Raw genomic sequence first — 138696 nt, forward strand, 5'->3', positions numbered from 1 at the left:
GGTGGCACAGTCTCCCAGGACCTCTGCCATCTCACTATGGACATCCTCCATTTAGCCGAGAATCTCCAAGTGGCACTCAGAGCTCGCTACATCCCAGGGAAGAAGAATGTCTGGGCGGACCACCTCAGCAGAAGGAATCAGGTACTCAGCACGGAGTGGTCCCTCCATCCGGAAGTGGCGACCTTCCTCATCAACAAATGGGGCTCCCCTCTGGTAGACCTTTTTGCCACCAGATGGAATCACCAGCTCCCAGTATATTTCAGCCCTCTCCCAGATCCGCTGGCAGCAGGAGAGGATGCTCTTCTGCAAAGTTGGGACAACCTCGACACCTACGCTTTCCCACCGTTTCCCTTGCTCCAGAGAGTACGAAATGCATCCAACCTTCGGATGACTTTGATCGCTCCCTGGTGGCCGGAAGCCCCATGGTTTTCCAGACGCCCCCGAGCTAGCGGTGGAGGAGCCCCTGGCCCTTCAGGGAAGATCCGACCTTCTACATCAACCAGTCAACGGGGCCTGGCACAAGAACCCGTCAGCTCTGGCGCTTCACGCGTTCAGACTATGGTCCGGATCCTCCTAGAGAAGGGTTTCCCCAAAGAAGTGGCGGAAGACATGTCCTCCCCTATTCGCTCTTCCTCAGCTACCCTTTATCAAGGGAAATGGAATGCCTTTGCAGAATGGTGCCACTCCCGGGCAATAATCCCAGATCAAGCCACCATTCCTCAGATTGCCTCCTTCCACTTCCTCCGGAAGTCCAAGAAGATCTCCCTCTCGGCAGTGCAGGGCTATAGGGCAGCTCTTAATCAGGTGTTTTCTCTGAAGGACATGGATCTGGCCCTGTCCCCAGAGATTTCCATGCTCTTCAGACATTTCAGAAAATCATGCCCCCCCAGGGAGATCACTTCTCCTCCGTGGGATGTGGCATTAGTCCTGAACTCTCTGCGGGGTCCCCCTTACGAGCCCCTCCGAGATGCTCATTTGAAGGACCTCACCTTGAAGACAGTTTTTCTCTTGGCCCTTGCGTCTTCCAAGAGGGTCGGGGAGTTACATGCCATCTCTTATCGAGTCGCCCACTCGAAAGGATGGCAAGAGGTCTCCTTCACTTTTCTGCCCCAATTCATTGCCAAAAACCAGGATCCGGCCAAAGCCGACCCCAGATTCTGGTCCTTTAGTATCCCTTCCTTATACGACTTTGTAGGGGGCGAACATGCAGAAATGGTACTATGCCCGGTACGTGCTATCCGTACCTACCTCAGGAGGACTAAGCATCTTAGACCAGACTTGCCAAGATTGTTCGTCTCTTCCAGGGGTAAGCCCAAGCCCGTCACTAAGACTTCCATTTCTTACTGGATCAAGGAAGTCATCCGCAGGGCCTACACCATGAGCCCCACGGATTGCCCTAGAGCAAAAGCTCATGACCTCAGGGCAATAGGGACCTCCCTAGCCTTCCGAAAGAACCTGTCGGTCAACCAGGTCCTTCAAGAAGGTATATGGAAGTCCCAGACTACGTTCACTTCCTTTTACCTCAAAGAAGTCATGTGGGAATCCTTAGGGACCTTCTCTCTGGGTCCCATAGTGGCCGCCCAGGAAGTCCTGAGATGACATGCCCCTTACCAATGGCACACAGCCAACCCTGAGACCTCATCTAGGTTCTGGTTCGGCAACCACCGTGATCCCTATCCAAAGTCCTTCTCATACTCCTACATTCCCTTACCGCACCGAGGGCTCTCAAGCATTCCAAGGGAATCAATTCAAGCCCTGCAAGTGGTACAAAGTGAGTATACCCTGTCTGTCTCCATTCCTGGGAACAGAACTAGGTACCCTTCACAGTTTAGGGAAATGTATAAGGGTCTGGTCAACATAGGTCTTAGCGCAAAAAATTTTTCCTTACGGAGGTTTCCCAGGCTAGATAACTACTTCCTTCCCTCCTAAGTCCGAGTCTCCTTGGGTAAGGAGTACCGAAGAGTTTGTATTCTTCGAAACAAATGTAATTTTCGCAGGAAAATAAATTTTTCCCTGATACAAACCTGAGGTACTCCTTACCTCTAATGGCCCTCCTCAGCCACCCCTCTAATAGTTCCTTCTACCTGGCCTGTCAAACCTCGTGATTAATTTCATACCTGGCTCAGACAATGGTGCTTAGCGACCTATGCTTGTGGGGGAAGGGGGGGCCCCTTACCGAGGATAATGGTTGCCCAGACCCATGGAGTGAGGTGCTTTTCAAACAACACACAGTGTTAGCGGTAGAAACCTTGGCTTCGCGAAGTAATCCTTGGGTAAGGAGTACCTCAGGTTTGTATCAGGGAAAAATTAATTTTCCTGCAAAAATTACATTTTTTGCCTTTTTTGCCACACTCGTCACACTTCCAGGCCATTTCAAGAAAAACCTATCCAAGGAAGTTTATTTTCTCTTCCCTTCCAGAATGCTTCAGAAATGAGTTAGGCAAGTTCATTAAATAGCTCCAATGCACGACTGGTTGCAACTGGGTGTTTCCTTTTAATGAACTGCAAGTCTCTCCCATATTCCCAACATTTCCTTTATCTCACTTGTAGAGATAACTTTCTTCTCCTCTGGCTCCTCCTCTGAATCAATTTCACTCAAAACTTTCATACACTATTGCTCTTGTAGCATCTTTAACTTTTCCATCATCAATTCCTCAGAGCTCCACAATGAGCTCATTTACATCACTTTCATCCCCCTCCAGGACCAAGGTCTTTCCAAGGGACACAATCTCCTTCACTGGCACTTCAGGTTCAGGTTGGAATCCTTCAAAGTCCCATTTGGTCACAACCTTAGGCCACAGCTCCTTCCATGCAGAGGTCAAGGTTTTTGTTTCACTGCCAGCCCATATCAATGTTTTTGAAATGTATCATGATGTAGTAGTGGCCCTTCCAGAACTCTCGAAGGGTGAGGTTTGTGTTCTCTGCGACATCAAAACAGTGGTGGAACTGGTGAATGGTGTAGAGCTTTATGAAATTAGAAATCACCTGCTGGTCCATGGGCTGCAGGATAGGGACCAAAGTCCCGGTGGGCAAAGCACTTTAGCACGTTTAAGTACTGATACAATGGGTCACCGTGACTGAGTTCAAAATGAAATTCAATTATGATATCAAATGTAAGCTGCACCATAGTCCCAGTGGGCAAAGCACTTTAGCATGTTAAAGTCCTGATACAACGGGTCACTGTGACTGAGTTCAAACTGAACCTGACTTACGATATAGTGGAAGGTAGAGAACCTTGAACTCTTAGAGGATGTCGTCTTCCAGGTTTGATGGCTGAGCAGGAGCATGGTTGAGGACAAGAAGGGCTTGCATGGGTAGGTTATTTTCCACTCCACAAAGAATTGCCTGGTGGCCCATGCCTTTGGGTTTGCCCTCCACATAACCTGCATTTTTTCTTTTATAATCTTATGTGACTTGAAAGGCTCTGGGGTTTTCTGAAAGATACGTGAGCAATGGCTTGACCTAGCAGTCACTACTTGCATTGGTGTACAGTATGAGAGTCAACCTATTCTTTATGGGTTTGTGGCCCAGCATCTTCTCAGCCGTTACACAAGTCCTCCTCAGCAGCATCTTACAGAAAAGCCCCGTCTTGTCGCAGCTGAAGAGTTGCTGGGGTGTGTGTATTCTTTGGTTGATATCAATTCACCGAAAGTTTTGCAGTAAGCTTTAGCTACCTTCACATCCGAAATTGCTGCCTTACCATACCTGCCAAAGTTTCGGCTATGGCATTCCTTGGGGAGACGGGACTGCTCGGACAGACAGTCTAGGGAACGACAACAACAACAACAACAGAGTGAATGCCGGTCCTTTTTCTAAAATTGTCGAACCAGCCCCGACTAGCTTTAAACCACTCTTCCAGTGCCTCATCCACTGAAGTACCTTGGATCTGCTGTGGTAAATCAGTGTAAATGGCTCTTGCCTTCCCACAGACAATAGCCTCCATCATGGTATCTCCTGACAGCTGCTTCTCTGTTAACCACACCAACAACAAAAAATTTCATCTTTTCATGGACAGAGGTTCAGAGCTTAGAAATTATTTCAATGACCTTGGCTGGTGTTATAGCCTTTATCGACTCCCTCTGCCTTAGTATGGTACATATTGTAGAGGTACTATGCTCATACTGCTTAGTCAAGTCAATAACTCATGCACCACACTCATGTTTTTCTATAATTTCACACTTTAATTCAATGGACATCATCCTCCTTTTCTCAGCACTCTTCTTTCCACTCACTTTCTTAGGACCCATGGTATAAATAGAAATTTGATAAAATAAATTAATAATAAGCACAAAACAGGACCCACGGTGTAAGGTAAGTTGAGAGTGGAGGATAGATGGAGAAAGAGGAAAAGGACAAAAGGTAGGGAGGTGCTTAGAGTGAACTGCTTAGATGAGAAAGAAAAGGAGGAGGAGTAATGGAGGTAGCTTAGAGGAGTAGGAGGGAGTGAAGGATAGAGTAGAACTAGGAGTGGAGGAGGAATGGGGATGGTTGAAGGAGGTGAGTCACAAGGTGTACAAAGATGGTGTGTGTAGTGATGCAAAAAAAAATGTTTTTTCAATTGCAAGTTTTATTTAACTTGCTTTTATGAGTTTTTTGTTTTTTGTTTTTTTACACATCCAAATTTGTTCAGATATTAAATATCAAGTATATGAAAACAGGTGTAAGTACTTGATTCATCCCTCCACATATGTGTATCTAATCCAAAGAGACATCAGCCAGAGCATAAAAATAAACAATTTATTAATTGACCTTTTTAGTCACGACTCAGATGCTGCAACAAGTGTAGATACTGTATATGGGCCAATATGGCTACCTTACAAAATTTACTCTCAGTATAATCTTCAAAGATAAAACACTCCAAATTTCCTTGTCATGAATGGTTAAACATGCACATACAATAGAATATACAATCAGGTATGCACAAATCAATCGTGGTCTATGGGCCTGGGATTTTTTTTTTTTTTTTTTTTTAAATAAAAAGCTGCGGGCTTCACCAGGGGCTTGGCTGCGCAAACAGCGGCCTACGGCTGCAGTGCTCCGCGCTCTAATCCCACGACAGGGATCCCGTGTTGGGGTTCCACCCGGAGGCCGAGGCTGAGGCCAAACCCAAGGGACATTTTTTTCCTGATCAGTTCAAGGGAACATGGCGACCACTGAGGACTTGCGACCACTGAGGACTTGTTACCTTGGAGGACTTGTTACCTTGGAGGACTTGTTACCTTGGAGGACTTATTACCTTGGAGGACTTATTAACTTGGAGGACTTATTACCTTGGAGGATTTATTACCTTGGAGGATTTACAACCTCGTAGGACTTGCAACTTCAGAGGACTTGCACCCTCGTAGGACTTACGACCTCGAAGGACTTGCGGCCTCGAAGGGCTTACAACTTCGGAGGACTTGCACCCTTGCAGTACTTGCATCCTCGGAGGACTGGCACCCTCGGAGGACTTGCACCCTTGGAGGACTTGCACCCTGGGAGGATTTGCACCCTGGGAGGACTTGCACCCTTGGAGAACTTACAGCCTCGAAAGGCTTACTGCCTCGGAGAACTTACGACCTCGGAGGACTTACAGACCCCCCTCTCCAAGACATGTAACATTTTTAAAATGTGTCACCTTTGAAATTATTTAATTTCTATTATTATTATTTATGTTATTATTTATATCATTATAAACTTTATTGACTTATTTTTATTCATTTATCATTATTATAATTTTTCCGCATCCGACCTACTTATGGACCAAAAGGTCTCCTGTTGGGAAAACCCCTTACACGGTGTGCCCAGATTGCCATAACACGCTGGTTCAGTTTTGGTCAAAATGAGCAGAATGGTCAAAAGTAGAAGAGTTTATTTTTAGGTAGTTATTAAAACTACTATTGCATCTATTGGTGTGTGGAACAAAAAGGATGGGAGGAAATAGAAGGAAGGGTAGAGAGTGGTGGGATGAGGAAACAATGAAGGTTGTAGAAGAGAAGAAGCGAGCTTTCACAGATTGGTTACAAAATAGGACGAGAGGTACAAGAAAAGTGAAGAGAAGTAAAGTGTAAGATAAGGAGGCAAAGAGGAGAGCAATGTGAAATGGGATAAGAGTATAAAAGAAAAATTTGAAAGTAATAAAAAGATGTTTTGGAAAGAAGAGAGGAAAAGGAGGCAAATCAAGTAGAGAAAAGGTAAAAGGTACAGATGGAGAGATGATAATGGTAGAGAAGGCAGTAAGAGGAAGATGGACAGAGTATTTTTGGGTGTTGCTAAATGTGAAGGATAGGGAGGGAAAGGTAGTTACAGTGGGAAGTGCTAAGAAAATGACTGTGATGAGTGAGGAAAATGGAGAAGAAATAAGGAAGGATGAAGTGAAGGCAGTTATTAAAATGAGAGCAGGTAAGGCACCTGGTCTGGATGAATGTCATGCAGAATGTCTGAAAAAAGGAGGTACAGTGATGGTGGATTGGCTGGTGAGGTTATCTAATGTTTGCTGGAGAGAGGGTAGAGTGTTGGAGGACTGGAGGAGTGCCTGTATAGTTCCGCTTTACAAGGGAAAAGGGGACAAGTGTGAGTGTAGTAGTTTCAGAGGGATTAGCTTAAGTGTAGTTGGGAAGGCTTATGGGAGGGTCTTGATCGAGAGGATTAGGAAAGGAACAGAGGGAGTAATTGGTGAGGAACAGTGTAGGTTTAAGACAGAGGTTGCATAGATCAGATTTTTGTGGTAAGACAGATATGTGAGAATGCTATAGGAAAAGGTAAGGATGTTTTTTTGGATTTTTATGGATTTAGAAAAGGCTTATGACAGGATTGATATTTCCTGTTTGGGTTGATCTCCTTTCCTGCATGAGGGGATGGAGAGGGGGGTCGCCGAATTCATGAAGCGGCCTTGCTGTGGATGTGCTGTGTCTTGCGACACTGCTTCTGACCCAGAGCAGTGGACAGGATGCAGGGATGACCCGTTATCCAGGAGGTGCCAAGATAGGAGGGAGGGTGGAGCGGAGTGGAATATATGGGAAATGAAATGGGTGGGAGTGATTTCTATGCCTTTTTCTTTTTGGCTACCCCCTGTGTAAGGGGGAAAAAGCCTTTGGTATATGTATGTATGGGTTGATCTTTACTTTTTTCTGTGGTCTTTTTGTAGTTTCTTATTTCTTCTCCATGCACTTTTACATATTCATTTCTATTCTTGATATATATTTGCCATTTTCCTTTTTTTTTTTTCTCCATCTTTTCTTGGCTTTGTCTCTTCTGCCTTTCACCTCACTGCATCTTCTATTAAACCAGTATTTAATGTACACCTCTCGTTTCTGTCTTGGTACATATTTATTCACTCTTTCATTATAGATTTCCATCAAGATCATCCATTTCTCTTCTACTTTTGTCTCTTCAATGTAGAATTTTTCCCAGTTTGCATTTTGAAAGAATTTCTTAAGTTTTCCAAAGTCTGTTTTGTTGTACATCAATCTTCCTTTTCTGTATTTTTCATTTCTCTCCTTATACATTTCTTCCTTTAGTTCAGCCTCTATTAGTATGTGGTCACTCTTTCAAAATGGTGTCTTGTATTCAATTTTATCCACAATGTCAGGTTCTGTTGTAAATATTAAATCCAATTTCAACATGGTATTTTGATTTACCCATTGTGTCATTGTATGTTCTATTGTTATATCAAGTAATACATTTCCCCGTAGATCCTCTACGCCCTTCACTGTCATCTCCCAACAGGTTTCTTTGTAGTCAAAATCCCCCATAAGTACCAGGTTACCTCCATCCTTTTTTATTTCATTTAATGAATACCTTGTATCACCCAACATTTTCCAAATGCTTGCCCTCTTTCCAAGAGCCCATTTTTGGGGGCACATAAATCACCATAAACTTTCTACTTTTCATGTCCATCTTCAACTTTTATCATAATCATTTCCACACAGTTTTTATCCTCAGTAACCTTCGTCACATTTAAGTTTTTCTTGGCCAAGAACATGATTACTCCTCCCTGTTTCTAGCTTCTATTTTTAATCCAATAATTGTATAACCTATGTCCAACACTATTAGGTGGTATTGGACCCCTTAATTTCATCTCCACAATTCCCATTATGTCTGGTTTTTCATCTAATGGGTAATCATTTAGTTCATTCAATCTTGAGCTTAATCCGTCTGTTAGCATAGGCCACTTTTTTTCCTTCTCCATCCTGGTTTCTGTTTCCTTTGTTTTGTTTACTTTCATGCACCATTTTCTCAGCCTCATGTCTATTACCCTCTGATAGAACTCCTTGCTTTCGGTCTCTGTTCTCTTCGCATTTTTTCCCCTTAACTTCACCTCTTAGTGTCTTCTGTTTCCTCAACACTCCTTTCTCTTTTTATCCATTTCTGTTGTAATGTTCACTCCTTGCCAACTTACTTGCTTTTCCTTATATGTCTTCTACTACCATTTGCAATCTTAATCTTATCTTTAGAGGTCGATTTTTCTTTAAAACATTGTCCCATCCTATACTCTATATCTTTCTCTACTTCCTGGTCACCATCTTGTATTTCTTTTAGAATTGATATTGCGGTTTCTTTTTCTCTCATGTACCTCACCAGAGAGAAATGGAGACAGATAGGGAATTGATGACAACAATAAGGAAAAGACAGTTGCAATTCTTAGGACATATAATGAGGAGGGAAGGGTTGAAAGAGGTGGTGATGACGGGAATGGTGGAGGGAGGGAGAGCAAGAGGAAAGCAGAGGGAGAAGTATATGGACAGGCTGATGAGGGCGACGGGAAAACAACTCAAACCAGCACAGATGTTACAAGTAACTAGGGACCGTGACCAGTTGCGCTCCATGGTTGCCGAAAGCCAAGAGGATATGGCACGACGGTAAGGTAAGGTAACCTCACCAGATCATGTTTTTTCTTTGGTCCATATACCACGATACATTTTTTCCTATCCACTGTGTTTCTGACCCAATTTGCTTTTTCTTTAATTACTTGAATTATTGTATCCTTTGCATTTTCCTGCATTTTATAGCGTTTCTTTAAAATCAATTTCTTCATTTTCTCTGTTTTCATTCCATTTCTTAATCTGCAAATTTTCCTAATTTTTCTTCAATTCTTTCAAACATTGCCTGTATTTTATTTACCTCTTTTTTTAAGTTCTTACTATTGGTAGTATCATTTTCATCTTTTTATTTTCACATTTAACATCCATTAGATCTTATTTTAATCCCTTTAGTTCATTATTTAGTTCAGAATTCATTTTCTTCAGTTCACATATCATATTGTTAGCTTGGAATAAGCCTTTCACTAACTCTGCAATCTCCTTCCTTAGTTCTATGAATTCATTCTCCCACAATTTTCTATTATTACTCATCTCCCTTTCCATGTCTAAGAATCAATTCAAATTTCATTTTTCAAACTTACCAAAACTAGTGTCTGTTATACAGTCGAAGCAACCTTGGCATTTCAAGGCCTCTGTTTACATTTAATTTCAGTGTAATGCCACCAGAGGTCTCTGCTTTTGAGTCAACATTCGTCTCAAAATAATAATTATTATTTTCTTGCATTTTCTCCCATTAAATCAATTTACAAAACACTGCAGAGAAATCATTTTGGGTAACCACAAGTGTCCCCCTCCCATTCAATACAAACCAGGCCTCTTGTTTTCCTTGTACTATTGAGAATTTTTGTATTATTTGGCAGCCTTTGGAGCTCTAGTTGATAGGTGTTGACAGCTCGGAATTAAAGGGGGTGTAATATTGAACATACCTTTATTTTGTTCTTTAGTGTTTGAACTCTGAATAATTGCTGCTTTTAAACATTTTCTCCTTATCCTGTCAGTTCCACATAGAATTAATTCTGCATGGTCCCAGGTGGTTGTTTTCTTGGTGTGTGACACAAGCATTGGTGGCCATGTTGTTTCACACAGCATTCTAATTTTCATGTATGCAGGTTTTTATATCATGTTTTACCAATGTAAAACTTGCTAAATCCTTTCCATGGAATTTTTTAGAAACCAGTTTTGTTTTTTTCATTATTCTTTTTTACTTTCATGAATTTTCCGATTGTCTTGCTAGTCTGGAATACTATTTTCTTCTTCCTCTTGTTCTTCAGTTGTGAGCTAATGTCCTTCACTCAGCCAATTGTTACATCTTATCCTTAAGTTTTTCCTGTTCCCAGACATTTGGTCCACCTTAACTTTTCCTAGTATTCAGTGAACCCCCCCCTCCCTACCTCCTCTCTGTTGCTCTTATTAAATCTCAGTTATGTGTATTATGACTATGTACTGGAAAAAATTGTAACAAGTGAAAAGTCATACTAATAAAGGCTCCATCCTCACTTTGTATTTATTTCAACAGACTTGTCGGCAAAGTTCCACCTTTACCTCAAACCACTCACTCCAATTCTAATTCTAATACAGGCTCTACTACTCTTGTAAAAACTCTTGACTGCTCTTAATAGTTTACCTCCCACAGTGCCTTCCTGTCTACCCTGCCTTTTCCAAATCCATAAAGGCCTAAAAAAATCTTTACCTTTCCCTAAAGCCTTCTCACATATCTGCCTTACCACAAAAATCTGATCCATACAACCCCTACCTATCCTAAACCCACTGTTCCTCACCAATTACTCCCTGTGTTCCTTTCAATCACAGGCACTCCTCCAGCATTCTACCTTCTTTTAGACAAACATTAAACAACCTCACCAGCCAATACATCATCACTGTAACTCCCTTTTTTAGACACTCCACATGACACCCATCTAACCCAGGTGCCTTAACCTGCTCCCATCATTTTAATAACTGCTTTCACCTCATCTTTTCTTATTCCTCCTCCATTTTCCTCATTCATCACTATCATTTTCTTAGCACTTCCCACCTTCCTCTTACTGTCTCTTCCATTATATCTCTCCCTCTGCACCTTTTACCTTTTCTCCTCTACTACTTGTACCCACTATATATGTAAATGGGGGTCGATGGTGTTTTTAAAAGTAACAACAATTATTCATAGTTTTTCTAACATTTGTTGCAGGGAGGGGGGGAGTGTCTGTCTCCCTTGACCCCCATAAATTTTAAGGTTTGATTGCATATAAGAGAAAATATCTTAGAAAATTCCAGCAATGTTTCATTATCCCATTCTACCTTTTTATGTCCATTTCCCACATGGATCTCTTTCCCCAAAGGAATACAACATAAACCCTTTGGAAGACCTTGTGCACTCTTGCATGTGCATATCTTTATGTTATCACCTTTCCAAGGCTGAGTGTAGGAATGGTTGAGTGGATATATGAGAGGAACTCGCATCTCAACATTTTTCTCATTTTTTTTTTTTACAAAAGTGCATGAATTTCATTTGACATTTATTAACATTTTTCATTTCTAAAAGTACAGTTGTGAATGTAAAATAATAATAACAATAATAATAATAATAATAATAATAATGATAATAATAATAATAAAAAATAAAAAGAATTAAAAATTACACGGCTAGAAAAGCTCTCTTAAGAACTTTCTCCTTCTTCTTTCTTTTCTTCTTGCTTTCCTTTAATCGATTCACTGCCTCAACAAAGAACTGTGTGTCAGTACAAAGGTCCAGGCGGTCTTTCATATACTGCAAGCCAGCAAGGTTGAACCCAACCATATCCTTGAAAAAAAAAAAATAATAATAATAATAAAGAATAAAAGATTAATAATAATAATAATTGATAAAATAACTATATATATAAATGCATAGAAATAAATTTAAAAAATAAGCAAATCTAATCAAAGGAGAGTTTTACCAAAACTTTGTAAGTACAAAATTCTGAGCATAAAAGGTTGTAGAATTAAACAAAATAATTAACTGCAGTCATAAACATATTGCTGTAACAGAATTATTAGCTGTCTCCAGTCACCAATACAAAAATCCAAATCCAAAACTAAGAATGAAAAAGAAGAGACAGTATACATCTAAGTAGTATCTCCTGTGGCCATCACACTTACAATATACTAATACAGGCAAGACATTTTGAGATTAGGAGGGTTGTTGGTGGAGTATTTTAAGTTTGGTAACCTGTTTTGAAACACTTATTTACCTAGTTGTATTATACAGGAAGGAAGCTATGCTTGTTGTGACCCATCTTTGTATCTTTCAGCAAGTTTTTTCTTAAAATCTTGAATAGTGTTTGCACACACTGTTTCTTTATCTAACTAATTCCAGGTATCCATTACTCTGTGAGGGAAGCTTTTTTTTTCAGATCTCTTCTATAATTATCCTTTTTGAGTTTCTTTTTAGTAAATCATTCCTATCTAGGACTTCCATTCCTTTCATGATTCTATAGATAGTCAGCAGATCTCCTCTTTCTCTTTTTTGTTCCAGAGTTGGTAATTCCAATTTGGACAATCTTTGGTATGTTAATTTGGAAAGAGTTGGTGCCAACTTTGTCGTTGCTCTTTGTATTCTTTCTACATACATATACCAAAGGCTTTTTCCCCCTTACAAGGGAGGTAGCCAAAAAACAAAGGCATAAAAACCATTCCCACCCATTCCATCCCTAATACACTCCACTCCCCTCCACCCTCCCTCTTATCTTGGCACCCCCTGGATGACGGGTCATCCCTGGATCTTGTTCACTGCCCTGGGTCAGAAGCAGTGACTCAAGACACAGCACATCCACAGCAAGGCCACTTCATTAAATCGGCAACCCCCCCTCTCCATCCCCTAATGCAGAAAAGGAGAAGACGGGGAGAAATCCATTCGGGCTGCGTCAAAATTTTTCTCATACATACTACCTCACCCCATCCATTCCACCTCATGCATCACAACATCATCCATATACAACCATTTTCCATTCACCCCTGGCTTCTGTCCCCTCCTGTCCTTCCTCAACAGACATTCTCCTCTTCCCCAAAGCCTCTTTCACCCCATCCATCCATCTCATCCTGGGTCGCCCCCTCATGTTTACTCCCTCCACATCTGCCTTCCATACCTCTTTTACTAGCCTTTCCTCACTCACCACTCTCTTTCATCCACCCTATCTCCCAACTCCCTTACCAACCCCGTTCTCCTCCTCACCTCCTCATTTCTCACTCTATCTAGCCTAGTAACCCCTATCATACTTCTCAGACACCTCATCTCAAACACATTCAAACTCCTTCTCTCTTCCTCTCTTATGTTCCATGTTTCTGCCCCATACAGTGCTGTCGGCACAACCACTCCTTCATACAATCTCCTCTTAGCATCCATTCCCAAATGTCTATTTCTCATTACACTTTTTAATCCACCAAAGCATTTACTTGCTTCTCTCAATCTACATTCTACCTCCACCTCCACTCCTCCCTTTCCTGCCACATTCGCACCCAAGTATCTAAAACTATCCACTTCCTCCAGTTGCTCTCCTTTAATGTTCACTTCAAGTCTGCTGCCACTTTCACCCCTTGTACATCTCATCACCTTACTTTAACCCACATTTATCTTCAACTTTCTTCTTTCACACACTCTCCCAAACTCTGTCACAACTTCCTCAATCCCTCTGATCCTGCTACAAGCGCAGTGTCATCTGCAAACAACAGCTGGCTCACCTCCCACTTTTCTCCATTTTCTTTAACCATCTCCAATTCCTGACCCACCCTGTGGTGGGGGGAAAAGAATGCTGCCACCAAGTATTCCCACTTGGATCGTAAGAGGCAAGATAAACAGGACGGGGATTGGGACCAGGCACCCTTTTCCCTGTAGTCCCACAGGGGACATTCCTAAAAAAAAAAAAGTAAAGTATTTTTCTAATTTCTTTATATTCTTTTTAGTACTGGGTGTCCATAGTGTTGCTGCTTACTCCAGTTTTGGTCTTATCAGTGTAATATTTTTTTAATAATTTCCTCATCCAAGTAGTCAAATGCCAATTTCATTGACCTTAGTAGGTTGAAGGTTTCTCCGACTATTTTACTGAAATGTTTGTCTGGTGTCATGTCTTTGCTGATTATTACTCCATGGTCTCTTTCCGAGTTCACTTTTTTGACTTCTTCACCAATTTTATAATTTCTTGATATTCTGTTTTTACTTTTTCCAAACTCCATTATATTACATTTCTTGATATTGAAGTTCACTTCCCACTTTTGAGTTCATTTCCAGATTTTGTCCAGGTCTAACTGTAATTATTATGTAGTGATCTGAGTGTGTATATGTTTTTGTGTGGATGTTTTGAGTGGTACAGGTGGTAGATTGTTATAAATGAGAAGTATGCTATATATATTTATATACATGTGTATATATGGTCCAGATGGAATTACAAATTGGATATTAATAGAATGTATGACAAAATATATAAGATATTTGATTACTCACTCAAAGAAGGAAAGGTACCACAAAATTGGAAAAATGCCAATATCGTACCAATTTATAAAGGGGGGGATAAGGAAAGTCCAACAAACTATAGACCAGTCTCTCTTACAAGCACAATAGCAAAAACATGTGAAAAAGTTTTCAAAAGTAGATGGATTAAACATCTGGAAGAAAATAATATACCGAATCCAAAATAATTTGGCTTTAGACACAAACATGATATGTTTTTACTCAAGACTAATAGAAATAATGCAAGAAAGGGACAGATGGGCTGATTGTGCTTTTCTAGATTTACAAAAAGCATTTGATAAAGTACCACACAAAAAGCTACTCAGAAAACTCAAAATAATAGGTGGTGTACAAGGAAAGTTATTGAAATGGATGGAAGATTTCCTGAACAGAAGAAGAATGAGGGTGGTACTTAGTGACAAAAACTTGACCTGGGAAGAGATGATAAGTGTCCCACAAGGTTCTGTATTGACTCCAATAATGTTTGCCATATACTGTATATTAATGACATGGATGAAGGTGTGGAATGCTGTATGAACTTTGCAGATGATGCAAAACCACTAAAGAAAATAAGTACAGAGGAAGACTAAATCACTACAGAAAGACCTGAATAAAGTCTGGGAATGGAGTCAAAAGTGAAAAGTGAACTTCAACATAAAGAAATGTAGTATAATGGAGTTTGGAAAAAGTAAAAATAGAATATCAGGGCAATATAAAATAGTTGCAAAGAAAGTAAAAAAAGTTAGCTTAGAAAGGGACCTAGGAGTAATTATTAGCAAAGACACATCACCAGACAAGTACATTAACAAAATAGTTGGAAAAAACCTTCAATTTACTAAGATCAAATAAAGTGTCCTTTGACTACTTGGATGAGTAAATGGTAAAGAAAATATTAGTCACTGATAAGACCAAGATTGGAGTATGCTGTGACACTATGGACACCTAGTACAAAAAAGAATATAAATAAATTAGAAAGAATCCAGAGAGCAACAACGAAGATGGCACCAACACTCTAAATTGACATACATACGAACAAAGATTGTCTAAACTGGAACTACCTGTCCTGGAACAAAGAGAAAGAGATCTAATTTACAGAATCATGAAAGGCATGGAAGTCCTTGACAGAGAAGTGGGATAAAAGAAAAACAAGAGGACATGAAAAGAAACTAAAAAAGGATAGTTATAGAAGAGATCTTGAAAAAGAAGTTTCCCACACAGAGTAGTAGCTGTCTAGAACAAATTGGATGGGACAACACTGTGTGCAAAAACTATACAAGAATTTAAGAACAAACTAGATGCTGAAAGATACAAAGACAGGTCACTACAAGCATAGCTCCCTTTCCATATAATACAACTAGGTAAATACTTAACAGCATTATGCTACCCAACAGTAACACAACACATATGGATTAAGGTGAAAAATGTTATATGAACATCTTTGCAGACGACACAAAACTGCGAAAGAAAGTACAGAAAAATAATGAATTGCTACAGAGAGACCTGGACAAAGTCTGGGGATGGCGTCAAAAGTGGAAAGTGAACTTCAACATTAAGAAATGTAGTTTAATGGAATTTGGAAAAAGCAAAAACAAAATATCAGGACAATAAAATCGTTACAAAGGAAGTAAAGAAAGTTAGTTTAAAAAAGGACCTAGGAGTAATTATCACCAAAGACATGTCCCCAGACAAACATATAAACAAAATAGTCTGAGAACCATATAATTTACTAAGATCAATAAAGGTGCCTTTTAATTACTTGGATGAAGTAATGGTAAAAAAATATACAGGTACTCCTCGTTTAACGACCTACTCGGTTAGCGACGATGCGGAGTTACGACGGGCTTTATGACAGACGTTTAACGTAAATCTCCCGAAGTTACGACGTCGTGTACGATAATTATCGTACACGACGTCGTAATTAAGTTGGCTGAGGCAAATTTGTATGATGTTATAATTGAACTTGTACGGTGGATATTAGCTGTGAGGTAAAGTGTTCTGAAGCTTAGGTCTACATTACCATCCTGCAAGCTGCAAAAACTACCTGGGGTACAGTATATACCGGTAGTGGTAAATTTTTAGTTTCGACCATGGGCACAATATAGCAATAGAAAATTAATTATTAATTTTGTAAATTATAATGTATCAAAGTAATATGCAATTTTGTGAGCGGAAAAAAAAAAAGGGTGCTAAAACAAATTTCGTAAGTAACGAAGTCATGTCGGACGAATGGTACACCATGTTTGTTATGATAGATGCCGATGTCGAAGAAATAAAAGGATGATGAATTCGTCTAACCTACACTAAACTAACCTGACCTGTGTTTGATAAATCATTACCTGCAACTTAAATGTCATCCGGCTCGTCCTCGTTGTCGTCGTCGTGAGAGACGTTGGCAGACGACAAGATGGCGTCCCAATCCTATGCTACCGACTTCGTTCATTAGCATATTTTCTTGTAGCATGGTATTTTTTACTTTCATTTCCGCCCACAAAATTGCATATTACGTTGTTACATTTTAATTTACAAAATTAATAATTAATTTTCTATTGCTATATTGCGCCCATGGTCGAAACTAAAAAAATACCCCGGTATTCAATATGGAATGTCAGCATACACGGATTTGGTCATATACGGTAATTTCAGGAACCTAACCACCGTAAATAAACAGTAAAGCTTTAATGTACTGTATAAGAGGGAAAATACACGAAAATAAAGATACATGTATTGCTGGACATTGTACATACAGTACATGTACGTATATGTATACACTTTCGCTTAACGACCAATTCTGTTAACGACGGCGCGCTGGTCCCAATTGTCGTCGTTAAACGAGGAGTGGTTGTACTAATCACACTCATAAGACCAAGACTGGAGTACACTGTGACACTATGGACACCCAGTACAAAAAAAGAATATAAGGAAAATAGAAAGAATCCAAAAAGCAACAACAAAGATAGCCCCAGCACTTTCAAAACTGACATACGAGCAAAGGTTGTCTAAACTGGAACTACCAACCCTGGAACAAAGAAGAGAAAGAGGCGATCTATTGGCCATTTACAGAATCATGAAAGGCATGGAAATCCTTGACAGAGAAGTCTTATTAAAGTGGGATAGAAGAAAAACAAGGGGACATGAAAAGAAACTCATAAAGAATAGTTATGGATGAGATCTGGAGGGAAAAAAACAAAAAATCACAGAGAGTGGTGGATGTTAGGAACAAATTGGATGAAACAATAGTGTGTGCAAACACCATACAAGAATTTAACCCCTTCCATACGGTGCCGCACACGTAGGCGTCATGGGGAGCGAGTGTATTCACGAGGCTGCCATATCGGCGTCTTGATTATATTTATTGTAGTCGCCCCTCCATAATGACATTCTTTCTAATTCTTTTGTAATCGCATTTTCTATGGTTATCAAAATTCACGGGTGAAGAGAGAACGATCGATATAAGCGGTGACTATATTTTATGATGCGAGTATTATTACGACACGTCGTACGGCTGGCATTGGCTGCTGCCACCGAGATCTAAGTCCATGACGCCTACGTGTGCGGCACCGTATGGAAGGGGTTAAGAACAATTTAGATACTGTGAGATACAAAGATGGGTCACTACAAGCAAAGCTCCCCTTCCTGTATAATACAACTAGGTAAATACAAACAAGCCATCTCATCCTTCACCCTGACATCTGACATAATAAATACTTACCCACAGACCCAGACTACACATAGTCTGACCATTCATTAAATTCTATTTTTCCTACATTTTACATGCAACACTACACACCCTTCATAGGCAGCCAGACAAAGCATATTATCCATAACCTTAAACACTCATCCACCCTTGGTCCTGCCAACTAAGTAACATCCACCTAAAACACCTTAGACCACATGGCATACATATACTCACCAAAATTCAAACAACAACTATTCACACAACACCACATCATCTGAAACCATGGTAAAATCATCACAATCCCCAAACCTAACAAAGATCCAACAATCCCAGCATCATACCACCCAATCACATTTCTCTGCACCCCCTCCAAAGTCAGGGAATGCTTCATACTATAACTCATCACACCACATCCCTTGACATGGTTTTAGTCAATTACACTCCAACACTTCAGATATCTCACACAAAGAAATTTCAATGGCATCAATTCAAGTAAGACCGTACATAGAACACTTCTTACAATACTAGACATTAGTAAAGCTTTTGATGCCATATAAACAAAATAGTCGTAGAAACCTACAATTTACTAAGATCAATAAAGGTGGCTTTTAATTACTTGGATGAAGTAATGGTAAAAAAAATATTAGTCACACTGATAAGACCAAGATTGGAGTACGCTGCAACACTATGGACACCTAGTACAATAAAGAATAAAAAGAAATTAGAAAAAATCCAAAGAGCAATGACAAAAATGGACCCAACACTTTCAAAATTGATATACGAACAAAGATTGTCTAAACTGGAACTACCAACCCTGGAACAAAGGAGAGAAAGAGGTGACCTATTGACCATCTATAGAATTACAAAAGGCATGGAAGTCATTGACAGAGAAGACTTATTAAAGTGGGATAGAAGAAAAACAAGAGGAAATGAAAAGAAACTCAAAAAAGTATATAGAAGAGATCTGGAGAAAAGAAAAAAAAAGTTTTCCACAGAGAGTGGTGGATGTCTAGAACAAATTAGATGAAATAATAGTGTGTGCAAACACCATACAAGAATTTAAGGACAAACTAGATGCTGAGAGATACAAAGACGGGTCACTACAAGCATATCTCCATTTCCTGTAACATACAACTAGGTAAATACACATGCACAATAATGCCAAAAGATGGTTGGCCAATTATTTGGCAAGTAGAAATGCATATGTCATATAATGGCCAATTATTGTACACCAGAAACTTTAGAAATGCATGCCAACAACACAATATGCACTATATTTGTGGGAAAACCCTGTTCCAGCCACTGGCATTCCTCATAGAATCTGGACTGCTTAGCCAGACAGTCTAAGGAATGACAACAACTTATACAATATACCTATCTCTTGACTTGAAACACAATGAAATCTAATGAATTATAGAATATTAGTTTTAACTTAGAGAAACAGTGACCAAAAAAAAAAATGCTTACAGAAAGATGCTGTGTCCTTATTCTCAGTAAGCCTGCCAAAGAAAGGATGATCTGGGTAGCCTTGGATGACCCCAATAACTCTGGTAAATTTGTTCTCACCAGAAGAATAAGGATCCTTGTACTTAGTTCTACATTCCAGCCTTTTACTAAAAAGCCTCTTAGTATAGCCAATAGTCCTACAACACAGTCAAATGGCAATACAAGCAAGGCTTCCTCCAATTCACTGTCGGGAGAAAATATTATAATTTAAAATACAGGCAGGGGCCTTATGGTACATGCATGAACAACCTATAACAATATATAACTAGCCAAGGAAAACAAAATCTCAATATATACCAAAAACATATGAATAGGGGGGGAAATCTTTACTTAAAATCAAAGAAAACATACATGTGTGCACATACCAAGGTCTTTTTCCTTCTTACCAAGGAGGTAGCCAAAGTCAAAAGGCATAATTCCACTCGCACCCATTCCAACCCCATTCGCTACCCCTCTCTCCCTCCCTCCCTCTCATCTTGGCTCCTCTTGGATGACAGGTCATACCTGCATCTCCCCCATTGCCCTGGGTCAGAAGCAATGCAGCAAGGCACAGCACATCTACAGCAAGGCCACTTCATTAAATCGGTGAACACCCCTCTCCCCAATCTCCTCATGTAGTACCACTGAAGACTGGGGTAAATCCCTTTGGGCTGTGTCAAAATATCCTTCACACATAACCACTCCCTAACCCCCTGCCTACACCCACCACCCTCCCTTCCATGCATCACAGTATCTCCACTCACTCTATCTTCTGTCCTCTCCCTTCCTTCCCCAACAGGCATCCCCCTCTTGCTCAATGCCCCTTTTATCCCATCCATCTCATCCTCGGTATTTTCAAAAAATAGGAGGAGGAGGAAGAGGAGGAGCAGAAGAAGGAGCAGAAGAAGGAGAAGAAGAAGAAGGAGGAGGAGGAGGAGGAGGAGAAGAAGAAGAAGAAGAAGAAGAAGAAGAAGAAGAAGAAGAAGAAGAAGAAGAAGAAGAAGAAGAAGAAGAAGAAGAAGAAGAAGAAGAAGAAGAAGAAGGAAAAAAAAAAAAAAAAAAAAAAAAAAAAATGTACTAAGGTACTGCATGGTAACATGTAGCCAATGCTTTAGGGCCTGTTTTGGGTTACCTCAATCCTGTCATATTCCTCCTACTCTAGATCCATACAAGCCCCAAGACATCCTTACATTTTGCCAAAAATTTCTCACAAATCTACTTTACAGTGAAAGCTTAATCCAAACATTCTCTTCCTTTCCTAAATTCACACAGTTCTTCCCCAATAATTTCCTGTTCCCCTCCTAATCCTATCAACATCTTCCCATATTCTTTACCAACTACACTTAATAAATTGTTCCCTCTAAAGATATAATATTCATATTTGTCCCCTTTTCCTTTGTAAAGTACACATATATAAGCACCCTATCCAGTCCTCTGGCATACTCCTCTCCTTTAGGCACACATTAAACCTATTTCATATCGGCCATCTATACCTTACAACTATTAGTTTTACATGAAAAGCCTTTTTGGTTCTGAGAGAATTGAAATTAGAGTTATTGTGATTCCCATTGAAATTGATCATCACTGAATGGCTTCCTAACACCACTGGCATCAATTGTTGTGTGCTGAAACTTTCTAAACTGGCTCATTACCCACTGCCAGTGGCATAGCAAAGGGGGGGTGGGAGAAGCATGTGCCAGGGGGCAGAATGTTGATGAAAAAAAAAAAAAAAATCTTAAATTTCATACCAAAATGAGTTTTTAAGGTTGTAATATGGTACTGTTTTTAAACAGATTTTTCAACTGTAGCATCAGGACCATGTCTAAAGCAAATTTTCTTAGCCTATGAATGTTTTCCCTACATTTGCTTTAGATGCTATTCTAGCTTTCAGCAATTTTGTCAGCTATTTTAAAATAAATTAAAATATGACATAACAATGATGTGAATTTACGTAAATACGAGTGCCGGTAAAACCCGAAACCAGTAAGATATACATACATACATATACCAAGGCTTTTTCCCCCTTACAAGGGAGGTAGCTAAAAAGGAAAAGGCATAAAATCATTCCCACCCATTTCATCCCTGAATACAATCCACACCCCTCCACACCTCCCTCTCATCTTAGCACCTCCCGGATGACAGGTCATCCCAGCACCTTGTCCACTGCCCTGGGTCAGAAGCAGTGTCGCAAGACACAGCACATCCACAGCAAGGCCGCTTCATTAAATCAGCGACCCCCCTCTCCGTCCCCCCATGCATAAAAGGAGAAGACGGGGAGAAATCCCTTTTTGCTGTGTCAAATTTTGCTCACACATACTACCTCACCCCCCATCCCCCTGCCCATTCCACCTCATGCAATCACAACATCATCCATATACAACCATTCTCCATTCACCCCTGTCTTCTGTCCTCTCCCATCCTTCCTCAACAGACATTCCCCTCTTCCCCAAAGCCCCTTCACCCCATCCATCCATCTCATCCTAGGACATCCCCTCATGTTCACTCCCTCCACATCTGCCTTCCATACCTCTTTTACCAGTCTTTCCTCACTCATTCTTTCCATGTGTCCAAACCATCCTAATACTCTTTCATCAACCCTATCTCCCAACTCCCTTTCCACCCCTGTTCTCCTCCTCACCTCCTCATTTCTCACTCTATCTAGCCTAGTAACCCCCATCATACTTCTCAGACACCTCATCTCAAACACATATTAACTCTTTCTCTCTTCCTCTCTTATGTTCCATGTTTCTGCCCCATACAGTGCTGTTGGCACAATCACTCCTTCATACAGTCTCCTCTTAGCATCCATTCCCAAATGTCTATTCCTCATTACACTTTTTAATCCACCAAGGCATTTACTCGCTTCTCTCAATCTACATTCTACCTCCACCTTCACTCCACCTTTTCCTGCCACATTTGCACCCAAGTATCTAAAACTATCCACTTCCTCCAGTCACTCTCCCTTAATGCTCACCTCCAGTCTACTGACACTTTCACCCCTTGTACATCTCATCACCTTACTTTTACCCACATTTATCTTCAGCTTTCTTCTATCACACACTTTATTTTATTGATATAAAATGGCACAAAATTAACTAAAAATATCTAGCAAATTAATATTTGTGTTGGTCTATGGTGGCAGCCATGTTGTAGGATCAATGGCTAGGCAAATTTTATATTCCTAGGTTTTAAACAAAATTCCTAGGTTAGGAAAAAATCCTACACTATGAATTTTTACTTTAGACAGGCCACATTTTTATATCCAATGAAGATAAATATCTTAAGTTAAGTATTCCTGCTTTATATCAAAGAATTATTTTACCCCCCCCAATGGGGGTGGGGGGGTCTTACACCCACCCTGGGCAGCAAAAACAGTTGCTACGCCACTACCCACTGCCATTATGTATCTGGCACTTTGCACAATTTGAGCTTCTTTGAGCAATTCATATTGTCATAATAAATACAATATTTTCTTAATATTATGTTATGTAAAGTGGAAAGGGCAAATTCTTACCTGGATTTGACCTTCTGAAGAACTTCAAGAACAAACTTCAGAGGGTCACTGGTCTTATACACATATACCATTAGTTCATGTGGTTTGACATCTGGTCCTGAATTAACCTGATCTTCATAAATCCTCAGTGCTTCCAGTATCATGTCAGCCTATGAGTTATTGGAAAGAAAAAATAAATAAATAAATAAATAAAATAACATAAAATCTATATCTCTTCCATTTTCCTTTCCCATTACCATAATGGGTGGGATGAGGAAGCAAAGAAGGTTATAGAAGATAAGGGAGCTTTCATATATTGGTTACAAAATAGGATGAGAGAATCATATGAGAGGTACAAAGAAGAGAAGTAAAGCATAAGATAAAGGAGGCAAAGAGGAGAGCAGATGTGAAATGGGGTAAGAGTATGACAGAAAACTTTGAAAGTAATAAAAAAATGTTTTGGAAAGAAATTAAGAAAGGAAAAGGCGAATCAAGTAGAGAAGAAAAGGTAAAAGGTGCAAATGGAAAGATGATAATGGAAGAGATGGCAGTAAGAGGAAGATGGGGAAAGTATTTTAGTGAGTTGCTCATAGGATACTGGAAGCACTGAGGATTTATGAAGATCAGGATAGGGAGGGGAAGGTAGTTGCAGTGGGAAGCACTAAGAAAATGAGAGTGATGAGTGAGGAAAATGGAGGAGAAATAAGGAAAGATGAAGTGAAGGCAACTGTTATGATGATGAGAGTAGGTAAGGCACCTGGGTTGGATGGGTGTCATGCAGAATGTCTAAAAAGAGGAGGTACAGTGAAGGTGGACTGGCTGGTGAGATTATTTAATGTTTGTTTAAGAGAGGGTAGAGTGCCAGAGGACTGGAGGAGTGCCTGCATAGTTCCACTTTACAAGGGAAAAAAGGATAAGTGTGAGTGTAGTAGTTTCAGAGGGATCAGCTTGTTGAGTGTAGTTGGGAAGGCTTATGGGAGGGTCTTGAGAGGATTAGGAGAGGAACAGAGGGAGTAACTGATGAGGAACAGTGTGGGTTTAGGACAGATAGGAGTTGCGTGGATCAGATTTTTGTAGTAAGACAGATATGTGAGAAAGCTTTAGGAAAAGGTAAGGATGTTTTTTGGGGGCTTTTATGAATTTGGAAAAAGCTTAGGACTGGGTAGATAGGAAGGCACTGTGGGAGATATTGCAGATATATGGGATGGGAGGAAAGCTGTTGAGAGCAGTCAACAGTTTTTACGAGAGTAGTAGAGCTAGAAATAGGGAAGGATGAAGTGAAAGCAGCTGTTAAGATGATGAGAGCAGGTAAGGCACCTGGGTTGGATGGATGCCATGCAGAATGTCTGAAGAAAGGAAGTACAGTTATGGTGGACTGGCTGGTGAGGTTATTTAATGTTTGTTTAAGAGAGGGTAGAGTCCCGGCGGACTGGAGGAGTGCCTGTATAGTTCCGCTTTACAAAGGAAAGGGGGACAAGTGTGAGTGTAGTAGTTACAGAGGGATCAGCTTGTTCAGTGTAGTTGGGAGGGCTTATGGGAGGGTCTTGATTGAACATAAGAACATAAGAATAAAGGAGACTGCAAGAGACCATAAAGCCTACACTAGGCAGCTCCGTATCCATCACCACCTGTCATCCCCATCCATAAAGTTGTCTAATCGTTTTTTAAAACAACTGATAGTTTCAGCACTTACTACATGGTTACTAAGTTTATTGAAAGGATTAGGAGAGGAATAGAGGGAGTTATTGGTGAGGAACAGTGTAGTTTTAGGACAGGTAGGGGATGTGTAGATCAGATTTTTGTGGTAAGACAGATATGTGAGAAAGCTATAGGAAAAGGTAAAGATGTTTTTTGGGCTTTTATGGATCTGGAAAAGGCTTATGACAGGGTAGACAGGAAGGCACTGTGGGAGGTACTGCAGATATATGGGATAGGAGGAAAGCTGTTAAGAGCAGTCAAGAGTTTTTATGAGAGTAGTAGAGCTTGCGTCAGGATTAGAAATGGAGAGAGTGAATGGTTTGAGGTAAAGGTGGGACTTTGTCAGGGGTGTGTTATGTGCCCTGGCTGTTCAATCTTTACATGGATGGGGTGGTGCGAGAGGTGAATGCAAGGGTAGTGGGTCAGGGGTTGGAGATGATTAAAGAAAATGGAGAAAAGTGGGAGATGAGCCAGCTGTTGTTTGCTGACGACACTGCGCTTGTAGCAGGATCAGAGGAGGGATTGAAGAAGTTAGTGACAGAGTTTGAGAAGGTGTGTGAAAGAAGGAAGCTGAAGATAAATGTGGACAAAAGTAAGGTGATGAGATGTACAAGGGGAGAGTGACAGTAGGCTGGAAGTGAGCATTAAGGGTGAGAAACTGGAGGAAGTGGATAGTTTTAGATACTTGGGTGCGAATGTGACAGGAAAGGGAGGAGTGGGGGTGGAGGTAGAATGTAGATTGAGAGAAGCGAGTAAATGCCTTGGTGGATTAAAAAGTGTAATGAGAAATAGACATCTGGGAATGGATGCTAAGGGGAGGTTATATAAAGGAGTGATTGTGCCAACAGCAATGTACAGGGCAGAAACATGGAACATGAGAGAGGAAGAGAGAAGGAGTTTGAATGTGTTTGAGATGAAATGGCTGAGAAGTATGATAGAGTGAGAAATGAGGAGGTGAGGATGAGAATGGGTGTGGAAAGGGAGTTGGGAGATAGGGTGGATGAAAGAGTATTAGGATGGTTTGGACACATGGAAAGAATGATTGAAGAAAGATTAGTAAAAGAGGTGTGGAAGGCGGAAGTGGAAGGAGTGAATATGAGGGGGCGTCCTAGGATGAATTGGATGGATGGGGTGAAAGGGGCTTTACAAAAAAGAGGAATGTCTGTAGAGGAAGGTCAGGAGAGGACAGAAGATAGGGGTGAATGGAGAAGGGTTGTGTATAGATGAGGCTGTGATGCATGAGGTGGAGTGGGTGGGGGATGGGGGTGAGGAAGTATGTATGAGAAAAAATTTGACGCAGCCCAAAGGGATTTCTCCCCGTCTTCTCCTTTTCTGCATGAGGGGATGGAGAGGGGGGTCGCCGAATTTATGAAGCGGCCTTGCTGTGGATGTGCTGTGTCTTGCGACACTGCTTCTGACCCAGGGCAGTGGACAGGATGCAGGGATGACCCGTCATCAAGGAGGTGCCAAGATAGGAGGGAGGGAGGAGGGTGGAGGGGAGTGGAATATATGGGAAATGAAATGGGTGGGAGTGATTTCTATGCCTTTTTCTTTTTGGCTACCCCCTGTGTAAGGGGGAAAAAGCCTTTGGTATATGTATGTATGTAGTAGAGCTAGTGTTAGAATCAGAAATAAAGAGAGTGAGTGGTTTGAGGTAAAGGTGGGACTTCACCCACAATGTATTATGTTGCCTTGGCTGTTCAATTTATAGATGGATGGGGTGGTGCAAGAGGTAAATACAAGGGTAGTGGGCTGGGGATTGGAGACGGTTAAAAAAAAATGGGGAAAAGAGGAAGATAAGCCAGTTGTTGTTTGCTGATGACACTGCACTTGTAGCAGGATCAGAGGAGGGATTGAGGAAGTTAGTGACAGAGTTGGGGAAGGTGTGCAAAAGAATGATGTTGAAGATAAATGTGGGTAAAAAGTGATGAGATGTACAAGCGGAGAAAGTGGCAGCAGACTGGAAATGAGTATTAAGGGATAGAGACTGGAGGAAGTGGATGGTTTTAGATACTTGGATGTGAATGTGGCAAGAAAGGGAGGAGTGGGGGTGAAGGTAGAATATAGATTGAGAGAAGCGAGTAAAAGCCTTGGGGGATTAAAATAGACATTTGGGAAAGGATGCTACGAGGAGATTGTATGAAGGAGTGATTGTACCAACAGCACTGTATGAGGCAGAAACATGGAACATAAGAGAGGAAGAGAGAAGGAGTTTGAATGTGTCTGAGAGGAGGTGTCTGAGAAGTATGATAGGGGTTACTAGGCTGGATTGAGTGAGAATTGAGGAGGTGAGGAGGAGAATGGGGGTGGAAAGGGAGTTGGGAGATATTGTTGATGAAAGAGTATTAGGATGGTTAGTTCACATGGAAAGAATGAATGAAGAAAAATTAGTAAAAGAGATGTGGAAGGCAGAGGTGGAAGGAGTTAACAGAAGGGGGCAACCTAGGATGAGATGGATGGATGGGGTAAAAGGGGCATTGGGAAAGAGGGAAATGTCTCTTGAGGAAGAACAGGAGAGGATAGAAGATAGGGGTAAATGGAGAAGGGTTGTGTATGGACGATGCTGTGATGCATGAGGGGGAGTGGGTGGGGGGTGAGAGAGTATGTGTGAGAAATAAATTGATGCAACCCAAAAGGATTTCTCCCTGTCTTCTCCTTTTCTATATGAGGGGATGGAGAGGGGGGGGGTCGCCGAATTAATGAAGTGGCCTTGCTGTGGATGTGCTGCATCTTGCGACATTGCTTCTGACCCAAGGCAGTGGACAAGATGCAGGAATGACCCGTCATCCAGGAGGTGCCAAGATAAGAGGGAGGGTAGAGGGGAGTGGAGTATGTAGGGGATGGAATGGGTGGGAGTGGTTTCTATGCCTTTGTTTTTTGGCTACCTCCTTTATAAGGGGGAAAAAAGCCTTTGGTATATGTATGTGTGTATGTAAGGGAGGCCTTGTCAAATGCAGTTTGCACGAGTTGTTTGTGCAGTGATTAGTACCTTCTGCTGATCAGAACCTGTGCTTGTTACTGTTTTCAATATGTTTAGTTTCTTAATTTCACTGTCAGGTCTTTGATGTATCAAAAGTGAGGCCTAGTATTTCAGATTTTATGTCAAGTGGCCATTTAATTGGACAATTGGATGCTTCCTCAATTCATGGTTGTCAGAGGTAGTGTTATCAATTATTTCTAACAGGATACTGACATTCTGTTTTGTCTTAGCCAAAGTTCTAGGTCACTTGTGAATAGTTAAATAGCATTGGTGATGGTACTGCTCCTTGGGGACTCCATTGTACCATTTTCTGATCTCCAAAATATGGTATTCTGTAACACTCTGCACTCTTTGCCAGCCAGGTGTCAGGTGACTGAAATATTCTCCACCTTTATCCACCCATAGTATGTTCACTTTCCACTTTTACACTCACCCATTTCCAACCAGAAATGTGGTTTCCTCTCTCAATAAACAACAAGGTAAATACATAAAACACTAACTTCAGGAATTCCACTCTCTCCCTCTCATCTAAGCCCTGAAAAAAAAAAAAAAATCTAATTTCTTCAAATTCCATCTTAACTTCCCTGTCTGAACTATTTTTCCTAACTCACCGCTTTTTCTGTCCTAAAAGTTGTGAGCATTGGCCTAACTGCTGTTGCTCCTTCTTCTCCTGCAACCACAGGTCTCTGAGTTGCTAGACCCTCCTCTTCCTCCTGTTGTCTTTCCTGTTCTCGTTCTTCTTCCAAAATAAGTGGTTCTTGTGTTCTTTCCCAAAGTCTTATTGAACAATTATGGCCACAGCTTACAACCCAAGCACCTTTTGGACAAACTGCCAAACACCTGGGAAGTACAATTTTAAATTTAGATAAAGAGGGTAAATTAATTTTTTTTCATTATAAGTGTACTGATGGACTCTTCCTTCTTACATGTCATCAATGGCCAAGTCATAAAAGCACACAACCACCACAAAAAAAAAAAAAAAAAAAAAAAATATATATATATATATATGTACACACACACATATATATATACAGTTTTTATCCTCTGCAAAATTACCGACAATGGCTATGAATACTGTCCAACTCACTCATAGCCAACCAAACTCGATCAAGGACGGTTTTTGCTGAAATGCACAATTTTATAATAATAATAATAATAAAAAAGCATATGATTGCATTATTTGACCTTCCAACTACTCCAACTATTGGCTCTTCTCTTACTTTAGCATTGAGATCCTCCAACACCACTACATTCACATTCCTCCCTAAACTTTCTATACAATCTTTTAAACAATTATAGTAAGCTTCTCTTTCCTATTCACTTTCCTCACAAAAACCCACACCTTTTCTCTATTCCACTTTTGCCCTCATTACCCTTGAAGACACTTCCTTCCACTCCACCATTTGCAGGCACTTGCCCCCCTCAGAGCTACTCCTGCTCTACTTTGCCCCCCCAACTCAACACCCTCTTCCCACCACACTCTCAACCTCAAACTTACCCCTATCCTTCTAGTTAGTTTCATATCTATCTTCCTTCTCATAAACTGCTAATCTCTTCCTTTTATTCTCAACTATGCGACAACCAGATACATTTAATGGCCCAATGAACAGAATTCTGGCTGAAGTCCTCCCAGACCCTCTTATGCCTTAATTTTTCATTGGAAGAACATACAGATAGCAGGATTTCTAGTTCCATCACTCCATCCCACTTTATCACCTTTCACAACATGCATGCAAACACAATGGCAGAATTCTTTTCCCCCACAATAGGGGGATCCAGAAGTGATGAAGTCATAGATATGGTGACAGATTTAAAGGAATAGCATAAAGGAGGGATACATATATATGTATGTATGTATGTAGGTATAAAGGAGGGACAGCTGGGGTACCAAGTACCATCATTCCTCTTTGAGTAGAGATCTCTAACACAGATTAATGATGTGTGGCTCTGGTCCATAGGGGCACCCCAAAACAGTCCCTAAATAATTGGCTACATGTTACCATCCAATCAATATCCCACTACTGGGTAGACATACATACATATACCAAGGCTTTTTCCCCCATTACCAGGGAGGTGGCCAAAAAGAAAAAGGCATAAAATCATTCCCACCCATTCCATCCCTGAATACACTCCACACCCCTCCACCCTCCCTCCCATCTGAGCACCTCCTGGATGACGGGTCATCCCTGCACCTTGTCCACTGCCCTGGGTCAGAAACAGCACATCCACAGCAAGGACGCTTCATTAAATCGGCGACCCCCCCTCTCCGTCCCCCCATTGCATAAAAGAAGAGGATGGGGAGAAATCCCTTCGGGCTGCGTCAAAATTTGCTCACACATACTACCTCACCCCCCACCTCATGGAATCACATCATCCATATACAACCATTCTCCATTCACTCCTGTCTTCTGTCCTCTCCCATCCTTCCTCAACAGACATTCCCCTCTTCCCCAAAGCCCCCTTCACCCCATCCATCCACCTCATCCTAGGACGTCCCCTCATGTTCACTCCCTCCACATCTGCCTTCCATACCTCTTTTACTAGTCTTTCTTCACTCATTCTTTCCATGTGTCCAAACCATCCTAATATTCTTTCATCAACCCTATCTCCCAGCTCCTTTTCCACCCCTGTTCTCCTCCTCACCTCCTCATTTCTCACTCTATCTAGCCTAGTAACCCCCATCATACTTCTCAGACACCTCATCTCAAACACATTCAAACTCCTTCTCTCTTCTCTTATGTTCCATGTTTCTGCCCCATACAGTGCTGTTGGGACAATCACTCCTTCATACAGTCTCCTGTAGACAAAATAGGTAAAGACATACATAAACTAAACTTCATACAATGATCAGTTGTGTCACTCATTACCTGACAATCCCTCTATGACCCTGTAAAGTCAGGATACGCTCAAAATTGTCTCCATCCCACTGCTTGACAGTTCCATCATGTCCACAAGAGAAAAACTGATGAGTCTTGGGAACAAAACGCACATCTGTCACTCCCCCCTGATGAGCATTCTTAAAAAGTCTGGCAGAGAGAAATAATTCATATTAAACATGCTACAATTTTTCTTTTTCAAGTAGTAATGTCATGTATGTGAACTACTTCTAAGAACCCTTAAAATATTATAACTTCACCTTCTCTGGTCTCCAAAGTCCGTCCCAAAGATACGAATACAAGAATCCTTACTTCCCGTCACAATCATTGTAGAATCACAAGTAAAGTCCATGCAGGTTGCTGGCATACTTTTACCATACAATTCATGGCAGAGCTGAAAATGAATACATAAACAGAAAAGTTGTAATATTGAGACTCCACAACAAAATCAAAGGTACGAAGAGGAAAGTTATTTTGGTTTTCCAGCTTTGCATGAGATGATAGAAGACTGAGTGAAATTATAGAATTAGAAAGGGAGATGAGTTATAAAAATATTTCATGGAAGCAAGAGATTATGGAGTTAAACAAAGAAATTATAGGTCTAAAGAGTGAATACCTTGCAATGTATAAAGAGGTAAGTGAATTAAAAAAAAGAAAATGCAGAAATAGAGGTAAGTGACTTAAAAAAAAGGAACTAATCAAAGTAAAAAATGAAAAAGAAAGGATAAAAAATTAAGATAGTAATGCACGGATGACTGGAAAGCATCAGAATATTGAAAGAGAGTGACCTGCATCATCATGATTTGTGCCGGATTCAAAAATTCAGAAATCTTAGCAGCAGCTCAGTGCTCCTTGAATCCCATGAAGACTGTGAGATGTAAGCTAGAGAATCGAGACGGAGATGTGGGAGGATCATAGCAGATGTTCTGACTCTGTCTGTATAACGAAATTCATCTAGAAGCTGCAAAAATAGGTACAGCAAGATTCGGGCATGGCAATGTGGACCTTGATGAGAGAGATGGACATCAGAGTGGTGACCAGTGAGTTTCTTATTAGATGAGTCTTTTTTTTCTGAAGGGGCTTGTGTCTAAATCTTACTATGAGAATGTTAACAGAGGAGCTAATGGTCATGGCTACTTAGGGAGCACAGGTCTCCTGCAGGAGACCTAAGGCAAGAGCCTGATTGTGAAACACAATCTAACATTTCATATACAAAATTAGACTGCTTATCTTACTATTCACCCCTGACTAAAATAAAAGTAAAGGTTACCTTTAGAGTATCCATGAAGTATAGAGTTTCTTTTAGGTCTAAAGTGGCCACAGCTACAAATTTTCCATTGTTGGAGCACCGTACACACGTCACCTGATCAGCCACCTATGATAACAAAAGAAGAAAAAATAAATAAAAACAAATAAATAATAATAATACATGCATACATATACCAAGGGCTTTTTCCCCCTTACAAGGAAGGTTGCCAAAGTCAAAAGCATGAATCCACTCCCACCCATTTCATCCCAAAATCCTCCACTCCCATTCAACACCCCTCCCTCCTTTTTTTCTTGGCTCTTTCTGGATGACAGGTCATCCCTGCATCTTGTCCACTGCCCTGGGTCAGAAGCAAAGCAACAACACAGCATATCCACAGCAAGGCTGCTTCATAATAATACATATACCAAGGGCTATTTCCCCTTACAAGGGAGGTAGCCAAAATCAAAGGCATAAAATCAACTCCCTCCCATTTCACACCCACATACTCCACTCCCATTCACCAACCCTCCCTCCCTATTATCTTGGCTCCTCCTGGATGATGAGTCATCCCTGCATCTTGTCCACTGCCCTGGTTTAGAAGCACTGCAGCAAGACAGCACATCCACAGCAAGAATGCTTCATTAAATCGGTGACCCCCCTGTCCCCTCATGCAGAAAAAGAGAAAACAGGGAGAAATCCCTTTGGGCTGCATCAAAATAACATTCACACATACTCCCCCACCCCCTTTATGCCACCCACCCCATTCCGTGCATCACAGCATCATCCATACACAACCATTCTTCACTCACCACCTATCTTTTGTCTTCTCCCTTCCTTCCTCAACAGATATTCCCCTCTTCCCTAATGCCCCTTTTACCCCATCCATCCATCTCATCCTTGGTTGCCTCCCATATTCACTTCCTCCACCTCTGCCTTCCACACCTCTTTTACTAATCTTTCTTCGCTCATTCTTTCCATGTGCCCAAACCACTCCCAATACTCTTTCATCAACTCTATCTCCCAACTCCCTTTTCACCTCCGCTCCTCTCCTCACCTCCTCATTTCTCACTCTATCCAGCCTAGTAACCCTTAACATCCTTCTCAGGCACCTCATCTCATACACATTTAACCTCTTCACTCCAGGGCACATCGCACGTCTGGCAGCATTAGCTGCCCGACATGCGATGTTGCGTCATAATAATCGCATTATAAAAAATAAAGTCAGTGCTCAATCGTTCGTTCTCTTCCACCCGTGTATTTTGATAACCATAGAAAATTGATGAAGCCAGTTTAGAGAGAATGGAAATTACGTAGGTACGAATACAATAAATATAATCAAGATGCCGACGTCGGCATCATCGAGTACCCACTTGCTCCTCATGCCACCTACGTAGGCGTCACCGTATGGAAGTGGTTAAACTCTTCCTCTCTTATGTTCCATGTTTTCTGCTCCATACAGTGCTGTCAGCACAATCACTCCTTCATATAATCTCCTCTTAGCATCCATTCCCAAATGTCTGTTTCTCATTAAACTTTTTAATCCCCCAAGACATTTACTTGCTTCTCTAAATCTACACTCTGCCTCCACCCCCACTCCTCCCTTCCCTGCAACATTTACACCCAAATATCTAAAGCTATCCACTTCCTCCAGTCTCTCTCCCTTAATATTCACTTCCAGTCTGCTGGCACTTTCTCCCCTTGTACATCTCATCACCTTACTTTTACCCACATTTATCTTCAACTTCCTCTTTTTGCACACCTTCCCAAATTCTATCACTAACATCCTTAATCCCTCTGATCCTGGATGGGATAAAAGGGGCATTAGGAAAGAGGGGAATGTCTGTTGAGGAAGGACAGGAGAGAACAGAAGATGGAGGTGAGTGGAGAATAGTTGTGTATGGATGATACTATGATGCATGGAAGGGAGTGGGTGGAGGTGGAGGGGATTGGGAAATATGTATGAATGATATTTTGACAGCACAAAGGGATTTCTCCCCATCTTCTCTTTTTCTGCATTAGGGGATGGAGAGGAGGGGTCCCTGAATAAATTGAGCGGCCTTGCTGTGAATATGCTGTTTTTCTACATTGCTTCTGACCCAGAGCAGTGGGCGAGATGCAGGGATGATCCGTCATCCAGGAGGAGCCAAGATAAGAGGGATGGAAAGGGATGAATGGGAGTGAAGTATGTGGGGATGGAATGAGTGGGAGTCAATTTTATGCCTTTGTTTTTTTGGCTACCTCCCTTGTAAGGGGCAAAAAGCCATTGGTATATGCATATGTATGTATGCATTATTATTATTAAATGGGGTAAGAGTATGACAAAATTTTGAAAGTAATAAAAAGATGTTTTGGAAAGAAATTAAGAGAGGAAGGGGAGGTGAATCAAGTAGAGAAGAAAAGGTAAAAGGTGCAGCTGGAGAGATAATAATGGAAGAGACGTCAGTAAGAGGAAGATGGGCAGAGTATTTCAGGAAGTGGCTAAATGTGGAATAGGATGGGGAGGGAAAGGTAGTTGCAGTGGGAAGCCCTGAGAAGTAAGGCACCTGGGTTAGATGGGACTCATATGGAGTGTCCAAAAAAGGGAGGTACAGTGATTGTGGACTGGCTGGTGAGGTTTTTAATGTTTATCTAAAAGAAGGTTGAGTGCTGGAGGACTGCCTGTATAGTTCCACTTTACAAGAAAAAAGGGGCAAGTGTGAGTGTAGTAGTTTCAGAGGGATTAGCTTGTTAAGTGTAGTTGGGAAGGCTTATGGGAGGGTTTTGACTGACAGGATTTGAAGAGGAACAGAAGGAGTAATTGATGAGGAACAGTGTGAGTTTAGGACAGGTAGAGGTTGCATAGATCAGATTTTTGTGGTAAGACAGATATGTGAGAAAGCTATAAGAAAAGGAAAGGATGTTTTTTGGGCTTTTATGGATCTGGAAAAGGCTTATGACAGGATAGACATGAAGGCACTGTGGGAGGTATTGCAGATATATGGGACCCCACGGAGCACCACTCGCTCATGGCAGTGGCAGAAGTAGAAGAGGTGGAACACTCTTTGGGCTGTGGGGAGGATTCACTCTTCTCACAGATCGCACTCTTGAGAAGACGAATTTCCTCATCACACTTCCTGAGACGGTCCTCCAGGTTCACACAACCTTCACATGCCATTTTGCTCCTCCTTCAGCAATAGAAATGGCAAAGAGAAAATATATACCATACATATGTCAACGGCTTTTCCCCCCTTACATAGGGGGTAGCCAAAAAGAAAAAGGCATAGAAACCACTCCCAACCATTCCATTCCCTACATATTCCACTCCCCTCCCTCTTATCTTGGCACCTCATGGATGATGGGTCATCCCTTCATCCTGTCCACTGCCCTGGGTCAGAAGCAGTGTCGCAAGACACAGCACATCCACAGCAGGGCTGCTTCATAAATTTGGCAACCCCCCCTCTCCGTCCCCTCAGGCAGAAAAGGAGAAGATGGGGAGAAATCCCTTCGGGCTGTATTAAAAAAAATTCTCATACATACTTCCTCACCCTCCATCCCCCACCCACTCCCCCTCATGCATCACAGCATCATCCATACAAAACCTTTCTCCATTCACCCCTATCTTCTGTCCTCTTCCGTCCTTCCTCAACAGACATTCCTCTCTTTTGTAATGCCCCTTTCACCCCATCCATCCATCTCATCCTAGGATGCCCCTTCATATTCACAAAAGAAAATAAAAGCAGTCACTGAATAAACTAAATACACGAAGCTTACTCTGCTTACCTTATACTGTACTCCTACCTTTGGAGTACAGTAACAGACTACTGTTTTGATTCTAAATTACTAGAACACTACACTTTATCTTATACCTGTAACTGTATAGCACTATACGTATACAATTACAAAAACACAAACACAATCACTTGTCACTGTTCAAAGATATAAACTTCACAGGGAGTAATAAACTTAGGAAGAGGTATTCGCTAGCTGGTGTCTCAGCAGCAAATGAGTTCACTAGCTGAAGTCTCGGAGTAGAGTGAGTTCTAGCTGTTGTTCTTCCCTCTCAGACTATCGTTCGCCAAAACTCTTCACATGATAAAAGTTAAGAAAGGGAGGTACCTAAGTCCCTTACTCCAACACAATTATTCACCTTCTATAACATTTACGGAAACAATGTGGTGGCGTCTTCCTCCACCCCATCATAACAAAAGTGGTGGAGACTTAGAAGTGGTCAAGGGAAAGAAGTAATAGAGACAGACAGACATACAATCAGACAGAGGGAATAAATAAATCATATATGGCTCTGCTCCATAGATGCATTCCAGCAAAGTCTGCATATAATTGTTTAGTCAATACTTCTGTACAATTAAAATCACTTTTAATTTCTATTATCCCTCAACTGTGCTACACTCATTAAATCTCTCCTTGACTACCTCTATGAATCCATCCCTTCAGTACGATGTAGTCTCCATAGATGTAAATATTAGATACTGGCACTGAAATCTAAATATAAATACCCCTTCATTCATAGGGCAAGCCAGGTACAAAGGAACACAAAGGAGAGGGCTGTGCTTACACATTAATTGAAAGTGAGTGTGAACAGTGGAAATGGTTAAGAACTATTGACTTAATTGAAGTGTATGAACTCACAATGCAGAGAAATAAGTTAGATTGTAGTTGATTTTCATTTCATCTAAGCATTTAAGTGTCAATTGTATTTGAACTTATAACATGAATAGGTAGTTTGTTCCAAACATTTACAACAGTGTAAAAATAAATAAATAAATAAATAAAAATAAATAAATACATAATAAAAAATAAATAAAATGAAATAATAATAACAATAATTCATTGGTGTTTGGTCTTATAGATTATTTTGTAGCCTTCATTCAAAGCAAAAATTAGCTTCTAATCATGTGTCCTGATAATTTGGGGATATGCTATAATTCTTACCTTCAGAGCTCTATTTTCTTGAATAAAACTGAGCCTCTTGCCTGAACCAGATTCTTCATTTCGTACAAGCTCAAATTTCCACAGCTTTACCATGCGGTCACTTCCACCAGAGACAAATCCTCGCTATGGATATAAAAAGATAAATACATACATATATAATATACCAAAGGCTTTTTCTCTTACAAGCGAGGTAGCCCCCCCCCCCCAAAAAAAAGGCATAAAATCCACTCCCCCCATTCCATCCCCAACATATTCCACTCCCTTCTACCCTCTTCCTTCCCTCTTATCTTGGCACCTCCTGGATGACAGGTCATCCCTGCATCTTGTCCACTGCCCTGGGTCAGAAGCAGTGTCACATGACACATCACATCCACAGCAAGGCTGCTTCATTAATCAGCAACCACCCCTCTCCAACCCCTCATGCAGAAAAGGAGAAGATGGGGGAAAAATCCCTTCGGGCAGTGTCAATTCATTTCTCACACATATTCTCTCACCACCTATCCCCCACCCACTCCCCCTCATGTATCACAGCATCATCCATACACAACCCTTCTTCTCCATTCACCCCTATCTTCTTTCCTTTCCCGTTTTTCCTCAACAGACATTCCCCACTTTCCCAATGCCCCTTTTACCCCCATCCATCCATCTCATTCTATGGCAACCCCTCATGTTCACTCCTTCCACCTCTGCCTTCAACACCTCTTTTACTAGTACTTCTTCACTCATTCTTTCCATGTGTCCAAACCATCCCAATACTCTTTCATCCACCCTATCTCCCAACTCCCTTACCACCCCTGTTCTCCTCCTCACCTCCTCATTTCTCACTCTATCTAGCCTAGTAACCCCTATCATACTTCTCAGACACCTCATCTCAAATACATTCAAACTCCTTCTCTCTTCCTCTCTTATGTTCCATGTTTCTGCCCAATACAGTGCTGTTAGCACAACCACTCCTTCATACAATCTCCTCTTAGCATCCATTCCCAAATGTCTATTCCTCATTTCACTTTTTAATCCACCAAGGCATTTATTCACTTCTCTCAATCTACATTCTACCTCCACCTCCACTCCTCTCTTTCCTGCCACTTTTGCACCCAAGTATCTAAAACTATCCATTTCCTCCAGTCTCTCTCCCTTAATACTCACTTCCATTCTGCTGCCACTTTCACCCCTTGTACATCTCATCACCTTACTTTTACCCATATTTATCTTCAACTTCCTTTCACACACTTTCCCAAACCCTGTCACTAACTTCCTCAATTCCTCCTCTGATCCTGCTACAAGCGCAGTGTCGTCCGCAAACAACAGCTGGCTCACCTCCCACTTTTCTCCATTTTCTTTAATCATCTCCAATCCCTGACCCACCATCCTTGCATTTACCTCTCGCACCACCCCATCCATGTATAAGTTGAACAGCCAGGGTGACATAGCACATCCCTGACAAAGTCCCACCTTTACCTCAAACCACTCACTCTCTCCATTTCTAATCCTAACAAGCTGTGCTACTCTTGTAAAAACTCTTGACTGCTCTTAAAAGTTTTTCTCCCATCCCATATATCTGCAATACCACCCACAGTACTTTCCTGTCTACCTTGTCATAAGCCTTTTTCAGATCCATAAAAGCCAAAAAAACATCCTTACCTTTTCCTACAGCTTTCTCACATATCTGTCTTACCACAAAAATTTGATCTACGCAACCTCTACCTGTCCTAAATCCACATTATTCCTCACCAATTACTCCCTCTGTTCCTCTCCTAATCCTCTCAATCAAAACCCTCCCATAAGCCTTCCCAACTACACTTAACAAACCGAACCGTCTGAAACTACTACACTCAAACTTGTCACCTTTTCCCTTGTAAAGTGGAACTATACAGGCACTCTTCCAGTCTTCTGGCATTCTGCCCTCTCTTAAACATCCGACCTATATATGGACCAAAAGGTCTCCTGTCAGCATGTTCCACCTTTGTAATCCTTTGTAAATAACCTCACAATCCAGTCCAACATCACCATACCTCCTTTTTTCAGACATTCTGCATGACATCCATCTAACCCAGATGCCTTATCTGCTCTCATCATCTTAACAGCTGCCTTTACTTCATCTCTCTTTATTTCTTCTCCATTTTCCTCACTTATCACAGTCATTTTCTCAGCGCTTCCCACAGCAACTACCTTTCCCTCCCTATCCTCCTTCACATTTAGCAACTCCCTAAAATACTATGCCCATCTTCCTCTTACTGCCTTCTCTTCCATTATCATCTCTCCATATGCACCTTTTACCTTTTCTTCTCTATTTGATTTGCCTCCTCTTCCTCTCTTAATTTCTTTCCAAAACATCTTTTTATTACTTTCAAAATTTTCTGTCACACTCTTACCCTATTTCACATCTGCTCTCCTCTCTGCCTCCTTTATTTTATGCTTTACTTCTCTTCTCTTTTCTTTGTACCTCTAATATGATTCCCTCATCCTATTTTGTAACCAATCATCCCACCACTCACTACCCTTCCTTCTATTTCCTCCCATCCTCCTTGTTCCACACACCATCTTTGCACACTTTGTGACTCCCTTCTTGAACCATCCCCACTCCTCCTCCACTCCTAGTTCTACTCTGTCCTTTACTCCCTCCCACTCCTCTCTCAACTTCTTGAACTCCTTGTCCTTTTCTTTCTCATTTAAGCAGTTCACTTTAAGCACGTCCCTACCTTCTGTCCTTTTCCTCTTTCTCCATCTATCCTCCACTCTCAACTTACCTTCCACCAAAATATGATCTGATACCCACTCTCTCCCCCTCCCTTGGAACATGTATGTCCTTAACTCTTCCTACTATACTCCTGGTTACCACTATATAGTCCATTAATGCTCTATCCACCACCCTTCCATCCACCACCCTCTCCATGTGTACTTATGTTTGACTTTCTTCCTAAACACTGTATTTGCTATCATCAACTCTCTAGACACATCACCATCAACTCTACACTGCAAATTTTTCCTGGAACTCCACATTTCTCAACCACTCCATCTATTGGTTCATTTCCTACCCTACCACTACATTGACATTTCTCCCTAAACCCTTTATGCACTCATTTAAATCCATCCAAAAAGCCTCCCTTTCCTCTAAACTCTTTTCACTATCAGGCCCATTAGCACTTACAAAAACCCACATTTCCCTTCCCAGTTTCGCCTTCATCCACATTAATCTTGAAGAAACCTGGTTCCACTCCAATACATGCTCACATATCTCTTCATTTACTAGTATAGCCACCCCTTCTCTCCCTTTTCCTCTCTTCACTCCTTAGATCCTCCCAACTACACTCCCAAACTCACACTCTCCCCTTCCTCTCAACTTAAAGTTTCACTCGATGCCAACACATCATCTTTCTTCTAACAAACATACTGCCTATCTCTTTCCTTTTATTCTCATCTGTACCACATCCACGCACATTAAAAGATCCAAACCTTAGGGTACTGGTTGGAAAACTCCTAGACCCTTTTATGCCTTTACTTCTTAAAAATGTCTCCTTTGGGGCTACAGGGAGAAGGATGCCTAGTCCTATCCCCATCCTGTTTTTTGTCACCTACAACCCAAGGAGGAAGACTTGGTGGCAGTATTCTTTTACTACACCACAGGGTTAGGCAAAAAAAGGAAATGAATATCTAGAGAAATATTACAGGACAGTATCAAGGGGGTGGGTGGACAGCATAAACAGACAAAATGATGTGTGGCTCTGTTACATAGGGGCACCCCATATAGACCCTAAAGTATCAGCTGCATGCTACTTAGCTAGATAAACATGAAGCCAATACCCCAGACAGGGTTAAGATAATATAAGATACAGGAGGCAAAAAGGAGAGCAGATGTAAAATGGGGGAAGAGTATGACAGAAATTTTTGAAAGTAATAAAAAGATGTTTTGGAAGGAAATTAAGAGAGGAAGGGGTGGCTAATCAAGTACAGAAGAAAAGGTAAAAGGTCCTGATAGAGAGATGATAATAAAAGATGCGGGAGTATGAGGAAGATGGGCAGAGTATTTTATACATACATACATATACCAAGGCCCCTTCCCCCTTACAAGGGAGGTAGCCAAAAAGGAAAAGGCATAAAATCATTTCCACCCATTCCATCCCTGAATACACTCCACACCCTTCCACCTTCCCTCTTATCCGAGCACCTCCTTGATGATGGGTCATCCCTGCACCTTGTCCACTGCCCTGGGTCACAAGCAGTGTCGCAAGACACAGCACATCCACAGCAAGGCCGCTTCATTAAATCGGCGACCCCCCCCTCTCCATCCCCCCATTGTATAAAAGGAGAAGACAGGGAGAAATCCCTTCGGGCTGCGTCAAATTTTGTTCACACATACTACCTCACCCCCCATCCCCCCGCCCATTCCACCTCATGCAATCACATCATCATCCATATACAACCATTCTCCATTCACCCGTCTTCTGTCCTCTCCCATCCTTCCTCAACAGACATTCCCCTCTTTCCCAAAGCACCCTTCACCCCATCCATCCACCTCATCCTAGGACGTCCCCTCATGCTCACTCCCTCCACATCTGCCTTCCATACCTCTTTTACTAGTCTTTCTTCACTCATTCTTTCCATGTGTCCAAACCATCCTAATATTCTTTCATCAACTCTATCTCCCAGCTCCTTTTCCACCCCAGTTCTCCTCCTCATCTCCTCATTTCTCACTCTATCTAGCCTAGTAACCCCCATCATACTTCTCAGAAACCTCATCTCAAACACATTCAAACTCCTTCTCTCTTCTCTTATGTTCCATGTTTCTGCCTCCATACAGTGCTGTTGGCACAATCACTCCTTCATACAGTCTCCTCTTAGCATCCATTCCCAAATGTCTATTCCTCATTACACTCTTTAATCCACCAAGGCATTTACTCGCTTCTCTCAATCTACATTCTACCTCCACCTTCACTCCACCTTTTCCTGCCACATTTACACCCAAGTATCTAAAACTATCCACTTCCTCCAGTCGATCTCCCTTAATGCTCACTTCCAGTCTACTGCCACTTACACCCCTTGTACATCTCATCACCTTACTTTTACCCACACTTATCTTTAGCTTTCTTCTATCACATACTCTCCCAAACTCTGTCACCAACTTCCTCAATCCCTCCTCTGATCCTGCCACAAGCGCAGTGTCGTCTGCAAACAACAGCTGGCTCACCTCCCACTTTTCTCCATTTTCTTTAACCATCTCCAATCCCTTGCCCACTACCCTTGCATTTACCTCTCACACTACCCCATCCATGTATAAGTTGAACAGCCAGGGCGACATAACGCATCCTTGACAAAGTCCCACCTTTACCTCGAACCACTCACTCTCTCCATTTCCAATCCTGACACAAGCTCTACTACTCTCATAAAAACTCTTGACAGCTCCCAGCTTTCCTCCTATCCCATATATCTGCATAACCTCCCAGAGTGCCTTTCTGTCTACCCTATCATAAGCCTTTTCCAGATCCATAAAAGCCCAAAAAACATCCTTCCCCTTTCCTATAGCTTTCTCACATATCTGTCTTACCACAAAGATCTGATCTACACAACCTCTACCAGTCCTAGATCCACACTGTTCCTCACCAATTACTCCTTCTGTTCCTCTCCTAATCCTCTCAATCAAGATCCTCCCATAAGCCTTCCCAACTACACTTTACAAGCTAATCCCTCTGAAACTACTACATTCACACTTGTCCCCTTTTCCCTTGTAAAGAGGAACTTTACAGGCATTCCTCCAGTCCTCCGGGACTCTACCCTCTCTCCAGCAAACATTAAATAACCTCACCAACCAGTCCACCATCACTGTACCTCCCTTTTTCAGACATTCTGCATGGCATCCATCCAGACCAGGTGCCTTACCTGCTTTCACATCTTAACAACTGCCTTTACCTCATCCTTCCTTATTTCTCCTCCATTCTCCTCACTCACCACTCTCATTTTCTTAGCATTTCCCACTGCAGCTATCTTTCCCTCCCTATCCTCCTTCACATTTAGCAACTCCCTAAAATATTCTGCCCATCTTCCCCTTACTGCCTTCTCTTCCATTATCATCTCTCCATCTGCACCTTTTACCTTTTCTTCTCTACTTGATTCGCCTCCTCTTCCTCTCTTAATTTCTTTCCAAAACATCTTTTTATTACTTTCAAAATTTTCTGTCATACTCTTACCCCATTTCACATCTGCTCTCCTCTTTGCATCATTTACCTTTTGCTTTACTTCTCTTTTCTTTTCTTTGTATCTCTCATATCCCTCGTCCTATTTTGTAACAAATCTGTGAAAGCTCGCTTCTTCTCTTCTACAACCTTCTTTGTTCCCTCATCCCACCATTCACCCCTTTCTTCTATTTCCCCCTGTCCTTCTTGTTCGACACACCATCTTTGCACACTTTATGACTCCCTCCTTGAACCATCCCCATTCCTCCTCCACACCCAGCTCTACTCTATCCTTTACTCCCTCCCACTCCTCCTTCAGCTTCTTTTCGTACTCCTTCTCCTTTTCCTTTTCATTCAAAGAGTTCACTCTAAGCACCTCCCTACCTTTTGTCCCTTTCCTCTTTCTCCATCTATCCTCCACTCTCAACTTACCTTCCACCAAAAAATTATCTGATATTCCCCCACCCTCTCCCCTTAGCACATGTACATCCTTAACTCTTCCTATCATAATCCTATTTACCACTACATAATCCATTAGCGCTCTATCTACCACCCTTCCCTCCACCACCCTCTCCCATGTGTACTTATGCTTGACTTTCTTCCGAAACACTGTATTTGCTATCATCAACTCTCTAGACACATTTCCACCATCAACTCTCCACTACAATTCTTTCCTGGAACTCCACATTTCCCAACCACTCCATCAATTGGACCATTTCCTACCCTAGCATTAACCACTTCAGTACGGGACTTAAATCTCGCGGGCAGCAGCCAATGCCAGCCGTATGACGTAACGTAATAATATTCGCATCATAAAATATAGTCGCCGCTTATATCGATCGTTCTCTCTTTCACCCGCGAATTTTGAAAACCACAGAGAATGGGATTCAGGGCGCATTTGGGAGAATGTAAAAACACAGGGGCGACTACAATAAATATAATCAAGACGCCGATATGGCAGCGTCGCGAATCCACTTGCTCCTCATGACGCCTACGTGTGCGGCACCGTATGGAAGGGGTTAAGGTCTCCCAGTACTATTACATTGACATTTCTTCCTAAATCCTCTATGCACTCATTTAAATCTATCCAAAAGGCCTCCCTTTCTTCTACACTCTTCTCACTGCCAGGCCCATATGCACTTACAAAGACCCACATCTCCTTTCCCAGTTTCACTTTCATCCACATTATCCTTGAGGAAACCTCCTTCCACTCCACTACACGTTTACCTATCTCTTCACTTACTAGAATAGCCACCCCTTTCCTCCCTCGCCCTCTCTTCACTCCTGATAACCTCCCACTTACACTCCCAAACTTACACTCACCCTTCCCTTTCAACTTAGTTTCACTCAAAGCCAACACATCCATCTTTCTTCTCACAAACATACTACCTATCTCTTCCCTTTTACTCTCATCTGTACCACATCCACGCACATTAAAAGACCCAAACCTTAGGGTGCTGGTCCGAAAACTCCCAGACCCTCTTATGCCTTTTCTTTTTCGTTTAGGAATGTCCCCTGTGGGGCTACATGGAGAAGGATGTCTAGTCCCAATCCCCGTCCCTTTCTTCTCGCCTCTTACGATCCAAGTGGAAATACTTGGTGGCACTATTCTTTTCCCCCAGAGGAGGATAGGGGATGGGTGGATAAGGTGGGGGGCACTGGACAAAAGATGGTGGCGAATGAGGGGTGTGGGGGAGAGGTGAGAAAGGATGAAGGGAAAGCTGTTAATAAAATGATAAGAGTAGGCAAGGTATCTGGATTAGATAGGTGTGTGTGTGGAGTGTCTGAAAAGGGGAGGTGCAGTGATGGTGGGCTGGCTGGTGGGGTTGTTTGGTGTGTGTATGGGGGATGTGGAGTGATGGAGGACAGGAGTGCCTGTATAGTTCCACTTTACAGGGGAAAAGGGGACAAATGTGAGTGTGGTAGTCTCAGAGGAATCAGTTTGTCAAGTAGTTGGGAAGGCTTATGGGAGGATTTTGATTGAGAAGCTTGGGAGGGGGACAGAGGGGTTTGGGAAGTGTAGGGGTTGTGTGGATCATGTTTTTGTGGTGGAATGGATATGTGAGATAGCTTTTGCAAGAGGTGGGGATTTTTTTTTTGGCCTTTGTAAATTTGGAAAAGGCTTATGATCAGGTAGACAGGAGGGCACTTTGGGAGGTTTTGCAGATGTGTGGGATAAGAAGGGAGTTGTTAGGGGCAATGAAGAGTTCTTACAAGAGTAGTGGAGCCTGTGTTAGAATTGGAAATGGAGACAGCAAGTGGTTTGAGATGGAGGTGGGACTTCACCAGAGATGCATCATGTCGCTGTGGCTGTTCAATATGCATATTGATGGGATGGCGTGGGAGGTATATGCGAGGATAATGAGCAGGGGATTGGAGATGGTTAAAGAGGATGGTGAGAGGTGGGAGGTGGAACAGTTGTTGTTTGCTGATGACACTGTGCTTGTGGCAGGATCAGAGGAGGGATTGAGAAAATTGGTGGCAGAGTTTGGGAGGGTGTGCAGGGGGGCGGGGAGAGGGTTGAAGGTGGGTCTGGGTGGGGATAGGGTGATGAGATGTGCAAGAAAGGATGGCAGTATTTTGGAAATGAGTATTAAAGGAGAGAGGCTGGAGGAAGTGGACTACTTTAGATACTTGGGGGCACATGTGGTGGGAGGGGGAAGGGTGGAGGTGGATTGTAGATTGAGAGAACTGGGTGGATGCCTTGGGAGATTAGTGAAGGAGGTGTGAAAGGCAGAGGTGGATACAGTGAATGAGAGGGCAACCTGGGACAGGACGAATGGATTGGGTAAAAGAGGCACTGGGAAAGAGGGGGATGTCTGTTAAGGCAAGAGGGGAGAGGGTGGAGGATGGGGGTGGGTGGAGTGGTTATGTATAGATGATGTTGTGATGCATGGGAGGTGGGGGGATGGGGAGTTAGAGAGTGGGTAAGTGTGAATGACATTTTGATATAGCCCAAAAGGATTTCTCCCCATCTTCAATGTTTCTACATGACAGGACGGAGCGCGAGGTTGCCGATTAAACATAGTGGCCTTGTCTTTACCTAGTTGTATTGTACGGAAAGGGAGCTATGCTTGTGGTGACCCATCTTTGTATTTCTCAACATCAAGTTTTTTCTTAAAATCTTGAATAGTGTTTGCACACACTGTTTCTTTGTCTAATTTGTTCCAAGTATCTATCACTCTGTGTGGGAAGCTATTTTTTTTTTTCAGATCTCTTCTGTAATCTTTTTTTTTTTTTCGTGTCCTCTTGTTTTTCCATTGTCCATTTCAATAAGTCATTCTTATCTAAGATTTCCATTCCCTTCATAATTCTATAGATAGTAAGTCTCCTCTTTCCCTTTTTTGTTCCAAAGTTGGTAATTCTAATTTGGACAGTCTTTGTTCATATGTCATTTTGGAAAAAGCTGGTGGATGTGCTGTGTCTTACTATATTGCTTCTGGCCCAGGGCAGTGGGTGAGATGCAGGGATGACCCGTCACCCAGAAGGAGCCAAGATAAGATGGAGGGAAGGGTGGTGAATGTGAGTGGAGTGTGTGGGATGACATGAGTGGGGGAGTGGAATTATGCCTTTTGACTTTGGCTACCTCCCTTGTAAGGGGGGAAAACCCCTAGATATATGTATGTGAATGTATAAGTGTGTTTTGAAGTACAGACGCTCCTCTACTTACGTTCATTCGTTTTACGTTTTTTCGATTTTACGTTTGAACTGACTGTAAAAAAAAAGTTGTAAAAAAACTTTTTTGAGTGAATTTTTTAGTTTAGCGCGCTCTCCGTAGTTCAAACGATACTTGCGCATGATGCTGCGTCCATTGTTTACATTGCACAAACGACAAACTGAACATGCCTTGCCTCCTCCTCCTCCACCATCTCAATTTATGTTGCTTGAATTTAATTTATTTGAAATTAATGTTATTATTTTACAATGTTATGTGTATAATTAATGATTTAGGGGTGTTTTATAAGATACGGTAATAGAATTTACGGATGTATAGTACAGTAACAACTTACATTCGGCCGTTCGGAACGTAACTAAAACGTAAGTTGAGGACCGTCTGTACAGTGTGTACAAATAAACAGCGTATCTATAAACAACAAAGGCAAATATCCCCATTTTCTCAAGGTACTTTTTCAAACAAAAAAGTGAAAAAAAAAATCAAAGATCCATGAAAATATCATTTTCTACTTACTTTACATGAAAATTAGTCCCATACTCCTAAAATTTGGACATTTATTACCTATGGGCAGCACATTTGATGGACATTTGACAATTTAGTTTTAAGTAACCAAAGGGTTAAGCTGGTGTGAAGCTGAATCCACCTGCAACATACTAACCCCATCATGGGTGAGAGCAATGGACCTAATTCCAGCATCTGTTTGGCCTTCCTGTAAGTCATGGGCTGCAATGTCTTCAAGCATCAACGATGAACCAAGGTCAAAAAGCTGCAGCCGACCTGATCGTGTCCCTATGAGTGCATGTCGATCGCCTGGCACTAGTACCAGGGACATAGCAAAGTCACACACTGTTGTCAGTACAGCCTGGTTGTCTGCTCTGAAATGGTTGGGATTTAAATAGAAATGGTTATGCCATAATTCAATATTCACTCATATATACATACATACAATATATATATATATATATACACAGTAGCCTCGAAAAGTTTGGGGGCAAAATTATAGGCGCCCCAACTTTCCCCTAAACTCAAAACATGCGAAAAATACAACTTTCCACCCAAACTTTTCGCTATTTTTCAATGCTAGCGTTTGTACCCGTATTTAGCCGAGACAATACACACTATTTGGCAACTCTGTTTAGGCGCACTCGATGTCACATGGAGTCAGATTCTAAACATCTCTCACGGAGAGTAGTCTTTTTTTTGCGGTGGTCTCTGTTTTTGTGCCTTGATATCTCCGTAATGGGAAGTGGTAAAGAGCTGGAAAGAGACACAGTTGTTACAATCATAACCCTCTATAAGGAGGGTTATAAGTGTAAAGATATTGCTACTTGTGTGGGAATTGGAGTGCGTCAAGTGCAAAAGTGGACCAAGAAATTTCGAGACGAAGGAAGTGACATCATTCGTACTCCAAAGCATCGCTCTGGTCGGCCAAGGAAGATATCAAATCGTACTTCTACGGTTCTAACTGCCTCCTACGGTTATTATTTTTCGCATGTTTTGAGTTTAGGGGAAAGTTGGGGCGCCTATAATTTTGCGCCCAAACTTTTCGCGGCCACTGTGTATATATATATATATATATATATATTTTTTTTTTTATTATTATTATTTTTTTTTTTAAGTAATAAAAAGATGTTTTGGAAAGAAATTAAGAGAGGAAGAGGAGGTGAATCAAGTAGAGAAGAAAAGGTAAAAGGTGCAGATGGAGAGATGATAATGGAAGAGAAGGCAGTAAGGGGAAGATGGGCAGAATATTTTAGGGAGTTGCTAAATGTGAAGGAGGATAGGGAGGGAAAGATAGCTGCAGTGGGAAATGCTAAGAAAATGACCGTGATGAGTGAGGAAAATGGAGGAGAAATAAGGAAGGATGAAGTGAAAGCAGTTGTTAAGATGATGAAAGCAGGTAAGGCACCTGGTCTGGATTAATGCCATGCAGAATGTCTAAAAAAAGGAGGTACAGTGATGGTGGACTGGCTGGTGAGGTTATTTAATGTTTGCTGGAGTGCCAGAGGATTGGAGGAGTGCCTGTATAGTTTCTCTTTACAAGGGGAAAGGGGACAAGTGTGAATGTAGTAGCTTCAGAGGGATTAGCTTGTTGAGTGTAGTTGGGAAGGCTTATGGGAGGATCTTGATTGAGAGGATTAGGAGAGGAACAGAAGGAGTAATTGGTGAGGAACAGTGTGGATTTAGGACGGGTAGAGGTTGTGTAGATCAGATCTTTGTGGTAAGACAGATATGTGAGAAAGCTATAGGAAAGGGGAAGGATGTTTTTTTGGCTTTTATGGATCTGGAAAAAGCTTACGACGGGGTAGACAGAAGGGCACTGTGGGAGGTTATGCAGATATATGGGATAGGAGAAAAGCTTCTAGGAGCTGTCAAGAGTTTTTATGAGAGTAGTAGAGCTTGTGTCAGGATTAGAAATGGAGAGAGTGAGTGGTTTGAGGTAAAGGTAGGACTTTGTCAAGGATGCGTTATGTCGCCCTGGCTCTTCAACTTATACATAGATGGGGTAGTGAGAGAGGTAAATGCAAGGGTAGAGGGTCAGGGATTGGAGATGGTTAAAGAAAATGGAGAAAGGTGGGAGGCGAGCCAGCTGTTGTTTGCGGACGACACTGCGCTTGTGACAGGATCGGAGGAGGGATTAAGGAAGTTGGTGACAGAGTTTGAGAGAGTATGTGATAGAAGAAAGCTGAAGATAAATGTGGGTAAAAGTAAGGTGATGAGATGTACAAGGGGTGAAAGTGGCAGCAGAATGGAAGTGAGCATTAAGGGAGAGCGACTGAAGGAAGTGGATAGTTTTAGATACTTGGGTGCAAATGTGGCAGGAAAAGGTGGAGTGAAGGTGGAGGTAGAATGTAGATTGAGAGAAGCGAGTAAATGCCTTGGTGGATTAAAAAGTGTAATGAAGAATAGAAATTTGGGAATGGATGCTAAGAGGAGACTGTATGAAGGAGTGATTGTGCCAATAGCACTGTATGGGGCAGAAACATGGAACATAAGAGAGGAAGAGAGAAGGAGTTTGAATGTGTTTGAGATGAGGTGTCTGAGAAGTATGATGGGGGTTACTAGGCTAGATAGAGTGAGAAATGAGTAGATGAGGAGGAGAACAGGGGTGGAAAGGGAGTTAGGAGATAGGGTTGATGAAAGAGTATTAGAATGGTTTGAACATATGGAAAGAATGAGTGAAGAAAGATTAGTAAAAGAGGTATGGAAGGCAGAGAGAGTGAACGTGATTTGACGTCCTAGGATGAGGTGGATGGATGGGGTGAAGGGGGCTTTGGGGAAGAGGGGAATGTCTGTTGAGGAAGGACGGGAGAGGACAGAAGACAGGGGTGAATGGAGAATGGTTGTATATGGATGATGTTGTGATGCATGAGGTGGAATGGGCAGGGGGATGGGGGGTGAGGTAGTATGTGTGAGCAAAATTTGACGCAGCCCGAAGGGATTTCTCCCTGTCTTCTCCTTTTATGCATGGGGGGACGGAGAGGGAGGTTGCCGATTTAATGAAGCAGCCTTGCTGTGGATGTGCTGTGTCTTGCGACACTGCTTCTGATCCAGGGCAGTGGACAAGGTGCAGGGATGACCCGTCATCCAGGAGGTGCTAAGATAAGAGGGAGGGTGGAGGGGTGTGGAGTGTATTCAGGGATGGAATGGGTGGAAATGATTTTATGCCTTTTCCTTTTTGGCTACCTCCCTTGTAAGGGGGAAAATCCTTGGTATATGTATGTATGTATGTATGTGTATATATATATATATGTATACATATTTATATATATACATATTTATATATATATATATATATATATATATTTGGGAGAGTGTGTGATAGAAGAAAGCTGAAGATAAATGTGGATAAAAGTAAGGTGATGAGATGTACAAGGGGTGAAAGTGGCAGTAATCTGGAAGTGAGCATTAAGGGAGAGCAACTGGAGGAAGTGGATAGTTTTAGATATTTGGGTGCAAATGTGGCAGGAAAAGGTGGAGTGAAGGTGGAGGTAGAATGTAGATTGAGAGAAGCGAGTAAATGCCTTGGTTTAAAAAGTGTAATGAGGAATAGGAATCTGGGAATGGATGCTAAGAGGAGACTGTATGAAGGAGTGATTGTGCCAACAGCACTGTATGGAGCAGAAACATGGAACATGAGAGAGGAAGAGAGAAGGAACTTGAATGTGTTTGAGATGAAGTGTCTGAGAAGTATGATGGGGGTTACTAGGTTAGATAGAGTGAGAAATGAGGAAGTGAGGAGGAGAACAGGGGTGGAAAGGGAGCTGGGAGATGGGGTGGATGAAAGAGTATTGAGATGGTTTGGACACTTGGAAAGAATGAGTGAAGAAAGACTGGTAAAAAAGGTGTGGAAGGAGTGAACGTGGGGGGACGTCCTGGGGTGAGATGGATGGATGGGGTGAAGGGGGCTTTGGGGAAGAGGGGAATGTCTGTTGAGGGGGGACGGGAGAGGACAGAAGACAGGGGTGAATGGAGAATGATTGTATATGTAAAATGTTGTGATGCATGACGTGGATTGGACGGGGGAATGGGGGTGAGGTAGTGTTTGTGTGTGTGTGTGAGAATTTTTTTTTGACGCAGCCCGAAGGGATTTCTCCCCGTCCTCTCCTTTATATGGGGGGACGGAGAGGGGGGGTCGCCGATTTAATGAAGCGGCCTTGCTGTGGATGTGCTGTGTCCTGCGACACTGCTTCTGACCCAGGGCAGTGGGCAGGGTGCAGGGATGACCCGTCATCTAGGAGGTGCTAAGATGGGAGGGAGGGTGGAGGGGTGTGGAGTGTTTTCGGGGATGAAATGGGTGGGAATGTTTTTGTGCCTTGTCCTTTTTGGCTACCCCCTTGGTAAGGGGGAAAAAAGCCTTGGTATATGTATGTATATATACATACATTTTAACAACCACAATGCACTTTAATTCTAAGCCATCAACATCAGGAGGCCCAATGGAGGCCACAACAGAAATTGAAATGTTGATGCCTTAGAATTAAAGTGCATTGTGGTTGTTAAAATGTATCTCTAATCACTGGGACCCATTCAGTGTTGTACATATATGTATATATATATATTTATATATATATACATATATATATACATATATATATATACATATATATATACATATATATATATATATACTGCTAAGAATTGGAAAGAATGAGTGAAGAAAAATTAGAAAAAGAATTGTGGAAAGCAGAGGTGGATGGAGTGAACTTAAGGGGCCAACTGAGGATGAGATGGATGGATGGATGGATGGATGGGGTGAAAGGAGTTTTGAGCAAGAGGTGAATGTTTGTTGGGCAAGGATGGGAGAGGGCAAGGGATAGGGGTGAGTGGAGAATGGCTGTGTATGAATGGTATTTTGATGCAACCTGAAGGGATCTTCAGTCTTCTCTCTTTTCTATATCTGTTGAGAGGGAAGTGGTTCTGTGTGGATGATATTTTGATGCAGCCCAAAGGGATTTCTCCTCATCTTCTCTATTTTCCACAAAAGGGAAAGAAGCAGCCTTCCTGTAGATGTGCTGTGTTTTGCTGCTTTGCTTCTGACTCAGGCAGTGGGCAGGACACCAGGATTCTTCATCCATGAGGAACTAAGATGAGAGGGAAACAGGGGTGGTGAATGGGAATGGAATGGGTGTGTGCCCTTGACTTCGCTATTTCACTTATATGGGAAGAAAAAGCCCTTGGTGTGTATTTACCTAGTTGTATTTTACGGGAAGGGGAGCTATGCTCGTGGGGTCCCGTTTTCATATCTCATTTTATCTAAACTATTTTTAAATTCATGTATTGTTTTTGCACACACCACTTTCTCATCTAACTTGTTCCAACTGTCTATTACTCTGTGAGGAAAGCTGTTCTTTTTCAAGTCTCTTCTATAGCTGTCTTTTTTTATTTTCTTTCCATGTCCTCTTGTATTTCTGTCATCCCATTTTATCAGATTCTCTCTGTCAGTAATTTCTATGCCTTTCATGATTCTGTAAATAGCTATCAAATCTCCTCTCTCTCTTCTTTGCTCTAGTGTCTGTAGTTCAAGTTTTTCTAGTCTCTCTTCATATGATAGTTTTGAGAGTGTTGGTGCCAGTTTTGTAATTGCTCTTTGTATTCTTTCAAGTTTTTTTATACATTTTTTTGTACTTGGTGACCATATCATTGCTGCATATTCCAATCTTGGTCTTATCAGGGTGATTAGGATTTTCTTCACCATTTCTTCATCCAGGTATGTAAATGCAACTTTGATTGTTCTTATTAAATTATAAGTTTCTCCAAAAATCTTATTTATATGTTTCTCAGGTGACATATTATTCATAACAATGACTCCCAGTTCCTTCTCATTTTCTACTTTTTTTTATTCCTTCTTCTCCCAAATTATATGCTCCTGTTATTCTGTTTTTGCTTTTTCCAAATTCCATTATACTACACTTTTTTGTATTGAACTCCATCTCCCACTTCCTACTCCATTCCTGTACTATATTTAGATCTCTCTGTAGTGATTCACAATCTTCTTCAGTTTTCACTCTTTTCAGTAGTTTTGCATCATCTGCAAAGAAGCTCATATAGCTTTCTATTCCTTCATCCATATCATTAATATATATAGCAAACATTATTGGGGCCAGAACTGTTCCCTGCGGAACACCGCTTATTACTTCATCTCATTTTGAGTGCTGGTTTCTTATCACTACTCTCATTTTTCTTTCTTGCAAAAAGTCTTCCATCCAATTTAGTAGTTTTCCCTGTATTCCTCCTTCAGTTTCTAATTTCTTAAGCAACTTTATGTGGAACTTTGTCAAAAGCTTTCTTTAGGTCTAGAAATGCACAGTCCGCCCATCCATCTCTTTCTTGTATTATATCTATTAGCCTTGAATAGAAACATATTAAATTGGTGACGCATGATCGTCCTTGTCTGAATCCAAATTGCCTTGGATTTAACACTTTGTTTTTTTCTAAATATTTTACCCATCTACTTTTGATAATTCTTTCACAAATATTTGCTATTGTACTTGTTAGAGAGACTGGTCTATAGTTTGTAGGTTCTTCTTTATTTCCTCCTTTATATATAGGTACTATATTTGCTTTTTTCCAATCTTCTGGAACTTTTCCTTCTTTTAAGGAACTGTTTAGTATGCTATGTATTTTGTCTGCCAGTTCATTCCTGCATTCTTTCAGAATCCAGTTTGCTATATCATCTGGTCCATGCGATTTTCTGACATCAAGATTACTCAAGTGTGTCAATATTTCATTCTTTGTTACTTCTATTTCTTCCATGGAGGGACTTTCTCTTTCCATTCAATCTCTTCAGGTTGTATGTTCTCCCTTGTAAACACTGATTTAAAATGTTTGTTCATAATTTCCGCCATTTCCATTTCCTCAGTGTATTCAACTCCCTCTTGTCTTAATTTCTCCAAGTCTTGTTTGTTTTTCAGTTTATTGTTTACAAATCTGTAGAATAGTTTTGGTTGATCTTTACACTTTTCTATGACATCTTTTTCATATTTTCTCTTTTCCTCTCTGCACGTTTGTACATATTCATGTCTATAACCGGTATATATTTTCCATTTTTCAGGTCTTCTGTCTTTTTTCCATCTGGTCCAGGCTTTGTCTCTTTTGTCTTTTAACTCCCTACAACTTTTGTTGTACCAGCATTTTACATATTCTTTTTCTTGTTTTTGTCTTGGGACATACTTTTCCACTCCTTTTTTTGTAAATTTTTGTCAAAATATTCCATTTCTCTTCCACTGTTGTTTCTTCTTTGTATATTTCTTCCCAGTTTTCTTGTTGAAAGAATTCTCTTATTTTATCAAAGTTTGTTTTTTCATACATCATTCTTCCTTTTCTATATTGCTCATTTCTTTTCATATATTTTTCTTCATTAAGTTCCAGTTCAATCAATATGTGGTCACTTTTACTTATTGGTGTTTTATATTCAATCTTGTCCACTATTCTAGGTTCAGATGTAATTATTAAGTCTAGTCTCGATGGTTCTTCTTCATTTATATACCTGGTGTTCTCCTGTATCCATTGTGTCATTGTATGGTCAGTAATCATCTCAAGTAGAGCGTTTCCCCATGAGCTGTCTCCACCCTTTACTGTCATTTCTTCCCAGCAGATTTCTTTGCAATTAAAGTCGCCCATTATAACTATTCTTCCTCCATCTTCCATTATCTTATTTAATGTTATCTTTGTGTCCTCTAACATACTTTTATGTTCACTCTCCTCCCATGAGGCTGTTTTCGGAGGCACATAATTTATCACAAATTTTCTGCTCTTCTTATCTCTGTCTTCCACTTCTATCATAATCATCTCTACTGTATTCTTTCCATATATGACACCCTTCACGTTTATATCCTTCTTAGTCAGGAACATAACTCCACCCCCTTGCTTTTTCTCTCTGTTTTAAATCCAATAATTATATGCATCATGTCCTACACTGTTGGGTGGTAGTGGGCCTTTTAATTTTGTTTCTACAATTCCCATTATGTCCGGTTCTTTTTCTTTCAAATAATCATTCAGCTCATTCAATCCTGTTATTAATCCATCTATATTTGTGTAAGACACTCTTAGTTTTCTGTCAATTCCATTGTGTTCTCTGTTTCCCTTTTGTTTTTCTCTTGTATGTCGAACTGCCTTAGTTTCATATTCACTACTCTCCAATAGAATCTCTCTTTCTCTGACTCCGTTCTGCTCTCGTTTTTTTTTTCTTAGCTTCAAGTCTTTTCTGCTTTTCTTCCTCTCTTTCCTCTTTATTCATTTACCTTTTTATCCATACCTTTTTATATTGTTCACTTGTTGCTAGTTTCCCTGTTTTGGATAAGATATTCTCTGCCGTCGTTTGTGACCTGAATTTAATCTTAATTGGTCTGGTCTTATCTGTACTATACTTTCCGAGCCTGAATTTTTCCTCAATTTCCTTCATAATTTCTGGTTCATCTTCCTGAACTAATTTTAGTAAACTGCTTACTTTTTCATTTTCCTCTTTGATTCTTGAGGTTCTATCTGGGTTATGTTTCTCTTCCATTCCTAATGTAATTATACATTTCTTTTTGTCAGCCAAAGTCTCTTACTATATTCTCCTTCTGTCTCATCACTTTAATAACTGAGTCTTCAGTTTGTTCTCTCATTTGCTGTTTAATTATATCAGTAAATGCAACTTTACTGTTTTCTTTTATCGACTTCCATCCCTCTCTGTTTTCTTTACTATTCCTCTTCAATTCCTCATTCTCCACCTTTACTTCTTTTAACTGTCTTTTCAGGTTTTCTATTTCATCAGTTAAGTTTTTGTTCGCCTTCTCTAGTTCTTCCAATTTTTCAACCCTTTGTAGAATATTGTTAACATGACCGAACCTACGCTCCAAGTCCTCGATCATCTTATCGACCTTCTCTTCTAGTCTTGTCAGTCGGGGGGGGTTTGTGTCCCCCCCCCCTCTTTAAATCCCTGGAAAATATTCTCATCACTTTCTACTGTGTTGCTCTTCTCTATACTTCTAATCTTTACATTTTTATTAGACATTTAATCGTCGCTCATCTGATAGGGGGGTCGTTTGTTTAACTTTCGCATTTATTCCTGGGCCAAGTCTACTCCTTTCTCATTTCCTTCCATCTCCCCCAACAATCCCTCCCCGTCTCCTCTTTCCTACTACCCCACGAGCAATTCCCCCCACCCTGTAAATACAATAGGCACTTCTCTTTGCGTTGGGATCCACAAAACTTCAATTTTCTTCAGAACGTCTTCTAAGCCATCCGTTCGTTGAAGTGTGTGTGTGTGTGTATTTACCTAGTTGTATTTACCTAGTTGTATTTTACGGGAAGGGGAGCTATGCTCGTGAGGTCCCGTCTTCATATCTCATTTTATCTAAACTATTTTTAAATTCATGTATTGTTTTTGCACACACCACTTTCTCATCTAACTTGTTCCAACTGTCTATTGCTCTGTGAGGAAAGCTGTTCTTTTTCAAATCTCTTCTATAGTTGTCTTTTTTTATTTTCTTTCCGTGTCCTCTTGTATTTCTGTCATCCCATTTTATCAGATTCTCTCTATCAGTAATTTCTATGCCTTTCATGATTCTGTAAATAGCTATCAAATCTCCTCTCTCTCTTCTTTGCTCTAGTGTCTGTAGTTTAAGTTTTTGTAGTCTCTCTTCATATGATAGTTTTGAGAGTGTTGGTGCCAGTTTAGTAATTGCTCTTTGTATTCTTTCAAGTTTTTTTATACATTTTTTTGTACTTGGTGACCATATCGTTGCTGCATATTCCAATCTTGGTCTTATCAGGGTGATTAGGATTTTCCTCACCATTTCTTCATCCAGGTATGTAAATGCCACTTTGATTGTTCTTATTAAATTATAAGTTTCTCCAAAAATCTTATTTATATGTTTCTCAGGTGACATATTATTCATAACAATGACTCCCAGGTCCCTCTCATTTTCTACTCTTTTTATTCCTTCTTCTCCCAAATTATATGATCCTGTTATTCTGTTTTTGCTTTTTCCAAATTCCATTATACTACACTTTTTTGTATTGAACTCCATCTCCCACTTCCTACTCCATTCTTGTACTTTATTTAGATCTCTCTGTAGTGATTCACAATCTTCTTCAGTTTTCACTCTTTTCAGTAATTTTGCATCATCTGCAAAGAAGCTCATATAGCTTTCAATTCCTTCATCCATATCATTAATATATATAGCAAACATTATTGGGGCCAGAACTGTTCCCTGCGGGACACCGCTTATTACTTCATTCCATTTTGAGTGCTGATCTCTTATCACTACTCTCATTTTTCTTTCTTGCAAAAAGTCTTCCATCCAATTTAGCAATTTACCTTGTATTCCTCCTTCATATTCTAATTTCTTAAGCAACTTCTTATGTGGTACTTTGTCAAAAGCTTTTTTTAGGTCTAGAAATGCACAATCAGCCCATCCATCTCTTTCTTGTATTATATCTATTAGCCTTGAATAGAAACATATTAAATTGGTGACGCATGATCGTCCTTGTCTGAATCCAAATTGCCTTGGATTTAGTACGTTGTTTTTTTCCAAGTATTTTACCCATCTACTTTTGATAATTCTTTCACATATTTTTGCTATTGTACTTGTTAGAGAGACTGGTCTATAGTTGGTAGGTTCTTCTTTATTTCCTCCTTTATATATAGGTACTATATTTGCTTTTTTCCAATCTTCTGGAACTTTTCCTTCTTTTAAGGAACTGCTTATTATGCTATGTATTTTGTCTGCCAGTTCATTCCTACATTCTTTCAGAATCCAGTTTGCTATTTCATCTGGCCCATGCGATTTTCTGACATCAAAATTACCCAAGTGTGTCAATATTTCATTCTTCGTTACTTCTATTTCTTCCATAGGGGGGACTTTTTCCTTCCACTCAATCTCTTCAGGTTGTATATTTTCCCTTGTAAACACTGATTTAAAATGTTTGTTCATAATTTCTGCCATTTCCATTTCCTCAGTGTATTCAACTCCTCCTTGTCTTAATTTCTCCAAGTCTTGTTTGTTTTTCAGTTTATTGTTTACAAATCTGTAGAATAGTTTTGGTTGATCTTTACACTTTTCTATAACATCTTTTTCATATTTTCTTTTTTCCTCTCTGCACTTTTGTACATATTCATTTCTATAACCAGTATATATTTTCCATTTTTCAGGTCTTCTGTCTTTTTTCCATCCGGTCCAGGCTTTGTCTCTTTTGTCTTTTAACTCCCTACAACTTTTGTTGTACCAGCATTTTACATATTCTTTTTCTTGTTTTTGTCTTGGGACATACTTTTCCACTCCTTCTTTGTAAATTTTTGTCAAAATATTCCATTTCTCTTCCACTGATGTTTCTTCTTTGTATATTTCTTCCCAGTTTTCTTGTTGGAAGAATTCTCTTATTTTATCAAAGTTTGTTTTTTCATACATCATTCTTCCTTTTCTATATTGTTCATTTCTTTTCATATATTTTTCTTCATTAAGTTCCAGTTCAATCAATATGTGGTCACTTTTACCTATTGGTGTTTTATATTCAATCTTGTCCACTATTCTAGGTTCAGATGTAATTATTAAGTCTAGCCTCGATGGTTCTTCTTCATTTCTATACCTAGTGTTCTCTTGTATCCATTGTGTCATTGAATGGTCAGTAATCATCTCAAGTAGAGCATTTCCCCATGAGTCATCACCACTCTTTACTGTCATTTCTTCCCAGCAGATTTCTTTGCAATTAAAGTCGCCCATCATAACTATTCTTCCTCCGTCTTCCATTATTTTAGTTAATGCTATCTTTGTGTCCTCTAACATACTTTTATGTTCACTCTCCTCCCATGAGGCTGTTTTCGGAGGCACATAATTGATCACAAATTTTCTGCTCTTCTTATCTCGGTCTTCCACTTCTATCATAATCATCTCTACTGTATTCTTTCCATATATGACACCTTTCACGTTTATATCCTTCTTAGTCAGGAACATAACTCCACCCCCTTGTTTTTTCTCTCTGTTTCTAATCCAATAATTGTATGTATCATGTCCTACACTGTTGGGTGGTAGTGGGCCTTTTAATTTTGTTTCTACAATTCCCATTATGTCCGGTTCTTTTTCTTTCAAATAATCATTCAGTTCATTCAATCCTGTTATCAATCCATCTATATTTGTGTAAGACACTCTTAGTTTTCTGCCACTTCCATTGTGTTCTCTGTTTCCCTTATGTTTTTCTTTAGTATGTCGAACTGCTTTATTTTCATGTTCACTACTCTCCAATAGAATCTCTCTTTCTCTGACTCCGTTCTTTCCTCGTTTTTTGCCTTAGCTTCAATTCTTTTCTGCTTTTCTGCCTCTCTTTCCTCCTTATTCATTTCTCTTTTTATCCATACCTTTTTATATTGATCATTTGTTGCTAGTTTCCCTGTCTTGGATAGAATTTTCTCTGCCGTTGTTTGTGACCTGAATTTAATCTTAATTGGTCTGGTCTTATCTGTACTATATTTTCCGAGTCTGAATTTTTCCTCAATTTCCTTTATAATTTCTGGTTCATCTTCCTGGACTAATTTTAATAAACTGCTTACCCTTTCATTTTCCTCCTTGATTCTTGCGGTTCTATCTGGGTTATGTTTCTCTTCCATTCCTAATATAATTATACATTTCTTTTTGTCAGCTAATTCTCTTACTATATTCTCCTTCTGTCTCATCACTTTAATAACTGAGTCTTCATTATGTTCTTTCAATTGCTGTTTGACTATGTCAGTGAATGAAACCTTATTACCTTCTTGAGTTATTCTCCAATTTTTAGCTTCTGTAGCTATTTTCTCACTGTTTTCATTACTATTCTTCTTCAATTTCTCATTCTCCTCCTTTACATTTCCTAACTGTCTTTTTAGGTCCTCTACTTCTTCAGTTAAGTTTCTGTTAGCCTTCTCTAGTTGTTCCAATCTTTCAATTCTCTGGAAAATGGAGTCTACATTACCTAACTTACGTTCCAAGTCCTCGATCACCTTATCAACTCTCTCCTCTAGTCTTATCAGTCGGGGGGGGGGTTGTGTCCCCCCCACCCTCTTTAAATCCCTGGAACATATTCTCATCACTTTCTACTGTATTTCTCCTCTCTATACTTCTAATCTTTACATTTTTATTTGCCATTTCGTCATCCGGTGGTCGTTTCATGTTGACCTTACGCCCGTCTGCCTGGGCCAAGTCCTCCACATCCTCATTTCCTTCCATTTCCCCAGCAATCCCTCCCCTTCTCCTCTTTTCCTACTTACCTACTGCCTCACGAGCAATTTCCCCCCCCCTGCAAATACAAAAAGGCACTTCTCTTTGCGTTGGTATCCACAATCTGCACTTTTCTTCAGAGCGTTCTTCAAGCCGTCCGTTCGTTGAAAGTGTGTGTGTGTGTGTATATATATATATATATATATATATATATATATATTTATCTATTTATAAAACTTAAACCCACTCTTGAAGAGTGGGTTTAAGTTTTATTTTACTCATGTGTTACGACATCTAAGTTACTTGATATATCTATATATATATATTATATATACATATATATATATATATATTATATATATATATATATATTTATATATACACCAAGGGCTTTTTCCCCCTTACAAGGGAGGTAGCCAAGGTTAGAAGTCATAATTCCACTCCCACCCATATCATCCCTACGCACTCCACTCCCATTCACCACCCCTCCCTCCAACCCTCTCTTCTTGGCTTGAACTGGATGATGGGTCACCCCTACATCTCACCCATTGCCCTGGGTCAGAAGCAATGCTGCAAGATGACACATCTATAGCAAAGGCACTTCATTTAATCGGCAATCCCCCTTTCTGTCTCCTCATGCAGAAAAAGATGGGGAGAAATCTTTTCAAACTGCATCAAAATATCATTCACACATAACCACTCCCTAACCCCACCCATTCTCTTCCATGCATCACAGCATCACCCATATACAACCATTCTCCACTCACTCCTATCCTGTCTTCTCCCTTCCTTCCTCAACAGACATCCTCCTCTTTCTCAATGCCCCTTTTACCTCATCCATCCATCTTATCCTCAGTTGCCCACTCCTGTTCACCCCATCCACCTCTGTTTCCACATTTCTTTTACTAATCTTTCTTCAATTGTTCTTTCCATGTGTCCAAACCATCCCAATGCTCTCTCATCAACCCTATCTCCCAACACCTTTTCCACCCCACTCTTCTCCTCACCTCCTCATTTCTCACTCTATCCAGCCTATTAACTTCCACCACACTTCTCAGACATTTCATCTCACATTTAAACTTTCTTATGTTTCATGTTTCTACTTCATACTGTGCTGTCAACACTGTATGGGGCAGAAACATTACACTTTTTAATCCCACCCCCTCTCAATCTATATTATACCTCCACCTCCACTCCTCCCTTTCCTGCCACATGTGTCCCCAAGTATCTAAAGCTATCTATTTCTTCCAGCCTCTCTCCTTTAATACTCCCAATTTGCCAACAGAGAGACATTATATAATACATTTACACTAATTCCTATGAAAAAATATATATATACATACACACACACACACATAATTTCCATGACTGACAATAATAATAATCATTGTCACAAGTTTCAGTAACTTGAAACTGCAGCCCAACAGTATTAAGCAACAGTCCTTGGGCTGTCCCAGTGATCTCTCCAGGATGAAACTTTGGACTGCTTACTGTAATGTATTAGTGAGGGATGGTTTCTATGTCAGTGCCTGAAAGTTGTAGCAGGGAGGGTAGAGAGCCATTTCTGGTTGTCAGTTCTCCTTAGTGAAAAGATGAAAGAAATACAGTTTAAGTTGTTGGGCCCAATCCAAAGTGTCGACCACTCAGTGCTGCTCATCCACAAGTGAGTGAGTGGGTTGACAAGTCTAGAAAATGAGCAGCAGGATGATTCTCCCTGCCATCCATCTTGTAGGATCACCACAAGCAGGTGCCTGTCACGAGTCCCTCCCATAATCCTACACTTCTTATAAACAAATTATTTAACATCCACACTTCATCAAATCCAAATTATATATTCTAAGTATGATGAGTAAATACTACAAGTCTGGAAAAAAGGAGTTCTGTCCAATATCCTGCATTTGCAAAAATGTTGCTTACCTGTGCCACACCTTTAAAGTGTCTCCACTTGCAGTGACCACTTGATCACTTATTGAGTTGAAAGCCACAGCATGAATCTCTGATCTATGACCTGGATAGCAGATATTTGTTACCTAAAAAAGAAGATAATAATAATAATAATAATAATAATAATAATAATAATAATAATAATAATAATAATAATAATGTGTATACATTGTGACGAATGTGGATAGGAGGTAAAGGGAACACGGGCTGAGGGAAATACTTTTATTCCTGACTAGTTTCGCCTGAGTGGCTTCTTCAGAGGAACATAGTTTGAAGTCAAGTTGGTCAATATATATATATATGGCAGTGTCAGGTTGGTCCCCCACTCGACCTCATCTGTCGGTGTGACGGGCTATCACAGCGGGTGGACCAATTATCCGCCTATTGGTATTCGTGTGGCTGAAATGTCCGTCTGGATCAGGGGCTCTGTGTTTATTATTCATGACGACAAAGTGTGCTGCTGCTTTAGCCCATATTAAATCCCCAGTCCTCTTATTAATGTTATCATGGATGTTGATAAAAACGGACTCCATCGCCTTTCTTTCCTGCCGTGTAATGTTATCCATGAGAATTTTTGCCTGGTCCCATTTTGGTAGATGGCCTCTTTCGTCGACATGGTTAACTATTGCACTACTAACCCTGTGGTGTCTTACATCTGCTCGGTGTTCTTTTAATCTGGTGTCTAAGCCTCTGCTAGTTTCACCGATGTATTTTCTGTCACATCCACCACACGGGATTTCGTATACTACGCTGTTTATATTTAAGGATGGGTCTTTTTTCTTGATTAAAAGGTCCTTCACTTTCGTACCTAAGGAAGTCGCAAGACGAATGTTGGAGGACAATAAGATTTTGTCTAGGTCTCTCGTTAGATTGGAATTTGGGACCACCCAATACTTAGTGTTGGACTTTTCTCTTTTGTTGCGTAGTATACTACGGGCCTTCCCCTCCAGGGTGCAAAGTAGGTCTTTGGGGTATTTGAGCCCTTCAAAAGTTGTTTTGATAATTTTAATTTCATCTGCTAGAAATTCGTCACTGCAAATGCGAAATGCTCTTAAGAACAGGCCTATCACCACACCAGTCTTGGGCCTCTTATTATGTGCACGGCAGGAAAGAAAGGCAAAGGAGTCTGTTTTTATCAACATCCATGATAACATTAATAAGAGGACTGGGGATTTAATATGGGCTAAAGCAGCAGCACACTTTGTCGTCATGAATAATAAACACAGAGCCCCTGATCCAGACGGACATTTCAGCCACGCGAATACCAATAGGCGGATAATTGGTCCACCCACTGTGATAGCCCGTCACACCGACAGATGAGGTCGAGTGGGGGACCAACCTGACACTTTGCCACGTTCCTTCTTGTGCCATGTATATATATTGACCAACTTGACTTCAAACTATGTTCCTCTGAAGAAGCCACTCGGGCGAAACTAGTCAGGAATAAAAGTATTTCCCTCAGCCCGTGTTCCATTTACCTCCTATCCAATAATAATAATAAATAAATTATTTATTTATATATATATATATGCATATGTAATATTGAAAAAATGAGATGCTGCAATGATAGTGGGGTGGAAAAAAGTGAGAAAGACAGAGACAGAGAGAGGTGTGTTATTTACCTAGTTGTATTATACAGGAAAGGAGCTATGCTTGTAGTGACCAGTTTTTGTATCTCTCAGCATCTAATTTGTTCTTAAATTCTTGTATAGTTTTTGCACACACTGTTGCCTCATCCAATTTGTTCCAGGCATCTACCACTGTGTGTGGGAAACTATTCACTTTCAGATCTCTTCTATAACTAACCTTTTTGAGTTTCTTTTTGTGTCCTCTTGTTTTCTTCTGTCCCACTTTAATAAATCTTCTCTATCAAGGACTTCCATACCTTTCATGATTCTGTAAATGGCCAGTAGATCTCCTCTTTCTCTTCTTTGTTCCAGGGTTGTTAGTTCCAGTTTGGACAATCTTTGTTCATATGTCAATTTTGAAAGTGTTGGTGCCATCTTTGTCATTGCTCTTTGGATTCTTTCTAATTTCTTTATATTCTTTTTTGTGTTAGGTGTCCATAGTGTATTCCAATCTTGGTCTTATCAGCATGACTAATATTTTCTTTACCATTTCCTCATCCATGTAGTTAAAGGCCACCTTTATTGTTCTTAGTAAATTGTAGGTTTCTCTGACTATTTTGTTTATATGCTTGTCTGGTGACATGTCTTTGCTAATAATTACTCCTAGGTCCTTTTCCAAAACTTTTTTACTTCTTTTGTACCAACCTTATATTGTTCTGATATTCTATTCATACTTTTTCCAAACTCCATTATACTACATTTCTCGATGTTGAAGTTCACTTCCCATTTTTGGCTCAATTTCCAGACTTTGTCCTGATCTCTCTGAAGTGCTTCACAGTCTTTCTCTGTACTTATTTTCTTTAGTAGTTTTGTGTCATCTGCAATGAAGTTCATATAACATTATGAAGTTCATATAACATTATATATATGGCAAACATTATTGGAGCCAATACAGAACCTTGTGGGACTCCATTTATCATTTCTTCCCACGTCGAGTTTTTGTCTCTAACTACCACCCACATTTTTCTCCCATGCAAGAAATCTTCCATCCATTTCATTAACTTTCCTTGTACACCTTCTGTTGTTTTAAGTTTTCTTATTAGTTTTTTTGTGTGGTGCCTTATCAAATGCATTTTGTAAACCTAGAAAAGCACAATCAGCCCATCCATCCCTTTCTTGCATTATTTCTATTAGTCTTGAGTAAAAACATATCAGGTTAGTGATACAAGATCTTCCGTGTCTAAAGCCAAATTGTTTTGGATTCAGTATATCATTTTCTTCCAGATGTTTAATCCATCTACTTTTGATAACTTTTTCTCATATTCTAGCTATTGTGCTTGTAAGGGAGACTGGTCTATAGTTTGTTGAGTCTTCCTTATCTCTCCCTTTATATATTGGTATGATATTTGCATTATTTCCATTCTTGTGGTACCTTTCCTTCCTTGAGTGAGCAACCTATTATTTTATATATCTTGTCCTCTAGCTCATCTATACATTCTTTTAGTATCCAATTTGTAATTCCATCCGGACAGTGTGATTTTCTGACATCAAGGTTTATTGTTTGATCCCTTATTTCTTTTAGTGCTACATTTATTTGTTTCTTTGGGGGGGACCTTTCTATCTTTTCTTCTTCCCAATTGTATGCATTTTCTATTGTGAATACAGACTTAAAATGTTTGTTCATAACCTCTGCTATTTCTACATCTTCTATATATTCCTCATTTCCTTGATGCAGTTTCACTATTTCTTGTTTATTTTTCAATTTACCATTCACATACCTGTAGAATAATCTAGGTCGATCCTTCTATTTATCTATTAGGTCTTTCTCATAGTTTTGTTTTTCTTCCCTGCGTATTTTCACATATTCATTTCTCAGTTTGATATATATTTGCCATTTACCCATTTTTTCCCTTTTTCCATCTTTTCCAAGTTTGTCTCTTCTATCTTTTGCCTAACTACATATTTTTTGTTATACCAGCACTTAATGTACATCCTTTCCTGCTTCTGCTTTGGTACGTATTTGTCTATTCCTTCTTCATAAATTTCTTTAAATATCACAACAAAGTAATGTCATAGCACATTGGTAAAATAATACTAATGACCCACTTTCAGAAAAGAATAGGCAAAAGTAAAAAGGTCCGTATAATTCAATCACTATCTGATCCTCTTCACATCTGTGGTCCTCTTTATATCTGCTGAAGAGGATCACAGATAGTGATCGAAAAATACAGATCTTTTTACTTTCGCCTATTCTTCTCCAAAAGTGGCCCATTAGTATTAATTCTTTAAATGTATTCCATTTATCTTCCATCTTTGTTTCTTCATTAAAGAAGTTTTCCAAATTCACTTTTTGAAAGAATTTTCCAAGTTTCTCAAAATCCATTTTGTTGTACTAGTCTAACTTTTCTGTTTCTCATTTCTTCCCAAATAAATTTCCTCTTTTAGTTCAAACTCAATTAATATGAGGTCACTCTTCCCAATTGGTGTCTATTCCTTCTTCGTAAATTTCTTTGAATATATTCCATTTCTCTTCCCTCTTTCTTTCTTCATTAAAGAAGTTTTCCTATAACAAAATCCATTTTGTTGTACATTAGTTTACCTTTTCTGTTTCTCATTTCTTCCCAAATTAGTTTCCTCTTTTAATTCAAACTCAATATATGGTCACTCTTCCCAATTGGTGTCTTGTATTCCATTTTATCCACAATTTCAGGCTCTGGTGTAAATATCAAGTCTAGTCTCAACAGTTCTTCATTGTTTCTATATCTGGTATTCTCCTTTACCCACTGAGTCATTATATATTCAATGGTCATATCCAGTAGAATATTTCCCCAAAGGTCCCCTCCACCTTTCACTGTCATCTCTTTGAATCAGTCACCTCCTCCTTTCTATGAAGGAGAGAGCCTTTTGGTTGTTATGATAGTGATGATGACATATACACAACTATCCACTTATCTATATACCACCAGTTTTCCCCCTTATATGGGAAGGAACCAAGTCAAAAGGCACAACCCTTTCCTACTCCCCCCTCCCCCTCCCTTCCTTGCATCACAGTACCTATACATAACCATTCTCCACATCCCTCTCCTGCCTTTTCCATCTCATCCTCAGTTGTCCCCTCAAGTTCACTCCCTCCACCTCTACCTTCCACACCTCTTTTACTAACTTTTCTTCCCTCATTCTTTCCATGTGCCCAACCCATCCCAATACTCTTTCATCAGCCCTATCTACCATCTCCTTTTCCACCCCTGCTCTCCTCCTCACCTTGTTTTTCACTCTACCCAACCCCTACCATACTTCTCAGACATTTTCATCCTAAACACTTCTAAATTTCTCTCTGCTTCTGTTAAATTTCAAGTCTCTGCTCCATACAGTGCCACCAGCACAATCACCCCTTCATATAATCTCTTTGCATCCATTCCCACGTGTTTATTTTGCATGACATTTTTTCATCCCCACAAAGCATTTACTTGCTCCCTTTCCTCCCACATGCAACCCCAGTACCTAAAATTATTCACTTCCTCCAGCCTCTCTCCTTTAAGACTTACTTCCAACTCACTACCATCATCTCTCCTTGTACATCTTATCACCTTACTCTTACCCAGATCTCCCTTCAGCTTTCTCCTTTCACATGCCTTCCCGAATTCTGTCACTAATTGCCACCTCCCTCTGACCATGCCACCAGTGCAGTGTCATCTCCAAATAACAACTGGCTCACCTACCCCTTCTCTCCATTTTCTTTAACCATCTCCAGTCCCCCTGCTCATTACTCTCACATTTACCTACTGTAGCACCCCATCCATGTATGCATTGAACATGACACAGCCCTGATGCAGCCCCACGTTTCCCTCAAACCACTCACTCTATTCAATTCCAATTCTAACACATGCTCTACTACTGTTGTAAAAACTCTTGAGCCATTAACAGGTTTCCACCAATCCTATATATCTGCAAATCCTTCCACAGTGCCTTCTTGTCTACCCTGTCATATGCCTTTTCCAAATCCATATTGGCCAAAAAAAACATCTTTACCTTTTGCTTAAGGTTTCTCCAAAGATCTGGCTTACCACAAAAATCTGATCCATAAAACCCCTACCTTTCCAAAACCTATACGGCTCCTCACCAATTACTCCCTCTGTTACTCTCCTTTTCCTTTTAATTAAAATCTTCCCATAAGCCTTCCCTTATCCTTCTAAAACTAATATAATCACATCTGAAGAGATTAGCAGTATGTTTGTGAGAAGATGGATGTGTTGGCACTGAGTGACACTAAGTTGAGAGGGAGGGGTGAGTCTGAGTTTGGGAGTGTAGTTGGGAATATGTCAGGAGTGAAGAGAAGATGAGGGAGAGAAGGGGTGATTATACAAGTGAAGAAATAGGGGAGCATATGGGAGATGTGGGTCTTTGTAAGTGCATATGGGCCTGGTAGTGAGAAGAATGTAGAGGAAAGGGAAGCTTTTTGGTTAGGTTTAAATGAGTGCATAGAGGGTTTAGGGAAAATGTCAATGAAGTGGTATTGGGAGATCTCAATGCTAGGGTAAGAGAAAAACCAATTAATGGAGTGGTGGTGAAGTATGGAGTTCCACGAAAAATTTGTATGGGAGAGATGAGGGTGATGTGTCTAGAGAGTTGATCATGGCAAATAGAGTGTTTTGGAAGAAAGTCAAAAAACATAAGTACACATGGGAGAGGATGGTGGATGGAAGGGTGATAGGGCTATAATGGACTATATAGTGGTAACCAGGAGAAGAATAGGAAGAGTTTTGGATGTACATATTATAAGGGGAGAGAGTGGGGGTATATCAGATAATTTTTTGGTGGAAGGCAAGTTGAGAGTGAAGGATAGATGGAGAAAGAGGAAAAGGACAGAAAGTAGGATGGTGCTTAAAGTAAACTGCTTAAATGAGAAAGAAAAGGAGAAAGAGTACAAGAAGCTAAGAGTGGAGTGGGAGGGAGTGAAGGATAGAGTAGAACTAGGAGTGGAGGAGGAATGGGGATGTTTCAAGGAGGGAATCACAAGGTATGCAAAGATAGTGTGTGGCACAAGGAGTACAGGAGGAAATAGAAGGAAGGTTAATGAGTCATGGGATGATGAAGCAAAGAAGGTTATAGAAGAGAAGAAGCGAGCACTCACAGATTGGTTACAAAATAGGACAAAATCACATGAGTTACAAAGAAAATAGAAGAGAAGTAAAGTATTAGATAAAGGAGGCAAGGTGGAGGGCTGATGTGAAATAGGGTAAAAGTATGACAGATAATGTTTTAAAATAATAAAAAGATGTTTTGGAAGGAAATTAAGAGAGGATGGGGAGGTGATTCAAATAGAGAAGAAAAGGTAAAAGGTGCAGATGGAGAGATGGCAATGGTAGATACGGCAGTAAGAGGAAGATGGGCAGAGTATTTTATGGAGTTGCTACATGTGAAGGAGGATAGGGAGGGAAAGGTAGTTGCAGTGGGAAGTGCCAAGAAAATGACCATGATGAGTGAGGAAAATGGAGGAGAAATAAGGAAAGATAAGGTGAAAGCAGTTATCAAAATTATGAGAACAGGTAAGGCACCTGGGTTAGATGAGTGTCATGTGGAGTGTCTAAAAAAGGAAGGTACAGTGATAGTAGACTGGCTGGTGAGGTTGTTTAATGTTTGCCTAAAAGACGGTAGAGTGCTGGAGGACTGGAGGAGTGCCTATATTGTTTCACTTTACAAGGGAAAAGGGGACAAGTCTAAGTGCAGTAGTTTCAGAGGGATCAGTTTGTTGTGTAGTTGGGAAAGTTTATGGGAGGGTCTTGATTGAGATTAGGAGAGGAACAGAGGGAGTAACTGGTGAGGAACAGCGTGGGTTTAGGACAGGTAGGGGTTGTGAGATCAGATTTTTGTGTTAAAGGAGATATGTGAGAAAGCTTTAGGAAAGGGTAAGAATGTTTTTTGGGCCTTTATGGATTTGGAAAAGGCTTATGACATGGTAGATAGGAAGGAACTGTGGGAGGTATTACAGATATATGGGATAGGAGGAAGTTGTTATGAGCAGTCAAGAGTTTTACAAAAGTAGTAGAGTCTGTTAGAATTAGAAATGGAGAGAGTGAATGGTTTGAGGTAAAGGTGGGACTTCACGAGGGATGTATTATGTTGCCTTGGCTGTTCAATTTATACATAAATGGGGAGGTGCAAAAGGTACACACAAGGGTAATGGGCTGGGGATTGGCAATGGTTAAAGAAAATGGTTCTTAAACACTGTGATATCTATCATCAACTCTCTAAACACATCCACCATCAGTTCTTCACTATGATTTCTACCTGGCACTCCAAACTTCTTAATCACTACATCTATTGGTTCATCTCCTACTCTAGCACTGAGATCTCCCAATACCACTACATTGACATTCCTCCCAAAATTCTCTAAGTACTCATTTGAATCTGTCCAAAAACCTCCCTTCTCAGTTTCACCTTTATCCAAATTAACCTTGAAGATACTTCCTTTCATTCCACCACATGCCTTCCTATTTCCTCACCAGCAGAGCCACCCCTTCCCTCCCTCAACCTCTCCTCACTCCTGACACCCTCCCCACTACACTCCTAAATTCAAAATCACCCTCCCTTTCAACTTAAGTTTCATTTAAAGCCAACACATCCATCTTCCTTCTCTCATCTGTACCACACCCATGCACATTGAAAGACCCAAACCTTAGAGTTCTGGTTAAAAGAAAAATCCCAGTCCATCTTGTGCCTTGATTTTTGTAGGAATAGGGTTAAACAGCAAGATACTTAGTCCTATCTCTCTGTCCCATTTTAGCTGCCTTTTACAACCCAAGTAGGAAAACTGGTGGCAGTTTTCCTTCTTCCCCCTACCACAGGGGGACAGAGATGAAAATGGAAATATATACTCAAAGTGGTACAAGATAGTATTAAGAGGCATTTAACATAATAGAGAGATTGTCACAGAGCAATAAAGTTGTTGTTGTTGTTGTCATTCCCTAGACTGTCTGTCCGAGCAGTCCCGTCTCCCCAAGGAATGCCATAGCCGAAATTGGGTTTTCCCACAAATCCTTTATAGAGCGTATGTTGTGTTGTTTGCGTGCATGATTGTGTATAATGCAGTCTTCCATTATGTGTTGTATGGTATGGGGTGAAGTGTTACATCCTGGGCAGCTGTTCACAATGCGGTCATCCAGCCTCTTCTGGTAGCTTAGAAGTGCTGGGTGGTGACCGCATCGCAGTCTGGCCAAGTGGACTCTGTCCTTTCGTGGGAGAGAGGATTCAGAAGGGTGGATATCAGGGGGTCTGGCATGCAGCAGTGTGTTGTCTTTCAGTGTGTTAATGGAGCGGTGAGTGATATGATTATGAATATGTTTCCGGAGGCTGGTATTTGGTGGTTGTGGAGGAAGAGAAGAGAGTATCTGCGCATGATAAAGGTCTTTGGGTGTTGTTTTAATGTTTCTTGGTGTGTGTGGGTGTTCTGCTATGTAGTGTAGCGGGTGTAATGTGTTTGTGGTGGCTGCGGCAAGTGTTTGTGTGCCTCTCATGTCGAGGTGGTCCTTGACTTTGAGGACTTTTGTTTCATGGTGTAAATGGTCTGTAGGTGTTGTATTTGGTTTATCTCCTACTCTAGCACTGAGATCTCCCAATACCACTACATTGACATTCCTCCCAAAATTCTCTAAGTACTCATTTGAATCTGTCCAAAAACCTCCCTTCTCAGTTTCACCTTTATCCAAATTAACCTTGAAGATACTTCCTTTCATTCCACCACATTCCCCCAAGAGTTGGGGGCCAAACGGCAGCAACCACCCCTGGCCACCGGCTCTACGCAGGTGGCACCGATCCCCAAGAGGAGCTACGCCTACCTTGGGGAGTACCACAATCCTTTTTCCCAACAAGCAATAAAGTAGAATTGTTTCTCTATGAGTAAATATTTCCCCTAACATAGACAAAATGATGTGTGGTCCTGGTTCATAGGGGCACCCCATATAATCCCTAAAGCAATGTCTCCATTCTACTGAGCAATTTAAACTGCACAACATGCAGCCTACACCAGATGGGGTATACGACTACAAAATATAAAGTATTCATTCCTGTAGGCCATCACTAGAATCTCAGGTACATTTCCAATGCTTTTCTCAAAAATTTTATCTAACATGTTTGCTCTACACTTACAAGGTTGGAGTTTTGATTCTGCTGTTGTGCCTTTTCATGCTTGTGATCCATTGAAGACTGATAGAGGCCAATGCTATTGTTATTATGCATTACCACCAACTTGATAACACCATTGTCAATCCAGACATCAGTAGAAGAAACTTTATTTTTCATCTTAATGGGCTGAATCTTGCACACCTCATCACCAAGTGTAGCCTCTGTATTTTGAGCTACAATTTCACCTTCTCTGTAAGCAAGAACAAGAAAAAAATATATATATAATAATAACAATTGTTACCTCAAATTTCACTGACTAGAAACCAGTAATATTTTATTTGGTGTATATCTTATATTTTCATTATCAATGAAAGCACATTCATGACCAAGACCATGTACTGCAATGCTGCACTACCTACATAGTGGGAGGCGAGCAGTCTGTATTGAGCAGTCTTGAACTGATCAACATTCACTGTTGAAGGACTTATGAAATAAAAGTTAACCAAAGAACAAAAATTTACATGAAAGGTTACCTACTTTGACCTTTTCCTTGCTTTCTTCATGCGTTTAGCAACTCTAGTTTTTACTTCATCATCTGACAAAACTGAGAAAAGGTCAACAATAGAGCCTTTACCATAGCATGCCACAACTTTACCATCTGACTTGATTCCACAAACACGATCACCACGTGATCTGAGAATGCTACCCCGTGCTTCAATTTTAAGGATGCTCTGAAACAAAATGAGCAATAAAAAGCAAACATACAAACACACAGATGCACAGTGTATTTCTGGAGGAGGCACATAAAGAGGATGACATGGGAGAAAGGATGAAGAAAGCAATGTAACCTGAAGTGACCCATCCCAACCCTCCAAAATAACAAATAAAAAAACTAAGTTATGCAGTGATTTGAAATTGCTTAAGTAAACAATATTGCACATAGACTTGTAACAACAAATCTGACTGGAGTAAGGGTGGAGGAAGAGAAAATTAAATTGGTTCATGATTTTAAGATCATGCCCCTAGGGGAAGATCATAAATATTAAGTTCAAAGATCATTGGACTAAAGAAATCATGACATCACTGCAGAACTTGCCTGCAACCTAAAATGAGTGTTCTCGACGAGAGTCCCTTGGTGTACCCAAGAGAACCAAGTATACTAGAATTCGTGCAGGAAGAAAACTTTTTACAAGTTTCACTGCCCAAGACTAAAGATTAAAACTGAAGGAATAGAACTTTAAAAGTGAGAACAAAGACAGTGGTGAATATTGAAGAGAAGCATGAAATGAAAGTGGCAGGCTTAGACTCCTAAAAGGCTTTTTCCTCTTTATAAAAGGGTGGCCCCCCTACTTCATCTAATTGTATAATGTACCCATTTACATAATGTCCAATATAATTTTGTATTTATTCTAGTAGGTTGCACATTACATTTTTTCAAAACTCATACATACAGCTTCATTTTCAATTTCATCTTTCCCAGAATCAGCTTCAGTAGACAAGCGAGGCAATTTTGTTGGTGGTCCCTTGCCTTCTTCTTCATAAATCTCTGGAACCACAGGACCTACAAATAATGAGGTAATCAGACCCACAACTCTGAAAATCAGTGCCCTATATGTACCAAAATCAGAGGTCCCCAAACTTTTGAGATCATCATCCACTTCATGGAGTCCTTGATCTCCCATCAGCCCCCAGGTATATACATACATACATACATATACCAAGGCTCCTTCCCCCTTACAAGGGAGGTAGCCAAAAAGGAAAAGGCATAAAATCATTTCCACCCATTCCATCCCTGAATACACTCCACACCCCTCCACCCTCCCTCTCATCTTAGAACCTCGTGGATGACGGGTCACCCCTACACCTTGTCCACTGCCCTGGGTCAGAAGCAGTGTCGCAAGACACAGCACATCCACAGCAAGGACGCTTCATTAAATCGGCGACCCCCCCCTCTCCGTCCCCCCATTGCATAAAAGGAGAAGATGGGGAGAAATCCCTTCGGGCTGCATCAAATTTTGCTCACACATACTACCTCACCCCCCATCCCCCCACCCATTCCACCTCATGCAATCACAACATCATCCATATACAACCATTTTCCATTCACCCCTGTCTTCTGTTCTCTCCCGTCCTTCCTCAACAGACATTCCCCTCTTCCCCAAAGCCCCCTTCACCCCATCCATCCACCTCATCCTAGGACGTCCCCTCATGTTCACTCCCTCCACATCTGCCTTCCATACCTCTTTTACTAGCCTTTCTTCACTCATTCTTTCCATGTGTTCAAACCATCCTAATACTCTTTCATCAACCCTATCTCCCAGCTCCTTTTCCACCCCTGTTCTCCTCCTCACATCCTCATTTCTCACTCTATCTAGCCTAGTAACCCCCATCATACTTCTCAGACACCTCATCTCAAACACATTCAAACTCTTTCTTTCTTCTTCTCTTATGTTCCATGTTTCTGCCACATACAGTGATGTTGGCACAATCACTCCTTCATACAGTCTCCTCTTAGCATCCATTCCCAAATGTCTATTCCTCATTACACTCTTTAATCCACCATGGCATTTACTCGCTTCTCTCAATCTACATTCTACCTCCTCCTTCATTCCACATTTCCCTGCCACATTTGCACCCAAGTATCTAAAACTATCCACTTCCTCCAGTCGCTCCCCCTTAAGGGGGTACGCGACACCTGGAGGTCATTTTCTAAACTATTTAGAGTAAAGAGCTGAAACTTCTCAGGTAAATAGGTATCCATGTTGCCTACATTTTAGGTGAAACAGAATGATGTATGTACACATGTACATATGTACACATGTACGTATACCAGTAGCGACATTTAAAAGTGCACAGCACCATAATACGTGGACCAATTTGTTTTATATTTTGGCTATGATTAGTCAGTAGGCACACCTAGGGCCGGTCATTGAGTAATTGAACAATTTCCTTTATACTTTTGCATACAGGCATTTCAATTTTAATGTCCGGCAAAAATCGTGAAAAATAATTTTTTTTTGTCGTTTCCATTATTACTCCGAACTCTTTCATCCTATTCAAAATATTCGAACGACTGGCCCTAGCAGTTACTAAAAGTAATATTCCCTGTAAGTTTCATCTAAATCTGATGTAATTTAGATTTTTTATGATTAAAAAAATGTTTAAAAATATCGAACGGAGATATAGCAACTTGAAATATAAATATATCTGTACCTTGCTTATAGATTCACCAATTTGACTGATTTTTTCATGGCTTAATTCTTATTATATAATGAGTAAGTACAGTAAAAATCATCAACATATCTTAATTATAAGTACTTTAAATACTGAAAAACTAAAGTATAAGTATATCACAGTAGTGACGACACACAGACAACACCATCATATAATTTGCTTTTTTGCACCTTTGGCGGTTTCTTCATATGAAACCTCACTGCTGGGGGTCTTCAGGGTATCTAAATCATTGGAAAGAGGTTTATTTTCCAGCAGTGGGCGCCTTCTCTTTCCTCATCAGATTCCCCTCACCAATCTATGTTGGTAGGGCACCCCCTCCAGCATCATATGATGTCCCTTCTTCTCTCTTCTTCCTGTATAGCCTTGATCTTTTTCCTCTTGCTTTCTTCTTTGGATTTAATCTTCCTCTTTAAATTGTTTAGTCTAATGTTGTCCTTTACCTCTGTCACTGTCACAGAGGTGCAGGTGAGGGCAGTGGTGGAGTGAGAGGTGGTGAGGTCTTGGCTAGTCGTCTTTGACTGCTTGCCATCTTTAACTGGTGTTTTTTGTCATTGTGGATGTTCTTTTATCCTTTTTGCTACCCATGATGACTGTACTAAAGAGTAATATGTACTAGCTAAAGTAATAGATTGCAATGAGAGCTCATGAGACATGCGCACTTTTCCTTTCAGAGCTAGCCGGTAACTGAGCTTCACTCAAAGTTGGCAAAACTTCTCCCTCCACCTTCCTCCCTTCCCCTCCACCATCGTACTGGCCGTTGAAGCACTGGGCGAGCGTAAATTCAATCAAATTTCAACGTTATTCAATGCGCCTGAAGGTCCTAAATGGCATGCCTCTCTCTAGTGTGGGTTGCGCCTTTAACTCTGTCCCTTTAAACCTCACCCAAGACCTTTAAATTGCGCGCGGCTGGAAAATTATTTGTCAGGATTTATTTCTAAATGGTATACGAACATTTTGAACACAGTTTTGAAAAATGCCATATCTTGACCAAATTTACCCCCGCCCAGGTGTCGCGTACCTCCTTAACCCCTTCCATACCGTGCCGCACACGTAGGCGTCATGAGGAGCAAGTGGATTCGCGACGCTGCCATATCGGCGTCTTGATTATATTTATTGTAGTCGCCCCTGTGTTTTTACATTCTTCCAAATGTGCCCTGAATCCCATTCTCTGTGGTTTTCAAAATTCGCGGGTGAAAGAGAGAACGATTGATATAAGCGGTGACTATATTTTATGATGCGAGTATTATTACGACACGTCGTACGGCTGGCATTGGCTGCTGCCCGCGAGATTTAAGTCCGGAGTGAAGTGGTTAATGCTCACTTCCATTCTGCTGCCACTTTCACCCCTTGTACATCTCATCACCTTACTTTTACCCACACTTATCTATAGCTTTCTTCTATCACATACTCTCCCAAACTCTGTCACCAACTTCCTCAATCCCTCCTCCGATCCTGTCACATGCGCAGTGTCGTCTGCAAACAACAGCTGGCTCACCTCCCACTTTTCTCCATTTTCTTTAACCATCTCCAATCCCTGACCCACTACCCTTGCATTTACCTCTCGCACTACCCCATCTATGTATAAGTTGAACAGCCAGGGCGACATAACGCATCCTTGACGAAGTCCCACCTTTACCTCGAACCACTCACTCTCTCCATTTCCAATCCTGACACAAGCTCTACTACTCTCATAAAAACTCTTGACAGCTCCCAGAAGCTTTCCTCCTATCCCATATATCTGCATAACCTCCCACAGTGCCTTTCTGTCTACCCTATCATAAGCCTTTTCCAGATCCATAAAAGCCAAAAAAACATCCTTCCCCTTTCCTATAGCTTTCTCACATATCTGTCTTACCACAAAGATCTGATCTACACAACCTCTACCCGTCCTAAATCCACACTGTTCCTCACCAATTGCTCCTTCTGTTCCTCTCCTAATCCTCTCAATCAAGATCCTCCCATAAGCCTTCCCAACTACACTTAACAAGCTAATCCCTCTGAAACTACTACATTCACACTTGTCCCCTTTTCCCTTGTAAAGTGGAACTATACAGGCACTCCTCCAGTCCTCCAGCACTCTACCCTCTCTCCAGCAAACATTAAATAACCTCACCAGCCAGTCCACCATCACTGTACCTCCCTTTTTCAGACATTCTGCATGGCATCCATCCAGACCAGGTGCCTTACCTGCTTTCATCATCTTAACAACTGCCTTCACCTCATCCTTCCTTATTTCTCCTCCATTCTCCTCACTCATCACTCTCATTTTCTTCGCATTTCCCACTGCAGCTATCTTTCCCTCCCTATCCTCCTTCACATTTAGCATACATACATACATACATATACCTAGGCTTTTTCCCCCTTTCAAGGGAGGTAGCCAAAAAGGAAAAGGCATAAAATCATCTTATGCCTTTACTTTTTCGTTTAGGAATGTCCCCTGTGAGGCTACAAGGAGGAGGATGCCTAGTCCCAATCCCCGTCCCTTTCTTCTCGTCTCTTACGATCCAAGTGGGAATACTTGGTGGCAGTATTCTTTTCCCCCACCACAGAAAAAGAATACTCAGAGAAATGGTACAGGACAGCAACAAGGGGTTGGGGGACAGCATAACGGAGGGACAGTCGTAGTATAAAAGTGTCATCATTTCTCTATGAACAGAGTTTTCCTCTATCATAGACAAAATGATGTGTGGCTCTGGTCCGTAGGGGCACCCCATATAGACCCTAAAGTATCAACTGCATGCTACTTTTGCCACAATAACAAGCAGCCCATACCCTAAAATATTCTGCCCATTTTCCCCTTACTGCCTTCTCTTCCATTATCATCTCTCCATCTGCACCTTTCACCTTTTCTTCTCTACTTGATTCGCTTCCTCTTCCTCTCTTAATTTATTTCCAAAACATCTTTTTATTACCTTCAAAATTTTCTGTCAGGTATATACATACACACATATACCAAGGCCTTTTCCCCCTTACAAGGGAGGTAGCCAAAAAGAAATAGGCATAAAAACCATTCCCACCCATTCCATCCCTAAATACACTCCACTTCCCTCCACCCTCCCTCTTATCTTGGCACCTCCTGGACCTTGTCCACTGCCCTGGGTCTGTGGCAGTGTTGCAAGACACAGCACATCCACAGCAAGGGCGCTTCATTAAATCGGCAACCCCCCCTCTCCGTCCCCCCATGCAGAAAAGGAGAAGATGGGCTGCGTCAAATTTTTTGTCACACATACTACCTCACCCCCCATCCCCCGTCATGCATCACAACATCTCATCCCAGGTATATACAAAATAATATTAATGATTAATAATCTACCTATATCTATATACCAAAAGCTTCTTCCCCAACATAAAGGAGAGAGCCAATTCAAAGGTACACCCATTCCCACCCATTCCATTCCTACCTATCACCCTTGTTTCACACTCATCTTAGCTCCTTATGGAAGAAGTACTAATAATTTGTATCTATATACCATCACTTGTCAGGGAAGTAGCCAAGTCAAAAGCACACACCCACTCCCACCCTTTCCATTCCCATCCACCACCCTTGTTTCCTTCTCATCTTAGGTCCTCTTCATGGATGAAGGGTCATCATCCCTGTCCCTTGCCTGTCCACTGCCCTGGGGGGTCAGAAGCAATGCAGCAAGATCATAGCAAGGCCACTTCACTTAATTGGCTACCTCCCCACTACCCATCCCCTGATGCAGAAAACAGAGATGACAGAGAGAAATTCCTTTGGGCTGCATCAATTCATCATTTACACACAACCACTCCCACTCCCCCCCACCCCCTCCCTTTGTTGCTTGACAGACATAGAAATGAGAGAGGATGGGGAGAAGATCCCTCCAGGCTGCATCAAAGATCATCCACACACAGCCATTCTCCACTTACCCTTATCCCTTCCTTGTTCAACAGACATTCCCCTCTTGCTTAAAGCCCCTTCCACCCCATCCATCCATCTCATCCTTGGTCATCGCCTGAAGTTCACTCCATCCACTTCTACCTTCCACATTTCTTTTGCTACTCTATTTTTACTCATTTTTTCCATGTGTCCAAACCATCCCAATACTTTCTCATCAGCCCTATCTGCCATTTCCTTTTCCACCCCCACTCTCCTCCTCATTTCTCACTCTGTCCAACCTTGAAGTCACTATAGTACTTAACAGACACTTCATCTTGAACATACTTAAACTTCTCGTCTCTATCAAACTCCAAGTCTCTGCCCCATACAGTGTCATCAACACAATCACCCCTTCATACAATCTCCTCTGCATCTATTCCCAGAAGCCTATTTCTCATAACACTTTTCAATCCCCCAAGGCATTTACTTACTTCTCTCAATCCACATTTTACCTCCACTCCCACTCCACCATTTCCTGCCACATGTTTAAAACTACCTCTCTCCTTTAAGATTTACTTCCAACTTGCTGCATCTCATCACCTTACTTTTACCCACATTTACCTTCATCTTTCTCCTCTTGCACACCTCAAACTCCACCACTACTTTAACCCCACCTCTGACCCTGCAAACAACTGGTTCACCTCCCATTTCTCTCCATTATCATTTACAATCTCCAGTCCCTGCAATTAATAATCTATCAATATACCAAAAGCTTTCCCTCTTACAAGGGAGGTAGCCAAGTATCTACTCCCACCAATTTCACTCCCATCCACCACCCTTTCTTCCCTCTCGTCTTAGCTCCTCATGGACGATGGGTCATCCCTGTATCCCACCCACTGCCCTGGGTCAGAGGCAATGCAGCAAGACACAGTACATCTATGGCAAGGCCACTTCACTTCATTGGCTACCTCTCCTCTGTCCCCTAGTGCAGAAAAAAAGATGGAGAAATTCCTTTGGGCTGAGCCAAAACATCATTCATACATAACCATTACCTACCCATCCCCTCCCTTCCTTGTATCACAGCATCATCTATGAACTGCCCTTCCCTACTCACCCTTACCTCCTGCCTTTATCCCTTTCATGCTTAACAGATATTCCCCTCTTGCTAAAATCCCCTTTAACCCCAACAACCTATCTCATCCTCAATTGTTCCATCTTGTTCATTCCTTCTATCTCTGTCTTCCACATTTCTTTTACTAATCTTTCTTCACTCATTCTTTCCATGTGTCCAAACTATCCCAATACTCTTTCGTCAGCTCTATCTACCATCTCCTTTTCCACCCTCATTCTCTTCCTCACCTCCTCATTTCTCACTCTCACAAACCTTGTAACTCCTACCATAATTATTTTTCCTATGATTGAGGTTAAGCTTATAGGCCTATAGTTCACTGGTTTCTTTTTGTCACCCTTTATGAATATGGGAGTAACCTCCATTCTCTTGGGACATCTCTGGATATGATCGATTTTTTTTTAAATAATTTCTGGTGGAACAACAATCTCATTTTTAGTTTCCTTCATAATTCTTGGATGCCAACTGTCTGGCCCTGGTGTTTTATTTATTTTTTTCCTATACATCTTTTAATTTTTTCTTTTGTTATAACACATTTACAGTAGTAAGCTCCCCCTAGATTTATCCCAGGCTTAGGACTTCACTTTGAGGTGTTTTATCTATGAATACTGAGCTAAGATATTGTTTAAAATATCACACATTCCATCATTTGAATATGCAATTTGACCATCAGCAAATAATACTGGGCCAATGTGGGGTGTGGAGTGTATTCAGGGATGGAATGGGTGGGAATGATTTTTATGCCTTTTCCTTTTTGGCTACCTCCCTTGTAAGGGGGAAAAAAGCCTTGGTATATGTATGTATCTCTAATGTAACTATAGAATTTTTTGAGATTCTCTTTAGATTTCTCACCAATAATCATTTCATATTGTCGCTTTTTTTTTCATTGTTGATGCAACTACCTCACCTCATTCTACAATGCTCAACATTAATATTTTCTTAACACATCAGTTCTTTCCTAAGTGACTTATGGGCCCACCTGGTGGCTGCAGTTAGTTAACTTGGAGTTGTGGGTCTCCCTTGCAGGAGACTCACGAGCCAAATGATTGATTGAGATCCGTCCTCCCTGGAGTAACATTAGTGCTGCTGTGGTGTGCTCCTTCCTCTTCAATCAAAATGTCTCATAAATCACTTTCTTCTAAACAGATGAGAAGATTCTATAAGTCTTGCTTCTTTCTTTCCAGTTTTTAAAGTTTTAAGGACCAATACCTAGTAATTGCTTGTGGTACTTCAAGATGGTTGGCAGAAAATAATTTCTCTGCAGCCCATTTTCAACACCTGTCAGCTCCCTCATCCTCAACTGTAGGTATAGCCCCTCAGGGCCCCTTGGTCTCCAGACCTGGCCCAGGATTTTTTTCCCCATAAACTTCAACTATTTCACCACCCCCCCCCACCTTTTCACATGTAGAGAGCTGACAAATGGTGACTGATTCCTCCTACAACTTTTGGCCATTGACAATGAAATGGTCCCACATTGATGTAACAGACAAGAGTCCAAGGTTTCTTCCCAGAAGGATCTATGGGAGGGTCCATGGACTGTTGCCAGTCAATGAAACTTATGGCTGCAATTACTACTACTATTTAGTTCCACCCTTGACAAAAGCAAAAATATGCAAGACCATCTCACCTGAAGTTAGCTGGGAATCTACAAATTTGAGAGCCCAAACTCTCAGTTCTGCATCACTGCTTCCAGAAATCAAGCATGTGTCATTCTTTAGAAGCACAAAATCCCAAACCTGAAAAAGCAAGATCAAATGAATATTTGACATATTTAACTTTAACATTGTTACAAAAATTCAAATTACTTTTCCACAAAACTATATCTATATACCAAAAGGCTTCCCCTTCATAATCTTATAAAAGAAATAGCCAGCAAAGGCTTGCCCTCATTCTCCACCCATCCCACAACTATCCAATACCCATTTGTTTTCCTTTTTATCTTAGCTCCTTGTGGATGAAGGGCCATTGGGTTACAGCAAGGCAGCAAGCCACAACACATCCACTGCAGGGCCCAACAGCCGAAGTTGGTTTACTTCCATTGCTTTATTTACAATGAGTAAAAGGGGCCTTAGGTAAAATGGGAATGACCGTTGAGCAGAAATAGGAAGGGACAAGAGATTGTGAGGGGAGAGTGGATGTATATGGATGATAAGGTGACACAGCCCAAAGAGATTTCTACTTGTCTTCTCTAATTACTTATATATATATATATATATATATATATATACATATAAATATAAATATATGAGTTGTGCAGCAAGATATTTTCCTTAAGGCATATTGAATTATATGTGACAGCAAATTGGGCTCTGATGAGTTTTTGATGAAGATTTTCAAGTCTTCTGAAGATATCTCTGGTATGGAGAGGCAAAGAAAAAACTAAGTCACCAGTAGAAGCCATTTAATGGGTGGAATAAGATGGAGAAGTGCCCTTTCATCCCCCTTATATGCACTCGACATGTAGGCCTTTTAGAATAAAGTAAAGATATTACCTTTTCCTACAGGAGCCTGCTGCCCCTTGTCTTGTAGAACAAGGTAAAGGTATTGCCTTCTCCTACAGGAGCCTGCTGTCCCTCATACCACTTGTTCACACCGACCTCCCCACTTTGTAATATGTCTAATGACAAAGTCTCCTCCTTTTTCCACAGTAATACAATGGCACCCCCAAATATGTCTTACCCTACTTTGACGCTATTACACCAGGACCCCTCTATTGTCAAATTCTCAGGGGAGGATCCTAATTACACATCTGCTTTCCTACAGCAGTGCGAAGACAGTATCATCAACACTAATGGCATTGCAGGGTCAGATAAAATATCTTTTGTAAGGTCTCAACTTATTCCCAATTCACTAGCCTCTGAGATCATGTCAGCTTCATGTGTCAACCCTAGAGCTTTAAACTATCATTACAACACTTTCAAGACCAATTTTCTTAAGCTATTTGACAGTAACCTAATAGGTGATAATTTTCTCTGGTGCTACAGATTGGCTGACATGCTTGTTTCTTCCATGAGCACTGAGAATTTTATGCATGACCAAGCTTGAGCTAGTACAGTGGCTTCTGGCATTAGATTCTTATACATTCACACTGGACATAAAACAATGTAATCACTCTGGATAGACTCTAACTTGTTTTGGAATATCTATTCTATATCTTGTTTCTTACCCCTTCTGAATGAAGGATTGCTTCTTTTCTTACTTATCAGCCAGATTAATCTTTACTCTCATTTGCAACAAAGCTTCCTAAGAAGTTAAAAGAACTGCCTCATTGTGCCTTGCCTACCTGCAATACCTAGTCATTTACAGCAGAATACAGAGGTTCTTTCTCCAACACCTCTGTCTTTGACACCTACACAGAGTACTGCTTCATCACCTTCTCTGTCTTTGAAGCCTATGCAAAGTACTCATACACATACTTCTACCATACTTCAATGCATGTATTGTAACAAAGTAGGTCATTCTAGTGGTTACTGTTTTCCTTTGTAAGCATCATGAGGGAAAGTCTATGCATCCTCCTGTATGCAGACATTTTATTACTTGCTCTTCTAATCTTGCTCGTGACTTTTCAGCCACAATCTAGCTACTGTCATGTCCATGGACAGTGTAGCCATTCTACTGATCTGTGTTCCAAGATTTTGCAGCTTTGAGCAGACAATAGTTCAGTCCCCAAACATACTCAGTCTCATTTTCACAAGCACCCATTTCAAAATTTCATAGACTGACTAACTGTGACCAGTCCAAACTCATCCCTTTAGTAGTTGATGTCTCTTCCCCAACTCCTTACCTTTCAGTGTTATGTGGAGCAAATACTATCTATCTGTAACAGCATATACTGGGACAGAATATAGTATTATTGGTAAGAGAGCATATTCTGCTCTCAAGGATTTGTATAATGTACCAGTGTTACCTTCTTGTAGTGCTTTGCAAGCTGTACAAGGCTCTCCCTTGTCTATTCTTGGTTCTATTTGCATTCCCTTAAGGTTTTCTTCCCATGTTGAAGTATTTTATGTTAACTTTGTGGTAGTTTCTGATTTCATACTTCAGTGTGATTGTCTCTTAAGCTTTGATACTTTAGCAACCCATGCCATAGATATATCCCCTCATCGCCATATGATTACTTTTGACAACAATATCATTTCTGCAATGGCCAGGCCTGTTTCTATCCATAGCTCATCTTCTGTGCATGGTCTGACCAGGCAGTCATTTTCCAAGGGTTCAAAACTTTTATGCCCTCCTGTACTTTCTTGTGCTGTTGTAGGCAAGCATTATATTAGTCCTTCCAGTGCAGTTTGAGTCCCAGTGTGCATTTCAAGTGCTCCAATTGGTTCAGATGTTTTATCTCAACCTGACTTTGTTCATGTTAGACATCTTGCTTTAGAGGGTACTCTTTCCACTGTTCATGAGGACCACGTTACCATGGTCATGATAACCAATGTTACTGATGCTCCCATCACATTCTCTTCCGGTGTTCATTTAGGTTCTTTTGATGTCACTGAAGTTTACATTAACTAAATGGGACAGTGACAGGATTGGGGAGCCTGCACTCTGTGTATTCTTCCTATGAAAAGTCAAAGATATGGAGTACAAGTTGAAAAATAACTTCCAATCTCAAACTTCCTTGAACAGCTTATCAACCATTTCAACCTAATAATATAATTTCAACATTCTATTCTGGCTAACACAGGTTTCCAATAACCTAACAGGAAACCAATAGGCTATAAGCATTAAGGTTATCTCAATCCACTCCTTAAAGGTGTTAGGCTGCCTGATGTATGATGATTCATCTCAATACATATGTTATAAAATATAAAATTACAGCTGTAATACTCATTCTTTCACCATGGATATTGATAACCACAGAAAATGCTATCAAGCCTGTTCACAGAATACAGGGGTCACACAGCTACAACTAAAAAATAAATATAATCAGGATGCCGACACTGGGATCCTCATATATCCATTCACACCTTCTGACACCAACACTGGCGTCATCATATAATAGGGGTTAACAAGCGCTGGTGGAAACCTGATTTGGAACACTTCTAAAACAATCTTCTGAATCATTACCCAAATACTAGTTTTCCATAAAAGTTTCAAAATCCATGATCAAGAAATAGTAGTTTTGTTGACTCTCTTTTTTTTTTTTCCCCTACATGACTTCTCCATGAGACTTGGGGCAACAAATTGATCAATTGATACTATCTAAACTAAACCAATCTAGCTCTTTATGTTGCATTCTCAAGACCATTATGATCCGAATATCCAGAAGCTTTTGGTTACTAAAACAATACAGATTATTCACCACTATTACAAGACCATGAGGATGATAGGTACACATTTCTATCCAATAGCCATAAACCCTACTCACCCATCTCAATACAGCCAATAAGAGCAACCAACTGAATGTAACAAAAAACTACACCAGCAGTGACTAACTGCATGAATCACCAGCTATTAAGCACTTAGATAAATAATAGGTTAACATACTCGTACCTTGCAGAAATGTCATTGTAAACAAAATTTGCAGAAATGTCACTGTAAACAAAGTTCTTGGTGTAGCTCCCATTAGAAACTTGACAGCTAAACAACAAATAACCACATGCATAATCACAACAAAGGAATCCATGACAATTCTACATTATACAATACTATATAGAGATAAACCAAACAATAGATCAGAGCTCTGAGGAAAAACCGCACCCAGCACTATCATAATGACAACTGTAGCAGGGAGCCAGAGTGGCATCTTCACTTCAAGATGGCTGGCAAGTAGTGACCATGCATCCAATATGCCTACACTCAGGGAATCTCCTTGTCCCCACACTTGTGCACTATGTGCTTGAAACCTCATCCATCCATGCTGATGAGTAACTAAAGAGTCCTGATCATTATTCACTTTACTACCAGAAGCATACTACTCAAACATCTACAACAACCTTCCACCTATAATGCAAACACATCCATACATAAATACATTTATACTCAGATCACTAGATGGGCACAGACTCACCATCTAATTCCCTCTTTCAACAAATCCCTCCAGACATAAACTATCTATCTGTATACCAAGGGTTTTTCCCCCCTTTATAAGGGAGGTAGTCAAGTCAAAAGGCACATACCCACTCCCATCCACCCCCCTTCCCTCCCTCTCATCTTGTTCCTCATGGATGATAGGTCATCCCTGTCTCCTGCCCACTGCCTTGCAGGGTCAGAAGTAATGCGACACCGTACATCCATTGCAAGGCTGCTTCACACTTAATCAGTGACTTCCCCCACCCCTTCTCCATTCCTTCATGTGGAAAATAGAGAAGACAGCGAGAAATCCCTTCAGGCTGCATCAAATTATCATTAACACATAATCATTCCCTATTACTCCCATCCCACATAACCTCCCTTCCTTGCATCATAGCATTATCTATACACAGCCATTCTCCACTTATCCCTATCCCCCATCTTCTCCTTTTCTTGATCAACAGACATTTCCCTCTTGTTCCAAGCCCCTTTCACCATCTCTGTATTCCACACCTTTTACTCTTTTCACTCATTCTTTCCACATGCCCAAACTATCCCAATACACTTTCATCACCCCTACCTATAATCTCCTTTTCTACCCCTAATCTCCTCCTCACCTCCTCGCTTCTCACTCCATCCAACCTTGTAGCCCCTGCCATACTTCTCAGACACCTCTTCTCAAAGACATTTAAACTTCTCCTCTCTATCTCTCCTAAATTCCAAGTCTCTGACCCCATAGAGTGTCATTGGTACAATCAACCCTTCATGTAATCTCTGCATCCATTCCCAGATGCCTATTTTTCATGACACTTTTTAATCCCCCAAGGCACTTACTTGCTTTTCTCAATCTACAATTTACCTCCACCTCCAATCCTCCCTTTCCCTCAACATGCGACCCCAAGTACATAAAACTATCCACTTCCTCCAGCCACTCTGCTTTGAGATTTACTTCCAACTCACTGCCATCCTCTCCCTTTGTACATCTTGCCACCTTACTTTTATCCACATTTATCTTGAACTTTCTCTTGCTGTATACATACATATACCAAAGGCTCTTACCTCCTTACAAGGGAGGTAGCCAAAAAACAAAGGCATAAAATCCACTCCCACCCATTCCATCCCCACATACTCCACTCCCATCCACCCCCCTCATTCCCTCTTATCTTGGCTCCTACTTCCAACTCGCTGCCATCCTCTCCCTTTATACATCTTGTCACCTTACTTTTACCCATATCTATCTTCAACTTTCTTCTACTGTATACCTTCCCAAACTGTGTCAACAGCTACCTTAATCCCACCCATGACCCTATCATAAGTGCAGTGTCATCAGCAAACAAGGGAGTGGAGTATGTAGGGGATGGAATGGGTGGGAGTGGTTTCTAAGCTTTTGTTTTTTTGGCTACCTCCCTTGTAAGGGGGAAAAAGCCTTTGGTATATGTATCTCTAGTCCATTGCCCATTACCTACACATTTACCTCCCACATCACCTCCATGTACACATTTAACAGCCATGGCAACATGACACATCCCTGACGTAGCACCCCCTTTACCTCAAACCACTCGCTCTTTCCATTTCCTATTCTAATACAGGCTCTACTACTCTCATAAAAACTCTCGAGTACCCTCAACAGCTTTCCCCTAATCCCATATATCTGCAATATATCCCACAGTGCCTTCCTGCCTCCCTTGTCATAAACCTTTTCCAAATCCATAAGTGCCCAAAAAACATTCTTACCTTTTCCTAAAGCTTTCTCAAATATGTGCCTTACCACAAAAATCTGATCTGAGCAACCCCTATCTTTCCTAAACCCACATTACTCCTCACCAATCCCTCTGTTCCTCTCCTAATCCTCTCAATCAAAACCTACCCATAAGCCTTCCCAACTACACTCAACAAACTGATCCCTCTAAAGCTACTACAACCACATTTGTCCCCTTTTCCCTTGGAAAGCAGAGCTATACAGGCACTCCTCTGGCACTCTACACTCCCTTAGACATACATTCATACATACATACATATACCAAGGCTTTTCACCCCTTACAAGGGAGGTAGCCAAAAAGGAAAGGGCATAAAATCATTCCCACCCATTCCATCCCTGAATACACTCCACATCCCTCCACCCTCCCTCTTATCTTAGCACCTCCTGGATGACGAGTCATCCCTGCACATTGTCCACCGCCCTGGGTCAGAAGCAGTGTCGCAAGACACAGCACATCCACAGCAAGGCCGCTTCATTAAATCGGCGACCCCCCCCCTCTCCGTCCCCCCATTGCATAAAAGGAGAAGACGGGGAGAAATCCCTTCGGGCTGCGTCAAATTTTGCTCACACATACTACCTCACCCCCCATCCCCCTGCCCATTCCACCTCATGCATCACATCATCCATATACAACCATTTTCCATTCACCCCTGTCTTCTGTCCTCTCCCGTCCTTCCTCAACAGACATTCCCCTCTTCCCAAAAGCCCCCTTCACCCCATCCATCCACCTCATCCTAGGACGTCCCCTCATGTTCACTCCCTCCACATCTGCCTTCCATACTTCTTTTACTAGTCTTTCTTCACTCATTCTTTCCATGTGTCCAAACCATCCTAATACTATTTCATCAACTCTATCTCCCAACTCCCTTTCCACCCCTGTTCTCCTACTCACCTCCTCATTTCTCACTCTATCTAGTCTAGTAACCCCCATCATACTTCTCAGACACCTCATCTCAAACACATTCAAACTCCTTCTCTCTTCCTCTCTTATGTTCCATGTTTCTGCCACATACAGTGCTGTTGGCACAATCACTCCTTCAGTCTCCTTTTAGCATCCATTTCCCAAATGTCTATTCCTCATTACACTCTTTAATACATTCATACATACATAAAAAACACAGCAAACAGCCAGTCCACTGTTACTGTACCTCCCTTCTTCTTCAAACACTTTGCATGACACACATCTAACCCAGGTGCCTTACCTCCTCTCATCATCTTCAAAATTACTTATACATCATCTTTTCTAACGTGGCCATTTTCCTCTCCCTTCACTGTCATTTTCTTAATGCCTCCCACTGTTACCACCAATCCCTCCCTATTCTTCCACATTCAACAGCTCTCTAAAATACTCTGCCCATCTTCCCCTTACTGCCTCCTCTTCTGTTAACATCTGTCCATCTGCACCTTTTACCTTTTCTTCTCTGCTTGACTCACCTCCCCTTCCTCTCTTAACTTCTTTCCAAAACATCATTTTCTTACTTTCAAAATTACTTTCCAGACATAAGCCCCACAGAAAAATCTATCTCAAGAGAGGCAAGAATATTACTTGCTTCAGTGTTAAGATCACCATCCTGCACAAAAACTATACCAGCAAGGAATAGACCTGGCAATAAAAACAAATTGCTCCAGATGCAACTATCACACAGAAGACACCTTACACCTCATGTTACCTTGTATCACATCACCCCTTTTTGCTACTTAACTACTATTCTAGGTTAAGATATAAAATCCTTATCCAGCACCAAAAGTTAGTGACACAAGAATATCCTTGTAGTTCTTTATCAAAATCAAGAGAAAAATCTTGAACTTTAAACAGACATTTTATCACTAATTCTACTATGCACAATATATTACATATAATCATATCAGTTTAAATACAATAATCATGAAATAATACACAATTACCTATGAGGCATGAGAGCAGGGATGATCAAATATAGGCTTCTTATTCTAGAGCAGTGGTTCTTAACCTTTTTTGGCAGCGACCCAAAATTTTGCACAAATCAAGCATCGCGACCCAAAATTTTGCACAAATCAAGCATCGCGGCCCAGGGGTTAAGAACCACTGTTCTAGTGCATGTTAATTCAGTTGGGCTGGAGACAAGCAGTCAAAAATGGACCTACAGGTAGGTAGATTCTGTTCAGGCCAGGGTGTCGAGAAGAGGGTTGGCAATGGACTGACAGGTATGTGGATTCTATTCAGGCCTGAGCATTGAGAATGTTGGCAGTGGATCAATAGGTGTGTAGAATCTATTCAGGCTGGGGTGTTGAGATGATCGGCAACAGACTGACAGGTAGGAATACACATCCTAGCATCTTGGTGTCTAAGTCTTCTCACAACGAACACATGCTTTACCTCCTCTTTTATAATCTTTGCTTGTGACATAACGGGTGCACAGTTACAAGAAAAGCCAGCAGGCTGGGGCGTCCATCAGGGACAACGTCTACAATGTTTCACCTCCCTCCTCTCTAACACCTCCACACATCTATGTCGTAGCACTTTTGCAAGTCTGGATGATGTTCAGAACGTTTCACCTCCATCTGCTCTCACACCTCCATGACACAACACCATAAAGAAAAAATGAACATAATACTAACGGTGATATACATATACAAACAAAATTACATTATTATCATTCTCATGCTAAGGCATGACACACTTCCTCACTTGAGTGACTTATGGGCCAGTCTGGTAGATGTTGCCAGCTAGCTGGGAGACTCTAGGCGACTGATTGACTGACACAACCAACTAATCTGCAAATCTAACTAAAAAACGAGGTTACCAGCATGACTTGTCTCCACACCCATACAGAATGAAGTAAATTCATTCTTATGACATCTATTAATGATAAAACATCAAAACAAAATAATTACCTCTGCTCTGTGGCCAGTGAGGGTCTTGAAGCAATGCTTTGTATCCAAGTCCCAAAACTTGATAAAGGAATCCATACAGGAGGATACTATTACATTGCGATCCTTGAAGAAATGTAGCTGAGTTATTTTGCCTTTGTGTCCTCGTAGGCGAACAATACCTCTTTCTGAAACCTGTGCATAAAAGATATAAATAAATAGCTTTTTTTATATAAAAAAAATTTATATACCTATATATCAAGGGCCTCTTTTCCCTTATAAGGTAGATAGCAAGCCAAGGCACAAACTCACTCCCATCCACCAGCCATTGTTTCCCTCTCATCTTAGCTCCTTATAGACAAAGGGTCATCCATGTCTTCTCTCCACTGCCTGGGTTAGAAGCAATGCAGCAAATCACAGCATGTCCACAGAAGGGCTGCTTCAATTACACAGCAAAACATGGAGAAGACAGGGAGAAATCCCTCCAGGCTGCATCAAAATATCATCCATAAACAACCATTCTCCACTCACACCTATCTCCTGCCATCTAACTTTGCTTACTTAATGCCCCTTCACCCCATCCATCCATCTCATTATTGGTCTTCCCTTCTAGTTCACTCCAACCACCTCTACTTTCCACACTCTTTTTGCTGATCTTTCTTCACTCATTCTTTCAGTGTGCCCAAACCATCCCAAAAATCTTTCATCAACCCTATCTGCCAGCTCCTATGCCACATCCTCTCTCGTCCTCATTTCTCACTCTATCCAACCTTGTAATCTCCACCATATCTCTAGGACATTTCATCTCAAAACACATTTACACTTCTCCTTTCTGCCTCTCTTGAATTCCAACCTTCCTCCCTACACAATGTCTTAACCCCTTCCATAGGGTGCCGCATACGTAGGCGGTATGAGGAGCAAGTGGATACGCGAGGCTGCCATATCGGCGTCTTGATTATATTTATTGTAGTTGCCCCTGCGTAATGACATACTCTCTAACCTGTCTTCATCACATTTTCTATGGTTATCAAAATTCATGGGTGAAAGAGAGAACAATCGATATAAGCGGTGACTATATTTTATGATGCGAGTATTATTACAACACATCGTACGTCTGGCAGCTAATGCTGCCCGCGAGATTTTGGCCCGCACTGAAGAGGTTAAGCACAATCACCCCATTATAATCTCTTTGTATCCATTCCCTGATGACCATGTCTCATTACACTTTTCAATTCCCAAAGACATTTTCTTTGTTCCCTCACTCTACATTTTACCTCAGCCTCAACTCCTCTATTTCCTGCTACATGTGGCCCTAAATACTTAAAAATATCTACTTTAGTCTCTCTCCTCTAAGAATTTTTTCCAACTTGCTGCCACCCTCTTCCCTTACACATCTCATATGAGCCTGGTAGTGAGAAGTGTAGAAGAAAGGGAAGCTTTTTAGATAGATTTAAATAAGTGCACAGAGGATTTAGGGAGAAATGTCAATGTAGTGATATTGGGAGATCTCAATGCTAGGGTAGGAGACGAACCAATAGACGAAAGTGTGGAGTTCCAGGAAAAAATTGTAGTAGAGAGATGATGGTAGAGATGAGTCTAGAGTTGATCATAGCAAATACAGTGTTTAGGAAGAAAGTCAAGTATAAGTACACATGGGAGAGGGTGGTGGATGGGTGATAGATAGGGCTTTAATGGAATATACAGTGGTAACCAGGAGAAGAGTAAGAAGAGTTTTGGATGTATATGTTCTAAGGGTAGAGAGTGGGGGAATATTAGATAATTTTTTGGTGGAAGGTAAGTTGAGAGTGGAGGATAGATGGAGAAAGAAGAAAAGGACAGAAGGTAGGGAGGTGCTTAAAGTAAAGTGCTTAAATGAGAAGGAGAAGGAGTACAAGAGGCTGAGAGAGGAATGGGGGGGGGGGGAGTGAAGGATAGAGTAGAACTAGAAGTGGAGGAGGAATGGGGATGGTTCAAGGAGAGAGTCACAATGTGTGCAGAGATGAGTGGAACAAAGGAGGACAGGAGGAAATAGAAGGAAGGGTAGTGAGTGATGGGATGATAAAGCAAAGAAGGTTGTAGAATAGAAGAAATGAGCTTTCACAGATTGGTTACAAAATAGGATGAGAAAATCATGAGGTACAAAGAAAAGAGAAGTAAAACATAAAATAAAGGAGGCAAAAAGGAGAGCAGATGTGAAATGGGGTAAGAGTACGACAGAAAATTTTGAAAGTAATAATTATATGTTTTGTAAGGAAATTAAGAGAGGAAGGGGAGGTGAATCAAGTTGATAAAAAAAAGGTAAAAGGTGTAGATGGAGAGATGATAATGGAAGAGAACGCAAGAGGAAGATGAGCAGAATATTTTAGGAAGTTGCTAAATGTAAAAGAGGATAGGGAGGGAAAGCTAGTTGCAGTGGAAAGGGCTAAGAAAGTGACAGTGATGAATGAGGAAAATAGAGGAAAAATAAGAAGAAAAGATAAGGTACATACATACATATACCAAAGGCTTTTTTGCCCTACACAGGGGGTAGCCAAAAAGAAAAAGGCATAGAAATTACTCCCACCCATTCCATTTCCTATATATTCCACTTCCCTCCACCCTCCTTATCTTGGCACCTCCTGGATGACGGGTAATCCCTGCATCCTGTCCACTGCCCTGGGTCAGAAGCAGTGTCGCAAGATACAGCACATCAATAGCAAGGCCGCTTCATAAATTTGGAGACCCCCCCCTCTCCGTCCCCTCATACAGAAAAGGAGATGGGGAGAAATCCCTTTGGGTTGCATCAATTTTTTTTCTCATACATACTTCCTCACCCCCCATCCCCCACCCTCTCCCTCTCATGCATCACAGTATCATCCATACACAACCCCTCTCCATTCACCCCTATCTTCTGTCCTCTCCCCTCCTTCCTCAACAGACATTCCTCTCTTTTGTAATGCCCTTTTCACCACATCTATCCATCTCATCCTAGGACGCCCCCTCATATTCACTCCTTCCTCCTCTACCTTCCACACTTCTTTTACTAATCTTTCTTCACTCATTCTTTCCATGTGTCCAAACCATCCTAATACTCTTTCATCAACCCTATCTCCCAGTTCCCTTTCCACCCCTGTTCTCCTCCTCACCTCCTCATTTCTCACTCTATCTAGCCTAGTAACCCCTATCATACTTCTCAGACATTTCATCTCAAACACATTCAAATTCCTCTCTTCCTCTCTCATGTTCCATGTTTCTGCCCCATACAATGCTGTTGGCACAATCACTCCTTCATATAACCTCCTCTTAGCATCCATTCCCAGATGTCTATTTCTCATTACACTTTTCAATCCACCAAGGCATTTACTCGCTTCTCTCAATCTACATTCTACCTCCACCCCCACTCCTCCCTTTCCTGCCACATTCACACCCAAGTATCTAAAACTATCCACTTCCTCCAGTCTTTCACCCTTGATGCTCACTTCCAGCCTGCTGTCACTCTCTCCCCTTGTACATCTCATCACCATACTTTTGCCCACATTTATCTTCAGCTTCCTTCTTTCACACACCTTCTCAAACTCTGTCACTAACTTCCTCAATCCCTCCTCTCATCCTGCTACAAGTGCAGTGTCATCAGCAAAAAACAGCTGGCTCACCTCCCACTTTTCTCCATTTTCATTAATCATCTCCAACCCCTGACCCACTACCCTTGCATTCACCTCTCGCACCGCCCCATCCATGTAAAGATTGAACAGCCAGGGCACATAACACATCCCAGACGAATTCCCACCTTTACCTCAAACCATTCATTCTCTCCATTTCTAATCCTAACACAAGCTCTACTACTCTCGTAAAAAACTCTTGACTGCTTTTAACCACTTCCATACGGTGCCGCCTACGTAGGCGGCATGAGGAGCAAGTAGGTACTCGCTGATGCCGAAGTCGCCATCTTGATTATATCTATTGTAGTCGTACCTACGTATTTTTCATTCTCTCTAAACTGGCTTCATCAGTTTTCTATGGTTATCAAAATACACGGGTGAAAGAGAATGGACAACTTAGCACTGACTTTATTTTTTATAGTGCGATTATTATGACGAGACATCACACGCCAGGCAGCTAATGCTGCCAGACGTGCGGTGGGCCCCGGAGGGAAGAGGTTAAAAGCTTTCCTCCTATCCCATATATCTGCAGTACCTCCCACAGTGCCTTCCTGACTACCCTGTCATAAGCCTTTTCCAGATCCATAAAAACCCAAAAAACATCCTTACCTTTTCCTATAGCTTTCTCACATATCTGTCTTGCCACAAAAATCTGATCTACACAACCCCTACCTGTCCTAAACCCACACTGTTCCTCACCAATTACTCCCTTTGTTCCTCTCCTAATCCTCACAATCAAGACCCTCCCATAAGCCTTCCCAACTACACTCAACAAACTGATCCCTCTGAAACTACTCCACTCACAATTGTCCCCCTTTCCCTTGTACAGCGGAACTATACAGGCACTCCTCCAGTCCTCCAGCACTCTACTCTCTCTTAAACATTAAATAACCTCATCAGCCAGTCCACCATAACTGTACCTCCTTTCTTCAGACATTCTGCATGGCATCCATCCAGACCAGGTGCCTTACCTGCTCTCATCATCTTAACAGCTGCTTTCACTTCATCCTTCCCTATTTCTCCATTTTCCTCACTTATCACGGTCATTTGCTTAGCATTTCCCACTGCAACTACCTTTCCCTCCCTATCCTCCTTCACATTTAGCAACTCCCTAAAATACTCTGCCCACCTTCCTCTCACTGCCTTCTCTTCCATTATCATCTCTCCATCTGCACCTTTAACCTTTTCTTCTCTACTTGATTCGAGAAAGAGGAAAGATGAAGTGAAAGCAATTATTAAAATTATGAGAGCATATATGGCACCTGGGTTGGATGGGTGTCATGCAGAATGTCTTAAAAAAAAAAGGGATGTACAGAGATGGAAGGCTGACTGGTGAGGTTGGTTAATGTTTGTCTAAAAGAGGGTAGAGTGCCAGAGGGCTGTAGGAGTGCCTGTATAGTTTCACTTTACAAAGGAAAAGGAAACAAGTGGGAGTGTAGTAATTTCAGAGGGATCAGTTTGTTAAATGTAGTTGGGAAGGCTTATGGGAGGGTCTTGATTGAGAGGATTAGGAGAGAAAGAGAGAGAGCAATTGGTGAGGAACAGTGTGGGTTTAGGACAGGTTGTGTGGATCAGAATTTTGTGGTAAGGAACATATTTGAGAAAGCTTTAGGGAAAGATAAGGATGTTTTTGGGGTTTTTATGGATTTGGAAAAGGCTTATGACAGGGTAGATAAGAAGGCACTGTGGGAGATATTGCAGATATATGGGATAGGAGGGAAGCTGTTAAGAGCAGTCAAGAGTTTTTATGAGAGTAGTAGAGCTTGTGTTAGAATCAGAAATGGAGAGAGCAAGTGGTTTGAGGGTAAAGGTGGGACTTCATCAGGGATGTATTGTCACCTTGGCTGTTCAATTTATACAAGGATGGGGTGGTGCAAGAGATTAAAACAAGGGTAATGGGTCAGGGATTGAAGATGGTTAAAGAAAATGGAGAAAAGTGGGAGATAAGCCACTTGTTGTTAGCTGACAACACTGCATTGTAGCAGGATCAGAGGAGGGATTGAAGAAGTTAGTGACAGAGGTGGTGGTAGAATGTAGATTGAGAGAAGCGAGTAAATGCCTTGAGGGGTTAAAAAGTGTAATGAGAAATAGACATCTGGGAATGGATGCTAAGAGGAGATTGCATGGAGGAGTTATTGTGCCGACAGCACTGTATGTGGCAGAAACATGGAACATAAGAGAGGAGTTTGAATCTGTTTGAGATGAGGTGCCTGAGAAGTATGATGGGGGTTACTAGGCTGGATAGAGTGAGAAACAAGGTGAGGATGAGAACGGGGGTAGAAAGGGAGTTGGGAGATAGGGTTGATGAAAGAGTATTGGGATGGTTTGGACACCTGGGAAGAATGAATGAAGAAAGATTAGTAACAGAGAGGTGAAAGAAGCAAACATGAGGGGGTGACCAAGGATGAGATGGAGGGATGGAGTAAAATGGGTATTGGGAAAGAGGGGAATGTCTGTTGAGGGAAGATGGGAGGACAGAAGATAGGGGAGAATGGTTGTGTATGGATGATGCTGTGATGCATGAGAGGGAGTGGGTGGGGGATGGGGCTGAGGGAGTATGTGTGAAAAATAAAGTGACGCAGCCTGAAGGGGTTTCTCCATCTTCTCCATTTCTGCAGGAGGGGATGGAGAAGGGGCTCACTGATTTAATGAAGTAGTCTTGCTTTGGATGTGCTTTGTCTTGCAACACTACTTCTGACCCAGGGCATTGGGTGAGATGCAGAGATGACCCGTCATCCAGGAGGAGGCAAGATAAGAGGGAGGGAAGGGGGTGGATGGGAGTAGATTATGTGGGGATATAATAGGTGGGAGTGATTTTTATGCCTTTGTTTTTTGGCTACCTCCCCTGTAAGGGTAGAAAAGCCTTTGGTATATGTATGTATGGGTGCTGTGTCGGCTGATATGCGTTTTGGTAGGAGAGAGAGAGCTGAGCTTGGGAGAATGTGTTTGTATGAGTGTCAGGATTCGGACATGCCCGCTGGTTGAGTCTGCTTGTGCCCTGTATTCTGTGCCATTGCTAACTGTGCAATGTAAAGTGCCTTAATAAAGTAAAAGAAAATTATATATAATGGTGCCTTTGTATAAGGCTAGCTCTTCTGACATGTGAGTCATGTGATGTGATGTAATTTTATATTCCTTCTCAATTCCATTGCATATACAGATACTAAAACAGTGTAATTGAGAACACTGAGATCTATCCAAAATTGGTAAAAAAAAAATAATAATAAAAAAAAAATACTGAACTACTTGAAGAAAGAACACAAAACAATACTTACAACATCCCAAAGAACAATTTCTCCATCTGAACTGCCTGATGCAACTCTCATTCCTTGATGATCCCATGCTACTGCAGTAACTGGACTTTTGTGACCTAAATTAAATAAATAGATTAATAAATGAATTCTTAAAAATAAGATGTGGGAGGGTTGTTTTTGTGGGGCTATATCTAAGAACATTGGTGGAGCACTGATTTTGGTGCTCTCTCCTGAAGGACTTGTTTAGTAATTTGAGTGTGTATATGTGTTTTGTGTGGATGTTTTGTGTGATACAAATGGTAGGTTGTTATAAATGTTTGAGTAGTATGCTGCTGTTTTTTTTTTTTTTTCTGTTAGTGGTGCTTGAGAAATGTTGTGTGACATTAAGGGTTCTGGCATAGAATTGTGTTCCTGTCATTTACGTGCAGTGTTCAATGAGGAGAATTTTGGTTTCTGTATGCAGTGAACTAGTGGTAAAAATATGAACTAAATACATGAGACTATTCATGAAGTATAGAAAAGCAAATTGGCAACAATGCACACAAGATATGGAGAAAAATTCAGGGGCCTTTACCACAGACCAGTTCCTATGCTTGAATTGACCAGTGGATAAAATCAAATACAATCCCAGCCACACACAAGAGATCCTAAGAACAACTGCCAAATCCTCCACCACCACCACAAGTACCTCCTGAGGTGGTGGAAATAGTTGCCATCAAGTTTTCCATGCTTGTTATAACAAGTGACTAAGTGGGATGGAGTGATGGGACTAGGAATCCTGCTCTCTGTCTGCTCATCTTATGAAAAGCCAAAGCATAAGAGAGTCTGGTACAAGGACTCCAATCAAGAGCCCCAATGACTGGGTCATTAATGTGCACTGTTGTGGTACAGATGAGACTACTCTCACTATTAATCGTCACATAGCAGCCAAAGCCTTAATGAAATATTAAAAATGACAAATAATGCAACAGAAGGGGCACAACCAAAAAGGCAATAATTTTCAACTATTACAGAGCACCAAGCCTGGCATATAGTTGGAGAGGAGAGGCTGACACCAACAGCTGAGAGGTGTGAGCCATCTAAGCCATGCACAAAAGCTTATAGCCAGCCAATATTTGCCTCAGGAGCATGTGACATACTAAGACAGTTCTTGCAACTCACACCAGAATCCAACTTGCAGCCCATTAGCTGAAGGAATAACAACTGTGCCATTTTGCTGTGCAGATTTTTGCCAATTAAATATGACAGATTTTATCTCATTTCAGCCACAATGCTGAAGCCAAATTATAAAAAAATAAATAATAGAGCATGTTGTTAAAGGAAAGAGATTGGCAGTTTGTGGAAAGGGAAATGGATGTGTTGGTGTTTAGTGAAACTAAGCTGAAGGGTAGGGGCCAGTTTGAGTTTGATTGTGTGGTGGGTCAAGGGAGGGAAGGAGTAGCTTTGCTGATAAGTGATGAGAGAGGAAAGTATGTGGTGGAGTGAAGGGAAGCATCTTCAAGGTTCATGTGGGTGAAGGTGAAACTGGGATGGAAGATTTGGGCTTTTGACAGTGCATATAGTCCTGGTAGCAAGAAAAGTGAAGATGAGAGGTAGGCTTAGATAGTAAAACAAACACCATAATACATGACTGAGAATAAACACCTTGTGAGATCGAAACCTTTATTAGTACTACGTTTCGCTTGTTACAGCTTTTTCAAGTACAGACATGACACACACTCTGAGCGCATATAAGCCAACAGGGAAGGAACTGGGAGAGGTTATCAGGGAGGGGTGGGTGGTAGGTGGAGGGGGAGGAGGGGGACGGGTGGGACTTGGTGGAGACAAAGGAGGACATTTCGGACAGTTTGTTGAAGTGGACTAAGGGGGACATTTCATACATTTATTTAATGCGGGTAACAGATGGATTATAGGAGGGGCGATGTTAAACATGCCTCTGTTCTGCTCAATGGTTTTGAAGCTTTGAATGGCGGCCGCTTCGAGGCATTTTCTCCTCATCCTGTCTGGTTCACTAAACAGAAGTTCTGCGTTATCCCAATCCATCAGGTGGTCGTTGGTGTTCCGGTGGATAACACAGGCGTTGGTGGTGATGTGTTATCCACCGGAACACCAACGACCACCTGATGGATTGGGATAACGCAGAACTTCTGTTTAGTGAACCAGACAGGATGAGGAGAAAATGCCTCGAAGCGGCCGCCATTCAAAGCTTCAAAACCATTGAGCAGAACAGAGGCATGTTTAACATCGCCCCTCCTATAATCCATCTGTTACCCGCATTAAATAAATGTATGAAATGTCCCCCTTAGTCCACTTCAACAAACTGTCCGAAATGTCCTCCTTTGTCTCCACCAAGTCCCACCCGTCCCCCTCCTCCCCCTCCACCTACCACCCACCCCTCCCTGATAACCTCTCCCAGTTCCTTCCCTGTTGGCTTATATGCGCTCAGAGTGTGTGTCATGTCTGTACTTGAAAAAGCTGTAACAAGCGAAACGTAGTACTAATAAAGGTTTCGATCTCACAAGGTGTTTATTCTCAGTCTTGTCGGCTTTTGCCATTGTGATTCACCATAATACATGCCAAGGGTTTTTTCCCCCTTTCAAGGGAGGTAGCCAAAGTCAAAAGGCATAATTCCACCCCCACCCATTTCATTACCACTCACCATCCCTCACTCTGATCTTGGCTCCTCCTGGATGATGGGTCATCCTTCCACCTCAACCATTACCCTGGGTCAGAACAAAAGCAACAGGACGCAGCACATCCACAGCAAGGAAGTTTAATTTAATTGGTGACCACCCCTCTCTGTCCCCTCATGCAGAAAAAGAGAAGGGAAGAAATCTCTTCAGGCTGCATCAAAATATCATTCACACATAACCACTCCCTAAACCCCCCCACATCCCCTACCCACTCTTTTCTATTCATCACAGTATTGTCCATACACAACCATTCTCCACTCAGCCCTATCTTCTGCCTCCCTTCCTAGCCCAACAGACACCCCCCTCTTGCTCAATCCCCCCCATCCATCTCATCCTCAGTTGCCCCCCCCTATGTTCACTCCATCCACCTCTGCCTTCCACACTTCTTTTACTAATCTTTCTTCATTTATTCTTCCCATGTGTCCAAACCATCCCCATACTCTTTCATCAACCCTATCTCCCATCTCCTTTTCCACCCCTGCTCTCCTCCTCATCTCTCATTCTATCCAACCTTGCAACCCTACCATACCTCTCAGACACCTCATCTCAAACACATTTAAAATCTTCCTCTTTTATGTTTCATGTCTCTGTCCCATACAGTGATATCAACACAATCACCCCTTCGTCCAATATCCTCTTAGCATATATTCCCAAATGTCTATTTCTCTCCCAAGGCAATTACTTGCTTCTCTCATTCTACAATCTGCCTCCACCTCTTCTTCTCCCTTTCCTGCCACATGTGACCCCAAGTACCCAAAGCTAACCACTTCCTCCAGCCTATCTCCTCTAAGACTCACTTCCAAATTACTGCCACCCTCTCCCCTCATACTTCCACCCACATTCACCTTCAACGTTCTCCATTCTCACACCCTCCCAAACTCTGTCACCAACTTCCTCAATTTCCCCTCTGATCCTGCCACAAGTGCAGTGTTAGCAAACAACAACTGGCTTACCTCCCACTTTTCTCCATTTTCTTTAAATTCTTTCTTACAATGATGCCTTTGTAGGCATCATGAGATGCTAGTGGACATAGGAGGATACCAGCATTGGCATCTTGATTATATTTATTTTGTAGTTGTAGCTGAGTGACCCCTGAATTCTATGAACTGACTTGATCATGTTTTCTGTTATTACGCAGAATGAAAGAGAATGAGTAAATTAGCAGTGACTTTTTATTTGATAAAACTAGGAGATAGGGTTGATGAAAGAGTATTAGGATGGTCTGGACACATGGAAAGAATGAGTGAAGAAAGATTAGTAAAAGAGGTGTGGAAGGCAGAGGTAGAAGGAGTGAATATGAGGGGACGACCAAGGATGAGATGGATGGATGGGGTAAAAGGGGCATTGGGAAAGAGGGAATGTCTGTTGAGGAAGGATGGGAGAGGACAGAAGATAGGGGAATGGAGAAGGGTTGTGTATGGATGATACTGTGATGCATGAGGGGGAATGGGTTGGGGGTGGGGGGTGAGGGAGTATGTATGAGAAAAAATATTGACACAGCCCAAAGGGATTTCTTCCCATCTTCTCCTTTTCTGCATGAGGAGATGGAGAGGGGGGGTCGCCAAATAAATGAAGCAGCCTTGCTGTGGATGTGTTGTGTCTTGCAATACTGCTTCTGACCCAGGGCACTGGACAAGATGCAGGGATGACCCATCATCCAGAAGGTGCAAAGATAAGAGGGCAGGAAGAGGGTAAGGGGGAGTGGAGTATGTAGGGGAAGGAATGGGTGGGAGTGGTTTCTATGCCTTTGTCTTTTGGGAAAAAGCCTTTGGTATATGTATGTATGTATGTACATACATATACCAAGGCTTTTTCCCCCTTACAAGGGAGGTAGCCAAAAAGAAAAAGGCATAAAATCATTCTCACCCATTCCATCCCTGAATACACTCCACATCCCTCCACCCTCCCTCTTATCTTAGCACCTCCCGGATGACGGGTCATCCCTGAACCTTGTCCACTGCCCTGGGTCAGAAGCAGTGTCACAAGACACGGCACATCCACAGCAAGGCCGCTTCATTAAATCGTCGACCCCCCACTCTCCATCCTCCCATTGCATAAAAGGAGAAGACGGGGAGAAATCCCTTCGGGCTGCGTCAAATTTTGCTCACACATACTACCTCACTCCCCATCCCCCCGCCCATTCCACCTCATGCATCACAACATCATCCATATACAACCATTCTCCATTCACCCCTGTCTTCTGTCCTCTCCCGTCCTTCCTCAACAGACATTCCCCTCTTCCCCAAAGCCCCCTTTCTCCCCATCCATCCACCTCATCCTAGGACGTCCCCTCATGTTCACTCCCTCCACATCTGGCTTCCACACCTCTTTTACTAGTCTTTCTTCACTCACTTTCCATGTGTCCAAACCATCCTAATACTCTTTCATCAACCCTATCTCCCAGCTCCCTTTCCACCCCCGTTCTCCTCCTCACCTCCTCATTTCTCACTCTATCTAGCCTAGTAACCCCTATCATACTTCTCAGACATTTCATCTCAAACACATATTAACTCCTTCTCTCTTCCTCTCTCATGTTCCATGTTTCTGCCCCATACAGTGCTGTTGGCACAATCACTCCTTCATACAGTCTACTCTTAGCATCCATTCCCAAATGTCTATTACTCATTACACTCTTCAATCCACCAAGGCATTTACTCGCTTCTCTCAATCTACATTCTACCTCCACCTTCACTCCACCTTTTCCTGCCACATTTGCACCCAAGTATCTAAAACTATCCACTTCCTCCAGTTGCTCTCCCTTAATCCTCACTTCCAGTCTACTGCCACTTTCACCCCTTGTACATCTCATCACCTTCCTTTTACCCACATTCATCTTTAGCTTTCTTCTATCACATACTCTCCCAAACTCTGTCACCAACTTCCTCAATCCCTCCTCCGATCCTGCCACAAGCACAGTGTCGTCCGCAAACAACAGCTGGCTCACTTCCCACTTTTCTCCATTTTCTTTAACCATCTCCAATCCCTGACCCACTACCCTTGCATTTACCTCTCGCACTACCCCATCCATGTATAAGTTGAACAGCCAGGGCGACATAACACATCCTTGACGAAGTCCCACCTTTACCTCGAACCACTCACTCTCTCCATTTCTAATCCTGACACAAGCTCTACTACTCTCATAGAAACTCTTGACAGCTCCTAGAAGCTTTCTTCCTATCCCATATATCTGCATAACCTCCCACAGTGCCTTTCTGTATACCCTATCGTAAACCTTTTCCAGATCCATAAAAGCCAAAAAAACATCCTTCCCCTTTCCTATAGCTTTCTCACATATTTGTCTTACCACAAAGATCTGATCTACACAACCTCTACCCGTCCTAAAACCACACTGTTCCTCACCAATTACTCCCTCTGTTCCTCTCCTAATCCTCTCAATCAAGATCCTCTCATAAGCCTTCCCAACTACACTTAACAAGCTAATCCCTCTGAAACTACTACATTCACACTTGTCCCCTTTTCCCTTGTAAAGTGGAACTATACAGGCACTCCTCCAGTCCTCCGGCACTCTACCCTCTCTCCAGCAAACATTAAATAACCTCACCATCCAGTCCACCATCACTGTACCTCCTTTTTTTAAACATTCTGCATGGCATCCATCCAGACCAGGTGCCTTACCTGCTTTCATCATCTTAACAACTGCCTTCACTTCATCCTTCCTTATTTCTCCTCCATTTTCCTCACTCATCACTCTCGTTTTCCTAGCATTTCCCACTGCAACTATCTTTCCCTCCCTATCCTCCTTTACATTTAGCAACTCCCTAAAATATTCTGCCCATCTTCCCCTTACTGCCTTCTCTTCCATTATCATCTCTCCATCTGCACCTTTTACCTTTTCTTCTCTACTTGATTCGCCTCCTCTTCCTCTCTTAATTTCTTTCCAAAACATCTTTTTATTACTTTCAAAATTTTCTGTCATACTCTTACCCCACTTCACATCTGCTCTCCTCTTTGCCTCCTCTACCTTTTGCTTTACTTCTCTTTTTTTTTCTTTGTACCTCTCATATGACTCCCTCCTATTTTGTAACCAATCTGTGAAAGCTAGCTTCTTCTCTTCTACAACCTTCTTTGTTTCCTCATCCCACCATTCACTACCCTTCCTTCTATTTCCTCCTGTCCTTCTTGTTCCACAGACCATCCTTACACACTTTGTGACTCCCTCCTTGAACCATCCCCATTCCTCCTCCACACCTAGCTCTACTCTATCCTTCACTCCCTCCCACTCCTCCTTCAGCTTTTTCTTGTACCCCTTCTCCTTTTCATTTAAAGAGTTCACTCTAAGCACCTCCCTACCTTTTGTCCCTTTCCTCTTTCTCCATCTATCCTCCACTCTCAACTTACCTTCCACCAAAAAATGATCTGATATTCCCCCACCCTCTCCCCTTAGCACATGTACATCCTTAACTCTTCCTATCATAGTCCTATTTACCACTACATAATCCATTAATGCTCTATCTATCACCCTTCCATCCACCACCCTCTCCCATGTGTACTTATGCTTGACTTTCTTCCGAAACACTGTATTTGCTATCATCAACTCTCTTTCTAGACACATTTCCACCATCAACTCTCCACTACGATTCTTTCCTGGAACTCCACATTTCCCAACCACTCCATCAATTGGACCATTTCCTACCCTAGCATTAAGGTCTCCCAGTACTATTACATTGATATTTCTCCCTAAATCCTCTATGCACTCATTTAACCACTTCCATATGGTGACACCTACGTAGGCGTCATGAGGAGCAAGTGGGTACACGATGATGCCGACGTCGGCGTCTTGATTATATTTATTGTAGTCGTACCTACGTAACCTCCATTCTCTCTAAACTGGCTTCATCATATTTTCTATGGTTATCAAAATTCATGGGTGAAAGAGAACGAACAATTGAGCACTGACTTTATTTTTCATAATGCGATTATTATGACGCAACATCGCACGTCGGGCAGCTAATGCTGCCAGACATGTGATGTGCCCCGGAGTGAAGAGGTTAAATCTATCCAAAAAGCCTCCCTTTCTTCTACACTCTTCTCACTGCCAGGCCCATATGCACTTACAAAGACCCACATCTCCTTTCCCAGTTTCACCTTCATCCACATTATCCTTGAGGAAACCTCCTTCCACTCCACTACACGTTTACCTATCTCTTCACTTACTAGAATAGCCACCCCTTCCCTCCCTCGCCCTCTCTTCACTCCTGATAACCTCCCATTTACACTCCCAAACTTACACTCACCCTTCCCTTTCAACTTAGTTTCACTCAAAGCCAACACATCCATCTTTCTTCTCACAAACATACTACCTATCTCTTCCCTTTTACTCTCATCTGTACCACATCCACGCACATTAAAAGACCCAAACCTTAGGGTGCTGGTCTGAAAACTCCCAGACCCTCTTATGCCTTTACTTTTTCGTTTAGGAATGTCCCCTGTGGGGCTACAAGGAGAAGGATGCCTAGTCCCAATCCCCGTCCCTTTCTTCTCGCCTCTTACGATCCAAGTGGAAACACTTGGTGGCAGTATTCTTTTCCCCCACCACAGGGAATAACACTAGTATGTAACACTAGTAATGTGATACATCATCAAATCATCATACATCAGGCATCTGATCCTGCACACAAGAATTTGACTTGTATTGAAGAGGTTAACCACCCTTCACTCCATAATAGACTGCCATATTCTACATTATCATTCAACTCAGCAGAGAAGTCACTTCCAAGACAAACAAAAATAGCACTGGCGCACCTACATTCAGGTCATCACTCTGGATTACAACAGTACCAACAAAGAACCATTCTGGTAACAGACAGATGCAACCATCAAATTAAGGACAGAGCACCTACTACTACAGCGTCCAAAGTTCATTCTTTCCAGACAGTTACACAAAATTTATTCACAGAGTGATATTTATGCTAAACCAGTGCCCATGGCCAATTTCCAGAAGGCTATAACTCTCCTGCAAGAGAAAACTAGGACAATGGACTGGTTTGACAATTCTTCAAACATTAACCCATTAGCTTGTGGATTCTCTTTAACCCCTTCCATACGGTGCCGCACACGTAGGCGTCATGAGGAGCAAATGGATTCGCGACGCTGCCATATCGGCGTCTTGATTATATTTATTGTAGTTGCCCCTGTGTTTTTACATTCTCCCAAATGCGCCCTGAATCCCATTCTCTGTGGTTTTCAAAATTCGCGGGTGAAAGAGAGAACGATCGATATAAGCGGCGACTATATTTTATGATAAGAATATTATTACGTGACGTCATACGGCTGGCATTGGCTGCTGCCCGCGAGATTTAAGTCCCGTACTGAAGTGGTTAAACAGGATCTCAAAGGCAAGGCACATTCTCCTTTCCAAAGCCTGAAGCCTGCATTCATATTAGAACTTATTTTGATGTATTAAATCTGTATTCTATGCCTTTTTCTTTTTGGCTACCCCCCCGTGTAAGGGGAAAAAAGCCTTTGGTATATGTATGTATGCATTAAATCTATAAAACTTAGCCAGCAGTCTTCCAAAACTACAAGTTGTCAAAAGAAAAGGAAAACCAATGAACAACTGGGGGTAGACTGAATACTGATTACAACACCATAAGCATATAGCTGTTCTATAATTTTACATGAAAAGTGCTAATAGTTTAATTTTTGGCCTTTTGGCATGCAAAGTACAGTAAATGTTATGCACAAACCTGCAAAAGTGAGTGGTTGACCAACATGTAAGTCAAATACTGTGATACTGCCACTTAAGTAACCAACTGCAAGGTGTGTGTTGTCCAAAGTTCCTGGTGCTGGAGGGCGTGCTGCTAGCACTAAAGCTTCACCCTGACCTTCAGCATCCAATGTGAGAACCTTCAAACAATATAAAAAAAGAAATGCCAACACGTCTTTTACACCAAGAAAATTCTATAATCATAAACTTTAAGCAAGGAAATTCCTTTCCAAATGATCACATATATCAAGAAAAATGAATACCTTTGCTCTTTTGTGCATGTCCCATATAAAGACCTTCTCACATGCTGGAACAGCCACATATTTTCCTTTCTGGCAAAACCTTGTAACAAAACAAATACTGCTCCCAGAACAAATAACACCAAACATTGAACCAGGAACATATCGCAAATACTGTGTTGTCAACCCCATCTTTCCTGATGTTCACCCCTGAAAAAGAAGACATTATAAGAAATTAATATTTTGTTAGCAATAACCAGTACTTCTTGTCTTGGGGGCAATATTGCACTGAAGAGGTGAAGTCACAGAATCTGCCAGAATAAAATCAAAGGCTTAAGTGTTCTGGACAACAGATCTTAATTTCCTGACTTTTTTTTTCTAAACTTGACTAAACTTAAAGTGGAGATCATCTCTTTTTGACACGAGGGACTGAAAAAATCACATTTGTAAATAGGATCTCCAGCATTCGGATGATTCCTTCACTAAACTGAACAAACAATGCGGAAGTTATAGTTTGGAAACATCTTGATCATTAATTAACATTTCTAGGTACGCACGAATCCACAGGCAGCGCCACCATCACGGATGTAATGTTTACAGTGCCATCTTTTGCGACATGTTCAAATGGGCATGCCTCAGTTTGAATGCTTGTAGCATTCAGCTGATGCTCAGGGTTTTCAAATTGTCTTGCTGTTCTGCAAGTGTAAGCCCCTTCAAAAACAAAAAACAAAAATGACTTATTCAAATGTAAATTTGGTTATTAGCCATGGCAAATTAGTTTTCAGAGTGGAAATCTTAAGGTATGGCACCTATATATGAGTATTTTAATGTGATATTCGTGTTTATTTAGCCTATTTTCTCCCGGAAATGACTAACTTTAAGATTATTGATAATAATCAGGCTGTGCATTTACGCGCGGGACATGCCTACTCGACATATAGATATTGTCTGATACTTAGTCTTGTTTGGTTACAAATGACATGTTGGAGATAATAAAAGTAGTAGTCACAGAGGGTGTTCTTCACAAATAATACTTACATTGTTATGGTATGAATTTTAAGATGTTAGACAGGCCATGCTATGCCTATTACATAGCCGGCTATGGCTATGCTAGCAAGTGTATAACTATTATTAATATGGTCAGTATTCCATGTCATGGACCATGTCCATGTACTTGGTCCATGAAATCATTGAAACCATGTTAGTATTTGACTGCCTTCCCATCTTTGATACTCTTATGCCTTTCCTTATTGACTGTATGAAAATGATTTCTTATAGGTGTTTCAGAAATGTGTAAGTCAAATCATCCTGATATATGATGCTAAGACAATCTCAGATGATTTTCCATGACAAATTTGGATCCTTCTGTTTCTGCTTTCCTCCACGATGGTGACTCAGTTGTGTAATAACTTCAAAAACAACTTGATCGGTTAGCTGTTTTGGATTCAGTGACTTCAGCCCAATTGATAGGGCCCTTGACCATTTCTTGCAGCTCTTCATGACTTGAAGCCATCTGAAAAATATCAGTTTCCTAGCGGCAAAACCTGACAATCCAAAATGCATTTTTCTGCAGCCAATGCACAGCCATTCATTAACAATGATCTTCAAGTCACTTATTTCTGGAAAAACAAGCAAAAAAAAACTATCACATTAAAAAGTGCATCTATTGGTGCCTTAGCCCTTACCTTTAGATTGCCTCTTGGTACACTAACCAGTCAGTACTGCAACTATCCTAAGACCTAACTTAAATTTATGATGAAATCTGTGAATTATTTTTTACACCAATTTACAGAAATAGAAAAATGAATAAAGTATTTTTTCAGTCAATTTATAGTTTCACCCAGTAAATGATTTTCTGATGTGGCTTATGTGTTTCTGGTGAGATATGTTGTGTATTGACTGGTGGTGTACATCATTTCCATCGCAAATGCGTAGTTTTCAAGTAATTACTATATAAAGTTATGCCTACCTCTCCTACCCAAAAACGATCTTGGGGGACCCTGTAGGATATTGAGGGTTTTGGGTGGGGAGCATGAAATCGAGTAATGCGCATTGCAAAACAGGTGTAAAATCAACAAGAACACATAAAAAATATATGAAAATACATAAATTACACCTTCAATGACGGCAGTGGCAGGGGCTCATGCGAATGTACCATGTTGTTATTGAGCAGCGTTACCAACGATTCACAAAAATTTTCGTTCTATCCACTACATTTAGAGAAGTGCACTCCGCCCGCGCAAGAGTTGCTAACCCTAAAATCGGGAATAAATTCATGAAGCCTCGAGAGGACTGAGAGTTGCGATTTTGTGTACAACTAACCTAACCTCAACCTAACGTAATGTAACCAAACCTAACCTAACCTAACCAAACCTAACCAAACCTAACCTAACCTCACCAAACCTAACCTAACCTCACCAAACCTAACCTATCCTTGCTGGGGGCTTTGCCCCCCTAGACCACTCCAATCCCCACCAAAGCACTCTTAGTAACGTATCTTGAGCTCTCTTTAAAGTACAGTCGTACCTCGAAAGCCCGGACCCTCATATGACCTGTCGAAATGAACAAAGGGCGGACTTTTCAAGCAAAGTTCCCTATTTGTCCGGTAGGTGGCAGCAACGGCCGTACACGTGTACCAGACCAGTCAAGCCGCCACCAGGGCTGCCATTTCGTAGAATTTTTTACCAAAACATAGTAAAATAGCGGCATGTGGCAACTGCACAAGGACATGAGGAATTTTTTTCTACATATCAGTGGGCCGTTAAAAACATTCAAAAACTCAAACTTTTGTTTAAAAATTATAGAACTAGTTATCAGATAATATATGGTACATCAAAATATATGACTTGTATTGGTAATTATGTTACTTATAAAATACTGTACCCCAAAAGATACGTTTTTATGGTGTAGGAAAAAATTCTACGCTAAAGTTTCAGCTTTCTTTTGGCGATAATATAAAAAATATTTTTATATTTTACTGAATATGTTAGGGTATGAGGGCCTTATATACATTCAAGAATAAAAAAACTAGAACCAACATTTTGTCAAAGTTTGACAAGTATATCTTGCTATGAAAGTCTGCACACGCCCGAGGAAAAAATGTATGCCCAGTATGGCAACACTTCCATTCTACACGGTAGTGTAGAAAACGCGGCAACCCTGGCCGCCACCACTGTCCCGCGTGCATACCTTCCGATATTTACAGTGTACGTAATAAAAAATACAGTACAGTACACTGTATAAACAGTACATTTACATGCCTGTATTACAGTTATTATTACAGAATTATTAGTATTATAGTATTATTATTACAGTGTTGTTATTATTACAGTGTTAGAGTATTATTCTTATGTGTTTCTATGTCATATCATACATTACCTATATGTATACCACTACGAAAATCTACGGGTGTTAGGGCGATATTTTCGATGACCAGACTTTTGGCATGACCAGACCACCCTTCCCCCCAATTAGTCCGGGCTTTCGAGGTTCGACTGTATAACTATTAGTAGAAGTGTGTGTTTAACTATTATGATAGCTAATAAAATAAATGGAATCCATTAGGTCAATTTATAGTTTCACCCAGCGGAGAAATCATAAATGTGGCAACGCTGCTTAACAATAACAGCAATGCTCAAATGTAGCGGAAATATCATAAATGTTAATGTGGCAGCAACACTGCTTTACAATAACAATGCTCACTACCGCCATGAAAAGTATAATTTATATATTTTCATATGTTTATTATGTGATTTTCTTTATTTCTGACCTGTTTTGCAATGCATGTTACTCAATGTAATAATTATAATCCCCCCACCCAAAAACCCCAATTTCCCACAGGTCCCCCAAGATCGTTGGGGAGATGTAGACATTTCAGGAGGTCTCATAGGCATATCTTTATATATCAATTACTTGAAAACTACGCATTTGCAACAGAAATGGTGAACACCATCAATCAATACACAACATAAAAAGTCATATCTCACCAGAAACAAACAAGCCACATAAGGAAATCGTTGGTTGGGTGACACTATAAATTGTCCATTTTTACTTTCAAAGGAGTTACTTTGTTTAATCATGGGATCTATAATTATGTCAACTGGGCCAGCAGTTTGGATTTTAAGGATGATCAAATTTGAAATTACCACCCTCAAGTTGATTCCCACACTTCGGTATAGAAATAAATCGTATCTACTTTAGTTTTCAAGCTATTTAAAAAGTATTTTGTTTCTAATGAAATTCCCTTTCATATACAAGAATTTATGGGTTAAAACTTAAAACCAATTTTGAAAATTTTGTGTTCGTATCTAACATTTCTTTTCCAGCGTAATGATCTAGATGTCCTTATCACTGCATACTCAACCATTTGCATTCATGTGACCTTACATTAAGATAAAACTTGGTCATACATGTTTCATATTATAATCCCTAACCCTTTTACTTACTACATTTACAACATACGACACTGTCATACTAGCACTGGGTTACACACGTGTTTACGATAGTTTGTTTACATCAGCTTGTCCGATTGCGTGTCGAAAACAAACGTTCAAATTAATTCGAAATGCGATGATCGTATCTTAGGATGCGTTATAGTATAAGTAAATGTTTATTTAATCATTTCATCATACATGTAAGGACTGTATCAACATTTCTAGGAAAAATTAAATAGAACAGTACCGTATTATATAATTTTATTATTGTTGTTTTCTTTTTGCTATAACCTTATTACTATATATAATATTCTGTGTAAAACTACTCACGGAAGAGGCCCATTAAAGGTCCTGTGGGTCCGGTATGGTAGCCAGGACACTTTGTGGCTGGCGGTAGTGTGCTGTATTGATTTTTGCCCAATAATTAAATTTTTGTTCCTGACCCTTCCAATATTTGTCAAGTCTGGCTTCAAACTACCCTATCTGGCAGACTATTCCAGACACTAATCACTCGGTTCGAGAAAGAGTACTTGTGACGGTTTTAATCTACCCCTTGTCTTGAAAATTTTCTTTTCATGACCTCTCGTCGCACTTTCTTCTCTCATTCTGAAGAGACCCTCGATACATCCCTTGTCATACTTGTTGGTTATAATCTTAAAAGTCTCAATTTGGTCTCCTCTGGATATCCTATATGCCAGGGTAGGCAGATCAATTTTATTTAGCCTCTCCTCGTAAGGTACTTTGCAACACGGTACCATTTCTGTTGCCCTTCTTTGCACATTTTCTAGTTCTTAATTATTTTTGCATCATCTGCGAAGAAATTCATACAACACTCCAGTCCTTCATCCATGTCATTTATATATATGACAAACATGATTGGAGCCAATACACCTTGCAGGCACCACTTATCATTTCTTCCCAATTTGAGTATTTGTCTCTAATTACTACCCTCATTTTTCTCCCAGTCAGGAAGTCTTCCATCAATTCCAATAATTTTCCTTTGATGCCACCTATAGATTCTATTTTTTCGTTAGGTTTTTGTGTGGTACTTTATCAAATGCTTTTTGTAGGTCTAGAAAGGCACAGCCCACCCATCCATCCCTTTCTTTAGTTGTGTGACAGGCTGCAACAAACTAATAATCCCATACTCAAACAAGGTTAAGATACCAAATGCTGTGTGATAACTTTATTTAAGTTTCATATCAAGGTTTTGTTTTCTGTTCATCAGAAGTAGTCTAACTTACTGAATTCTGACCTAGGCACTCTCATCTTTTCCCCACAACTTCAATGTCTTGTAGACTTTTATAACTTCAGATTTCCACCTCACACAGTTCTGATGTATAGAAGTTTGCAGAGATTTATAATTTAAAATAATTTCTATCAACATAATTATAAATATCACTGTTCATATGGTGGCAGTCCAAACTGTTCCGGTTTGAAATCTTCTAGTGAATTAAGGACTAGTGTGGCATCCTTGGTCAAGCTTGGGTCCATGCGAGAATCAGGCACCATTACTACCTGCATCCCTGCACGAACACCTGCCAACACACCATTGGGAGCATCTTCAAACACTAAGCACTGTAAGAGAAAGAGTGAGAAAAAAATCAAGATATTATAACTTAATTTTCACAATGAAACTTAATCTAAGCAGCCACCTCATCTTCTAACCCACACTGGTGTTTCCCAATATAATTATCACCTAATGCTCTCAATTGGGACCAATGACTACCTGTATGTGATGGTCTTTTTGAGATTCAGTGGAACTTGAGTCAACAGTTATCATTATCAACACTTCAATTAATATATTACAATGGAGCCAATGATGAGCATTTGCTTGTGATGGTCCTGCAAGATGGACAGCAATGCTACCTATGTTTAAAACCTGACAACTCCCTCAACTCCAATAGAAGGTTCAGCCTTGAGGGGCTGACATTCAGTCTCCAGACTGGACCCAAGATTAATTTCAACTGTATTTCTTACACATTTTCACACAAGAAGGGCTGACAACTGGCAATTCCTCTCCTCTTCATACCACTTTGAGCCAGTAACAAAGAAATATTCCCACAATGATACACACAAGTCATGGTGTGGCAGCATCTACATTATGAGACCACCCCTCAACTCCCAAGAGTTGGTGGCCAAAATGTCACAAGAAGCCCTTGGCAATGTTATTGAATACAGCTCTTTTCCTGAAAAAATTAAATAAATAAATAAATAAAGTAGCAATATAGTCCTTATTGGAAATTCTAATTGCAGTGAAGTCAACTGGGAGGAATGGGAAGCAAGCGACACAGCAGATTCCTGGGGGAAATACTGTGTCAAGTATAGCAATGGAGAATACATGCCCCAATGGGTAAAGGAAGAGACCTGGGTAGGAGGAGATGACATCCCTGCAAGATTAGATCTGTTACTAACCAAAGTGCCACATATCATCACCCTAAGAATGAATCACACAGGCAAAGGAGACTCAATTTTAGGAAAGCAGATTACTTAAGGTTGAAAAATTCTTTGAAGAAGCAAACTGGGAGGAATTCATAAACACCACAGGAATAAGGAGGAAATGGGAAATCTTTCTTGATATTTATTACTGGGGAGTGAACAAACACGTGCATAAAATTCATAGGAGGAAGAAGCAGAAACAGGACTGTTTTAACAAAAAAGTGTGAGACTGAAAATGGCTTGGGAAAAATGGAGAAAGAGAAGAAGCAATAACAAAAGTGGCTTACAAACAAGCTACTAAGAATGACTATACAAGAATTTGCATGGAAGAAGAAAATTTTGAAACTGGATAAGAACCTAAGAATAAAGGAGACTGCAAGAGACCATAAGGCCTACACTAGGCAGCTCCGTATCCGTCACCACCTGTCATCCCCATCCATAAACTTGTCCAATTGTATTTTAAAACAGCTGATAGTTTCAGCGCTTACTACATGGTTACTAAGTTTATTCCATTCATCAACCACCCTAGTAGTAAACCAACGTAAGAGGAGCAGCAACACCTGAGTAGTCTTTGATGAAGTGTCTATAAAAACCTGATTGACCAAGTAATGTAAGGCCAGAAATTTTATTTGAATATTATTTTCAATTAATTGTATTTTTTCTTGAAGATTCTATAAGCGAGATCACTAAGCATTATGGGTAAACTATAGCTCCGCCCATCTGTGACGTCATTAGAACACATTCAGACATAAACATAGACAAGGAACCTTAGTGCTAGGAAAATGAGAAAAATTTCCACCCTCCAATTCAGGATTCCATTAGAGGAATAATTTAAGGGAGTTATGATATCTAGATGTTAACTCAAGGAATGAGTTAACAAAGTCTTGAGTGATAGTACAAAAGGGTAGTTGGTAGTTTTATACATAGATACAAACATGTTTGCCAGCCATGTTCTGTTTCTTGTGTGCAGCTTGAATCAGTCTCAAGCCACCCCTCTTGATAACAAGTATGTCAATGTTCTTAGTCAAAATATTGAATTTAATGAGGATATATGAATATAAAAATTGAAAATATGATAAATATTATTATAAGTTATCTAGAAGGAGTCTCAAGCCACCCCTCTTCATAAGAGGGATAAAATGGGTTGAGGGAGTTGAAAATTACATGAGACGACACAACATAAATACATGGTATTAGAGAGCATGTGATCGGAAGAATATTTCTGGTAAATGTAAAATTTGTGTAGTGAGATTAGGGTCAAGTGTGTTCTCTCCCAAAGATATAGTAAAATAGGTTTGGTTAGTCACAGGTGAAAGAAACATTTGGATAAATGGCCAGAAAGTTAGATCATAAGAATCCATGTCCTAACTACACCATTAGGTGTTGAATTACATAACCTCCCAACTATGCCATTAAGCATAGAATTATATAATACGCTACCTTGAACATCATTATTTCAAAGGTAACCATCCAGGATGGATTTTAGTTCAAGTATATTAATTTTAAATCAATTGTGTCTACTGTAATAGTGGGGGCACATTAGGCAGTAGTCCTTAATCTCACAACCCCATTAGATAGCATGATGTCCCCTGGGAATGCACGTACATTCCCAGCTCCATCTAAGGTCCATCCTAGCCAGGTCAGCAGCCTGGGAACATCCCTGCATCTGGCTTTCCAGTGGCATTGACACTTCTCCCTAGTGGCCAATTAGAGCATGGGTCATGACCTGACCTGGCATATAAGCTGGACAGAATTCACTGATGAGGCAGACTGCCTTGGGAGTACCACACTTGAACATCCCCACCAACTCTGTTGCTGTCTCCCCTAGACCACCTTGGGGCACCACTTGACGAACATTGCTGTGACCTGGTCATAAACAGACCACCTAGGAGCACCACGCTGTGAGCATAGCTTGTTGCCTCCCTTATTGTCTCCTCCCTCCTGCCCTACTCCTCTTGCTGCTAGATCAAATCATTACCATTTCTCAGGCGCCCAACTTTAAAATAAAATATGTTTCTCCCCATCAGTGTTTCCCTTCCAGCCAGGCTATCTGTTTTAAATCTTGACACATGACAAGGAAATCAGTACATGAAAGAAAATATATGAAATCAAGAGATCTATTACTATATAATATCAATGTGCATTGGTCTTACCTCCTTTGGGTCCACTGAACCCTTGAAACGCTTTGCACAGACCAAAAAAACATCTGGGTTTGGCTTTCCATTTTTAACTTCAGGGTCACTAGAAGCAAGTACCACAGGGTTGAACAGAGACACAAACTCCTTGTGATTTGTTGTTTTCAGGTTGTAACTCTCTTCAGAGCTCCCTGAGGCAATAGCAATTGGTATTTCATATTTGTACAGATGCCTCACCAGTTTCTCTGCCCCTAAAATTTTCACACCATTATCAATAAAACATATTTTTTTACATATATGTTATATTATCACATCAGTATAATGAAAAAAACACCATATATTTCCAAATTGAAATACAAGCAGCAATTTTACATATAGTGGACTTGTCTTGGATTCTATTTCTATCAAAGAAAGGCACATTACCTTTCATTAACATGCTTGAAGGCAACACTGAACTATAGAGACTCTCAACTTCTTTCTTGTATTGCTCTGGCTGTGCAGGGATATTAAACATTTGGCAAATCTCCTCACATGTTTCGATGCAAGTATGCCCCATTAACTTCATGAGTTCCTGCCATGATATTTCATGACCATATGTTTTAAGAACTTTAGAATGAATCTGATTGTACAAGTCCACAGTGTCTGAAAGTCAGTGGAAAATTAAAGACAACAGCTATAAATCATAACCTTTCAAAGTAAATGTGCCCCATATGGGGTATTGAGTCAACATGTTATGGATTTTTCACACCCCTGTGGACAAGAGTTATGCAATGCTCTTTAATGATTGAAAACTAATCTCCACTCAAAATAGATTATCACTTTCAACTTCTACTATCCCTCCTTCCTCCCATTTACTTTAAATCTTTCCTAAACTGTCTCTATGACTGACTCCACAGCACAATACTGTCCTCATGGTTAGAAGCTCTGATTATCAATGACAAAATATAAATATGGTGGAAATGAGAAGCTACACGGATCAACAATACACCCAAAATTCTAATCAAAGGCTTTGCTATAAAATGTGCTTGATGAACTATAAAAATGTAGTGCATACAATAAACCAAACTTGCTATCAAGACTATTTTTTATATTTGCCATGTATGTTACCAATACAGCCATTTTTTTTCTTCAGATGGACAGAATACATGTATTACATCTGATACAAATGGAAATGAGCAAGACAGGCCACTATATGCAAGAAGCTTTGTGTGGATAGTTATATGCTGGTACCTGGCAACAATTTAGCAGTTGGGAAGAGCTTATCATACTCTATGGATACTTTACTGTAATACTCTTCAACCGAGATGGGCAAATGAAGAGAGTCAATAATGTACTGGGCTCCCTCATGTCCTTTCATACCCATACATTTCACTTTGATTTCCCATGTGTAAACTGCATTATACTGGCCCACTATTCTTTCAATTGCTTCTGTGTATAACCTCTCAGTGTCTGTGTAGTAAGAAGAGAATACATTTATCAGTATATGAACACAATTAGATAAATTATTAACCAAAGAGCCAGACATCATCAGCTCCTTGTGTTTTCTTTGCCCAATAGGAAGAAGTGACCATGTAACAATTCAATTTCAGCTGGAGGATGAGGAAATAAAACCAAGGAATGAATCACACATACAAGGAAGATTCAATTTTTGGGAAACAGACTACTTAAGGTTGAAGAAATACTTTGAAGAAGCAAACTGGGATGCATTCATGAATACCATAGTAATAAGGAGGAAAAGGGAATTCTTTCTTGGTATTTACAGCCTGGGAGTGAACAAACATGTGCCAAAGATAAATGGAAGAAAGAAGCAGAAACAAGACTCGTTTAATAAAAAAGTGCAAGACTGAAAAAAAGGCCAGGGATGAGGCTTGTGGAAAATAAAGGGAGAGAAGCAATAAAACAAAAGAAGCTTACAAACAAGCTAGAAATGACTATATAAGAATTCTCCAAGTGGAGGAAGGCAACTTTGAAAGAGGTGTATGAGATAAATGCAAAGATAAACTAAAAACTATTTTACAGGTTTATAAATGGCAAACTGAGACAGGTTTTTCAAGAGGCCTCAGTTCAGGCAGAAATAGGGGATGAAAGTTTCCAATTGGTTTTTACAAAAGAGAGCACTTTTTTTTTAGAGGAATGCGAGATGAAAAAAAAAACAGGTGAGAAGTGAGGGAAGTGCTCAATCTTTTTGGATCATTGGATGTGACAACAGCTTCAGAATTTGACAAAATCTAAAACTGGATACTTAGAAAGAATGTAGGATACAACTGGTAGACAAGACTCGTAGTCTTATATATTTGTTGAAAGAAGGCATAGTGCTTCTTGACTGGAAACGAGCAAATACTGGTACCAATTTACAAAGGTGGAAGCAAAGAGACACCACTAAATCATAGGCTGTTGTCGGAGAGAGGCCAAACGCACAGTATGGGATCCAATATATTTTACGTTTCGCCCAGTAGGGCGAAACGTAAAATATATTGGATCCCATACTCTGCATTTGGCCTCTCTCCTACAGTGCTGTTGCAGTCGTTGCTGCTTTTACTCATAGGCTGTTGTCACTGACCAGCACAATAGTGAAATCATGTCAGAGGATTGTGAAAAATTTGACCAATTATTTTGAAAAAACATTCTGACAGACAGTTTGGCTTCAGATCTGGAAGGTTGTGCGTGTTGAACCTTTAAAGCTTTTACTCAAAAAAGGCTGATACACTGTGAGAGTGGGGTGAGTGGACTGTGTGTGCCTCTACCTAGAGAAAGCACTTGATAAAGTACTTCACAGTCAACTTATGTGGAAACTGGAGCATGTTGGGGGACTGAGAGGCAAACTATTAAAATGGATGAAAGACTTTCTGAAGGAAAGATACATGAGGACAGTAGTAAAGGATTAAATGTAATGATGAAGAGCAGTAACAAGCAGAGTTTCACAAGTTCAGTGCTTACACCAATAATGTTTCTTGTCTATATCAATGACATGATGGAAGCCACAACCAATTCCATCACATTTGCAGATGAAACAAAAATCATGAGACGAGTGAAAAACGAGGGGACTGTAGACTATTTTTGCATGGAGCCAACAATGGGAAATGAAATTCAATGCTAAAAAATACAAGGTACTGGAAAATGGGCTATAGCGGCAAAAGAACATCCTTATGTTATTCCTTGAGAAGTGAACCCATTACAAAAGCAAAAGAGGAGAAAGATTTGAGTGTTGTCACCTGACAAGCATATCAGCTAGTCTGTGGGAGAGACATACAAACTGCTGCAAAAGATTATACATGGCTTTTCACTATATGGATGAAGAGATGATGAAAAAAAAAAATTACTGAAACCTTGATCCATCTAAGACTGGAATATGCATCAGTGGTATGGTCCCCACACAGAATGAAAGATAAGCAAGATCAATACAATACTTGGGGGACTTCTTGAAAGGAAAAAAAATGAGTGATACTTAGAGAAAAGAACTCAAAATGGGTAGACATGATAAGTGGAGTACCCCCAAGGCTCTGTATTGGCTCCGATAATGTTTGCTATTTATATAAATGACATGGATGAAGGAATTAAATGCTACATAAACTTCTTTGCAGATGATGCAAAACTATTGAAGAGAGTGAGTAGCGAAGAAGCCTGTAAATCTTTTCAGGGAGATCTGGACAAAGTCTGGAATTGGAGTAAAAAGAACGAAGTGAATTTCAACATTAAAAAATGTAGTATACTGGAATTTGGAAGAAGCACCCCCACCCCATCATATGATGGGGGTGGGGGGGTGGCAGAGATCCAGATACAATGAAATGCAATAAATATATTATATATTACTATTAACTTATCTACCATAAAATGATCAACCAATTATTTACCATAATCAAATGAATGAATGCCACCAATACAACAAATGTCACACAATACCAAAGTAAGGTAAATATTAAGGAGAGACCCACACACCAACCAATGGCACATTGATCATTGATGTGGTAAGGGGACACAGTTGACTGGGTTGTCCCTAACTGGTACCAAGTTGACAAAGAAAATGGTTTGGCGTACACTTAAAACAACAAATACTATCCACATCCACTGGTATGGACAGGATTCATTGCAGGCCCATAATTTCTGGGGGCTAAGGCTGCTATAACCCCTCCCACAATTTACTATATCCTCGTATCTTAATTTTGGTGTTTCAAGATGAACACATTTAATTATATTTACATCTGTACATTACAATTACAAAAAAATAATAACATTACTTATTCTACCTTCCAACATATTGATTTTTCATTTATATAGGTGTTATTGTGTTGAGATGTCCAAATCTTACCTCCCCCCCCCCCAAGAAATATAAAAACACAGACCTGCACTGAGGTAGACCTAACCTTGACCAAAAGGTACCAGATAAACCCTCCCCGCAATTAGGGTCTCCCCTTAACTTCGGGTATAATTACAATAATATTGCTTTGGTAATGTCCTCACAGGAATTCAGATGGGGGCAAACATTTTATCTCCCGTTTGAGAGGCATGAACTGAAAGGCAATGCTATTCGTAACGATTGGTAAATGACAATTGGTTATAATTTTCGGACTTGAGATTTCTTCAACGTAATTTGTCTTACCTAATAGCAATCCATCCATATCAAATATCACATATCGCACTGGTTGAAAGTCGGGCATTGCAATCCTAGACAAATAAAGTTTCCTCCTAAACAATGACTACTCTGTTGTCTGATGTACTAGACTACTAGTCTGTCCAATCTAATGATGATAACTCGATTCTTTTAAGTGATTCGAGTTTTTATGAGTGATTCAATGAAGAGAATCGGTCACTCGATTCACCAACTCAGTAGTCTGCTTGTCTACACGCAATCACACATCGATAGACCGGGTGCCAGTGGAACATGCCGAGTATGAACTTTGATTATATTAGTCTGAACCTTGATAGCAAGAGATATTTTAGGTAATGTTATTCTTCACAACATCTCCCGCCAATGAAAAAAAAAACTATTTTAAAAACTCAGTACTGACGTAATTATTTTTTTCCGGTGTTTATTTATGGGGGCTCAAAATAGTCAGAATGATAGGAGTTATCCAATGATATAGATAAGAACTGCATTTGTGAGACTAGCGAATAACTTTACCTTTTTCCCTTTGTAATCCCTCTCTAATCTGTGAGTGCCGAATGGCAAGCTGGGTCTTGTACGTGGCCCATCGGATCGGCCCGGAGTGGCCCGAGTCAAAAAGACGGAGCCCACGAAATTTGCCCATCGCGGCATGAGTCTATTTTTTTGTTGTGGTTTGCAGGGCTGGTACCCACTCGAACATTAACCTTGTCGGTAGTCCAGAAGTGTTTATACATGAACGCAGGAGACGGTGTCCACGGTATGCCACTACAGTGACGATACTCGGAGGAGGCTGATGTATCAACCCTTTACCGCGGTGCCTAGCCATGGCAGTCTAGTTTCACTGCAGTTCATTCTCACTCGTGATACGCGCTACCCGCTTCCGTGACTCGAGTCTTGAGGCTGGTGTGATGACGTTGTCTCAACCGCTGACGCCGGCCACACCGGAGATGTTTGCTTCCCTGGCCGGTCCAACCCAGACTGATGACGTCAGCAACGCGACTGGCCGTCACGCAACTTGAGATAGGCCTGTAAACTCGCCGTAGTTAGCAAGACGTCTCGGCCAGCTCCAGCCAGCAGCCAATCAGAAACTAGGGAGAGATCTCCGGGGACCTCGCTGAGCCGCCAGCCTCCTTTAAAAGGACGGTGTCTTGCCAAGAGGTCGGACGTCTCTCCACTCCAGCTCACTCAACAAGCGCCCAGCAATCTTCGCCGGCCGGTGGTGGCGAGGAGATATATCTCCTTTGCTGCTGCCGGTCTGGCACAGGCCGACCTCTTCGTTGACGTCGGCAGGCGGGTTTACACCAATACAATCACACACATTTCCCAAGTCATGTAATTCTCTGTTTTCAGAGTAGTGCTTGGAAGAAAAGAGGCACACGCACACTTGCTCGCTGGATTAGCGGAGGCCCAACACAACTCTTAATCAGAACCCTCATCTAATCGCCGGCTGGTTGCGAGAGAGGAATTGGGGAGCCTCTCTGTCCAACCGGCCCGCACCCACGCGCTGGCCTCTTTGCTGACGCTGTCGAGTTGGTTTACACATCTGACATTTACACACAATTCCCAGTCACATAATTATTTGCTTTCAGAGTTGTGATTGGAAGGAGTGAGATAATACAACACCCGTCCGCCTGCCCCTTCGCACCGCCACTGGATTAACTCTACAAGACTCTCAAACCCAACCTGGGGAAAAGCAGGAAAAGCTCAGGCCTTACCTGGGGCTAAACAGGAACGCGCTCTACACGCGGGAAGTGAACTCTACTCACTTCTCGTAGGATACATACATACACACACCTCTCACGAACATAGCCACGACCCACGCACAAACATCTACACTTACTTTTTCTTTGACTATAGTTCGCTTCCTTTCTAACTTTCTCTTATACTACATCTTCTCATTTCAGTTTACCTCCCACTAAAGATTTTTCCGTCTTTCCACCTTTCTCTACTACTACGCCTCTTACCATTTTCTCAACTTTTGGTGATTGTAATACCGGCGTCGGCGCCGCCGTCCGAGTTCCCTGTCCATTTCTCCCGAGCCACGACCACCAACAGCCCCTGATCGCTCGCTTAATCGCCCGGTGGCAATAGCCCTCTTTTATACACTACTATCTTTTCATTTTCTTACAGACATTCTTCCCCTCCCACAAAAACCGATCCCGCGCAAGCAGGTGGTCTTACCTTGCAAGTCGCAAGTTCTCTCCAACAAGTCGCCTCGGGCACATCTCCAAGCTTCAAGTGGCCCTTCGCACTCGGCCCACGACACTTGAAGGCCCTCACCCTAGACCTTCCCTCCTGTGGCCCTTCGCTCTCAGCCCACGACACTTGAAGAGGCCCTCACTCCGGACCTTCCCTCTACGATCCCTCGTCCGTGACCTCCGAAGCTAGTATTCATTAAATCTTGTGTGCCTTAGTGTTATTGTGAGATTCATTTCCTTGGCTTGTCCGAACCTAACCACAACAGGCGTATCCACTCGTCAAGGCTCACAGCTCACTCACGCTGACCACAGCCAAGGGGAAGGCGGCCAATCAGAAGGCTAGATGTTCAAACGGAACAGGTCCGTGATCCCGCCACGGGGTTTATAAGGACAGCTTTTTGCCAACCCTGATCAGAGCAGCCTCACCAATCTGGCACAGGCCGACCTCTTCGTTGACGTCGGCAGGCTGGTTTACACCAAAGACAAATACATACATTTCCTAAGTCACATAATTCTCTGTTTTCAGAGATGTGCTTGGAAAAAGAGAGATACACGCACACTTGCTCGCTGGCTTGTCGGGGGCTCACGATTCAACTCTGATTCAGCGCCCTTCTCTTCGCCGGCTGGTTGCGAGAGAGGAATTGGGGAGCCTCTCTTGCCGACCGGCCCGCACCCACGCCCTGGCCTGTTCGCTGACGCTGGCGAGCGGGTTTACACTTCTGACATTTATACACAATTCCCAAGTCACGTAATTCTTTGCTTTCAGAGTTGTGCTTGGAGGGAGAAAGATAGTACAACACCCGCCCGCCTGCCCCCCCCCCCTCGCACCGCCATTGGATCCACTCTCCTGACTCTCAAACCCAACCTGGGGATAAACAGGAACGCTCATGCCCAACCTGGGGTTAATCAGGAACGCGCTCTCTACACGTGGGAAGTGAATTCTACTCATTTCTCGTAGGAAACATACACTCTCTCACGAACATAACCACGCCTCACGCGGAAACATCTACACGTACTATCTTCGACTAAAATTCACTTCCTTTCTCTCATATTACATTTTTTCATTTCAATCTGCCTCCCACTAAAGATTTTTTCCGTTTTTCCACCTTTCTCTACCACTACGCCTCCTACCATTTTCTCAACTTTTGGTGATTATAATCCCGGCCGTCGGCGCCGCCGTCCGAGTTACCTGTCTGTTTCTCCTGAGCCACGACCACCAACCGCCCCTAATCGCTCGCTCAATCGCCCGGTGGCAAAAGCCCTCTTTTATACACTACTATCTTTTCATTTTCTTACAGACATTCTTCCCCTCCCACAAAAACCGATCCCGCGCGAGCGGGTGGTCTTACCTAGCAAGTCGACAAGACGACACAGAGAAAAGGATAATTTCATTGAGAGAAGACCTGCGCTGAAACGCCCTCCGTTACATTTACGCCCTTTTGCCCTCAACTACCCTAGCTAGTCTCTAGCTCTGGTTGAGGTCGCAAACCATATTCATTTTTCGCAATTCTGGTACCCGAGAAAATTCCCCCTTCTTTGTGGAATCTCGCTCTGCCAGTGAAAGCATGTCCTCAAATGACCTCCCTGCACGGCCAACATTGCCCATGCGGTCTTAAAACTTGTTGGCATGACAGGAAGGGGAGGAGCCCCTCGACGACCTGTCCCGCGGACCTGGACCAACGAATCGTAATCCTCGATCTGGGTTCCATACTCGCGGAGCTTCGACGCGCACTCCCCGACTCGGCAACTTCAGCGTCGTTCTCGGCCAAAAGAAAACGAGACGAACCGAGCTCCCCCACCCCCGCAAAGGTATCTGCGGCATCGCTGAATGACAACACGACTAACCGCAAACATCCTGCACTGTCTGTCTTCAAGATTGCTGCTTCAGAAGAAAAAAAAATTAGATATCATTTGAGGTGATCAGGGCTCTAGAGAAAGGTCCCCTTAATGGGAAGCTTATCTTCTTCCGTCCCCTGCGCGATGGCACCATGCTGCTTACACCTGATACTACGCAAATGGTGGACTTCCTCGACAATATTGAGGAAGTTAATGGGAAGTCCATTAACATAGTTAAACTTCTGCCTGAAAACAGGGCCACCAAGATGGTAGTACATGACTACCCTTTAGAATTCACCCTGGATGTCTTAGAAGACTACCCACAAGTTCCTGAAGCAGTAAGATTAGCCAGATTCAAAAAGCAACAGACGCGTCAAGTACTCATTCTCTTCCAAGGTAAGCCTGTTGACTGTCTGGATCTAGGCTTTTTTTTGGAACGTATCCTGTAAGCACGTACATTCCTGAGCCACTGCACTGCTACAAATGTCAGATGTTTGGACACCACCAACGCCAGTGCAATGCAGTGAAGCCAACATCTGGAATTTGCAGTGGTTATCACATGATTGAAGATTGCCTAGCCAAGCTCAAGGCGAGCTCCACTGACAGCGTCACCACGCTTGGAACGTTGGGTGCTCTGTCAGAAGAACAAGGGCAATGGCCTGCGTGGAGATTGCGAGGAAGCGTAAGGACCAAGGTCTAAATATACAGGTCAGACCGTTTGAATTCTTGTGCGCAGCTTCTGACGTCATTTGGCTGAGTCCATTTTCTCTTTGTGATACACTGAAGAAAACTGTGAAACGCCAAGGAAGACAGGAACTATAATATTTTATATATTATATATATATATATATTATATATATATATATATATATATATATTATATATCATATATTCATATATATAGACAGGAACTATAATATTTTATATATATTTCTATATATATTTTATATAATATTTGTCAGAATATAACTAATTGCGTGGAGCAGTACGAGCGAAGGCAACGTCATTTTTGAACGACGGACCAGCTTCAACTGACAGCTATAGGACCCGCTAACCCCACTTTGAGCAGCCAGGTGACGTTCACGGGCCCGCTGCGCCAACTCCCTCGAAATTCGGTCGGAAGTGGTTAGACCTTATATTCTTAGATCTTGGTAAGGACTACATACTCGTACTTGTGCCACCTGGTACTTATGTTAGGGGAAGCAAGAAAACTTCTCCTCCTCAACCTGCCTCCACCACCGATGTTCCTGACATCACTGACAATACTCACTTTCCTCCTATACAACAGCGAGTGACTGCCAGGCCCGGGGGGCGATTTTTTTTTTCCCCCACGAGACTTCTGGACCCCATTATTAACTCAATTGCATTACAGCCAATCAGAACGCACCTGACTTTCATACGTCAGACATCATACGCGTTTACGTTTCGGATGAATAGAGGGAAGAGGGGATGCGGTCATAGCAGAAATTTAAAAACATTTTTGATGTGCAGAATTATCATATCATTCCCCTATAGTAGCGTCACCTTGTTGCCATGCCCCTTCACTACGGGCCACATCGCACGTCTGGCAGCATTAGCTTTCACTCGTGAATTTTGATAACCATAGAAAATATGATGAAGCCAGTTTGTTTAGAGAGTATGGGGATCACGCAGGCACGACTACAATAAATATAATCAAGAAGCCCATATCGGCATCCTCGCGTACACACTTGCAATCCTCATGACGCCCACGTAGGCGTCATCTTATGGAAGTGACTAGGGCGTGAAAGTTTGGGATGTACACAGCCGTTCGAGACTTTTCGTACTCTGGCTACTCGTGCCAAACGTATTTCTACAACACACATAGAAATGTATAAATAGCGTGATATATCGTGAGACTTGCACAAGGCATCCAGTGGGATACCACCGCTGAGACCATCGACGAAGGACCGGAACATGACACTTTTGATGACTACATGTCTGATGATGACGAAAGGCCTTGCCCATTCACACGTGAGGACATCCTCGTAGCACTGAAGGGGATGTGGGACGCAAGATAAGAACGGCGATAGGCCAACAGAACAGTATACGACTGATTAACTCCATAATATAACTCCTACATCCGGCAAGAGTTAATATACCCTCCAGGGCGGGCTCACACAAAGCCCGCGGGAGCCACTCCCGCTCCCAAATTTCAAAGAACAACAACACCGGAGGACAGAACAGCCTCTTCGATCGCAACAGCAACAACTCGAATAGCTCCAAGAGCTTCTCTCTCCTAGCACCGGATCGAGGATCTACAAGCTCCAAGACCTTCTCTCTCTCCTAACAAACAACGAGTCGTAGACCAGCTCCAGATTTCAGGCTCACCACATTCTCGCCAGTTTCGGTGAATAAATAAAATGAAATACTGCTTTGATTTCTTTCCTTGGTTGTCCTTCATACTAGAGCACTACACATATATCATCTTATTGTGAGAGTTTTTAATTTAATGTCATCTAAATGGCGAGATGAAAGGAACCGATGTTCTGTTGAATTAAGAATGAACTTCTCATATATTTTAACATAAAATATAGTTCCTTGGAATTGGCTAAAAATATCAAAGATGATACAAAATTTTCTGAGAGCAACAAAAAGCCAGGGCAAATAGTTTTAAAATTAGAATCCTTTGATCAAAGTAAAAAAAATGTCTACTCATTCTTGCTTTTGTATTTTCATTTAGGGAAGAGAAATGTAATTTTGAACTGTATTTGATATTTGCATCTATTATAATCTATAGACACTTAATTAAATACCAATAAACTTTTTATGTCCTTTATTGTAGCTTAACAGAGTCGGCAACTCAAAATATATAGGAAAAGGAGCAATGCTCGTTGGGGACCGTCTCCTATCCTCTAATTCTTTATCCTACTTAGCCTCAAGTTCATGTACAGTTCCAACTTAATCTGTATCATTGATTTCCAATTATCATACTTTGATTAAGGGCATGTGTGCAAAGTGGAGCGAGTTGTAAAGTTTTGTGGAAAAATATCACCCAAAGTTGTTGCAAGCCGTGTATGGCAAATCTTAGTGTATGCCAGAAATAGACCTCTCTAGACATTTTTTTATATAGAGGTCCAGTGACTCTCACGGTGGTCCTAGTGCCTGTATAAGACAAAGGAAAGTAATCCCAGATAGGGCCTCTGTGCGGCGGTGGCGACACAGTCCACCTAGCGGGTGGCAAGATCAGCCACCCGAACGCAGCATCTGTACCCGGCCCAGAGCGTGCCGTGTGCAAACCCCCTTCCCCCACCTCCCGCCGCAGCCGGTATAAAAGGCAGCGGAAACGGCATCCCGGAGTCCTCCACATGGCTATGTCATCTGCGTATGCTGTGATGATGGTGTCACTGCGCACCCCTTTTCCCACGTCTGCCAGTAGCAGAGTGAAGAGGAGAGGGGCTACAACAGAGCCTTGTGGGACCCCCATGTCAATTTTTGCTTGGGAGCTGAGTGTTCCTCTCCATCGTACCGCTATGGAACGGTCGGAGAGGAACGTTCTGGTGAAGTTGTAAACCTCTGGAGAGACCCCGATGGCTTTTAGCTTGCAGAGCAGTTTCGTGTGCCAAACAGTGTCAAAAGCTTTGGCAATATCAAGAAAACATGTGTGTAGGACTCTTCTTTGTTTTTGGGCCCTGCGGACGTGCTCCGAGAGTCGCACGACGTGATCGATGATGCTCCTTCTCTTCCTGAAGCCAGCTTGAAGCTTCGGTAGCTCTCCTCTGGTTTCAACATGGTGCTGGAGGCGGCTTAGCACAATCCTCTCATATATCTTACCTATATGAGAGGTGAGGGACACGGGCCTATAGTTGGCAATCTGGTTCCTGCGCTTGCCTGCCTTGGGGATGGGGACCACAATAGCGTGCTTCCAGGCCTTTGGCACTACACCCTCCCTCCAGCACTTATTGTATATGGCAAGCAAGGCCTCTTGCAGGGGATGGGGAAGGTGTCTCAGGAGTGGGTAGGTGACGTTGTCGGCACCTGGGGACTTCCTGGTGGCTCTGGTTGCCCGTAGGGCCCAACGTAACTCGAAGAGGGTGAGGTCCGTTTTTCTCCCCGTAGGGGGCAATATGTCTGCTTGGGCGTCTTGACCTTCGCGGAAGCGACGTTGCGCTTCTGGGAGGCTGGCTGTGGAGCTTGCACTAGCAAACTGGTGTAAGAAGCCCTCTGCTCTTTCTTCGGGGGTACACAGAACCCTACCGTCAGGGGTAGTAAGGTCCTCGTCGGGGGGATTGTAACGGCTCTTCAGTTCCTTGAACCGCTTCCAGGCTGCAGTGAGATCTTGATGATCTTCCTTGCTGTTGCTCCAGTAAGCAAATTTGGCCCTGACGATGGCCTTCTTGCACTGAGCCTTCGTCTCCTTCATGGCAATGTATGCTTCCTCGGAGTCGTCCGTCATGTAGCGTTGGTAGGCCCGCTTCTTTCTTTCCACGGCTATCTTGCAGTCGTCATTCCACCAGGGGTGACCTCGCCTTCCGCGTCCTGCGCTGGTCACGGGGATGGCATGTCGAGCTGCCTCGAGCACTGTTTGGGTGAGGAGTGTGTTTAGTTCTTCCACCGAGCTGGTAAGGTCAGGGCAGAAGTTCGTGTCTACTAGGAAGGTTTGATACGCAGTCCAATCTGCCCTTTCCAGTTTGAATTTACCCTGCGGTGGAGGGAGGTGGACAATGGGGGTGAGATGGACGGTGATCAGATGACATTGGGTCATTCAGAGTTGACCAATCCGTGATCCCCGCTAGATTGGAGGACACGAAGGACAATGGCGGACTTTCTGTGTACCGGGTTGTCAGGAATCCTGGTGTGACCGCCGTCGTTGAGTACCATATCTGCTTTGTCTAGGTGGGAGACAATTTCTGGGGAGGAATGGGGATAACCATCTTCCCATAAGGCGTCGCAGCGATTGAAATCGTCAGGAAGTGACGAGACGTTTCAGGGTTATAATAGTTCAGGACGTGCACGCTCCGGTCCTCCTCCACTGTGATGGAAGTGACCACATCGTGACCCTCGTCCAGGGAGAAACCAGGTAGCGACCCGGACTTAGTAGCCAATCCTTGAGAAACATAAGTGGCGACGCGCACCATTCCTGAATCATCAGTCCCTACATACAGAGGGTAGTGGTATCGTGGCAGAGCCGGTAGAAGGTGGGGACGTTTCAGTAAGGACTGTAGTGCAATTATTTCGTATGAGTTGTTTTCGAGATATTGCACTAAAAGGTCCCAGGTGGTGTTGATCGCCCGGCAGTTCCACTGCATGATCCTAAGCGCAGCCATTATTTGCAATTTCCAAAATGGTACGCAGGATCACGAAGATACCGTCTAATAACTTGGCCGCTTGTGGGTTAGAATGGGCCATATTATCTTGCAGGGACTTGACGGTGGACCGAAGGCTCCCGATGGTGCTGGAGAGAGATGTATCTTTGTGTGTGTGTGTGGGGGGGGGGGGAGTGCTGAGTGTATTGAGGACTCGCCAACTCTCTGTGTGGAAACTGCTCCAATCTCGGCAGTGGGGACAGCGTCCTCAGGTGAGGTGGATTCAGTGGTGGCCGCTGGGGTGGTGGGTTTGACGCGCTTGGCCTTTCTTTTGCGGTTCTTCTTCCCCTCTGCTACGACAGCACCGGGTGTGGCTGAGGAATCTTCTTTTGGTGGAGAGCGTACGTTGGCGCTATAGCTCTTGCCGACTTCGGGGGGAGATGCAACGTCCAAGGAGTCGGGGGTTGGGGTGGGAAGGCTTAGATTTGCCTCCTTTTTCGGGGGTTTTGGGTTCTTGGGGGGAGCAGCGAAGTCTCTCTCTTTCGCCCATTCATCCTTTAATAGGATGCCCAGCGTTCCCTGGCGATGACCAGAGCCTCTGCGAAGAGGGTGTAGCGCTGGTTTTTCACTTCATGCGCTATTTTCCGGATGGCTACCTCCGGACAGTTGGGGTACGCTGCGGAGTGTTTGCCACAGCAGTTGACGCAGAATAGTTGACTTTCCTTACAGTCTTGCGTGGCGTGACCCTTACCACATCGAGCACACCGGGGAGCCTTGCGTCGACAATCCTTCCTGGTGTGCCCCAGTAGCTGGCACCTGGTGCATCTACGTACGGGGGCGACATAGGGAACCACCTGGTGAAGGGTGTACCCAAGTTTCACTGTGGAGGGGAGGATGTTCATTTGGAAGGCTACTCTCACTGACCCGGGTGCAACGCCATCTCTTGTAGTGAAACGCTGGACTGTACGGGTAGTTCCTGGGCCTCCAAGTCTGCCTTGAGAAGCTTCTCTGCATCGTCGTCTATGGGGACACCTTTCACAACTCCCACGACGATGGTTCTGGGTATTCTGGTCGTGATCTTCATGGGTGGCTGCCGGGCTGATTTCAGGGTCGCCGTCCGTAGGAGCTGGCCCTGCTGCTTCTCCAATGTACAGCTTATAAGCCATTCTCCGGATGGTGTTCGGCGGATGCCATCAACAGGTCCTACTGCATCCTTTACAAGCTGTGCCTGTCGCCAGGATCCCAGCTTGAGGAATTGGGAAGGGTCCTCAGTAGGCTTGATGAGGACCGGATATTTTGTGGGGCCCGAGTCGAGGCGGGGCTTCTGGGGACGTTGACGACGGTTGTTGACAACACGCCATTCTCCCTGTCCAAAGGAAGCAGTGATGGTCGCGTACGAAGGACGTGCCGGTTCTCTCCCCTCTTCGTCGATGTTGCTGGTAGCGTCCGTAGCTGAGGGGAGGGCAGGGGGCTGGTCGGCTATTGGGCCGTCCGGCTGTGGGTGATGTTCCATAGGTGGGGAGGATTCTTCTTCCATACTTTGCGGTAGATCCCAGTATGTTTGTGACCTTGCGTCAGAGGCAGCTCCTCGTAGGCGCTTACTGCGGTGGAGGGTGCCCTGGAGTCTAGGTTCTTCATCTTCTTCTTAGCTGGCGGAAAAAAGCTCTTTGTACTCGGGGGTTCTTCCATGGCCGCCATGATGCACTCACGATGGCTCGTGGAGGATTTCCACGATGTGGAGGAAATCAAGACATCGGCGGCCCAAAAAGGACTCTACCCAACACCGAGGAGAACTTCGGCTCTTCCAGAGGATATGGTTGTGTCTCACCTTGTGGACCTCGGCTTCACACTCTCTGCGGCCAAGACGGTGTATATGCCAATTCACAGCATTGGATACAACAGAGGGGACTACCCGGACTGGAACCAGCTTACAGTCTGCGGCACGCCCGTGAAACCCGCGACGTCCGTTCGCTACCTTGGTGTCATCTTTCAGCGAGACGGACGGTGGACCAGACACATCCAACAAGTTTGTCTGAATGCTCGAAGGGCCCTCAACCTAGTCAGAGTCATCCGACGTGAACCCTGGGGCCAGCGAAGAGAAACTCTGATCCCCACTGTTCGGAGCCTCGTACGATCCCGACTCCTCTTCGGCTCTCCTGCCCTCCACGATCTCTCCCCGGAGAGCACGTACAAAATGGTCCAGATAGAGTGTCAAGCACTCCGTCTAGGACTTGACCTGCCACACGAACAGGTGTATAATGAGGCTGGCGTCATCCCACTCCGGTACCGTTTAAAAAAGGACGCCGGCAGATACCTCTTCGGCTCAGCAAGGGTGCCAAACTCGACAGAAGATGAAATGTACGAGGAATGGATTTCAGCCCCGCCCACAGCACCCATCCATGGATTGCCCAGCTCTGTGAGGGATCTCTGCCTCAGAGCCGGAGTCCAGCCCAGTGACCGTCGACGGGTCGCCCAATACCAAGTAGACCCCTTTCCTCCCTGGACAATTTCTCCAGCCGAGGTCGAACTTGACATCCCCGGGCTAGGACGACACGACAACCCTCACCTCTTGGCTGCACGCACCCGGGAGCTGCTGGCTCTCAAGTATCAAGAAGAATTCCTGGTGCACACGGACAGGTCAGTACTTGAAGATGGTCGCACAGGGGTGGGCATTTTTCTAGAAGCCACAAGGGAGTCCTTTTCCGTGAAGCTTGCCCCCACCACAATCCTCACGGCTGAGCTTGTCGCCATCAAGGAAGCGCTGAACAAAATATTCGCCTTTCCCGACCCACCACTGCGCGTCACAGTGCTATCAGACTCTAGATCCAGTCTGGTAGTCATCCAAAGAGGCCACTCCCCCTCGAGTCCAGAAATCCTCAACGATATCCTGCACCTTTCTGACGAGGCTGCCAAAATGGGAGTCAGTCTCCGGTACCAATGGGTTCCCTCTCATGTGGGACTCCACGGCAATGAGATGGCAGAGCTGCCAAACACGGTGCCCTGGCACCTAAAGATAGTGAGACTCCTATCCACCTCACAGCTAGTGACGCCATCAAAAGAATCGACCGTGCCGCCTGGGCCCAATGGAAGACGGATTACGCTGCCACGGCCTCCGCCCGTGGATGGCCCACGTACTACCTTGGACCAAACCCTCCCACCCTAGCTTCACTGCCCTAACACATCTCCTCCACAATAAGTAGGATACGGGTAGATCACTGGCGTACCCAGTACACCGGTACCTACTGCGCCTGCGGCACGGAATTGGCATCATTCCGGCATTGCCTTCTCCTCTGCCCTGCACTGGAAGACCACTTCCGGCAACTAAGGACCCTCCTCGGCGACCCAGATTCAGCCCACGATAGATTGAGAGCCGACAGTACCCCCGACGTCCGGTACTTGGCAATGGCAGCGAAGCTCGTTTGCTCCTCACCAGTGGGAACACTACTGTAAATGTACGCAATCTACCCCAGCAATCACAAGAAACACACACACACACACTCCATACCTAAATGGCCTAAGTGCCCCATAAACCAAGCGCCTTAACACAGACCCCGGAAAATATACGCCAGTCCTTAAATCGGTTAACACCGCCGGGACTAAAAAAAAAAAACAAAAAAAAAAAAAAAAAAAAAAAAAAAAAAAAAAAAAAAAAAAAAAAAAAAAAAAAAAAAAAAAAAAATCCCGGAGTCGGTAAGTTCACGAGCTGCCGCCTAGCCTTATCTCCCCTCACAGCCTATAAGTCTTGATCCTGTTGCCGGGTCAGAACCAAAGTCCCCGTCGTCTATAAGTCCTGATGTTGCTGCCGTTAGGTCAGACACTAAGTCGTCTCCTGCCTCTGTGAAACCTGTGCTGCCGCTGAGCCAGAACCAAAGAACTGTGCTGATGACGGGTAAAGCTCCTTCCACTCTACTTGGCGCACAAAGTCCTGTAGCTGCCGCCGATCCGCGTCCTTTTTAAGACCCTACGCTGCTGCGGGGTATCACGCTTCTTCTCTCTCAAGTACACGAAGTCCTGTTGCTGTTGTCCGGCCGTCCTCTTAAATCTGTCTTCTTCAAGACATCGACTTGTGCCAACCGTGGACCTCCCGGAGTTCTCCCGCGGGTCGCGGGTCTCCCACTGGCCAGAGGACTCTCCTATGGAGCCCCGGCTCACTGCCAACAAACAGACTGGCCATTTACGGAAGGGACCCGTCCCGTGTGACCCCACAATGCCCACCTTGGATTGGCTGCGAGTACCTCCTCCCATCTCACCGGTAGCACGGGCGATGCAGTTCTAATGGGACGAACCCTCATCTTTGCTGCTAGCACAAAGAAAAGTGTTATTTTATGAGACAAGATAGCTGCTTGCCACCAACTCGCGTTAACGTACACGCTGGCTCTTCATCCTACCCAGCTTGCTTGCTTGCTTGTGTATAACAACACTAAATGTCAGACTGGGAATAATTTCCACCGGCTAGCGTTGTCCATTGAATGTGCCGGCTGTACGTGTTTGTAACTTATGTAGATGGCACTTCCTATTGTAATAAACATACGAAGTATTTGGTTGTCTTTTCCTCAATCTCCATGCCGAACCTGAAGTCCTTGGAAATTATTGTCAGTTGGCTTTGCCTGATGGCAAATCTAGGAGCCTCGCTTTGCGTCGGCCGTCGTCAACTGCCGTCTCGTCGTGACGAAAATAACTATTTTCCCTCCCCGACTCTCCTAAAGTTGGAGCCAGCAACGTTTTGCCTCTACTGTGACCCTGAAATAATGTTGCTTCCCTCTGTTCACTCAATTGGTATTTCCATCTTTTGTGACCCGAATACTATAATCATAAAACCTTTCTCTTTCAATCTTTCAGAGTTTGGCAAACCCAATGCTTGTAGTCTTTCCTCGTATGGTTTATCTGCCAGGCTGGGGACCATTGCAGGTGCTGTCCTTTGATATTCTCTCAATCGTGCTTAGATATCCCTTCTAATTGTGTGGGGATCATAGAACTGACACATATTCGTTTTTGTTTTGGATGGATCAGGGTTTCGACGAGTTTTTTCATCGTCTCTTCCACCCATATATTGACTCTGTAGTAGTCCATATGTTGCTCCTACAATCCTCCTGATAATGTGTCAGGTGACAGGTTGTCTTTTATCAACACTCTTAAAATCTTTTTCCTCTTTTGCTCTTGTAATGGGTTCACTTCCCAAGGAAATAGTTTAAAGATGGTCTTTTGCCGCCATTGTCCTTTTCCATTACTTTGCATTTCTTTTTTATATTGAACTTCATTTCCTCAACCCTGAGTCAATATGCTTTCCCAAAACTGAGTCTCCCTTCTCAGTGTGATTTATTCTTTGGCTCTATTTCCTCATCCTCCAGCTGAAATTCAATTGTTACAGTCACTTCTATGGAGCAAAGGTAGTTCAATAAACTGAATATGTCCTCTTTGGTTAGTGATAGATCTTATCTTGTAGAAAGGTCATCTCCTCCTACCCGGGTTACTTCCTTTACCCACTGGATTATTGTGTTCTCCATTACTGTACTTAACAGTCTGTATTTACCTAGTATTGTATCTTACGGGAAAGAGGAGCTATGCATGTGGTGTCCCGTCTTTGTATTTCGCAGTGTCTAGTTTTGCTCTTGAATTTGTGTATAGTTTTGCACACGCTATTCTTTTGTCCAGTTTGTTTCCAGATGTCCACTACTCTGTATGGAAAACTTTTTTTTCAGGTCTCTTCTATATCTATCCTTTTTTTTATCAAGTCATGTCTTCTCTATCAAGGACTTCTGTGCCTTTCATGATTCTGTAAATGGTCAGTAGGTTGCCTCTTTTTCTTCTTTATTCCAAAGTTGCTATTTTCAATTTAGCCAGTCTCTCCTCATATGACAGATTTGAAAGTGCTGGGGCCATTTTTGTGGTTTCTCTCTGGATTCTTTCAATTTTCTTTATATTCTTTTTGGTTCTGGGTGATCATAATGTCACAGCATACTCCAGTCTAGTCCTTATTATTGTGACTAATATATATATATATATATATATATTTTGTTAACAAATTCTTTGTCTAAATAGGTAAAAGCCACCTTTGTTGATCTTAGCAAGTTGTAGGATTCTCTGCCAATTTTGTTTATTTATCAGGGGACAAGTCATTTGAGATAATTACTCCCAGGTTTTTATCAGATCCCACTTTCTTCGCTTTCTTTGTTCCAACTGTATATTGTCCTTTTTTTTTTTTTTTTTTTTTTTTTTTTTTTTTTTTTTTTTTATAACTTTTTCTGAACTCCATTATGCTATATCTTAATGTTGAAGTCTAGTTCCTACTTCTGATTCCATTTCCAAACCTTGTTTAGGTTTCTCTATAGTGATTCACAATCCGTTTCAGTTTTCACTTTCCTCAGCAATTTAGCATTATCTGCGAAGAATCTCATGTAACATTCCACACCTTCATCCACGTCATTCACATAAATAGCAAACATTATTGGAGCCAATACTGACCCCTGTGGAACTCCACTAATCAACTCCTTCCAACCTGAAGACTTTTCTCTGAGCACTACTCTCATTTTTCTGCCATATAAGAAATCCTCCATCCAGTTCAGTAATTTACCTTGTGTCCCTCCTTTGCTTTCCATTTATTTTTCTTTTTTTCTTTTGTGTGGTACTTTATCGAAGGCTTTTTGCATGTCTAGGAAAGCACAATCAACCCATTCGTACCTTCTCTGTATTTTATCTATTAGTCTTGAGTAGAAACAGTTTAAGTTTGTGGCACATGATCTTCCCTGTCTGAATCAAAGTTGTCTTGGGTTTATTGTATTATTTTCTTCCAGGTGTTTTATCCATCTATTCTTGATAAATTTTTTTCACAAATTTTGGCTACAGTAGCTTGTTAGTGAGACCAATCTCTAATTTGTTGGTTCTTTGTTTTCCTTCGTTATATATTGGTACAATGTTGGTATTTTTCCTTCTTTGAGTGAGCAAATAATTATGTTTTATATTTTGTCCATTAATTCTTATTTGCATTCTTTTTACCCAATTTGCAATTGAGTCCGGGCCATGGGATTTCCTAACATCAAGGTTTATTAATTTCTCCATTATTTCTTTTTGTGTTATTGTTATTTCCCTCACAGAGGGAGCTTGCACTTCACTTTCTTTGTCCCAATATACTTTTATCTCTAGTGAAAACCAACTCGAAGTGATTGTTCATGACTTCCGCCATTTCTAGATCTTCTGTGTATTCTGTAATTTCTGTGGCATAGTTTCACCATTTCCTATTTATTCTTAATTTTACCATTCACCTATCTAAGGAATAGTTTGGGTTCTTTACATTTTTCTATATCTTTTTCATAGTTTCTTTTTTCCTCTCTGTGCACTTTTACATATTCATTTTCTATGGTTTATATATATTTGCCATTTTACAGGTTTTTTGTATTTTCTCCATCATTTCCCTGGCTTTATATTTCCTATCTTATGCCTCACTGCATCTTCTGTTGAACCAGCACTTAATGTACACCTATTGTGTTCTGTCTTGGTACATATTCACTCATTCCTTCATTGTAGATTTTCCATCAAGATCGTCCATTTCTCTTCCACTTTTGTCTCTTCAATGTAGAATTTTTTTTCCAATTAACCATTTTGAAAGAATTTCTTAAGCTTCCCAAAGTCTATTTTGTTGTATATCAATGGTTCTTCATTACTTCTGTATCTGGTATTTTCATTTACCAATTGTGATCCATTGTATGAGTCTATGTTCAAGTATTACATTTCCTCCATGCATCCTCTCCACCTTTCGAACGGTGTCATCTCTCCCCAAAAGATTTCTTTGCGAGTTAAATTCTCCCACAAGTACCAGATTATCTCGCATCCTCCAGTACCCTCATTTAATGATAATACCTTATATCATCTAACATTTGGTTTTTGATTTGAATGTTCGACCTCTTTTCAAGAAACCCATTTTTTGGGGTGGCACATAAATCACAACTTTCTACTTATTCATGTTAGCTGTCTACAACTGTCCTACCCCGTCTGGGGTTGTACTTGGCTGCTTGTATTATTGTGGCAAGAAAAAAAAGTGAGACGGCATGCAGATTTGGATACTTTTAGGGACCTATATGGGGCGCCCCTACGTGACCGCGAGCCACACATCATTATTTGTGTCTAACGATTGGAGGAAAACTCTGTTTCATAGAGAAATGATGACACTTGTATGAACTACTGACTATCCCTGCCGTTATGCTGTCCCCTCAACCCCTTGCACTGCTGTTCCTGTAACCATTTCTCTGGAGTATTCTTTTTCTGTTGGGTGGGTGTGGAATTCCCTATGGTGGGGGACGAAAGGAATACTGGCCACCAAGGGAGATTCTCACTTGTGATCGTAAGAGGCAGAGAAGAAACGAGACGGGGGCAGTGGGACTAGGCATCCTGTCCGTCCTTGTAGCTCCACAGGGGACATTCCTTAGAAGAAAAAATAAAGGCATAAGAGGGTCTGGGAGTTTTTTCCGACCAGCACCCTAAGGAGTTTTGGGTCTTTTAATGCGCGTGGATGTGGTACAAGATGAGAGTAAAAGGGAAGAGATAGGTAAGTAATGTTGTGTGAGAAGAAAGATGGATTGTTTGGCTTAGAGTGAAACTAAGTT

The 138696-nt window shown here is 41.7% G+C and overlaps 3 protein-coding genes across 7 annotated transcripts; 1 reads left to right on the forward strand and 2 right to left on the reverse strand.

Annotated features, from left to right (window-relative positions):
• Positions 1-11301: 11301 nt before the first annotated feature.
• LOC143038870 (WD repeat-containing protein 3) lies at positions 11302-111728 on the reverse strand. Its single transcript, XM_076208522.1, has 19 exons — positions 111637-111728; positions 107216-107401; positions 106933-107092; positions 97554-97648; positions 90665-90835; positions 81647-81755; positions 73270-73379; positions 72356-72549; positions 71843-72068; positions 62103-62215; positions 47168-47384; positions 36667-36789; positions 31759-31863; positions 30749-30882; positions 30480-30638; positions 28224-28452; positions 22956-23104; positions 19424-19646; positions 11302-11598 (listed from the first exon to the last, which is right to left on the reverse strand). Exons 2-19 carry the CDS (start codon positions 107381-107383, stop codon positions 11434-11436), a joined length of 2850 nt encoding a protein of 949 aa, XP_076064637.1. The 5' UTR covers positions 107384-107401; positions 111637-111728; the 3' UTR covers positions 11302-11433.
• Positions 111729-112797: 1069 nt separating this feature from the next.
• LOC143038869 (pseudouridine-5'-phosphatase-like) lies at positions 112798-121467 on the reverse strand. Of its 5 annotated transcripts, none has more exons than XM_076208517.1 (5): positions 121318-121467; positions 117429-117647; positions 116622-116840; positions 116217-116449; positions 112798-113202 (listed from the first exon to the last, which is right to left on the reverse strand). In XM_076208517.1, exons 1-5 carry the CDS (start codon positions 121442-121444, stop codon positions 113023-113025), a joined length of 978 nt encoding a protein of 325 aa, XP_076064632.1. In that variant the 5' UTR covers positions 121445-121467; the 3' UTR covers positions 112798-113022. The 5 variants fall into 5 exon arrangements, with proteins under 5 accessions (XP_076064632.1, XP_076064633.1, XP_076064634.1 ...); XM_076208518.1 differs by lacking the exon at positions 121318-121467 and adding an exon at positions 120796-121101; XM_076208519.1 differs by lacking the exon at positions 116622-116840 and having other exon boundaries at positions 121318-121462.
• Positions 121468-131795: 10328 nt separating this feature from the next.
• Positions 131796-133262, forward strand: LOC143039049 (uncharacterized). The gene has a single exon (XM_076208899.1). It carries the CDS (start codon positions 131796-131798, stop codon positions 133260-133262), a length of 1467 nt encoding a protein of 488 aa, XP_076065014.1.
• Positions 133263-138696: the final 5434 nt, after the last annotated feature.

This window comes from Oratosquilla oratoria, chromosome 25, assembly GCF_046742065.1.
Source record: "Oratosquilla oratoria isolate Oo_2021 chromosome 25, ASM4674206v1, whole genome shotgun sequence".
NCBI lineage: Eukaryota > Metazoa > Arthropoda > Malacostraca > Stomatopoda > Squillidae > Oratosquilla > Oratosquilla oratoria.

Bases quoted from the DNA above. Each gene is read 5' to 3' on its own strand.
- LOC143038870 (XM_076208522.1), bottom strand. From the start codon at position 107,383: ATGGGGTTGACAACACAGTATTTGCGATATGTTCCTGGTTCAATGTTT. The intron at 31,864-36,666 runs GTAAGAATTATA...TTGTTATCATAG, and splicing joins AAGAAAATAGAGCTCTGAAG to GTGGCTGATCAGGTGACGTG. The intron at 30,883-31,758 runs GTAACCTTTACT...ATTCATTTTCAG, and splicing joins ACTTCATGGATACTCTAAAG to CTCTGCCATGAATTGTATGG.
- LOC143038869 (XM_076208517.1), bottom strand. From the start codon at position 121,444: ATGGGCAAATTTCGTGGGCTCCGTCTTTTTGACTCGGGCCACTCCGGG. The intron at 116,841-117,428 runs GTACCAGCATAT...ACTGACTTTCAG, and splicing joins AACTGCTAAATTGTTGCCAG to ACACTGTGGACTTGTACAAT. The intron at 113,203-116,216 runs GTAAGACCAATG...TTTCTCTTACAG, and splicing joins GTTCAGTGGACCCAAAGGAG to TGCTTAGTGTTTGAAGATGC.
- LOC143039049 (XM_076208899.1), top strand. From the start codon at position 131,796: ATGATGCACTCACGATGGCTCGTGGAGGATTTCCACGATGTGGAGGAA.